The 141884-nt window shown below is 42.2% G+C and overlaps 8 protein-coding genes across 15 annotated transcripts in view; 3 read left to right on the plus strand and 5 right to left on the minus strand.

The window, feature by feature from the left end:
- Positions 1–3031: 3031 nt before the first annotated feature.
- On the plus strand, positions 3032–16035 carry MPV17 (mitochondrial inner membrane protein MPV17). Its single transcript, XM_083353131.1, has 8 exons — positions 3032–3196; positions 4468–4557; positions 8737–8852; positions 9084–9176; positions 9646–9741; positions 12657–12689; positions 12947–12999; positions 13121–16035. Exons 2-8 carry the CDS (start codon positions 4485–4487, stop codon positions 13188–13190), a joined length of 534 nt encoding a protein of 177 aa, XP_083209257.1. The 5' UTR covers positions 3032–3196; positions 4468–4484; the 3' UTR covers positions 13191–16035.
- Positions 16036–22338: 6303 nt separating this feature from the next.
- Positions 22339–22752, plus strand: UCN (urocortin; the record flags this gene model as incomplete). The annotated part of the gene is made up of 1 exon (XM_083348406.1): positions 22339–22752. The coding sequence occupies one exon, from the start codon at positions 22339–22341 to the stop codon at positions 22750–22752; it is 414 nt and encodes a 137-aa protein (XP_083204532.1).
- A 1766-nt stretch (positions 22753–24518) lies between these two features.
- TRIM54 (tripartite motif containing 54) lies at positions 24519–38958 on the minus strand. Of its 2 annotated transcripts, none has more exons than XM_083362904.1 (10): positions 38429–38958; positions 33926–34098; positions 31113–31284; positions 30063–30158; positions 29298–29531; positions 29044–29066; positions 27613–27737; positions 26395–26502; positions 25924–25977; positions 24519–24741 (listed from the first exon to the last, which is right to left on the minus strand). In XM_083362904.1, the coding sequence occupies exons 1-10, from the start codon at positions 38594–38596 to the stop codon at positions 24731–24733; spliced, it is 1164 nt and encodes a 387-aa protein (XP_083219030.1). In that variant the 5' UTR covers positions 38597–38958; the 3' UTR covers positions 24519–24730. The 2 variants fall into 2 exon arrangements, with proteins under 2 accessions (XP_083219030.1, XP_083219031.1); XM_083362905.1 differs by lacking the exon at positions 38429–38958 and adding an exon at positions 38112–38307.
- Positions 38959–40196: 1238 nt separating this feature from the next.
- On the minus strand, positions 40197–52036 carry DNAJC5G (DnaJ heat shock protein family (Hsp40) member C5 gamma). Of its 4 annotated transcripts, XR_014490738.1 has the most exons (8): positions 51969–52036; positions 51588–51668; positions 47822–47940; positions 46388–46601; positions 46092–46245; positions 44242–44325; positions 42952–43344; positions 40197–40453 (listed from the first exon to the last, which is right to left on the minus strand). XR_014490738.1 is itself a non-coding variant. In XM_083348652.1 (7 exons), exons 3-6 carry the CDS (start codon positions 47932–47934, stop codon positions 44246–44248), a joined length of 561 nt encoding a protein of 186 aa, XP_083204778.1. In that variant the 5' UTR covers positions 47935–47940; positions 51588–51668; positions 51969–52036; the 3' UTR covers positions 40197–43344; positions 44242–44245. The 4 variants fall into 4 exon arrangements, 3 of the variants coding, with proteins under 3 accessions (XP_083204778.1, XP_083204780.1, XP_083204779.1); XM_083348652.1 differs by having other exon boundaries at positions 40197–43344; XM_083348654.1 differs by lacking the exon at positions 51588–51668 and having other exon boundaries at positions 40197–43344; positions 51969–52009.
- A 7499-nt stretch (positions 52037–59535) lies between these two features.
- Positions 59536–72008, minus strand: LOC310650819 (uridine-cytidine kinase-like 1). The gene is made up of 15 exons (XM_083379584.1): positions 71793–72008; positions 71252–71451; positions 70643–70749; positions 70312–70482; positions 67889–67960; positions 67510–67699; positions 65085–65146; positions 64606–64622; positions 63269–63367; positions 62667–62760; positions 62385–62447; positions 61253–61375; positions 61041–61148; positions 60674–60830; positions 59536–60400 (listed from the first exon to the last, which is right to left on the minus strand). Exons 1-15 carry the CDS (start codon positions 71999–72001, stop codon positions 60327–60329), a joined length of 1746 nt encoding a protein of 581 aa, XP_083235710.1. The 5' UTR covers positions 72002–72008; the 3' UTR covers positions 59536–60326.
- A 16340-nt stretch (positions 72009–88348) lies between these two features.
- On the plus strand, positions 88349–109253 carry SLC30A3 (solute carrier family 30 member 3; the record flags this gene model as incomplete). The annotated part of the gene is made up of 8 exons (XM_083348651.1): positions 88349–88449; positions 95296–95513; positions 95967–96113; positions 100383–100536; positions 101334–101538; positions 102547–102652; positions 105310–105444; positions 108247–109253. 8 exons carry the CDS (start codon positions 88349–88351, stop codon positions 108390–108392), a joined length of 1212 nt encoding a protein of 403 aa, XP_083204777.1. The 3' UTR covers positions 108393–109253.
- Positions 109254–110919: 1666 nt separating this feature from the next.
- Positions 110920–130533, minus strand: GTF3C2 (general transcription factor IIIC subunit 2). 2 transcript variants are annotated; one of them, XM_083348885.1, is made up of 20 exons: positions 130477–130533; positions 128849–128932; positions 126752–127151; positions 125741–126116; positions 124579–124858; positions 124295–124386; positions 122555–122632; positions 121973–122074; positions 121385–121612; positions 120800–120911; positions 120020–120137; positions 117453–117484; positions 116922–117051; positions 116678–116822; positions 116225–116386; positions 114128–114215; positions 113896–114024; positions 113045–113191; positions 112508–112612; positions 110920–112305 (listed from the first exon to the last, which is right to left on the minus strand). In XM_083348885.1, the coding sequence occupies exons 3-20, from the start codon at positions 127095–127097 to the stop codon at positions 112090–112092; spliced, it is 2886 nt and encodes a 961-aa protein (XP_083205011.1). In that variant the 5' UTR covers positions 127098–127151; positions 128849–128932; positions 130477–130533; the 3' UTR covers positions 110920–112089. The 2 variants fall into 2 exon arrangements, with proteins under 2 accessions (XP_083205011.1, XP_083205012.1); XM_083348886.1 differs by lacking the exon at positions 128849–128932 and having other exon boundaries at positions 126752–127155; positions 130477–130527.
- Positions 130534–134181: 3648 nt separating this feature from the next.
- EIF2B4 (eukaryotic translation initiation factor 2B subunit delta) overlaps positions 134182–141884 on the minus strand; it is an 8542-nt gene continuing 839 nt past the window's right edge. For 2 of the 3 annotated variants that reach the window (XM_083379606.1, XM_083379605.1), the window contains exons 3-12: positions 141866–141884; positions 141698–141777; positions 139098–139189; positions 138436–138550; positions 137444–137520; positions 137252–137354; positions 136610–136737; positions 135715–135892; positions 135182–135362; positions 134182–134415 (exon numbers count right to left, since the gene is read on the minus strand). The exon at positions 141866–141884 is cut by the window's right edge and continues 185 nt beyond it. In XM_083379606.1, coding sequence (XP_083235732.1) covers positions 134216–134415; positions 135182–135362; positions 135715–135892; positions 136610–136737; positions 137252–137354; positions 137444–137520; positions 138436–138550; positions 139098–139189; positions 141698–141777; positions 141866–141884 — 1173 coding nt within the window. In that variant the 3' untranslated portion in view covers positions 134182–134215. Of the gene's footprint in view, positions 134416–135181; positions 135363–135714; positions 135893–136609; positions 136738–137251; positions 137355–137443; positions 137521–138435; positions 138551–139097; positions 139190–141651; positions 141778–141865 lie in introns of those variants that run through there. The other variant, XM_083379607.1, reaches the window with a different exon arrangement.

Raw genomic sequence — 141884 nt, forward strand, 5'->3', positions numbered from 1 at the left:
TCTACTCCAGCATTGTCTCTAATCACCTATAGTGTCTTCAGGCATAGCCGCCCCAGGATATATATCTTCCCCCCCCCCCTTGAAATGTGACAAGGTACAAGGCACAGTCTCTACTGCCTGCTTTTATAAACATCCAGGGACTAAAAGTTGCTTTTGAATCTCAAAGCAAATTTTAAAACATGTAATTAATTGACCTAGGGCAGGGGTAGGCAAACATGGCTCTTTTATGATCTGTGGACTTCAACTCCCAGAATTCCTGAGCCAGCCAAGCTGGCTCAGGAATTCTGGGAGTTGAAGTCCATGAGTCATAAAAGAGCCAAGGTTGCCTACCCCTGACCTAGGGGGAAGAAAACCCCAAGATATTTGGTTTGGCTGGAAATGTCCCATACCTCTGTGCATGCAAAGGACAGGCTCTGGTCATGTTTTGGTGCTTTTAAAAACACTATCAGCTTAAGCCAATTTGCTGGACAGCTGCCTTCTCCTCTAGCAGACAGCATTGGACTGAGTGTCTGGAGTCTTGCTGGAAAGAAGTGAGGTGAGGAGTGGCCATTTCAAAAGAATAACGAAGTATCTGCTACTGGAATCACAAGTCACAGAGAACTTAAAAACTGTTTCAAGAGCCCTAATTTCTGACTAGAGAATTAGAAGAAACTATGTTCATGGCAAAAATGCAAACTGTCTGTAAATGGGAAACAGAGAAAACTTAATGAGCGGAGGGTGCATGGTACATTTGGGAAGGGGAGACTGATTGTGTCACTGTATCCAGTTTACTCCGGTTATAAATTCTAAGTCTTTTCTGTCTTTATCAAAGGCCAGCCTATTTGAGTGATCTCTTCCAGTTCAGAACATTCTTACACTGTGCTTGCCATTAAAACAGAACAAGGAGATTGCCTGCACTATCAGCCATGCAAACGCAAATAACTTATTTTTGGTGAGGGGGGATTCAAAAATCACAGCCTGGGGCATTTATACCCCAACCTACCAAAAGCATAACTGTACTGTACTGTAAAAGACAGATTAGAAATAAAAATTTAAACAAGCAAGCAAATGGTAAGAGAACATATTACTTCCCAGATTTTTGAAGGAACTGGCAGAAGTTATCTCAGAACCATTGTATCATGTTTCAAAAATCCTGGAACACTGGGGAATTACCTGATGATTGGAAAAGAGATGGAATTGGAAACTTTCTTTCCATCTCACACAACCTGGGGCCTATCAATAAGGAAATCAAGTAACCAATTACGTAAAGGAATATTGAAACCTAATAGGCCCAGTTTGTTCACCAGATGCTGAGGGATGATTGTGTTGAATGCTGAACTAAAATCCACAAACAGCTTTTGCACATGAGTATTCTTCCCCTCCAGATGCACCAAGCTAAGATGAAGCACACAGGAAAGTGCATCTACAGAGCAGTTCTACACAGTTCCGCGGTTTTACACATAGGCAGGAAAAACCAAAGGTACAAGTACAGTTTAGGGCAGGCGTCAGCAACTTGAAACAGTGAAAGAGCCACTCGGAACCGGTTCCCTCACAAAAGGAAAAACTGGGAGCCGCAAAAAAAATGTGTGCACATGCGCGTACATGAGCGCATGCGCAGAACAGGGTTTGACTGAAGAGTGAAGCCAAGGCGAAATATGCACCTACCCTGCAAATTTGAATTGATTGGTTGAACTTTTTTAGTCCCACTTTTTTTTTTTTGGACTGCACATGGCAGAGGACTGGGAGCCACAGGAGATGGCTGAAAGAGCCGCATGCAGCTCCAGAGCCGCAGGTTGCAGACCTGTGGATTAGGCAAAACCTGGCTCAAAACAGTAACTCTCAGAGGGACCTTGGAGTCCTAATGGATGATCATTTAAACATGAGCCAGCATGTGTGGCAGCAGCCAAAAAAGCTAATACAATCCTTGCTTGTATAAACAGAGGCATAGAATTAAAATCACATGAAGTATTAGTACCACTTTATAAAGCCTTAGTAAGACCACTCCTGGAATATTGCATCCAGTTTTGGTCACATTACAAAAAAGACATTGAGACTTTGGAAAAAGTGCAAAGAAAAACAAGTAAGATGATTAAGGTCCTGGAGACAAAAACATCTGAATAGTTACAGGAATTAGGTACGGGTAGTCTAGAGAAAAGGATTAGAAGTGACATGATCGCAGTATTCCAGTATTTGAGGGGCTGCCGCAAACAAGATGGGGTCAACGTATTTTCCAAAGCACCAGAAGGCAGGACAAGAAACAATGGATGGAAACTAATCAAGGAGAGAAGCAACCTAGAACTAAGGAGAAAGTTCCCAATAGTGAGAACAATTAACCAGTGGAACAACCTGCCTTCAGAAGATGTGGATGCTTTATTACTGGAGGTTTTTTTTTTTAAAAAAAAAAAAAGATTGGACAGCCACCTATCTGAAAGGGGATCTCCTGCTCCACCAGGGGGTTGGACTAGAAGACCTTTAAGGTACCTTCCAGTTCTATTCTGATTGATTGATTGATTGATCGCTTCCAGTTTAAACGTTCTTATACTGCGCTTGCCATTAAAACAGAACAAGGAGATTGCCTGCCCTATCAACCCATGCAAACGCAAACAACTTATTTTTGGTAAGGGGAATACAAAAATCGCTGATGTTTACAGCCTGGGGCGTTTTAAAGCAGGGGTCTTCAAACTTGACCCTTTTATGACTTGTGGACTTCAACTCCCAGAATTCCTCAGCCAGCAAAGCTGGCTGAGGAATTCTGGGAGTTGAAGTCCACAAGTCATAAAAGGGCCAAGTTTGAAGACCCCTGTTTTAAAGCGTCTTTTGTATTTTTTTCTAACTTCACGCTCGGTCCTCTTGAAACAACAGCTGCAGCGAAGCCCCATAACCAACCCTCTCTGCCTTTCGTAGTTCTATTCGGGTGGTGAGGCGTGAATAGTCTTTCCTCCGCCCCTCCGTTTCTTTCTACCAATAGACGCTTCAGAAATATCGTGCGTCATCTCTGGCCGCCTTGAGGTCGGCGGAGACACGTGTCTGCCCGAATTGGGATCGTTCAAAGCCGGGAAGCCGTGAGAAAAGTTTATTAAGTATACGTGAAGTTGGGAAGTATATACCCGGCGTCTGTGGAGCCTCCGGAGGCAGATTTTGTGAGGTGCGGGCAGGGAGTGGATGTTTTCCTTTGCCTAGAAGAGGCGACTGTGCGCATAAAAAGGCATTCTAGTTGGTATGTTCCGGTGAAATGTATTAAAATGAGAATAACGTGAGATGCTTTTTTTTTTAAAAAAGGCCTGTTTGTGGGGTCCTTGGTGCTCTCGGAGCTTGGCTGTTTTCTTCCTGACGTTTCACTACCCAGCTAGGTCCCTAATTAATTACCTAAGTAATAACCAAACTCCGAGAGCACCAAGGACCCCAGTAGTTTTACTCTAAGTTACAAATAGTCTCTTCTCTTAGTAAAGCTTGTTTGACAGCATGCAAAGCAGAGCTGACTTACTGAGGCAAGCCGATGGAGCATCAGTGACAGGGTCGGTCAGATAATGCATATCATAGTTGTCTATTCCTATGGTAATTTATTTTCTAATAAATGTATAATTATTCCCAAGTAAATACACATACTGTAGGGACATGGTGGCTCAGTGGGTTAGGACGCTGAGCTTGTCGATCGGAAGGTCGGCAGTTTGGCGGGTCGAATCCCGAGCACCGCGTAACAGAGTGAGCGCCTGTTACTCGTCCCAGCTTCTGCCAACCTAGCAGTTCGAAAGCACGTAAAAATGCAAGTAGAAAAATAGGGACCACTCCGGTGGGAAGGTAACAGCGTTCCGTACGCCTTTGGCGTCTAGTCATGCTGGCCACATGACCACGGAGACATCCTCGGACAAGCGCTGGCTCTTCGGCTTTGAAACAGAGATGAGCACCGGCCCCTAGAGTCGGAAACGACTAGCACGAATGTGCGGGGGAACCTTTACCTTTAAATACACATACAGTCAAGTCGCTTCCTGAGAACAAGACTTTCTCTTTATGTATGGAGTCATGATAACAGTGCTGTTTAAATACATTTAATGTATGGAAAGTGCAGACACTCAGAATATTTGAACTAGTGTAACTATTAGATAAATGTAAATCGCACAGCATGGAGTTACAGATAGAAGTATTTCATAAAATCCTAAGAGTTGGAAGGAGCCATTTGAGTCATTGTAACAAATGACGTACTCAGTGAAGAATCTAGACTGAAGCTGTTTGACCTCTGCTTGGGTCCTCATTGGTTGTGCTCGTTAGTTCCACTGTCCACCGTCATTTTTACTGTTCCAACAATGTACCTATATGAAGTAATATATGGCCTTCTGGGGAAAAAGGCAACTTTTTACAGGCCATTTCGATATTTTGATCATCTAATATTTCTCCACTGCAGCACTGTAGAGAATGGTACTGCTTCTAATCATCATGCACTGTTGGGCAGAACTTGTGCTCCAATATATTTTTCACTTCTCTATACTATAGAAGCTGTGTTAGGTGATATGGCAACCTTTTGGAGAGCCTACCAGAAATTGATGGTCCAGCACCCCTGGAAGGTGCAAATCATCACAGCTGGTAAGAGGAGCTAAGGCACATTAGCTCTGGAAAAGGAATAGGGCGCTTCCCTACTTCTCTGGCTGTTTGCTGTCTTGCTTTGTTCCTCTGGTTGTTCACTACTGCAGGTTGATCACAGCCACTTCCTTTTGTGGCAGTTCTCATAGCAAGAATCTAACGTACATAAATGTTCCTCCAGTGTATCAACTGAAAGGTTCATATACTTCTGTCTTCTAGAGAGTGGCAGCAGCACAAACAATATTTTTGTTAGTTTTTACATTTATATTCAGTTTTGGAATGTCTTTCTTACTAAATGAGTTACAGAAGACACATAATGTCTATGGAGATTTTCAGTCATCCAGGTCATGGTTGTTCCAAAAGTGCTTTTGTTCAAAAGGCAACCAAATTTTGTTTTTCCTTGAAGAGGTTTCAGTTCTCATCCAAGAAGCTTCTTCAGTGAAACCTCTTCAAGGAAAAAACAAAGTCCAGTTACCTTTAGAAAAAAAAGCCTTTGGGATAAGAAAAGCATGTAATCACATCATATATTTAATCATTATGTCAGTAACTGGAGATCACAATGCCATCGTAACAGGCAAATACAATCCTTAAAATAGTAAGCCAATAAAATGAACAATTTTCAAAATTCATCTAATGACGTCCTTTGCAAACTATAGAAGCGGCTGCCAAATTGTGGAGAGCCAGTAAAAAGACACTGCTGTTGCAAAAACCTAAATGTTTTTTCCTCAGCCTTTTCGAAGGATGGGATCTCACTTCACTGCTTCTCCAGAGCTTAAAGATTGGCAATGCTTGAAACTTGAAAATTAGGATCTTGAAATTGAGGAGGGTTTTCTGATTATTACATTGATTTCCTGCCATTCCTCTGAGGAGTCAAGACAATATGTGTTGGTTTATCCTACAATCTTGCAAACTAAGTTAACCAAAAGAGGAATTAATTATGGCTTCTGCAAAATTTATGTTAAGATTTTGCACGTTGTGTTTAAGAATATACTTAATGTGGTCATTTAAATCCTAGCAGCCTTTTGTAAATATTATGGAAGGCTTGGTTAGTTTTAATACTCTTTCATTCTTTCGCATGCTGTGCTTTGTAGGCTCATCATTCTTTATTAGTTTATGGCTGAGTATATTGTATGAAAACACAAGATGAAAATTACTGAATCCTTAGGATTTGTCTCCTGAAAGAGTTTCTGATGCCTTTTGTTGGGGCCACATTTCTATAGTACATTGCATAAATGGCTTTGACCTATGTCAAGGCTGCTGTTCTTCATATTCCCCTTGCAAAAGCCCTCTCTGCTCCTGGCAGAAAACTGAGATTGAAAGAAATATCCCCAGTATGGATAATTTTTTAGAGACTTTCCTAATTCAGCATCGAAAGACCAAGCTCAAGGTTCACATTCAGGACTGAGAAGACCACTGATTTGAAAGAGTCATAGAGGCCACCTACAGAATCGAACACCCCTCCCTCAACAGGTGATGCAATACCACCTATCTTCTGTTTACAATGCAGTCCTTTCAGCAGTCCCAAGAAAGTTCCACACCTGTTTACACTGATTCAGGAAACCCTGAGCCCCCAAGAGGCCTCAATGACTCGCAAAGTGCTAATAACTGGATGACTGCAAAAAATGTAAATCCATTCCATTCCCCACCAGTTAGTTAGAATAAAGAAGCTTCTTGGATGAGAAGTGAAATGTTTTCAAAGGGAAAAAAAAGCTTTTGAAGAAAAGCACCTTTGGGACATACGGAGTTTGTTACACAGTAGGGTCAGTCCTCAACATTAGTTTATTGCACTTGTTGTTTCCTCAGTGGCTACGTACGTGCAAACCTGGTTAGTGACTTAATCCATTTTCTGAGCTGTATGATTCACTAAACTATAACCAGTGAACTGATTTCCCACAGTATGCTAAGCAAAAACAAGTCACCAAGGTTAATATTAACTAAAAAATTAGCATTTTATAAAGCAATGTGCTTGGTTTTTTTCCTGATCTGATTAGCTCTGAATTTGCACATTTAATTTACTACATTTAATTTCATTAAATTAGGTCTTTTCCTGATCTGATTAGCTTTGAATTTGCACATTTAATTTACTACATTTAATTTCATTAAATGTGAACATATGCAGCCATTGTGTATTTCCTTTTCCTAAACAAGTTCTGGAACCATTGTGCTAATGCTTGTGTACTTGTTCCTGCATCTTTCCCCTCCCTAATTTTTCTTGCTGACAACTCCTTCCCGGGGCCATCCATTAGGTGTAATGGAATCTGCCTGTTTGTCGTAGGGGTGACTAGCAAGCAGAGTTGGCAGCTCCCCAAAGTTTCATGTAGGTGAAGTCATCGCCCAGAGAGTCGTCAATCTCTGTGATGTAGCTGGCATTGAGAGAGACTCATCCCATTACACTTAGCACGTTTGCCAACTGCATCATTCAGGTGCTACCCCCCACCTTATATAGATGAATGGATGGATGGATCAGGGAAAGGTATTTGCTTCCTGTGTATTTATCAATGAGTTGGAAGCTAAACCAGTGCTATGATGTTTCTGATACTTCAACCAAAGGAAATTTGTGCATCTGAACAAGAGAATCTCAAATACTAAGAATTAGTCCTTCATGTGGGCAATATTTGAAAGACATTGTTAGTTTCCTATGAACAATCAAATTCCACAGTATCTGTCTTGTCTTCATTTCTTTCACCCAACAGTATATGGTTTCTTCCTCAACTTAACTCCACTTCCTTGTATGTTTCTACTGTGTCGAAGGAAACTTGCCCTGATTGTCTCTAATGGTTTCATAGTACTCAGTTATAGTTACGCATGGTGTCACTTCCCTGTGTGGTATAAATTGCACATGGTGTTACTTCCCCTGGACAAGGCTTTCTGAAGTATTACCCAACAATTTTTCTCTGGGTTTGTTTTTCTGCAATGTGATGGCTCTCATTTAATGGAGCTGATCAGTAACTGAAACAGATACATTCATGTGGAAAGCCAATAAATCACTTTGTATTTTTGGCAGATTCCTGAGAGTCTGGAAACTCATAGAAGAAACTGAGACAGCTTCTGTACAAGTGGTACTTACTCTAGCTGGATCTCCTCTTCTGCCCTTGACTCTTAGCACTGGCTGCACCTTTTCATTCAGTTCCAAGGGCAGGAGAGACTGACAGCTCTTCCAAGCATTGTGGCTTATTTCTCTGCCAGCTGGCTAGGTCTCACCCAAGGAGGGAGGCTTGACGTCAAGAGTTGTTGGCAGAGATTTTTGGAAGTCAGTGGACCAAATGCTCTGCCCCCTCCCCCTAAACTAGATTTCAGTAAAAAAAAAAAAGACGTGATTTGGACCCGTGTTGCCTGTTGTCTCAACTTTTGCAATGAGTAGCTTCCCATATTTAGTCCTGGTGTTAGCAAGAGCTTTTTAATTTCTCTTAGGTAAAGCAAAATGAGAGTTGCTTTAATCAGATAGTCTTGCACAATTTTTGTGGTAGGATCTTGAACACCCACCCCCTTCCCCGTCTATCCATCTACAACTGTACAAACTGAGTGTCTTTTTTGAGAACAAGGAGGAAGTGCTTGAGCTACTCATTCCCATTTTCTTATTTAGGCATAAGAATTTAGCAGTGTGTAGAAGACTGCCGTGTCTGGGACTTGGAAACACGAAGAGTAAAATATAGTTAGGAACTCGCAAAAATGCGATTAGGAATCTTCTCTTAGGATTCAGGTTGGAAAGTTGAAAGGTACTGGCAAATTCTGGTTTGCCCAAACCAAGAAGCAACTAATTGAATTAAAGTACATGAAATGAGAAGGCAGCAAACGTCTGAGCCAATTTGGTGCAGTGATCCAATTTGGTATACTGAAGGCACCAGGCTGAAAACCAGGAGACTATGAGTCCTAGTCCTGCCTTAAGTTCAGGGCCAGTTGGGTGACTCTGGGCCAGTCACTTCTTCCCAACCCTAGGAAGGAGGCAATGGTAAAGCACATCCAAAATCTTGCCAAGAAAACTGCAGGAACTTGGCCAGGTAGTTGCAAGGAATCAATACTGATGCAAAAACATACACACACATGCATATGCGCGCGCACTCACACGCACACACACACACAACACACACATAAAAAATGAAATCAGGTATTACTTTAAGCTTTAAACTTCTCTGGCATTCAGAATATTGATTGGATCAATACTGGATTGATGTTGTATTATAGGGACCCTCATGGGTGCTGGAGATGTGATTTCACAGCAGGTGATTGAAAGAAGAGGGCTGTCTGGGCACAGTGGCTGGCGGACCCTAAAAATGATGAGCATTGGATTTTGCTTTGTGGTAAGTGAAAATTATGAGTACTGAGAGGGAAGGGAACTCATCTCAGAGCTCAGTTGGACACATCAGCTCCAGCTGTCTTGATATAAGGGCAATGACCAGACCTATTCCTTGAGCCAATAAAGTTGATTCTTCTGAGACATATGGAAAACAGGAGTAGGATACTGAAGCTCAGCATGAGAGCAGGAGCTGTTTAAATATCATCTCTGATGGCTGTCCACCAAACTTTTGCAGGGCCCAGTCATTGGAAGATGGTACCAAGTCCTGGATCGTCTAGTGCTCGGCAAAACCAGAGTGGCTGCACTCCAGAAGATGCTGCTGGATCAGGTTAGGGAAACCCTCATGAATTCAAGTGGTGGGAAGGGAGCACATAAGCATCCTTCTCAAAAAATGGCTGCCTAACTGCTTCTTAATTCTTTTGCTGTAGAGTTTGAGAATTAAAAGAGGAAACCATGACTGAATTACAATCTCGACATTTTTGCAACCTACCTTTTGCAGAATTTCCCTTCTTGCTTGACACATACACGCATAGCTCCATCTCCTACATTAGAGTGTTGTTTACTAAATGCTGCATGTCAAGTATTTAGCTGCAGGTTCTCAACCATCATCACCATTCTGGGTCTGGTTTGGTTTTGTTGTATTTGATGGGGAAGAGCAAGATTTATTGGAGCCCCATAATATCTATATCTTCCACCTTGAGAGATCTTTTCTCTACTCCTTTCCTGTTTCATAGACCAAGAATACTTCATCTTATTTCTCTAAATCTCTCTTGTATTCCTATCTATATTTTACACAGGTTGGATTTGCACCCTGCTTCCTGGCCTGTTTTCTGACTGTGGCGGGAACACTCAATGGCCTATCTTTGAAAGACAACTGGAGCAAGCTCAAGGAGGCAAGTTACAAATTAAGCATCAAGTTAGATGTGTGTGTACAGAGATTTCAAAAAAGCAGAAGAAGCATTGCTTACTGGGTTTAAAACCTCTACCATTTCTTCGGCCAATTTGCCTTAAAGAATCAGTGCAAAAACGTAGGTTTATCCATCAGACTGTTTCACTGCCAATAAACAGCATTACACAAAGTGCAGGAAAAGAGTAAGGTAGTGTGCAAAATAAACTAAAAGAGTGGAGTTAAGAGGACAGAAAAGAAAATATTATGTAATTAAATCTAACCTTGATACAAACATTCCTTATGCATTTATCTGTATCTATACATTCCAACCAAGGGGTTATCACACATCTTTATCTTATGCTAAATGTATTTAGTGAATAGTTTTATATATATATTCATACATATTAAAGTTATTTGCCTCCCATCTCACAGTTCAAGGCATACATATATACTTTGGTGCAACCTGACTCCAGGCCATCTCTGGCAGAGTCACAATATAAAATACAACAAATGCTAACACAACAAAATAAGTAGCAATACAATATGGCGAAGGAATAAACATAACATATCCAGACAACTTATTTACGTTTATGCATGGTTTATTCACATCATATACCAGTCTAATGTATTTAGCAAACAGCCATCTTATGTTTTTGTGCAAAACATTCTACAAGCCTATTTAGTTTCTCTAAATCAGCAAATCTTTGTCACATTCATACATCTTTTAGTGACTTTCTGAAGAGCAAAAATCTGATTTTCATAATGTCCCTGTTGCAGAGCTACTTTGCAGTTCCCCAACATTGTCTCACTGTCACTTTTCATACTCTTTTGATTAGGCTTCTGCCAAACAGCTTCCCAAGAACATGTAACAAACTAATCCTCCTGTAGTTCTGTATTCACTCTGGCTGAGTGAATTGATTGCCCATCCATGCAAATGATCAGTCATGGTCAGAGTTAGTAAAGAAAGCTGCTGCTCTTAAATTTGCTACAAGAGTAGGTAAGCTATTCTTGTTCTGGAATGTAGAAGAAGTTCTCTAGGACAGTGCTTTTTCAAACTTGGCAACTTTAAGATGTGTGAATTTCAACTCCCAGAATTTCCCAGCTAGAAGTTGTCAAGTTTTTTTTTAAACGGCTCTAGGCCAATCAACTTTTCAAAGACGGCCCTACCCAACTTACTGCAGAGTAGTCACAAACAGAAATATAGCAAGGAGAGGAAAACTGGGTCATCAGATAGGCTGTTTTTCTCTCTCATAGTACTTTATCATCCTGTGACATTGAATGGGGGAGATTTCAAATAGACAAAAGAAACTTAATGAAGACAGAGCATGATTAAATTGTGGAATTCAATTCATAGAAGAGCAAGCAGTTTAATTTTCCTCTAGAGCCATGGAATTGCTTTCTCTTTTATGAATTTTCAAATTGTTAGTAGACTATAGTGACATATTCATGTCCTGATCTTTATCCTCTCATTCGAAATGGTTTAATTCATTAGTGTGTAGAAGCAGAAAGACAAATATTTTGGTTTTAATCAGTGCCATTCTTACATTGAAAAGCTTTCTGGATAACTTAAGAAAATACTGTTGCCAGTAATCACTACGCACTAACAGCTACAAAAAAAAATCAGTTATGTACACATTCTGTGTGTCCGATGGAAAGAAATTCAAAAAAGACAGAGAGATGCACAGCTTCTGTAGCACCTGTATTCCCACAAGGTTGCCTCAGAGACAGGATTCTGTCTTTTGAACTATGCCAACTTCAATCACACACTTGAATGTTTTTATGTCTGTTTTTGTTCCTTGGTTAGTGGTCTGTCATATTCTGCCGTGAGATGCCTGCCTGTCCCTCTCAGGGCAACTGAGTCACACAGTGCAGGTTTGGTTAACGGGCCACACATCTCCAGCATGTTATGAAAACAGTCGGATGCCTTAGCAAGATGCTTTATGTTTGCTCTTCCTTGTTCAGCAAAGAATTCTCATGTCTTGTGTTTGCATGTACTCTAACACTTTGTTTGCTAAGCAGTGATGAGTCATGTATTGCCAAAAAGTTTGATGGAACCCATTCTTGGAGAGAAAGGAAAGAGCTGATTGAGAAAGACCACCTATAGCTTAGAAACATTGAATCAAGGCAGGATCTAAAAGAAGTAATTACCCCAGATACATCTCTCATTTCTACTTTCCTGAATTCATTCCCAATCACATAGGAATCTATCTGAGATGTTTTGGATGATGGCAGAAAAGTGATAGCTAGAAACCCCAGCCGTTGTGGTTTGTGTACATGTGTTGGGGTTTTGTTGTTGTGAGCACATTTGCTTGGATTAGTGATTATTTCTTCAGGACATTTACAGTCCATTTCATTTTCTAAAATAAAAATACTTTTATAAATAACCTGAGAATGAAAAAGTCCAGAAAAAGAACAATGTATTTAAGGCACCAAACATCCCATGAAGGGGCATTACTTGTTCTAGCCCAAAGTCTGCAGTAGAATCAAGTTATAAAGGCTTATTTAAGTAAGGTTAGGTGGAAAGCATGTAAATGTTTTTTTCAGAGAACAGGAACCATGACAAGAGAAGGCACATTCCTGGGGCCCATCAGATGATACAGTTTTATTGATGGGACCCAAAGCATGCCTTGTCAGTATGTTGTATGAGTAAGGCCAGTTATTCCTTAAATCACAGGTAAAACAAACCCCAGTTTAACACAGTATGTGAAGGTAATGCAGTGTGTGAACCCAGGCAGTGAGAAACGAGACTCTTTGGGGTGACAGATTTAGACTTGAGTTTAGGAAGAACTATCATCTGATCTTAGAGCCTCAGAAAACTCCTCCCTGGGATTTCCCCCCCCCTCTTTTAATACTATTAGTATAAGTCCCTCAAAGTTGGACACATACAGCAACCCTACCTACCTGTCTTTCTTCTTGCAGGACTACCCTGATGCCCTGATCACCAACTACTATGTGAGTGGCCTTAAGATACCATTCCTGGGACTTGGCAGCCTTCCTCTGGATAGCCTTGCAGAGGGATTGTCTAGGTGAATTGGTGGAAGAAGAGACTTCCTCCATATTTACCAGAGACCCTGTAGAATTGCTTGGCCATTCAGTTGATCCAGCCCTGTTACAGCTGCTTCTCCTTCCCTGTTGGGTGGGTGGGATGAAGCAGATGTGGTGGCTGCTCTTCATCAAACTCTTCCAATGGTGCTGTCTCTGTCTTTCAGATTTGGCCAGCAGTGCAGGTTGCCAACTTCTACTTCATCCCCTTGAACTACAGGTATAAACTGCCTTTCTTGCCTAAATTCCTTTACTTCTGACGCTGCCTACATGCACATGCACCAACACTCAAATCCATAATTGGCTATGTTGTTGACTTTTTCTTCTTTTTCTATCTACAGACTTCCTGTGGTCCAGTGTGTTGCCATTATCTGGAACAGTTATCTTTCCTGGAAAGCCAATAAACTATAACCTGGCATGGGAAGACATGAGAACTATGCTTAATCCTGTTAGAACACCTGCAGATTCTCTTTACTCACTGTTCTTCATGCATTGCAGACAGATGAGCAACCCAGAATGCATAACATATACCAACCACCAGCCCAATCAACCACCATATGCAACTGCAGAAAGATGTATTCGTGAAAAAGCCCCAAGTGTTCCCTGAAAAGGAGAATTGGACAAAATAAACCTCTGCTCTGCATACTTTATTAGCAGTTAAAGAATCAGACCAGCTATCACAGCTAGCCGAAGAAACTGAAGATATACTGTGTTTTGGAACACAGGAAATGCTGCAATCATCTAGGTACTTGACTGTAGAGTGTTTGGTAGGGCCTTGTAGGAAAACTACTAATTTCTCTGAGCTAGGTTTACTATTCTCTAGGAATGTAAAAAGCTCTTTTACATCTGCAGGCCAGGATACACTTGGCTCTAGTGCAGGGGTGTCAAACTCGCAACGTCCCGTTTCGCTATGATGCATCCAGCCTGTGGGCTGGCAGTTTGACACACCCCTGCTCTAATCTTGGAGATCCACCCGATCCGAATCTGACCGATTGCAGTTAAGAACCTTTATAAGGTCTTATCTTGCGGTGATGAGGACGGCGAAGGCTAATTACTTCGCTGCCCTTATCGCGTCCGCAGATAATTGCCCGGCCGCCCTATTTAGGGTGACTCACTCCCTTCTTAACCAGGAGGTGAGGGAGGATCCCATACAGGGGCGGGCCGAGGAGTTTAGTCATCATCTGACGGACAAAATCGCTCAGATCCGGGCCGGTTTGGACTCTGACTGGGCAGAGTCTGACGTGGAGGAATTGGACGGTCTTGAGCATGTTATCTGGACTGAGTTCGATCCTGTTTCCCCTGATGATGTGGACAAGATGAGGAGGAGGCTGAGCTCCACCACCTGTTTGTTGGACCCGTGCCCCTCCTGGCTGGTTTATGTAGCTCGGGAGGAGACACGAGGCTGCTTCCAGGCAGTAATAACTGCTTCCTTGAAGGAGGGTGTCTTCCCCGCCTCCCTGAAGGAGGCAGTGGTGAGACCCCTCCTCAAGAAGCCTGCCCTGGACCCAGCTGTTTTAAATAACTATCGTCCGGTCTCCAACCTCCGCTTTCTTGCGAAGGTTGTTGAGAGTGTGGTGGCCCATCAGCTTCCTCTGTTCCTGGATGAAACTGATTATCTGGACCCGTACCAATCAGGTTTCAGGCCTGGGCACAGCACGGAGACGGCATTGGTCGCGCTGGTGAATGATCTCTGGCGGGCTCGGGACAGGGGTTGTTCCTCTGTCCTAGTCCTATTAGATCTCTCAGCGGCTTTGATACCATCGACCATGGTATCCTACTGCGGTGTCTCAGGGGGTTGGGAGTGGGAGGCACTGTTTTGCGGTAGTTCTCCTATCTCCTGGGCCGCTCGCAGTCGGTGTTGACGGGAGGGCAGAGGTCCGCCCTGAGGCCTCTTGTTTGTGGAGTTCCTCGAGTCGGTTCTCTCGCCCCTCCTGTTCAACATCTATATGAAGCCGCTGGGTGAGATCATTCGTGGTTTTGGGGTGGGGTATCATCAGTACGCTGATGATACCCAACTTTTTTTCTCCACCCCAAACCAACCCAGCGATGCCCTCGCCGTGATGTCCCGTTGCCTGGAGGCGGTCCAGGTCTGGATGGGGAGAAACAGGCTTCGTCTCAATCCTGCCAAGACTGAGTGGCTGTGCATACCGGCATCTCGGGTCAACCAGACTATTCCATCTCTAATGATGGGGGGTGAGGTGTTACCCCCCGTTGATAGGGCTCGCAACTTGGGCGTCCTGGATTTGCAGCTCACTTTTGAAGACCATATAGGAGCCGTGACCAGGGGGGCTTTTACCCAGGTTCGCCTGGTGTGCCAGTTGCAACCCTACCTGGACCGAGATGCCCTACGCACAGTCACTCATGCACTCGTGACCTCCCGTTTAGACTACTGCAACGCTCTCTACATGGGGCTGCCCTTGAGGACCACCTGGAGGCTTCAGCTGGTGCAGAATGCAGCCGCGCAAGTCGTGATGGTCTCCCGATACTCCCATGTAACACCTCTACTCCGCGAGCTGCATTGGCTTCCGGTTGCCCTTCGGGTGAGATTCAAGGTGCTGGTGATGACCTATAAAGCCCTAAATGGCGAGGGTCCGGGATATTTGAGGGAACACCTGCTGCCAGCATCAAGCTCCCTTCGTCCAGTGCGCTCCCACAGGGAGGGTCTTCTCAGGGTGCTGCCAGTTAAAGATTGCCGGCGGGTAACACCCAGGGGTAGGGCCTTCTCAGTGGGTGCGCCTGCCCTGTGGAACCAGCTGCCTGCGGAGCTTAGGACTGCCCCCAACCTCCATTCATTCCGCCGGGACCTGAAGACCTGGCTCTTCGAGCTCTCTGGCCCAGGCTGAGAATTTTTTAATTTTAATTTTAACTGGGTTTTTTATTTTTCTCAGGGTTTTATTTAATCTTTTTAAATTTGTTTTAATGTTTGTATTGACTTTCTTTTAAATGCCCTGTAAACCGCCCTGAGTCCTTTGGGAAAGGGCGGTATATAAATCTAAATAAATAAAATAAATAATGGATACATAGCATAAATAAGCTTGATTAATGTTCTCTTTTCACATTTAACTACTGCCTTATACAGTAACCATTCGCAGTTATAACAATGATGAAAAAGTAACTTTGCAACCAGTCCTTGCATGTATCAACTTTGCAGGTCTATAAAGCAAAGGAAAGCTGAAGTAAGATCATAACTCAGTTGCGGTTTCACTACCAACTGTTTTGTTTAATGATCAAGTTGCCAGTCCCAAGTGTGGGACCAAATGAGAACTACCTGTATTTAGCTTTTTGGTATCTTACTGTGTCATCTAACCCAATCTTCAGTTGGTTTATGGTTTAATGCATTATTTTAACTCAGTGAGAATTCAGTAACCAGACCAAGCATCCTGTGTAACTGAGCCATGGATTAAGACATTTGCTCCATTTTGCCTGTTAACTGTAAATAATTACTGTAACTTTTTTTAGTGTATTAAGGCTACTTTTCTGCCCTTGCTTTGGCATATCAAAAACTAGATTTGAGGCCACCTGAATGCAAAGCATGGGATCGTTTGCTGAAGTCACCATAGAAATATTGGGATACTGCGGGTCCAATTGATAGCTAAGTTAATTTTTGGAACGAATTTGGAAAATTGATCAAGGAGAAATATATTAGTGGCAATTTGCATAATAACTAGAGGGTATCTCCATATATTGAACCAGTCTCTCAGGAAGCTTCCGTTGTTTATTTATTTATTTCTAGTAGATGTGTATGGCATCTACAGAGATCATGCAATCACCGATGTACAAATTTAGTTTAAAGCATCAGCAATATATTGGGCCCCAGATCCATATTTTGCCACTAAACATAGAAGGCTTAAGTAGAAGTAAATGTGAATATTTAAGCAGATTGGCCATAGATAATAGGATAGATGTTATAACACTACAAGAGACTCATTTGGCTGACAAGGAACAGATTAAAGCTTGAGGGAAGATCCAGGGTCCACAACTGTAGCCAACAAAACATCCATTGTTGATGAGTATCATATAAGAATGATTGACTTTTAGGTTCTGGTTGATTCTAAGGAATTAAAATGACTACTATGAAAATAGGATGCTTAGTCCTACAATAGGAATCAGTTCTTACAAAGTAGGCGAACATATAGAATACATATATGGTGCAGTGGTTAAAGTTTTGGACTAGGATCAAGGAGACCCAGTCCTAGTCTGCCATCAGCTGTGGAAGCTCACTGAGTAATTTTTGGGTCGGGTTGCTTTCATTCAAGCTAATCTACTGATCAGGGATGTGGTTATGGGAGAAAAATAGGGAGAACTATGTATGTTATCATGAGCTTCTGTACAAAAAGTGATACATAAATCGAATGAAAATAAATGTTTTCACTTTGAACTTCAATGAAGTCAGATCTAGTAAACCCTGGATATTGCTGTTCCTCAAGAAGCAAGGGATGTTTGCAAACTCTGGAGCACCCAGTTACAAGGCCAAATTGGTGCATCTGCACTGGTAGCATGATGACAATTGCACCCCTAATTATCCAGTGCGACAGATTGAAAATTGGTTCAGAATGGATTAATGTACTGTTGGCATGGAAGGTACTACCCTGCTGACAAAACAGACTTTTAAAAAGAATGCAACAAATGCGTGGAGGAAACCATATGGTGAATGGCCCCTTCACTTTTCATTCTGATAGATGAGTATTTCTCAACCTCAGCGATTTCAAAATTGGTCGCGCTGGTGAATGATCTCTGGAGGGCTCGGGACAGGGGGCATTCCTCTGTTCTGGTCCTGTTAGACCTCTCAGCGGCTTTCGATACCATCGAAAATGGTATCTTGCTGCGGCGTCTCAGGGGATTGGGAGTGGGAGGCACGGTTTTACAGTGGTTCTCCTATCTCCAGGGACGTTCGCAGTCGGTGTTGGCAGGAGGGCAGAGGTCGACCGCGAGGTCTCTCATTTGTGGAGTTCCTCAGGGGTCGGTCCTCTCGCCTCTCCTGTTCAACATCTATATGAAACCGCTGGGTGAGATCATTCGTGGTTTTGGAGTTGGGTATCATCAGTATGCTGATGATACCCAGCTTTTCCTTTCGACCCCAAACCACCCCAGTGATGCCCTCAACGTGGTGTCCCGTTGCCTGGAGGCGGTTCGGGTCTGGATGGGGAGGAACAGACTTCAACTCAACCCCGACAAGACCGAGTGGCTTTGCATACCTGCATCCCGGGTTTATTCGGACATTCCACCTCTCAGTATGGGGGGTGAATTATTACCCCCCGTAGATAGGGCTCGCAACTTGGGAGTCCTCCTAGATTCACGGCTCACCCTGGAAGACCATATAGGAGCTGTGACTAGGGGGGCTTTCGCCCAGGTTCGCCTGGTGCGCCAGTTGCGGCCCTATCTAAGCCGGGATGATCTATGCACGGTCACTCATGCGCTCGTGACCTCTCGACTAGACTACTGCAATGCTCTCTACATGGGGCTGCCCTTGAGGACCACCCGGAAGCTCCAACTGGTACAGAATGCAGCCGCGAGAGTTGTGTTGGGAGTCTCCCGATACTCCCACGTTACACCTCTGCTCCGTGAGCTGCATTGGTTACCAGTTGCCTTCCGGGTGAGATTCAAGGTACTAGTAATGGTATTCAAAGCCCTACATGGCAGGGGTCCGGAGTACCTGAGGGAACACCTGCTGCCGGCATCGATTTCCCTCCGCCCTGTGCGTTCCCACAGAGAGGGCCTCCTCAGGGTGCCACCAGTCAGAGAATGTCGACTGGTGGCCCCCAGGGGGAGATCCTTCTCTGTGGGCGCCCCGGAGCTATGGAACCAGCTACCGGTTGAGCTCCGGACAGCGCCCGACCTTCGCTCCTTTCGCCGCGAGCTAAAAACATACTTTTTTGAACAAGCTGGCCTGGCCTGATGAGGGGATTGGGGGGGGGGGTTTGCTATTTTTATTTTACTAGGTTTTATGGATGTATTTTAGTATGTGGGCATTTATTTAATCTATTTTTAACTTTTGTAGTTTGTATTTTTATTCTTGCCCTGTTCACCGCCCTGAGTCCTTCGGGAGAAGGGCGGTATAGAAATATTATTAAATAAATAAATAAATAAATAAATAAAATGGGTGGACGTGAAGGCCGGGGGGATTCTGGCAGTTGAAGCCCACAGATTTTGAAACTGCAATGGAGAAACACTGACGGTTCTAGCTGGGGTTAATAACGGAAAGCCATCTCTCTGCTGCCGTTTGCAGAACATCGACTCACTGCAAACTAATGCACGGTGCTTGGAACAGGCCAAAATTCCAGAGGGGCTGCGGTTAAAACGAAATCGCCCAACCCAGTGGCTGCGGAGATCCAGCCGCTCTCCCGTGCAGCCCCCTGCCCTGCTTTGCCTGGCTGCCGCAAGAAAGGAATAGGCCAGGGGTCTTCAAACTTGGCCCTTTTATGACTTGTGGACTTCAACTCCCAGAATTCCTCAGCCAGCTTTGCTGGCTGAGGAATTCTGGGAGTTGAAGTCCACAAGTCATAAAAGGGCCAAGTTTGAAGACCCCTGGAATAGGCTGTCGCCAAGTCCGTCAGTTAGTAAATAGTTCCCACTCCGCTTCCACAGCAACTCGGGATGAAATAACCGCTTTCTTCTGCTTTAGCGTCCAGGAGAAATGAGCGCTTCTCCCTTTTTTTTTTTTTTTTTGCTGGGGGGCGGGGGCGGGACGGACTGCGTCGCTTTCCCAGGGCCGCTTTCCCCTCCGCGGGTGAGGAGAGAGAAGCTGCTCCGTAGAGGCGCGCTGCGCCTCTCCTCACAGAGCTGAAGTTTGTCAAGAGCGCGCGCTCTTTCTCATCCTCCGCTCTTTGACGCAGGCCCAGGGCACGCGGGAGGCCGAAAGGGCTCTCGTGCTCCCGCCGTCCAGCCTCTCTATGGCCTCCCCGCCAGCCAATCATCACGGCTTCCTCGCTTCGCGGCGGGCCTGGCCGGTGTTTGCCCAAAGGATTGGCATTCATTCGGTAGCGGATGTTTGCCTTCCGATTGGGGCCAAGTAGCACCGAGGAGATGAATGGGAAGCGGAGAGGGGGGAAATTCGAGAGAAGATAATTTAGCTCGGATCGTCGAGATCAGTGCCGCAATCCCAAATCAAACCGTCTGGGTGCCCCAGCCAATGGAAGAGTGTACATAGATTGAAGCCAATTTGTTTCGCCCTGTCTTATCCGTAGAGTGGTTTCTGGACCACTCTACGGACCTATATCTAGATTGTTAGATATGCCTATCTAGGATGTTAGATATGCCTGTTTTGAAGAGCCAAGATATGGTTTGACAACTGGACAACTGGATCTAGACCTATATTACCCTGTAAACCGCCCTGAGTCCTCCGGGAAAGGGCGGTATATAAATGTAATAAAATAAAATAAATAAATAAATAGATGGCATCCTAGGTGCTCTCTGGGCAGACATTTCATTAGCAAACTAGGTAGCATCATCAGTAGTAGTAGACAGCGGGATTTGCTCTCATTTTCTATATTAGTGATTTGTCCTGTCAATATTGGTGGAAGTGGTCTTGGTGGTTCCTTGATTGAGCGATTGTTTACTGTTAGCTTGTTTGGATAAATTGTCCAACTCACTGGACAATTGTTCTTGAACTTCCAGATCCTGATCAAGAAATGGGTGACAGCTATAGTCAGGAGGGTTTTTGTCTTTGACTTTCACTTGATGTGTCAATTGTTTCTGCCCTCCGATCAGGTGTCTCTGCTCCTGATCATTCAGATTTTAGTATCTTCTGGTTGAATTACTGCAATGAACCTTAAATGGGGTTGCCCTTGAAGAATAGCCAGAAAGTAGCTGGTTCAAAATGCAGTGGGACAGATGTGTGCACAACAATATGCCCATTTAACATTACTATTTTGTGCACTGCACTATCTCTTAATAAGCTTCAAGATGCAATTCAAGGTCATGGTTGTGTATTTTCCATAACACTCCTTTTCTTCTGGAGTAATCTCTTCCCCCCACCACCATTCTTGTTACCTTCCATAAGGTATTAACTGTTATTTTCTCTATAAATTTGGGGCGGGATGTTAGATGTGCCTGTTTTGAAGAGGCAAGATGTGGTTTGACAACTGGATTGTATGTCTATTTTTATTACCTACCTAGAGTCACACTGGCAAGTGGATAGACATATACATTTATTAAATAATTAAAATTCCAGACATAGTTTGGTGTCTTTTTTGGGGGTGTTTGTCCTCTTTCACCTCTTTCCCTCTCCTACCTTACTGCCCCTCAAGAGATTTCAACTGGCTAACCAAGTCTGCCCATTTCTTCAGATCTGCTTACCAGTCACAACATCTTCCCATCTTGTATGGGCTGTGGTTGGTCTATTAAGATGCTATTATTTTCCTATTCAAAGATGCTGGAAAAAAAATTACCAGCTAAAGCTGGCATATTTAACTCTATTCCTACCCACTGCTTCCTGATCCTTTCCTATGGAATTTTCTCAAACTAATCAGAAGTACCTGTCTGTCAACCAGCTTGGAAGTTCATCATAGCTTCTGCTTATATTAATTTCTTTAAGTGATGGAGGCTGTATCTTCCAAGTTTGAGATTCATGGCTGTTTGAAAGTAGAATCGAGATTGATTATATGAAGAAACATGAAAACATCCAAAAGCTGGTCTATATGACAGAGTTCACACACAGAGTGGGGTAGAGAATCACATAGACTTTCAGGGGGCTCAGCTGGTCTCCCTTGCATTAGTGCCTTGAGAGTCGCTCCAGCATTCCTAGGACCCGAGTCTGTTCGACCTGGGAAGTAGGTGAGAAAAACTAGGTCTGCAAAGAGTGAATTTACTCTGAGGCGACTTGCAGGAGTGCTGAAATAATCCAGAGGGAGCGGGGAGCAGGCACCCAGTAACAAAGCACAAGGACACCTTCTCCCACTCAGACACCAGTTCAGGTCCCAAGAGGGTCTATCGGGGGACACCGCCCGCACCATCAGCAATCAGTCCATGTTCCTCACTGACGTCAATGGATCTCCCGGCTTGCTATATATAAAGAACCCGCCAGCGGCTCCGAGCACCCTTTTCTCGGCTCCGCAAGGACACATCGCGGTAAGTTGCTTCCCTTCCACCTGAGGCTGAGGCGGGCGGGGGGGGAGGGGGCGGGAGGGAAGAGAAAAAGAAGCGGAGGCGCTAGACGATCCTCCAGGCAACCCCGTCAGCCCTCGGGTGCTGCGACTACTAGCTCAGTGCCACCCCCTACTGGCACTGGGTCGCCAAAAGAGGGCTGGGATTTATTTTTTTATTTTATTTTTTAATCCCATTTATATCCCGCCCTTCTCCGAAGACTCAGGGCGGCTTACAATCTAAAGCACAAATCAATGTGCTTAGCAATGCTGTCCTCGGGATGCTGTCCTCCGTCCGATTGCTTAGGAGAGCATCTCTCAAGTAGACTTTAGCCAGGTTCCCCAGAGTCTCCTCAACTTTAGGGAGAAGGTCGGCGGCGTTGCTCCCTGTCCTGGGTCACCAGGGCAGTACCAGCTGTCCGGGTCTCGCTCTCTCCAAGACCTCCCTGTCTCCTTTACCAGGCCCGGACCGCCTCAGCATGAGGCGGGCGCAGCTGCCCAGCCTCCTGGCCTCGCTGCTCCTTCTGGTCTCGCAAGTGTCCCTCGGAGCCAGACCAGCGGGCGACCTCGAGGGTAGCGCAGAAAGCGACCTGACCCTGCGGCTGCGGTTCCCCGAGGAAAACCGCGCCGGATCCCGCCAGCCGCTGCAACCTGTTCCCGAGCCAGACGGGGCGAGCCTGTGGCTGCGATCTCAGCGCCGTCTATCTCCGGAGGGAGAAGAATTGCGTCGACGTCTCGCCGAACTGAGCGACCGACTCAAACGCCACGAGCCGCCCCTCTCGATCGACCTCACCTTCCACCTCCTCCGCCACATGATGGAGATCTCCCGGGCGCAGAGCCAGCAAGCCCAGGCAGAGTTAAACCGTCAACTCTTGGACTCGGTAGGCAAGTGAAGCCGTCAGCGAGGGCACGCAAGAGATCCTCGCCTTTGTGAGCCGATCCAGCCACTGAATCGCCCCTACTTTCTTAGGCATCGCTTGCCCCAACTCCGGCGCCTTCACAGAAGATATTTGTTTATGAAATAAAACTTCTTGGGCGTCAAACGATTTCCGAGTGCGGGCTGGTGATTTGGAGGGGGGGTGGGGAAGGGTGAGTTTGCGTCCTGGGCTCCACTGGTGGTCCTACCTGAGTTGTGAGGTGTCAAAGTTTGCTGTCCTGATATCAACTGTTGAGTTCAGTAGAAGGTCCCAAAGGGGCTTTCCCAAAAAAGCAACTAGATTCTTGGTTCTTTTCCTTGAAAATGCTTCGCTTCTCATCCAAGAAGCTTCTTCAGTTCAGTAGAAGGGTTTACATCATATTACTTCACACTTATTTACTGAATTAACTTACTTTCTGAGGCCGCACATTATACAAGTGATGTTAACGAATCATCTGGGTTCGAATATGGCAAACCCACCAATCAAACCAAAATTAAATGAGCCATTCTATGCATGCATTATGAAGTTTAACAGATCTCCTGACACTGTAGATCAACTCTACCAAAAGCTAATCACCTTTGGAGGGATAAAGTAATGCTGATGGAGGAAAGTAAAATGTTAGCCTGGATAACAAAACTTCTGCAGGTCTAAAAATTCAGATGTGCCTCTATTTTGATCTGCTTTACAGGAATACAGGCAGAACTTGGGTTTTGAGGCCAAAGGAAGCCTGAATTGGATCGTTGATTCTCCAGGTCAGCCTTGGTCAGACACTATGAAAAGCTAAACTAAATGCTTTCAGAAAAAGGGTATCTTTCCATCAAAGGGAACGCTGTATTGCAGCCTGAAATACAGGCTGGAATTGAGCATTTTCACGTCAACTAGACAGGGAGATGGAAGCACTATGTATACTAGCCATAGGGGGTGTCTCAATTCCCCATTGACCCTCCCCCTCCACAAATGCCCTTCTCACATGCCCATGACTCCTTTGCCTTGTGCTCCAACTTCAAGAGTAGCACCATGGACAGCAGCACGGCTTAGACCCCTTAAAAAGCACAAGCTCCTTCCAAACCAATCTTTTCACTGGTGCTGGTTGCTGATGCTAACAATGAGCAGCGTTTTGCCTTTTCCCCAATTGGAGGGTGCTCTGATCGGTCAAAAACAGCAGGTCAGGAAGGCAGATTAGACTTCCTTCGTAATCTTTTAAAAATTGTAAATAATGTAAATGGCCACTCATCTCATAAAGTTGTACCTACAGAAGACGGAGCTTCACTGTTGATGTCCTCCTGCTCCAACGTACCTCAAATATAGAGATGCCACTTTTCCTCGGTGTAAATTTGAAACTGGTCAAAGTAACATTTAGATTCATCCACGTTCAAAGGATGGAACAGGTTACCCCTTCTTTAACCCAGGAATAGGGTGGAAGGATTGAGAGTAAAGTGTTTCTAAACCATGCTAAAACCATGTCTATGGCTGACCCTCTTTTTCCCAGCACAAGAAAACGTTTTAGACAGCCCTTGATGAGTTGGGGAAAAGCTGTTGTGGTTTAACAAAAGAACCACTTCTGGTAGGAGGGAGTTGAGGAACTACTGCAGATAGCCTCTGCGAATGATAAATGCAGAAATGTATGAATGAGCACCCTTTGGAAAATTTCACCATCCATGCCTATGAATCTCATTTTTTTCCCTCCAAAGAAAGAAATCGAACAGAATCTCTCACCCAATGAACCTTTGCCAGAATTGCTGTTAGCAAATAAGTCACAACTTTATTGTCTTCATAAATTAAAAAGCCAAATGGTATAGGGAGAAGAGGAGCATAGAAGAAAGCAAGAAAAAGATGCATGGAGAAAGAAAATTTAGTGGGAACCAAGAAAAACTTCTGGTGGTGAGGAGGAAGAAGTATGGGATGGGGCTGAACGGAACACTTCTCCAGCTGCTTCTGTCTTCAAAGTGACTTTTCAATATTGGCCTGATGGAAAAAAACAAGGTACACATCCAGTGGGAAATAAAATGTGCCAGAGTGCTTCCCAGATGATCCAGGCCTTATGAATGTCCCAGTCAAAGCAGGAAAGCTCACTAATGCGCACACTATCCTTTCCTGGTAACAAATCCTCTTCTTTCAATTCCTTTATTCACCCAGAAAGCAAAGAGTTGGGGGAAGGAACCAGAGGGTGAATGCTGGGAGAAACGTTGCCAATAAAATCCCAAAGCCTCAAGAGCAGGAAAGAAGACCCAAAATAGTCAAAGATCAACAGCCATAAGTTGCCAAAATTCTGCCCACTTTTTCTGGGTTAGGAAGCAAACTTATTTCCCACTGCTTTGGAAACAGTCAAACCTACTCTGTTCCCTTCCTCCAATTCTGGCTGATGGTGTATTTCTTTTCATTGTGTTTACATGTCATTGAAAAAAATTGTGATAAAAGGTTATCTATTTTCTTCTCTATAGTACAGTGCCAGGCAAGTACGCAACATGAGAGAAAATTCCATTCAGAGCATCCCTAGAAACTTCCTATGTAGGCATCCCATCAAGAGAACATCTGGTTGTTGGGACTCATTCCTGAAGATTTCTTTTCATCCCCCTCTGTTCTGTACCAGCCTGCTACCGGCCCTGCCGAAAAGGCAGGGACAACCCCTTTTACAAGAAGGCAAGAGGCTGGAATTACGCCTGCCAAATTTATAGCTACAAAAACAAACAAGACACGAACCAAGAAACAGGAGCTTTAAGAAACAGGAACTATCCAAGCGGTTGCCTTCAGCAAACCAGCCCTCCCACACATTCCCCTTATATAGAGTTCAGGGCGTGGCTTCTCTCTGCCTCCTTCCGAGGAGCCCCATTGCCTTCCTCTGTTTACTCCTAATTGACTGCCTCCTGCGTCGGGCGTCCTTGAACAGGGCCAGCTGTGCGTCATCTTCATCCACGCTGTCAGGCTCACACAGCTGGGTCTCCGTGGTGACCAAGTGGGAGGGGCCTGGCTGAGGGCTCTCATCAGCAAGATCTTCAACCCCCTCAGCAAGGTCTTCAACACCCCCCTCCTCCTCTGAGTCATCCGACCCAACTGCCGAACCCACAGGCTGACCCTGAATCACAACACCCTCCTGGTCCTCTCATTCTCTGCTAATTAAGGAAGCTGTCCAGGAGAAGGGAGACTTACCCCGAGGTGGTGCACTTGGTGGCTTTGGTCTGAATCGAGACAGGTTCTCTCCATCTAGAGAGAGAAAGAGATGCGTGAAATTAGGATTCCACATTTCATAGCTAAGGTTGAGGTTAGCTCAAGAGGAAAGGAGAGAAGTACTCATAACTCTGATTATAAAATCACAGGCAGAAATAGCCCCATTTCCATTATATGTGACTCCATCACTCAGAAATATTTTAATCTATTAGCTCACCTATGCTTAAGTGAGCTAAATATATTAAAATAATTCCTGAGAATGCTTTCCTCTTCAAGTTCTTAATATGGATTATAATGAGGACATTTCTAAGAAAATTGTGGCTCAAACAGGACAGGTAGGAAGAAAGAATCATTTAGATTTTCTGATAAAGGTCTTGCGAGTGGTAAAATCTGAATGCAGTCAGAGCTACTCATTACTCTCTACCCATCTCTCATTTCAGCCTTTCAACTCACCTTCTGCTCCTTCAGGAGCCTCCGATCCTTCTGGATGGTCTTCCTCTCCAGCTTCACCACTTCCTTCTGGGATAATTCCTTCAGTCTCAGTTTCCTCCCCAGAAACATCTGAGAGGGAAGCAGGGTGGGGGTGCAAAGCAGGCATATGTGAAAATAACAACTTTCTATTATTCATCTACCTTAAATCACTAAACATAGATTTTTCCAATGTGCTTTTTGAATGCTAACATTATGTAGACAGACATTTCAAAAATATATGCAATTCCACACTCATGATGCATAATTACCATATAGGTTTTGTATAATTTCCTTCCTAAGTCATACTTGTTCTAAATACATTTTTCAGAAAACAACCACAAACAAAAGCAAAAGGGAAATCAAATATTTTAATATTTCTGAGTAAAGAAAGTCCTTTAGTTTTAGTGTAAATTTGTTGGCCCAATTAATATCCTATCTAGTTCAATAATATCCTTTCATGACATGCAGGAATTCACTTTTAAAAGAGTTGTGATGCAGATTTACAAAAAAGGTTTAAAGAAAAATAACTTTTTTGTATATTTTTCCCAAATACACCAACACTAGGGCTTTAAACTGCGTGTATCACCTGGTTACTGATCCATTTTCTGGATTTGTATAATATGCTAGCTTTATATGTTGTGCAAATATAGACATTAGGCTTTTAGCTGACTCAGGTATGTTGTCTGAACCAGCCACAAAATTCTTTATTGGGTTGATGCTGATGTTGATTTTTGCACCATGAGCCAAATATCTATTTCCTTCAAACCCCAAAATTATATAAATGATATTGTGGGTCTGCAGAAATATCTCATTACACATCAGTCTTGCTTTCAAATGCCTGCTGTTGAACTACTGAGTGCTCCAGACAATGACTTGTCATTTTATGCTATAGGAATTTTGTTAAGTCAAGTTCAAAATGGCTTGGATCATTCTCTTTGAAATACTCTAAAAATTCCATCTATAGCCTCTCCACCAATAATCCCATGGCTCCTTCTTCTCCATTCCTCAAATCACTGATCGTTGCAATGCCCCCTTCCTTAGATACAGGCTTTTTCACCCTACAGAGTTAGAGTTAAGGTTTCAGTTCCTTGGTGACAAATCCCTTCTTAGACAGGGAACGCGTAACTTAATGAGAAACTAAAAAGAATGGCACTCAAATGGAGGAACAGCAGCAAAATGTTTCAGTCCAGCCACTCTCACCTGTCTGAAATTCAATAGTTCTCAGCATTTCAGCAACATGATCTACATTGATAGAGAAATGCTCCATGTTTTCATAGCCAGGCTCAGGTCGGCTGCTCATGGATACCTTGGACATATCTGTGATCCTGTAGAAAAGAGGCATGGTGAAGTCTATCTGATGCATATCTCCTTCCACCAAAAGAGTAGAGATGGGAACTGGCAGTGGGCAGCAGAAGATTCCTTTCTCTCCAAAATGACACAATAGTGTGAATGTGATTGGCTATTTTTGACTCCTCCCTTCTTTCTCTAGTCTGCTTCCAGCAAATAATGAACTAAAGACGTCCCCACCAAGATCCTGGGAAGTATCATTCCAGCTGCGCATAGCATTTTTCTAAGGCCAGGTATCATGGCTTACTGCTGCCAATTGTGACTTCTATCAAAATGTTCTATCAATCTAAGTAAAGTTAAACTTAGGTAGGGGAGGAGCACGAGGAAGAGCTCTCTATTATTTCAAAACATATGAAGTATATGTTTATGTGTTTGTGTAGGAAACAAATATTTGAAAGCTATAAGAAAATACGTTTTCTGTTATTGTTTTCATTGCTCTGTCCTATAGAGAAATTGTGTGATTTGATCTACTGTTAATGCTAACTTACAGCAGCATCTTACTGAAAGTGAACAGAAGGCAAAGCTGTTTATTTAGTCTTGGGCTTAACATTTAGTTGACAAAGTTTCTTCAGCCTTAGACATAATACTTAGTTGCCGAAATCTATGTTGAGAAAGATTCCTGTGTGACTCAGAAGCTGGCTCCAGAATTGTAAGCATGGATATGATTCAGAATAACGTTAACATATCAACCTGCAAAATCTACAGCACTGACTAATCCTGAATCCAGAAGGAATCCCACTGCTGTGGTTGTTTAAGGAGGAGAGGAAGATTCCAGTGAGCGTAAAATAACAAATCACAAATTTGTGGGCTTTGGAGAGACAGACACCAGCCTAACTGGATCAAAGAACAGAGTATGAATTACTCAGAAGTGAACCTCTGTTTAACTTTGCTGTTGATTAACGGGTTAACTATTTTTTCTTCATGTATATAATGTATGACATATCAGACTGGGTTGCAATTAGATGCAGCAGTTTATAAATCTTGGACCTGTTTCGTAAGAGGGAAAGCTATTGTTACATTTGTCACTGTAGAACAAGGGGAGAATAATATGTGGTTTTGTTTTTTGTCCATTTAACTCCCATTTTTAATTGTCTAGTTTTGTTTTGTCCTTGTTAATCTTGTTTTTTTTGAACTTTGTATTTTAATCTTCCGAATAAAATAAAAAATACACACAAAAAATGAATTTCTGATATCTTGAGTGCTACTGTTGAGTGCCAGTTGGGCCACTGAAGGATGATATTAAGGCTCAGGGCCTGGACCTTTGCTCCTGTTGCTTCTACTCACTTTTTGATCAGCTCCTTTGACTGCTGCAGGAAAGAAAGAGAGAATCTTCAGCATCAATGAAGCAGAAAACAACTATCTCCCCAAGTTTTAAATCACCGAATCTTCCAAGTTGCAAGTACGATTCTGCTTCTCTCCTTCCCTTACCTGTTCATCCTTAAGAAAGCTGACAGTATATCCTGCTTCTTGCTGATTGACTTAAACTGGCTCCAGGCTTGCCCTGGTCCCCCACCCTGTCCTGCCACACCTGTATGCACCTGCAGATAGAGGGCCATCTGGGGTTCCTCCATGGACTGGATGGCTGACTCAACCAGCTTAGAGGAGACCTCAAGGTGGTCGCCATATTGCCGGATGAGCCCCCGCACCCTTTGGACTTTTTCCTCTTGCTCTCGTCCAATTTCTTGCAACAGCTCTTTTTTGCGTTCCTCCAGGATGCTGTACAAAGAGTCAAAGCGCAGACAAAGATGCTGCTTCTGTCGCCGAGCATTATCCTGCCAGAGATGGAGTACATGAGCTATTATTTTAAAAGTTCTATTTCCACCACATGTTAAAGTTAACTAAATGTCATAATGAGATCAATAAATACTACAAGTGTACGTTTCCCTGTTTTTCCTCTTATTTGCTCCCAGAAGGCTCCAACTTTTCTCCAACTTTCATATGGGAGAAAGAAGGAAGCTTACAGGTAACTTACGACCACAATTGAGTCCAACATTTTCATTGCTAAGCAAAGCAGTTGTTAAGTAAGTTGCACTGCATTTTTCATTTTTTTTTGGCAAGTTGTTAAGCGAATCGTTGCAGTTGTTAAGTGAATAATAATATCAGTTGCCAAACACCTGAATTTTGATCATGTGACCATGGGGATGTTGCAGCAATCATAAGTCATTTTTCCCAGTGCCATTGTAAATTTGAACAGTCACTAAATGAATAGTTGTTAGTCAAGGATTACCCGTATTGGCATGTTGTGCAGAAATAAATATCTCTAGAGAGCATCCAAAAAATAAATTGAATGATTTTATCCTCACCTCAATAGTTTTACAGATCTCTTCCATTTGGGTGATGATGGCTTGGATACGGTCATTCCCCGCCACTAACATGGCAATGCCATCACTCAACTCTCCCTGCAGACATAGGAAGGGGAAACTTAATGGCTGGGCTCACACTACTGAACGAAATGCACAGAATAAAACAGGTATTCATAAAGCCTGTCATGCCTTAGCAAATATACAAACTTACTGTAATAGACATATTGTAATGGCCCAGCTCACACTGCTCATTAAGGCAACACTCCAAGCCACAAACTACTCAAATTCATTTGAGACTTGAAATGTCTCACTTGAAGATATGCATAGAGGCTACATTCTGAGACTATGCCTTGATGAGCCATAGACTAATACTGCTGCATGAATTTAGCTTATGGCTCATCAGGGCTTAGTCTCAGAGTCCATTTCCCCCAAAGTCTAACTCTATGTATATGTTCAAGAAGACAGGAAGATTACAGTGCAGGGGCTGTGGACATGTTTCTGCTTCTGTTGCTTGATTGTGCAGCCAACATAATGAGTAACAGGTTGGATGGAGTAATTCTGGGGAATCTTCCCTCTTGAGATCAAGGAAGAGGATGACGCAAGTCATAAGGTGACTGAAAGGCCCACCCTGGATGGGCTCTTGTCCAAGGAAACAAGGAAGTAGTATGGAAGGGAAGCAGCGGAGAAGAGGAAAAACCCCAATCAACACTACCTGGGTGCTCATGATCCAGGCACTTTCTTCCATACCCATAAACATACCTGATACATGAATAGGTTATTTGTGGTCCTGACAATTCTCCTATGTGACAGCTGACTCGGAAACCAACATTTTAAGACATAATATCAGCCCTGGATCACAATGCTGTTAATTGCTAAATTGGGCAGCAGCATCTAACATGTGTAACAGTTTCTCCCCCACAAGACTCAGACTATTTTTGCTCTTTTGGACAGCATTGCTGGTAGCCTAATTTAGCAAACTATGAGTAGAAAGAAGACAGGATCTTCTCCTTTCATTTCCCCTCTTTCTCTCCCCACCACCACTCCTTGTACCTTCTGGCGCTTATAAATGTTGGTCAGAGGAGCCACTTCACAGTCTTTGTGGGCTCCAAAGACTTTGCACATAGAGCAGGTTGGAACTTCACAGTTCAAGCAGTATATGTTGATCTTTTCATCTTCGTGTTCTTCACACATCAGCTGCTGCTCTGCCTTGGTATGGAGAGGCCTGGCCACAGCATAAACAGAGATTGAGAGAGATGTTGAATGATCTACCCTGGCTCAAAAGCCTTTCTATTTTTCTTAAGGTCATCATGTCAACTGATGCTCCTTTTTGAAATAGTGCAGCATGCCAAGAGGCCCAATTTTTATTTCCAAAGAAAAATATTTTAGCCCTTTGTGTTCCAAACAGACATTCAGGTAAAGGTGGGCAGCAAGGAAACCTTAGGATCTGAGATGGAGATGGATTTCAGTTTGGTTCCATGAAAAACATGCAGTGACCAAGAGACAGCCAAGGCTTTGGTTCTACCATCAATGCTCAGCTACCATGATCCTTCCTTTGGTTGATGATAGCAATGCAACGTTAGTGTAATCAGCATATCTGATAGCTTTATATGATTCAAATTATTGATGAGTTTAACCCTTTTCTTGGTACCGTGTTTAGATTAGGTTAGGTATTTAAAGAATTATATTCTTTTTCAGTGCATAAAGAAGAACCAAATCCCAAAGCAATTTTGAAAATCACAATGTGTATAGGGGAACAGAGTCTTTTTGAAGAAGCACCCATGCAAAGAGGATCTCTTCTCCTCCCTGACCAGCATTTTATGTAAGCCTGGTGGTAGGTGATGAGTTCCACTGAGGACATAGCAAACTAGATCTGTCTGAAGGATCAGACATGATATTGCAGCAGATCAGCAGCCAGAGGTTGAATTCTGGCCAACAAAATCTCTGGAGACAAAGAGAAATTGCAACATTACCTACTAATACTCTGGACAGCTGCTCCTCATGTGTAAACTGCAGTAATTAAGGTTTGTTCAGGTAGCTCACAAGTTGAACGGCTGAGAATTGAATCCACCAAGCTCACAGCCATAATATAGCCTATATTATGGACACAAAGTTCTGCCAAGTCTCATTTCTTAAACACTTATGGAAATTGCTTTTTTACTGTTTTTCAACTATTAAGAACCTTCCAACTGACAAGTCTTATAACATGCACTGGGGGACTTCCCTTTAATCCTCAGCAAAATAAGTTTTAAGATAAGTTTAAGAACATAACAATTGTCTGTGTGTTGGGTAGAGGGAGGATAATCAGCAGAAAAGCAATTAGAATGTTATTCAGTAAATGGACTAAAGGTCCAGATGGATTTGAAATAAGATTTTGAAATTAGTTATAAGAATCTTTCCCATGAGAAAATACTGTTATTTTGAATTCTTAAAAGAAAATATAATAAAATGGAAACTTGAGAGACACTAGAGAAAACCAAAGGCAACTAAAGATTACAATTAAAGGACAAGAACACTTCAGTTTGACTTACTAACACAGAATGGAGCAAAATACAAAATAACATTAAACACATCAAAGGATATTTTTGAACAATGGATCCAGAATTTAATTTTAGAAGTGTCTACCACTATAGATAGACTGTGTTCAGATATTAAGGAAGAAGAACAAGTTGTCCTGGATAAGACTGATCTAAAAGTGATATCTGAAAATATCAAGCTTCAGGGAAGATATGGAAAAATATTACATTGGATATACAAATTAATTCAGTTTTTAATAATTAAAAGGGATATACAAATGACAAATAAAAAGAACTTGGATAAATTTCTTATATTGGAATTACAAAACAGACCTGAAGGATTTTATGAGAAGCAACAAAGAAAAAGAAAACAAGCCATAGCACATTCCTCTTTCTGCCCTTTCTATTTTTTCATTTTTTAAATTTCTGGTAAGCAATTTTTATCTTTAGAATTGTAATGCTCAGTGCTTTTTTTGTAAAAGAAAAAGGTGCCGGAACTCACACATGTCATACAACCCGCCTTGCCTATCCTACAAGGTTCCATCCAAAAAAGGTGCCGGAACTCCAATCTGAGCGTTCTATGACAAAAAAAGCCCTGGTAATGCTTAATAAATTTATTTTAAAAGACAGCTTTGTAATAGGTCATTAACATGACAAAGGGCTGGCAGAAGCATGCCTTTATTTTTTAAAAATAAATATTATAATACCGGTATCACATATTAGGCTGTATTGTTATTGGTTTCTCCCTTTTTTGGAATAGTGCATGAGAGAGAAAATACGTTTGCAAAAGTGAGAGGAATATTTTGCTTGCCAGGAATGTGAGTACCCTACCCTTTAAACAGATCTTGCCACCAAAGATTATGAATACAGTAATCCAGTAATACTAAAATCCTACGCAAATAAAGAACTGAGAACTGGTATCAGTATTAGCATGCCTTTCTGAAAAACAAGTTCTAGCTTTGGGGAGGTGGCTCTGTCTAATCCTTACAGATTATGAACTCTGCTCTTGTAAGAGCCAACAGTGTGTTAGATATACAGGCTGGCACGTATCTGGATGTATTAAGTAGAAAAATGCATATGAAAGCAAGAAAAGCATTTAGGAAGGAAGGTGATGCGGAAGTAGGAAGGATAAGATTTGAGAGGCCCAGCCAAGGATTCAATCTCTGACAGGCTTTGAAAGAGGAAAGAGAGTTGAAGTAATCAAAAGGAAAATTCTGGTTCTAGTCCTTTATTTGGAACACAAAGATTTTGGAGCAACAGAAAAGTCTGAGCACAACAGGCATATCTCAGGTGCAGGATGACTACCACCAGTGTTGAAACAGAAATCATGGGACTCTACACGTAACTTACCGAGAGGATTCTTGCTTGTAGATATCAATTATGTTTTCCACCAAAAGGTTGCGTTGCAGGCCATAAACTCCATGCCGGTCCAGCACGACTTCATGCCGACAGGATGGGCACCGGAATCGGCCTCCTGAGGACACTGAAGTAGATCCACGAGACTGCCACAGGGGGTTGGAGGCCTGGCAAGGACGCGATGGGAAAGTTGGTCTTGCTGAGGTTCAGTATGGCTTACTTACCCATTTCTTAAAAGTGTGGCTCTTCTAGGAAGCAGCAACAGAAACCCAGGAGGGCATTCTGAACACCAATAACATTCCTCAACCCCAGGACAGGTCATGCAAATAGATCCTCCACCAGCTACTATTACAAGAGTTGGCAACTGCAGAGATCACTGCCATAGGCAGACATTGGCAAAGGATTATTCTCAGCCATCCCCTGGCCTGAGTCCCACTTGCCAGAGTAACTCGCCATACATGGTAACTCATTCTCCAACTCACATGTGAGTTCTAGGATATATTCAGACAGTTGAAGGATGGTCTAGTAGTGACTAAGAAGTGCAAAAGTTAAATGGGACAACCTCACTCTTCCAACAGGGTCTTACAAGTTTGGTATAAGATGTGGCCACTTGGAAGAGAGAGCTCCTTTAATTGATAAATAAAATAAAGTAAAATAAATATCTAAATTAGATAACATCCCATCTCCTTTGCTCCCTTCCTCTTCATCTTGGTCACTTTAATCTTAGCTGAATTTTAAATTTAAGATACCTATTTATTGTTTCAATGTTTGACATGGCATTTTTATTCAATGATTGTAAACTGCCTAAAATAACCTTTGGTGAGATGGGCAGCACATAAGTAAAATAATAAAATAAAATAATAAAGCAAAAATAAATAATAAAATAATATAGAACATCCTGAGAAATATTTTAATGCAATTTTTAATTTATTGTTTTTTATATTTTAGCTTTTGAAGAAATTTAATAAATTGTATTTTTTTTAAAAAAAGAAAATCCTAGTCTGAAAATTACAACTGTTGTTGTTTACACTGAAAACTCTTGGATGCATTACAAGGCCTTCAGGGGTCAGTTGGCTTCAATAGTCTCTCCTGCTCCAATATTAGAGCAAATAGCAGTGAAATGAAATTTGAGCCAAGAAGCAGAACAAAAGCACTGATTTGACAATTTGAGGTCTGAAAGAAATTCTTTTAGGTAAAATACATAAGACACCATTTAATTCAAAGGAACAAATTAATACATTTTCCTTCTGAGGGAAAGATATTGAAAGAATGCTGTAGGACTTTCTTCTGGGCAATAGGCAGTTCTATCTTTTTTATATAAATTAATGTGCTAAGGGCCTATTTAAGTGCATGGAAATCTTGGGTGGATTTTCCTTACGTGTGAATGCTATACCAGGAACTGCCCATGGAAAAAAAAACAGGTAGTTATTTCACTGAATTTTAACACAATGTAGTTAAAAGTGAATTAAATTCAATGAATATAAGATGTCCCATATATTCAATTTTCCCTTGCTACATTAAAAAAGGAACATTCAGAAAGTCTTTGCAGAAGGCCTAGAGTTTGAACGAGGAATGGTCATCATAGCTGACCTTCCCACAAGATGAGAAGAACAGATGATACTAGAGAAGGTAGAATTCTGATTCAAAGAGATATCGTGTACACAAGGAATTAAGGTCCCAACCAACAGAGTGAAATTCAACAGATCTTTATGTGCAAAGGAATAAAGCCATAGGAAAATGGGGATTTAGTTTGGTAAAAGTACCGAAGATGAGTAGTAAAGTCTCAAAGTGGCTAAAAAAAATGCTTTAAATGATTATTGTCTCCAGATCACAGACAAGTTCTACTTTGCTCTGCACTAGTCAATCCATGTTGCTTGGGATACATTTCAAGCAAAAGGCAGCATATTTTAATAGGTTAAAAACAGAGACAGGAAGCAAATAAAAAAGCTAGCACTGCTTCCTGCAGCACACTGGACTCTTACATGGTTTATTTGTGGAGTGAACCCAACAAAAGTGAACAATTTTACACAATATATTTTATTTGTGGCCTCTAGGTGGCACCGGTCATGCACAGATTATTCTTCCTCTGCAAAGAAGTAACCTTACTCTCATTCTAATTAACATCACTTCTTTCCTTCTTATTTTTGTAAAAGTGCAAAACATGCACTTTTGTTAGTTTTGTTAAAGTCATTTTGTTTAATGAATTTAAAGACTATATCTTGGTGTCTTGCCTTTAGAGATGGTCTAGATTGCTTAGTTTTCTCAGAAAAGGATTTAATTCTTGAGCCTTAAAGGGATCCCACAATTCTGGTGGTGTTGATGGACATGTACACAACAGGCTTTATTTTATTTTATTTTAATCCCATTTATATCCCGCCCTTCTCCGAAGACTCAGGGCGGCTTACAATTTAAGCACAAACCAATGTGCTTAGCAATAGCCTTCATTCTATGTATATGCCTGCTTATTAGGGCTTTTGCCCCCCCCCCCAAGCGGCATTATTACAAAGTCAGCTTATTGCCCCCATTTTACCTACCTCGGAAGGATGGAAGGCTGTCAACCTTGAGCCTGGTGGGATGCGAACCTGCACTAATTGCAGGCAGCTGGTGTTACTTAAGGAGGCATTAGCCCACTGCGCCACCAAGAATCAAGATTTAGATTTTCTAGAATTTGTCCAGAGAGATACAAAATCCTAGCAATGGTGGTAAGGGTGGCATTTCCTCACTAGGATCATAAACAATGCCAGGTAACCTCTTTTTCTGTTGTGTCCCCATAATGTGGCTTTCATCTCATACACCACCCATACTCAAGGCAGATTTAAATTGTTATTTGCTGTTTAAAGTAGTGTTCCCTTTTAAGTAAGGAATAAAAGCTCTGGCTGTTTTACTGTGGGTACAACTGACTTGTAACCACAATTGGGACAGTGATTGTTAAGTGAGAACACCCAACTTTATCATCTTTTTTGCCATGGTTAAGCAAATCACTGTAGTTGTTAAGTGAATTGCATGGTCATTAAGCAAATCCAGCTTCCCCTATTGACTTTGCTTGTTGGAAGTCAACTGGGAAGGTGAGAAATGGCACTCACATGACCCTGGAGTTCTACAAGCATCATAAATAAAGTGTCCAAATTTTGATCACATGGCCATAGAGATGTTGCAATGGCATAAGTGCAAGGATTAGTTGTATGTTTTCAGTGACTTGTAACTCTGAACAGTTTCTAAAGAAACGTTTGAAAGTTGAGGAATATCTGCATTGCACAAAACTTCCTAAATCTGATTGCGAGATGCCTTTACTCCTACTATACACAGCAGCTGAACCTATTCAGATGGCTCTGTCTTTATTATTTTTATTATTTTTACAAATAACTCAAGACAGCAAATTTATCCAGCACACCTTCCTTCTTCTATATTCCCCACAACAACTCTGGGAGATGGGTTGGATTGAGAGAGAATGACTGGCTCAAAGTCATCCAGCTGGGTTTCACGGCTGAGGCGTGATTTGAACTCAAGATATCCTGCTTTTGAGCCTGGCGCCTTAACCACTAGACCAAACTGGCTATAAATTCAACATATTTGTATAAATGTAGTCAGCATGTAACTAAATGAGATCTAAGACCCTTTCTTTGGGTTAAAACTTTTATTTCCCACCTTGTGTTATACTTTCTTTAGATCCTAGCCAAACTGTAACAAAACAAATTATAACCGCAGCAGCCTATTTGAACAACTCACAAAAATCATCATACGCAAATCCTACTTAAATCGGTAGGATATTTTCCCCCAAATATGTTCCATTTCATCATCCAGTTCTCAATTCTATTTCTGTGTTCTTTTTCATGTTAGCCATTGTAGGTACAGGGTAAATGAGACTATCTCATTGTTACTGCCTCGAGAAAGTGGCAATGTATAGAAAATGCTCTGTAGGAGGAAGCATTTCATTGTATCAATTTCATTCTCCTCAGTGATGATACATATAAAGGCAACAGACCCTCCCCCCACACCCCTTTTCAGGCCTGTTGTAATGACCTTGCCAGGCTGATGCAAAGCGTGGCCATCCTGTCCCGAAGCTCACAGCTAGTCTTGTACCCCTCCCATTTTGGAGCTCCTGCTCAGCACAACACACAATGTCCTTCCTATCCCGTCTTCCAAACTCTCCCTTAAACTATAAACACATTGGCCTTGATACCTCAGTCCTTTTCCACAAAACAAGATGCAACTGGCACTGCAATACTTCAGAGTCCTCTATTGCTCCTCCATCCCCTTCTCTCATTAGCCTTTTTAAGTTTTGGGAGGCAGATATTTCCCTTTACTGATGTTACTCAAAAAGTGCCATGAATATTAATGGCTATCTATAAGCAGAGAATACATAATATTTATTACATAATTATCAAAAATTATCCTTCGCTCAGAAATGGCTCGGCTTTTAGAAAGGCATCACCCGGAACGACCAGAATCCCTTTCACGTTATGCTTATCCAGAGCATTCATTGGGCTTCTTGCTCACCTGAAAGATATCGTTGGCACACTTACGACAGAGGTTGTGTTGGCAGGGCAGGATGACCACTGGTTTGGTGAACATCTCCAAACAGATGGGGCAGATAAGCTGCTTCTCCAGGCTATCCATGCTCTGTGAAGTCCCCAGCATCGGCTTGAAGCCCACGGCAAAGTTCATCCCCGCAACACCAATTCTTGCCCACAGCGCACTCCAATAGGCTGGATGGATGACCCCCCTTAGTCCCTTTCCCTAAGTCCCAATGCCTGCCTTGCCAGTCTCTGCTCCCTCTGCCTGCCTGCCTGCTCCAGCTCCCCTGCTTTGGCAGTACTGGCCTCTCTCCTTTCTGCCTTTTACACCTTGGTCTCTTCCTATTTTATTTCCACTGGGGGAATTTCCCTCCGTCCACCAAGCTTGCTTCTCTTCTTCTAGTTTGCCTGTCCAGATCTTGACTTCTTTCTGACATCATTCCGTGTCCTGAGCCTACAAGGCTATTCTTAGTAGGTCACATGACCCTAAAGGAATCCCAGCTGCCATTTTTGTCTCAGTAAACGGTGCGGGGGCAAAGCAACAGCTGTCAACGAGATCAGGTGACACTTAGTCACTATTCCACAACAAGCGATGATACCTTCAAAAGATGGCTGGCAGACTGGGGGGTGGGGGAGCATCCAGTGGCATACTCTTATGCTATATCCAAAACAGTAAGATTCAAGTATTGCTGGGGGAAAGAATTAAATCTTTTCACATATTGGATAAAAATAAAGATCTTCCACTAAAGTGTAACTGGATGTTATGTAACTGCCTGGGATCAGATAACAATTCGAATTGCAAGCATCTACTAAGGCAGTGTTTCCCAACCTTAGGAACTTGAAGATGCGTGGACTTCAACTCCCAGAATTCCCCAGCCAGAGCTGGCTGGGGAATTCTGGGAGTTGAAGTCCACGCATCTTCAAGTTCCTAAGGTTGGGAAACGCTGTACTAAGGAATAAAATAAATTCTCTTATTTGCATTTCTTCAGACAGGTTTCATGAAATACTACAAACTGAGTTTGCAATTATGAAATTTAGGAATGCTGTGAATATGTAAGTGGCTGTCAGTCTCTTTTTTTGCAAGGGCAATTAAGCTATTGGCTCCTGGTTTGATTGTACTTGAGACATTAGACAGCATACTTTTCTCAACATTCAAAATGAATCATCAAAATATTAAGAGGAAACATAAAATTGCAATCGACTTAAAAGATAACCTTTATAAATATTTTGAAAAAAAAACCAAGTCTTGCAACTATAAATTCAAACCAATTTATAGCCATTAGCCAAGGACACTTAAAAAGCTACCTCTTTGAATCACACCAACCAGTCTTAGCAACATAAATATCTAAATCAGTCTTGCAGATCCTGGAGCCTTCCAAATAGGATTCCTGGAAGTTGAAATCCAGATCTGGATGGTTCCCAACTGGGGTTGGAGTGAGAAGGCTGATTAAAAATATTTGGGCTATTTGGGATAAAGAAACAGAAATCAATATTGTGTGCTCTGACTCATTAAAATGGATACATTGTAGTTTGGGAGGAAAGTATTCTCTGCTAATTACACAATAGTTTTAAGCCTCTTTATTCGAATAAACTTTTTACTGGGGAGACCAATTGGAAAATTGTGTAGAAATTCAGGCTACATATTACAAGTGAGATTTCCCAATGTTTTTATTACTAACTGGCTTAAATGTAAGCCGACTTCACTTGCATAGCCTGATGGGTGGACGAAATAAACATTTGAGTAAATTACGTATAGTATAGGAGAAATTTATTTTTTTATAGGTTCTTCTTTCCGCATATATATATATATTTAAAAAATCATTAATACTTATAGAAACATTTGTTAACTGCCTTAGTTTGACACAGATCATTTCCATCCATTCTTGCCTCTTCAGATGGATCACAGTTCTCCAGGATTTTAGTTTTCCAGCCCTGCTTCTTATGAAATGCCAAAAGATGGATCTGGTAGCTTCTGCAGGAAAAGCACTCACCACTGACTGAATTCATCCTATTGAAATGCTACATGGGATTAGAATACTTGGAAAGGCTTCTTATAAAAGATTTATGTGGACTTAGTGCAATAGCTAAAAGGCTTTTAGCTTACAACAGAAACAGAACATTTTATCACCGATGTCCAGGACAAAGAAAAATCACCAATGATCACTATTAAACACCACAGGATATTGGTGCAATGGACAGAGCCTGGGATATGCTTGGAATATGCAAGAAAAAGCTAGAAAATTTTGCATTAAAATACACACACTGATTAATATCATCTTAACAGATTAATATACAATGAAAACCAGCAATTTTTCTTTTGGGACTGATGGACAAAGAGTTGGAAAAGTAATGGAACTTTTTATATGCATAAAGATTATTGTATGCATAAAGATGGAAGGATTCAGCATTATCCCCAATGGAGGAACGTTTGGTAAAAATGATGGAACTTGCTGAGATGGCTAAATTCATTTCTTTGGTTAAGGAAAAGACAGTATCTAGGTTTATGGCTAACTGGAAATCCCTTACAGACTTTTTGCATGAAATAGAAAAAAAGGAAATGATATATGGTTTTGATGATTAAACAGGATATAGAAAGAAGAGAGGTATGTTGTAACCATAGAAAAAAGTTGTTACTGTTGTAAAGAAAATTGGAAGCTATTGCTTTATATTTTTCTGTTTTTCTTTCTTGCACCTTTCTTTGATTTCTTTTTCTTTATATTACTTTGTGTTAGTTTTTTATATTCTCTAAAAATATTTAATAAAATTATATATAAAAGGAAACGTTCTTTACAATAGCTTGGACCTAAACCTGATTCTCAAAGCAAAAATGTGTGTTTGATTACTTCTTCCTGACCCATTTATTATTCTTCCAACTGTGGAGAATAGTCACTTCTTAATACTTACTTTTCTGCTAAAGCAGGGAGGAGATATAGCCAAATTAGTACCAAAGTAATCATTCTTAAGCGATATAATACTATTAAGACTGAATAGACTATGCAGTTTTTAGGCAAGGCTAGGTCAAACATGTTAAGTTTTAGAATAGAAAACTTTTGTAATTATAAAAACATACAATTTCAAAAGTTGATACAGATACCCATTTCTTATATTACTCTTGACAATATTCAGCCTCTGCTTCTATTTTGTTGTCAAAAAGTTCATATGATTAAGAAGTTGTAACGTTCAGATACATTCTTTGGGGCAGGGTTTCTCAACTTGGCTGTTTCAAAAAGTGTGTAATTCTGGGAGCTGAAGTTCACACATCTTAAAGGTGCCACGGTTGAGAAACACTGCTCTCAGGCAACGAAACAACAAATTAGCTCCATCACCTATGTGACAGTCCTTTAAAAACTTGAAGTATTTAAAGTATAAAAGATGACTATAGCAAACCAGGTCAGATACGGAAGACTGGAAGTTAAGCCTTTCCTTAGAAGCCTTAATCTTTACATGCTGCTACTGGCTCACATATGGTAGCTCCTGATGCCATTATTTATCTGTTGTGGGCACCTTATTCCACCCCAATGTGTGCAAGAAAGGGCCCTCACAACCTGTGTTGTCTAATGACAAAAGATCAAAAAGCAAAAAAGCAAATTTCTATCTTATCACTTCCTGATCTTACAGCTTATGACCATTCCCACCAGTTATATACATTTTGATCTATATGTATTTCTTGTAGATTTGATTTAGCACTCTTGATAATTTAAATATCAATATTTAAACATGGTTTTAAATATTGATTCTGTTTTCCAAGGCACTCTCAACATTTATTCCTTTCTAGGGCCTGTTTATAAAAATGTTGAATAGATCATATAAGAACTCTGGCGTACTTCACACATACCCATCCAAGTTAATGTGCAAGTTAAATATTCATTGTTGGTATGGTTGCAAGGCCAGATATTGATCCTTAAATAGCATAATCTAGCCCACAAATATATAAACAATAGTAATTTATTTCTTGCCTTGTTCTACTAAAAAGTTCAGCATATAGGGAAAACTAGGATGCCTCTGAAAGGCCAAGCAGAGATTGCATGGCAAAGCACATAAGACCTATCCTAATATTCCCAGGAAGGAAGGAATACATCCTAAGGAAACACGAACAAAAAACAGTTCTTTCCTTCAGAAATATTTAATTGTGTTGATAAAATCCTAACATATTTTTATCACAGTGTGAAAAATGCTCTTGGCCAGTACTGCCCCGCAGAAAAGGATTCAGGGCAGCTCAAGAGGCAGGATGCTACACAGCAACTAAAGCTCTCTGGAGCAGCAGTTCATCATGGGAGATGATGAGCAATACCAACTTACCAGGCAGCACTCCAAATCCCACCATATGTCACACTACACCCTGAAATGCAGCTTGGCACCAATGCATAGGTCAGAAAGGGCAGTCCCAGTTACCAGGGGACAGCCCTAGCAGAGCAGTTTGCCTCTCTGACACTCGGAGGCGTGGAGCTCAATATCCCCTCCTCTATCATGAGTTGGGCTCTGGCTGGCTTAAAAAAAAATAAATACCAAGATTGGAAGGAGAAAGAATGACTGAGGACAAAGACTGCTGGCTGGCAATATTCATCCATTTTCTTTTCCTCCACTGCTCAACAAAGAACCGTTCTGCTGCAGGAGAAGGGGCTGCTCCTTGGGTCCAAAAAGGCAGAGCTCAAGTGTCTCTCTTTCCTTCAAGCCAGCCCCTTGCAAGGTCTGAGTATGCCCGTGGCCATGTTCCCTGAGAAGATTTATGACTCTGAGGCAGGCATTCAGGCACCCTCACCAAAGTCACTGCACAGCACCACAACTGGAGAGGGAGCTCTTTGTCCAGAGTCCAAATGATTGGTAATTCAGACCTGGGCAGGGTGTCTCTGGAATGGTGGCTGGAATAGGAACTGTGCTGTGACTACTGGAAAGTGAACTCTGTTGGAGGGAAAGGGAAAGTGAGGTTAGAAAAGGAGCAAGAAGCTTTAAAGCAAGTTTGCCTACTAGAAATGGACAGATGTTTGTATTAGGATTAGCAAATGTCTACTGTTGATCTGTGGGCAGCATTCAAGATCTGGAGAAAAGGATCTCTCTCTTTCTTCTGAATAGTCTCTTCCAGTGCTAACCAGTGGACCAGTCACTAAAATAGATGAGACTGAAAGGAAGCCAAAGCAACTACGGATACATAAAATAAGATATTTGTTCAGGCTGGCCTTAGCATTAGAGATTTATCTAGAGTAGCATTTCCATCTGAGCAGGTATCAATATCGTTACCAATGCAGAATGACTGCATCTGAAGGTATTCTTGGCCGTGGCTCCCTTATCTTCTACTTCGCCCATCTCCACATTCAGTCATCTGCATCAATCATCCAGATAAATCTCAGGCATGTAACTATCACTTTGTGAATTGGGCAACAACTAGCCAACTCAATTTATCCACATGCCCTTTGCTTGGCAAGGAATTTGTTCCCTGAATGTGTATTCAACAAGCCCAGTCATTACAACAGTAAGTTTCTGCGTGTGTATCCTCAGATTGTAGTATTAGTACAGAAAGCAGCAGCATTCCATTCCACAGCAGATTTTAACCCACCATAGACCATAGACCAGTGATATTCTGGAGAAACCTCGTCCTTGCTGAAAAAGATCTTAGAACTAGCCAAGGGATTCCACTCAAGGGACTGCTACACAGTAGGATATGGTGAGGCAAAGGGCCACAAAATCCAGTAGCACAAAGCTTCTTTTGGACCCTTCTGAATCTAGACACCAGCTGTCAAAAGTCTCCTGTAGCTTCCCCATGACTTTCCCACCACACACCAGAGATCTCGCCCTGCTTACAAGGTCATGGCTTGCGGGACTGATTCTCATCTGTAGTATGCAATGTTGTATTTGCTGTCGGCTGCATTCGGATAGCATCGCCACCTAGGGAAGGCACACAGTATATCACGTCCATTAGCAGCAGTTTCATGTATTTGAAGCAAAGGAGCAGGAGGAAAACACAACTCTCAACATTCCATAACAGTAATTATTTGTCTATGCCCTAGACCTGAGATTGGCTGCATTACAGGGGGAGGGGAGAGGGTCTAAACTTAATAGGTCGGGGGGACGGGCTGAGGGTCTTAGCTTTCAGACTGGTTATTATTTATTGTCTGGAATATTCACATTACTGTACATGGGATACAAAAAAAACGATAAGAAATAAAAATATGAAATATAAAATATAAACAAATGCCTAGATTACAGATTTAAAAAATTGCTTCATTTGTCACAGCCAGGAAATCAGCAAAGTCTCCATTATAGGCTTTATTTTGGCACTGTCACTATGTTGGATAGATTGTTTTTTGGCATTGCAGTCACAATTTGCTGGTGGTATTTTGCCCCACTTATAGAGGGCATCACACATCTACCATAGCCAGTGAGCACTTGGTTCAGTGTTGTCCATATTACACGATTTCAAGTTGACTAGAGCAATGGATGCAATCAAATCGCACATGGGATTTTATTATCGTTTTTGTGAGGACCCTCAGGCTCTTCTCTTTTAAAAAAACTGTATTAGGCTTATGTTAAGGTGTGTGCAAATTCCATTGGCTCAAGGACTATGCTGGAAACTTTGCACAGTATGGTATTACCAGATGCAGGTAAGGCCATGATCTTAAATTCTTTGCATTTCTTAAAGGGTGAAATGCTGCACTCTTCTGCTTTTTTAGCTCCCTTAAATTCCCCAAATTCCAAAAATCATTGAATCACAGAGTTGTGGATTTTAAAGAGGTCACATGGATCATCTAGTGCAGGGGTGTCAAACTGCCGGCCCGCGGGCCAGACGCATCACGAAGAAACCGCGCCTACCCCATTGCCGGCAATGGGGAAAAAGTTCTGATACGTCGCGCGATGTCACGTGACATTGCGAGTTTGACATATGTGATCTAGTCCAACCCTGTGCTCTATGTAGGAAAACCAATTAAACTATCTTTGAGAGATGACTATCCAGCCTTTTCTTAAATATCTTCGGGGATTGGCAAACCCACAATGTCAGTAGCCAGATTGTTGTATTGTTGTACAGATTTATCCCCCCAGGAAGCCCCCAGGATTTCTTTAAGTAAAAAATAATATCAACATATTCTGAGGAAATGTAAAAGGTATGAGCAAACCGTGAGGGTTTATACTGCATTTGTTACACCTCTGTCTTAATGCAGATTTTTCTTTGTATGTTTCCTGTTCAAATCACTGGAAAATAGTGCTGACCAAGTTTAGATCAGCATTGTATGCCACTTTCAATCATAAGAAACATAGTCTGTGTGGAATAGTTTCCATTTTTCCTAGTAAATCAGAAAACCACAGAAAAACCACCAGAAAATTATTTTCCTGTTATTAATTGAAGAAGCTAAATAATGTGTTGTTAATAAGCAGCCAGCTAATTACTTGATCTCCTGCTGATCAGAAGCTAGCAAGACGTTAGTACTTGCAAGAGGTCTCTGGAAGGCAGGAAATGAGGGAACAAAAGGGCAGAACTCATGTGAACATGTTCTGTGCATGTGAGGAGACATACAGGGTGCATCTGACATATCCTAGAAAGAGGTGCATATGCCAAAAACTCCACTAACATTTCCCTTGGCTCTGGGGGGGGGGGGTCAGCAAGTGCACGAAACTGAACTCCATCCTTATCCCAGTATTTGCCATAACAATCTCACCATTATCTTCTGCACGGATCTGGGCCTCCAGGTCTTCAGGATTGACATACTTGTAGGACTCATCGTCTTCAGGTGGGCGGCATTTCCCACAGCAGAAGCAGCAGCAGCAGCAGCAGCAGCAACATGTAAAGATGCCACAAAACGCTAGTAATGTCTGGAGAAAGAGTACAAATGATAAAATTAGTTTCCTCTTAAGAACAGTCAATATCAAACACTCATTGTCACAGCAATAGCTGGCTTCTGGAGAAAAAACAAAACAAAACACCTATTTGTTCCTCTTCCATGAGCCCACCTACCTTGAACCAACACTTGGACATGAGGAAGTAATACTTCACACTTTCTTCCCCAAACTGCTCAGACACATAGAGTCCCATGGAGCCGTATTCATCATAGAGACGCCTCTTGTTCTCATCACTGAGAATTACATTGGCGTTATTGATCTCCTTGAACTTGTCTGCTGCTTCTGGATTATCAGGATTCTTATCTGGGTGATATTTCAAAGCCAGTTTCCTGGGGAGAAAGGTGTGGGTTTACATATTTAAGTCACATTAGCAAACATCCTCCAAAGGGTTAACAGATTATGAGCCCTCAAAGCTCAGGGAAGTCAACAGCTCCTTCTATAGTAAGAGCTATTGACTGGGCTCAGTCTCTCCTTCTGTCTCCTGGTAAGACCAGTCACAGAAAGAGGCTCTAGACAAATGGCTTAGAAAAAAAGCATCATGGTCAAAAGCAGAGTTCTCAAATACCATCACTAGACAGGGTCTCTCAGTTTTAGCAACTTGATCTCCCGTCTGGGCCACTGCAATGTCCTCAACATGGGGCTGCTCTTGAACAGCATCTGGAAGCTTCAAGTGGTGCAGAATGCAGCAGCACAAGTTATTCTGTGCATCCAATGTCCACGTTCTATGAGCTGCATCGGTTGCCAGTGTGGTTTTTGGTGTAATTTTTAAGAGGGATGGGGGGGGGAGGGGAAAGATTCCATAACGTGGGTGCCGTGGCAGAGAAAGTTCTCTAACAGACAGGACCCGTGGCATGCCTTCTCTTCAAATCTGATGGAATAGGCAGAGGTGATCAGGGAGAGGCAGTCCCTCAGATATTTCACCCCTATGCAATGAAGTGATTTAAAGGTTAAAATCAGCACCTTGAATTGGACTCGGAAGTAAACTGGCAACCAACATAGCTTGGAGAGCAAAGGTATAACATGTGCCATTCTAGGGATACAGATAATTGCCAGCGGTGCTGTATTTTGCATCGTCATACAGTTGATACCCCAGGACTACTAAATGAAAGACTACTCTGCATAAACCCAGCCTGTAGAATAATGTAACATGTTCCAAAAGTGTAATCCTTAATGAACAGAATAGCAGAAATGCATTTTCTGAATCCCAGAAACTTGATTTCTATTTAACACCTTAACCAAAGGTATGCTAGTCAATTCTGTAAATATACCCACAAATTTTAGCAGTGCTAGCCTGCTGAGGGGTTATCAGAGACCTCTGATGTTAGATGATAAAAGTTCCCCTGCCTGGCTTCTTTCTAGGGTACAGGAGGAGGCAAAGCATTCTGTATCTCTGTTTGTGACAATCTGCTTATTGTTTTATATGAAGTTTCTGGTTGCCTCCAACTATCACAAGAACCAAAGCAAGGGGACTCCTGTGAAGTCAAACATCTTGGAAATAGGGAAAGCTGACTTAAAATCCAATCCGAGAAAGACAGAATAGGTACCCAACCTGTATGCTTTCTTGATGTCTTCTGGGGAAGCACCCTTTTCCAAGCCCAGGATGTGATATAAGCTCTCTCCAGCCCGTGACATCTTCCTCTGTGGCCGGCCTCCTTCCGCCATCTTGTTCTAAATTAAGCAGCAATACAAAGGGCTGAGCTATAGCACAAAAAAGGTGGGTGTCATTGCAGAAGAGAGTAAATGCTTATAGATCAGAATGTCAGTTGCTACACAGGGGTGCAGATAACCCCTGCTCCACATCCCACTGTGAAGGAAGCAGAATCTGGATAGTATTCGGGGAACGCATCTTGTGCTGTGGAAAACTCTTGCTCATGTCCTTTGCTTGAGGATTATATCTTAGTCTGCTAAAAGGATGAGAAAAGAAACCTTATGTAACAGATCCTAATTCTGTGGTCCTTGGTAAACTGCCCTGGCATGAGGAGAAAAAATGGGGGAGGGGTCAAATAAACAGATACCTTATTCATCAGAAAGTGAAGAAAAATATAAAGCAATGACACCACCATGCCAGGTTTTGCCCTGCTGCTTGTATAAAGCAATGCGGGCCAACAGGATGGAGGACATGTTTTCCCTTCCCTCTTTGGTAAATAATTTGCCTTAAGCCAGAGAATTTACGCATTTTGAGTCCCATTTTATTCAGCTATAAGTATAGAAACCTTCAACTCACTGCCTAATCCTCAAATAAGGCTTCAGCTCTTCTTGGTGCTTTGAGGCTGTTTATTCATGGAATCAGATGACAAAACTGGGCAAGATTCAGTTTTGGTTCTAGCCTTGGTCTTCTGCCTCAGATGAACTGGCTCAATGGACAAAATAATGACATGGCCATCTGGGTCAACAGAAGCAGCTGATCTGATTTATGGCAATGGTTATTATTTGGAGCCAAAATGAATATTATTTATTAACACTGCAGGGCAGTGGTTCAGCTTTTCTCCAAGTACTTGCAGCTTCACCTATTTTAAGTCAGAATTTTTCTCTAAGCCCAGCCTCCTGCTTAGTACACAGTAAGGCCCTCCTGTTGTGCTACCAGCCAGCAAAGTTAAGACAGCCTGAGCAGGCTTTGCAAGACTGAATGTCTTAGTCAGATTAATCCCCCAAAGGCTGAGTCATTTCATTTGAAATGCCAATGGAATGAGGCTGTCCTGCACCAGGCAGAGGTTGGGTGAGTTTTCTGCAGTCATCAACATTGAACACTGCTAGTAGTTAGGACAGTAAACAGTGAGCGTGTGTTAAATGGAAGTTAAGAAAAGTAAGATCCTATTATTTAACTTCCTAAGCAAGAATTGCAGTATATATGTCTAGCAACTTTCAAAACATTTTGCTAGTTGCCTTGCTTAATCAGTATTTGTAAGCTGCTTGTTTCCTTTAATTTATGGGCCACAAACACATTTATTCATAGCCAGAAATCCATTTAATTACAGTAGCTGAACAGAAAGGCTCTGGAAAAAACGGTATTCTTTCTTCTTCAAACCAAAGTTAGAGCCAACCTTATAAAATATTGATGCTCGGTTCCAAAAGCTTGTGGAAAGATAAAATCAAGATCTGCAGGTTACAAACTTTCCAGTTGATTTCATTTTCCAAAACAGCTCCCGTTTCAAAACAGAGAAAGAAAAGTACACTTTTAGGCCCATCCTGTGTGTGTTTTCAACCTTAAGTGCTTACTTTATCTTAACAACACAACAAGAAAAGACACAGCACAACTCAAATTGCTCCCTGTCACCACAAACAAAAACACAACTAGCAATGTTAGTAGGCATGCAGTGTTTTGGGGGCTTTAGTGTGTCCTGAACAGATACAATCAACCCTGTCACTTCAAGAGCTTTATATGACATTATCAAGATAAGGTCAAGATGAAATCATAGTCATCATCCTACTGCATGAGATCTCCACATAGGCTTATGGAACTTTCTTCCTCTTCATCCTCATTCCTCTTCCTCCTCTTTAATTCTGAAGTAACGTCAATGTACAGTAAACTTTATTGCCACCTACTATATATATATATATATATATATATATATATATTTCAAAAGCTAAACTTCAACAACAATTCAAGAGTCTTATTTTTGCATTCCACATCCAAAAATATTTCCTGCCTTCTGCTAAACAATTTGCATTTGCTCCTGGAGATGGCCCTGTGTATTCAGGAAATAAACTAATCTGATTTCTGAATTGTCTGAATTGCAAACTTCCAAGCTTCTAGCATCTACAGCAAGTGCTCACTACATGGGATTCTGTATATCACATTTTCCAAAACCATCCCATTCTTAATATTAATCACAATTTTTTTAATCCAAAAATTGACAATCACCTCTGTACAAGGTATTTTCTTCCATTATTCCCTGTATAAGTTTACAAAGAACAGAAATAAGTACAATCTTCTATTATCTAAATAATGCCCAATTTACCCAATACTATTATTATGTATTTGCAATGTATGGCAGTGAAAGTTGGACCATAAAAAAGGCTGAGCACCAAAGAATTGAGGCCTTTGAACTATGGTGCTGGAGAAGACTCCTGCGAGTCCCTTGGACTGCAAGGCGATCAAACCAGTCAGTCCTAGAGGAGATCAACCCTGACTGCTCTTTAGAAGGCTAGATCCTGAAGTTGAAACTTCATTGGCCACCTAATGAGAAGGAAGGACTCACTGGAGAAGAGCCTAATGCTGGGAAAGATTGAGGGCAATAGAAGAAGGGGACGACAGAGAATGAGGTGGCTGGATGGAGTCACTGAAGCAGTAGGCGTGAGCTTAGATGGACTCCAGAAGATGGTAGAGGATAGGAAGGCCTGGAGGAACGTTGTCCATAGGGTCGCGATGGGTCGGACACAACTTCACAGCTAACAACAACAACATTATTATGTATCATAGCTGAATTTCTTAAAGGGACAAAATAACACAAAACAAAACAACCAACATTTTGTTATCAGCCCTCCTTAGTTTAGTAAGAAAAGAGGATGCACCAAAACAGCTGAATCCTTATTTCCTTTCTTGCTTGCATTACCCAAAGGAATCAGACATTCCATGATTAACCTGCTTGTTCTGGATATCCCAAATTGATTAGTCATTATGCAGCCTTTATAATTAAACTATGATTAGCTTCTAAACTGTAATTACAGCCTGGAAAGGTTTATCCATTATATTGATAAAAATATGCAAAGTTCCCTATTTGCTACACTGACTCCATAGAATACTCCAATATTTTGGTAGCAAAATAGGCAATGGCTTGACTCATAAGAGGTTGAAAATAGATGAGCTATAAAACAGTTGTTCTCAAAATAAATTATACAGCAATGGAAGGTCTCTGGTGCCTGTTTCTCCTGGACAACCTGCTTCTTGGCTCATTCTCCATGTCAAAAACTATTTAAAGTATGCTCCAAGGCATAATTTATGGTACAATTTTTCAGACATGTTCCATGGCAATTCCATTAGAGACTAAGCTTAAAAAAAAGTTCACTGAAACGGCCAATCGTCTATCAATTTTCTATCTATTTGTTTCTTGATTTACCAGACTCTATACTCCTGCCACCCAGATATCTTAAAACTTCCTTTTTTGCAGCTTCGATAACTTTTCATATCCGATTCCTGTTTTTATGCTGTGACAGGTCGCTCTCTTCCTTGCAATGGCACCGTGTAATTTTCACAGTCCCTGACATGTTAAATAGTGCCAAATTCTTGCTATAGAAATCAAATAAACACATACATAACATAACACACATATTCCCCACTTTTGCTATCCCTAATAATTCCCCATCCTTCCACAAACCTGGATTTCTTCGGTTTCGCCCTGGATCCGCCTCTCCTTCCCTCTTCAGTCGCCTCCTTTCAAAGTCCAGTTACCTTTTACCTACAGTACAGAAACCGCTGCCGTCACTCCTTCGTACAGCGTTCGCCTAATCTCTCGGGCCTAACAGTTTACGTCCAGGAAAATCCTATTATTTCCGCCCGTCGATCCTACTGATTTAATCAGTTTGCAACTCCCTTAAACTGCACGGCGCGCGTCTCGCGGAGGACAAGGAGAGAGAGAGGGGGGGAAAAAACAGCTCCTCTCTCACGGAGATCCAGCAAAAGATCCGCCGGACACTCAAGCCACGTCTCCCTCCGCCACTCGCTGCTTACCCCCGGACAGGCCCTCAAGCCCACCTACCGCTGGCTCGTTTGTTCCGCTCGCAGAAAGTGACCGGCCGACCGGCCGACAGGGTGCTCACTGCGCAAACGCGGAAGTGTTTACGGTAGATTAGACGCAGCGTTTCCCAACCTTAGGAACTTGAAGATGCGTGGACTTCAACTCCCAGAATTCCCCAGCCAGCTATGCTGGCTGGGGAATTCTGGGAGTTGAAGTCCACGCATCTTCAAGTTCCTAAGGTTGGGAAACGCTGGATTAGAGAACGGCAAATTGTGAGTTTGCGCGGCGGGAGGAATCCGCTGGAGTTCACGCCGAAGAGTTGGGTAAGAAGCTTGCACAGTCCACGAATATCTGAGGTCAGGGGTCTTCAAACTTGGCCCTTTTATGACTTGTGGACTTCAACTCCCAGCAAAGCTGGCTGAGGAATTCTGGGAGTTGAAGTCCACAAGTCATAAAAGGGCCAAGTTTGAAGACCCCTGATCTGAGGTCTTTTGAGATCTTTCCTGCTTCCTGAAATGGAGAGGGAGAGAGAGAGAGCTGAGACTGCTTTTGGTGGCTTTGATTTGATAGCTATGATTTTGACTGACCGAGGTGTATGAATTCAACCGAGTGTGGTTTATTCAGTCGTGATTAAAACCCTGGTTTAGCATAATGTGAACAATCAAAACGATTCGGATTTGACACATTGCAATCCAAACGGGGTGAAGTTTCAATTTACTCCAGAGAGCAGCTTCTCTAGATTATAACTTTCTGGGCCTGTAATACTGCAGATGATGATGATAACTTTATTGTCACTTTGAATGTACACCAATCGGCATACATCAAAATGAAATTTCATTGCATACAGCTCTCAAAGGGTCACCACCTCCGATATATACTCCTTGTTCGGGGCCTGCTCAAATTTCAAATATATTCTTACAATAGTTCATTTAGTAACTGTTTGAAGATACAACGGCACAGAAAATGACTTATGACCGTTTTTCACACGACTGTTGCAGCATCCCCATGGTCATGTGATCAAAATCCAGATGTTTGGCAACTGGTTCATGTTTGTGTCGGCTGCAGTGTCCCAGACTCATGTGAGTCCCTTTTGTGACCTGACAAGCAGTCAGTGAGGAAGCCAGATTTACTTAAAAACTGGATCACTAAATTAACTGCAGTGATTCACTTAACTACTATGGCAAAAAAGGTTGTAAATTGGGGCAAAACTCACTTAACATTTTTTTCACTTAGCATCAGAAATGTTGAGTTCAATTACAGTCATAAGTCGAGGATTGCCTGCACCAACATTTTTACTTTATATTAGAGATCTCCTATAAGCAAAATAGATCAGTCACAACCCAAAGGAAACAATTATCTGCAATAAACTATAATTGTAAGTATATTGCTTGGTATCAAAGCATGAGGTTAAACCATCTTCACTATTTTGTGGATTCAGTCTGTTGAAGGAGCACAACACTGGAAACTACTTATGTTCATTGCAAGGAACATTGGAAAGCAGCTTTACAAGAGGAAGATTCTGATCAATGGAAATGTTTGATTTTTAAAGAAGGTAGGGAAATCCTTGAGATCTGCTTGGTTGGCCAGTTTGGAAAACTGGGTAGATTCTTATCCTGTCCATGGGGTTAGGTCTTCTATTATAGGGCTTTTCAACCTTTTCAGATTGTACCACTTTTAGGATATGACAATATTCAAGTACCACCAGTACTTAGCAAGGTGTCAAAAACTTGATGATTAAAAAAAGGGGGGTGGATTTTGGGTTTTACTGATTAGATTCATTTGTTATAGAAATGGCTAGTTTATAATATTATGGAAAAGTAAAAAGTTGAGGTTCAATGTTAATGCTTCCTTCTACTGCAACAGAGGATAAAGGTAAAGGTTCCCCCGCACATGTGTGCTAGTCGTTTCCGACTCTAGGGGCCGGTGCTCATCTCCGTTTCAAAGCCGAAGAGCCAGCGCTTGTCCGAGGATGTCTCCGTGGTCATGTGGCCAGCATGACTAGACGCCAAAGGCGCACGGAACGCTGTTACCTTCCCACCATAGTGGTCCCTATTTTTCTACTTGCATTTTTTACGTGCTTTCAAACTGCTAGGTTGGCAGAAGCTGGGACGAGTAACAGGCGCTCACTCTGCTACGCGGCACTCGGGATTCGACCTGCCAAACTGCCGACCTTCTGATTGACAACCTCAGCGTCCTAACCCACTGAGCCACCGCGTCCTTTTTCCCTTCTCCCCCTCACTTTCCCCCCTTTTCCTCCCCCCTGGGTCCTACTATTTGCTTTTGTATGTTTGCATTTTATTCTATAATAAAATATTACAAACTATAGAAAAAAAGGAAAAAAAAGTACCAGTTTTAATTTCTTTGGTGGATGTTCCTTTGCTGAATCTCTTTCCCTTTGCACTGATAAATGTATGAAGAATTTATCCATGTTTATTAATATGGGCCACTACCAGCTAGTTCAGGGGTCTTCAAACTTGGCACTTTTAAGACTTGTGGACTTCAACTCCCAGAATTCCTCAGCCCTCATGGCTGGTTGAGGAATTCTGGGAGTTGAAGTCCACAGGTCTTAAAGTTGCTAAGTTTGTAAACTCCTGAGCTATCTGGTTGGCCCTTCTTCCTCTCTCCCTTCTGAGCTCTCTATCACAATGTAGTAAGAATGCAAACCGCCCCCCAATCCCTCAAGTGCAAAGCAAGAAAATAAACACAAACTCGGTTTTTTTCCTCTTTAAGCTGCTTCAGGCGTGTCACGTGTCACAATGTTCCAATTCTAAACTGAAAGGCTTTAAACTAAGCCTGTTTACCTTCAAAGAAAACTTTCTAAAAGCCATAGACAGACTCAGTTAAAGGGGATAAAACTAATTACATTTGTTTAAAGGGATTAAACTTTTTCTGTTATCTTTTTTTTCCCCTTCTCCCACCCAAACCACGTTCTTTTATAGCCTGGCTTCTCTCACCTTTTTCTTCAGTTCACCGCCAGCCCCCAGCTGCTTCTGGAAGTGCCAATCAGCTAGAGCCAATCAGCTGGAGCCCTGCAGCTCCTGCCAAGCCGTCATGCCTTTTTTTTTAATACACGCCTCTTCCTCAGGCTTGGCTTGCTTAGGCTCATTCCCCTCCCCTGCTACACTTGGCTAGCAGTTGCATACCACCTACCACGTGGTGGTACGTGTACCACCACCGGTTGAAAATCCCTGTTCTATTAGACAAAGCGGGCCTTTTGGGAGGGGAACGCACCCAGGGAAGTCCATTGGGAAGGAGATGAAATGCTGAGGTCATGAACAGTTGGGATTTCTTTACCTTGCAATTCCCTTGTTAAGGGTTACTCCTGGGCTGTACTGTGAGTTGGTGAAGAGGCTTCTATTCTTTGGTTAGCTGGGATTGCAGGGGGCTTTTAGCTTGGGCAAGGGCAAAGAGAGGAATCAGGTTTGACTTTTGTCGTATCCGTCTCATCAGTATCACTGAGTTCACAAGGACAGAGGATGGATAATTTGTTCTAGTCACCTTATGGATCTCTTTTTTTTTAATACACATCTGGGAATTACCTCATAAAATTTGGGCAGCTCCATCACGAGATTTGTCAGTCTCTATAATGTGGTTATGAGGAAGTTGGATACAACTGCCCCCAAGTGGCTTTTCTTTTTTTTTTTATTGAAAAGTTTTAAGATACAATTTTCCTTTAAAAAACCCCCCTTCCCCCTCCCTCCTCCCCCCCTACCTCCCCCCCTCCCCCCCCCACTTCCCAGAGCTAAATACAAGGTATATATATATAAAAAAAGCAAACATAAACAACCATATACTAACAACTATAAATTCTAAAATCCATCACTCTCTAGCTTATATAGGATAAAACAAACCTTAGCAATATTAAATATATATATAAAACTAAAATAAAAAAAGAAACACTCTCTAGCTTATATAGGATAAAACAAACCTTAATAGTATTAAATATATATTAAAAACAAAAACAAAAAAGGAAAAAAAAACCCAAGATAGAAAGAGAAAAAGAAAAAGAAAAAAAAGGAAAAAAGAGTTATTCAAATACTACATAATACTTCCCAACCCTATACTTATCCTAAATAGACTCCATCCATTTTGTCCATTCCATGATATAACGTTCTTACAGATAATCTTTCAAATTAACCAAAATCTTCACCACCTCAACCAAATCAGAAAACTTTAAAGTCAACTCTTCTATAATCGGCCGTTCCTCTTCCAGTGCCACATCTATAATTATTCCAAACAAAAAAAAAAAATTGCGAACAAAACTTTAACCTCCATTTGAGAATCTTCTGTATATTCCACCAAACTTTAATCCAAAAAACCTCACCCTTTCCACAAAACCACCACATATAAAAATATATTGCGTCTACACCCAAACCTTTTCCCACCTCCCATACTTGACTATAAATACGTCATAGAAATTCCATAGACTTCTGCAAATTCTGCTATTTTCTCTTCTTAGATCGTTTTGCAGCAGCACGCGTCACCCTCTGTTCTATAGGATCATCCAACGAGGTTATATCTTGATCTCCTCCAACACCGTTGTCTTCTATCTGACCATCTTCAGCCTCTTGATGCACTCCTTCTCCAGATCCCTTTTCAGCTTCCAGAAGTGTTAATGGCGTTGCATTTAAAACATTATTGTAGAAATCACGCGCTTGCATCACAGTAACCAGACGGTACCTTTTACCTTCGTGCGTCACCATCAACCCAACTGGGATCTCCCATCTGAACCTTATATCTCGTTGCTTGAGCTCTTGCACAAGAAATGTAAAATCCTTCCTTCTCCTTAAAATCTTTGGAGGAATTTCTTTTAAGACCAAAACTTCTTGATTAGCAATCACAACTTTAGTATCATAAGCAGCTCGTATAACTTCATCTCTAGTTTCCCTTTTTGCAAAATATACCACATCTCTAGGCAACTTTCTCTGTCCAGCAATCCATGAATTCACACGAAACACTTTATCCATGCCTCCTTTTATTTCAGATGCTGGCTGTTTCAATACTACTTCGAAAGCCTCAGAAACCAGCTGCTTTAGATCTTCCTTAATATTCTCCTTTAAGCCTCTAATTCTAATGGCAAACTGCATCTGGTAATATTGAGCAAGACTCAGTTCCTTTTCCATTTTATCTTCATTCTCCAATACTTTTGCTTCTAATATAGCATTCTTTTGAGTCAAATCTTCTAGCTTTTCCTCCAATTCTTCCACACAACGAGCCACTTTACACACTGAAGACAAGATGTCTACCTTCATCACTCTAAACTTCTGTTCCATCCTCTCCTCCATTCTCTCCTCCAATTTCTCCTCCATCTGTGCAAATCTATCATTAATTGATTCCAAAATTACCTGGGTGTGTTTTTCAAGAGCATCTTGTAAGTCCTTTGATGTCAATACATCAAGAGGATGCAGCGCCTGCAGTAATGATTGTTGCACCGGCGAAGTTCCAGCACTCCGAAGAGTTTTAGGGGGTGGTTTAGCCGCCATCTTTTACCAATTGTGACGCACTTTCACTTCAGATTTCACTTCAGATTTATAATCCAAAAAAGTCCATCAAGCTGGAGAGTAAAATATAATAATCCTCTTCACCTTTTCCTCTTGTATCGCTCTGCCTGCTCCTTTAATCCATAGTCATTCCTTCAGGCAGGGGTGGTCGCAGACGCCTGGCTCTGCTCCAAGAAATCAGGAGCAGAGGCGCTGGCCAGCTGGGAGCAGCCCAGGCTACGGGGGAGTTCAATCCTTCAGCCGCCCAAGCCATAAGCTCAGGCGGCCCTGGAGAACTCTACCCCTACCTGGGAGCTCACCCCCTCCTCTTCTCCCGAGGAGGGGGCTTCAAATTCGCCCGAACAGCTGATCGGCACTGTTTCGGGCGAAAATAACTCAGCTGAGCCGCGGGCAGCCCGGAGAGGCTGTCTTCGGTGCCGCGCCGCCACCGGAAGTTCCCCCCAAGTGGCTTTTCTAACTGCAGATCCTGGAAGGTCCCGTTTTACTGAGCAGCTCCGAGATATATTGCAGGTGATGCACTGAACATTGCTGGCAGAAACTGGAATTTCATTAAACATACATATAGGTATAGGCGAGAGCAGTGAAATGCCAGTACTTCTCCATTTACTGCTCTGGTAGAATGCCCTCTGACCACATTAAGATACCCCATGCCTTACTAGAAAAGAATGGGTGGTGATCAATCTCTCTTCAAGATGCTTTGACATTTTTGCATGCCATTTGCTGTCAAAACCACTTCGTTTTGGCAGGAATAAGTGGCACAACTGGGACATCTTGTAGGATTACTTTGGCTTCTTTAGATCTTATGGGCAAGATTCTTAGCAGTAACAGCTTTGCTACTGTTAGCAATGCCGCTTGGGGGGTGTATGAAAGCCCTAATAAGCAGGCATATACATAGAATGAAGGCTACTGCTAAGCTTGTAAGCCGCCCTGAGTCTTCGGAGAAGGGCGGGATATAAATGGAATTAAAATAAATAAAAAAAATACTGTGGGATGGACCTGTGCTTCTGTTGGCTTTTTCAGGCAGCTTTGTATTGCTGAATTTGAGAGGTGGTAAATACCTTAGTTTGAAAGGAAGCAAATGCAAGTAAACAAATAGGTACTTTAGTGGGAAAGTAACAGCATTCCATATACCTTGGTGCATAGTCATGCCAGCCACATGACCATGGATTCATCTTTCGACAATGCTGGCTCCCTCAGCTAGGAAATGGAGATGAGGACTGCCCTCTAGAGTCAGACACAACTGGACAAGGGAATCCTTTACCTTTTTTCACCTTAAATACCTCAGAGAAATTACTTGACTTGAGAACAACAGTGGTGAATCCCTCACCCCCTTTTGAAGACACCACCTTTTGCTTTGAAAGTCTCTTTTTTGAAGTCATAGAAATTGCATCTGTAAATAATCCTGAAGTGGACTGTCTTGATCAGGCATGTCAAACTTGCGACGTCACGTGACGTCGCGCGACATATCGGAACTTTTTCCCATTGCCAAAAATGGGATCGGCGCGGTTTCTCTGTGACGCTCCAGCCCGCGGGCCGGCAGTTTGACACCCCTGGTCTTGATCTTTTCCTGATTTGGATATGGAATTGAAAACATTTGTTGCTCCAATGAATTACCCGTCTGGACTTGAATAGAGGGTGTTGCCTTCCTGGCACAATTCAACGGCACTTCATACAATGACTTCCTTCTGGACCAAGAGGGACTGGGGACATTCTTTTGCAATGGTTTTGCTCCTACTGAACAACAGATCCTGCCAATTCCAATCTAGTAGCCACATGCTTATCCTCCTCTCCTCAGTTTACCAAACCTTGGATATTGGCAGCAATGTTAGATTCCATACAGCTGACGCCTGGTCACTGGACAACAGTACAACACTTCACCCAGGCGCTAATTATAATTTGTAGATTTTCCAAGATATTCTATAATTCAGTTGTATTGCATGATTTAATTTTTATTCTGATACTGATTCAATCTTTTTCTGAAATTAAACACAGAGCAAATAGGATGTAAATGACATCTCCATATTTCCCTCTCCTCCTCTGAAAGACATCCAACTAAGAGATCCCCATTACAAAAAGATAAAGCCAACTAGCACTGTAAATTTTTATTATGGGATTAAAAAAACCAAGTCTGCTGAGTACAGTACTGAAAAACAGATCAGGACAAGGGAATGCAGGCTGGGAGCCTAATGTTAGGCCAATAGTTACTTTTAGTTTGGAAGGCAAATATAGCTCTGGCTTTCCCTAATAGTAGTACTGACTTTGGGCACAGAGCACTTACCTCTAGTATGAGGTCCCTTATTGCAATGCTGTGGTCCCAAATGCTTGTGCAGTCACAACTTAGGGAGGACAAGTGCAATCTACACACAGCTATCAAGATCACAGGATCCCAAATAAGTCAGCATCAAAACTTTTTTGAGAGAGGAACCCCAGGCCAAAGTGCAGAAGCCTGCTTGCATTGCACGTCAGCCAGTGGGGAAACACATATAAAAGGGCACAGTAGGTCATCAGGTCAGTGAAAAATCCAATGGATGTGCAGGGATACACTTTCTTACAGCATCCTTGATAGGGGACAAGATGCTGCTGAAGCTAATCAGCACTGAGAGGATGGGAAGCAGTACTACAGTACTACGTATGCCCCAATAAATACCAATAAATATGGAGACTGTGAATGGGAAGGTAGCAGCAGCAGCAGCAATGTTTCCATCCCATTTGGTGTATTATAGCAGGAAGTGCTATCAAAATTGCACCATTGCCGAGCAGTCTAGTAGAGCTTGTAATTATGAAAAGAAAGGACCAAGGCAATAACATTATGCCCATAGTCAAGCCAAGAAAAAATACCCAATATTCAAGAAACAAAGCCTTGTCCAGCAGAATCAGGTCAGCAATCCATGTCGTCATTCTCATACCAGGGGATGGTGCCATCTGTGCCAAAATAACGGTCTCCAAAGTTACCTAGTAAAACATGAATTACATGCTTGTAATAGATGCAGCTCAGGAACTTCTTTCTGGCCCATGGAAATACCCACAACATTGCATCAAACAATAAGTGTTAATCTTGCAAACTACAATGTCCTCACGTAAGAGGAAAAATTATTATTAAATCAGCCGGTCAAAATCACTTATCAGAAAATGAATGCTACAGCTAGACAGTGCCTGATCTGTACCACTCAGGCTCGCCAAATAGGCCAAAGCAAAACAAAATGTCAGAAAACAACAACTGCTTACCAATGCCAGGAATGATGTGGAATTCCTCATTGACTCTCTTGTCCACAGCAGTGGTGATGATACGTACACGGGGAAAAGCATAAGCCACAGAATGGATTCCCATCTCTGCCATCAACAGAGACAGTAAGAAGATCCTATCCTCTTGTACATCATGATCCTATGGGATACAGCACTTGTGAGCAGTCTCTATATTATTCTGAGTTCTCCAAACTATTTTCAATGACTACTTTAACCATCAATCCCTGTCATGTATGCAACCCCATTCCATATTAGCTGTATTCATCAGTCTGTCTTGGCTTATAACATCAACAACAGAAGAATTCCAACCAAACCACCACTCATCTCATATTACTGGGCCTCAACATACCAGCAACACCCGAATAGCCATCATGGCAGCAGCTCCAGTAGACACAGTGCTATCCATCAGAATGACGTAGTCTTCACTGATCTCTTTGGGCAGCCTGAGATAATGCAGCTGGCAAGAGCAGAAAAGATATAAGAAAAATAATCTTATCCACAACTCGGCCCCATTTCAAAATTAATTCCCGCCCTTCCAAAAGACCCGATTCTCTTTTTCACCTCAGGTTCCCCTGTGTCATGGTTGGTTTGGATGAGAATCTTTCCTAAGCGGATATCTTTGCAGACAGCTGTAAGAGCCTGCTCCATGGTCTCACCTGCTCTCAGGATGGAGACTCCAGTGATCTACAAAAGGGGAGAACAGTTTTCTTCCAAGATCCTTGTCGAAACGCCATCACTTAAATCTATTGCTCTGTACTTGTAACAGTGACAGAGGACTTGACTGCATGAAGAAAATCCCAGCTGCATCTCTAGCAGCTACTAAGCAAAGTCAGGGGTGTCAAACTCAATTTCATGGAGGGCCGCATCAGCATTGTGCTTGCCCTCAGGGGGCCAGGTGGGTATGGCCAGGGTGGGCGTGGCCTACTGGGTGGGCGTGGCTAGAGTGTGTATGGCCTATTGGGTGGGCATGGCCAGCTCTACATCGTTTGCATCAAGGGTGCCTATGGGGGCCTGGGCAGGAGTGGGACAGATCTGAGGGTCTCTGGCAGAAGGAGGGTCTCTGGGCCAGGGCCAAGGCAGTGGGGGCCGTTCCCTCACTGTTTCCAGGATGGCTTCGCGGGCCGCATGAAACCACTTCGCGGGCCGGATCTGGCCCCCGGGCCTTGTGTTTGACATGTCTGAAGTAGACCTTTCCCAACAAGACTGCTGAAAGGCCTATTCTGTAGAAAACAAGACTGATCTTCACCAATTTAATGAAGGATTGGGGTGACATGATAGCGGTGCTCCAATATCTCAGGGGCTGCCGCAAAGAAGAGGGGGTCAACCTATTCTCCAAAGCACCCGAAAACAGGACAAGAAGCAATTCCTTGAAACTAATCGAGAGAACCAACCTAGACCTAACGAGAAATTTTATGTCACCAATTAATCAGTGGAACGGCTTGCCTTCAGAAGTTGTGGGTGCTCCATCACTGGAGGTTTTTAAGAAGAGATTGGACAACCATTTGTCTGAAATTGTACAGGGTTTCCTGCTTGAGCAGGAGGTTGGAGAAGACCTTGAAGGTCCCTTCCAACTCTGTTATTCTATTATCATCATTATCATTATATTAGTCTATTCACCACCTTTCCCCTATTCTCTTCTCCTACGAAGATACTACCCGACAGACCCCTCTGAGGCAATTAAAAAATCACTCACCCGCTGCCTATGGAATCTCTTCCCATCATAAATTGTCCCCTGTGGTGTCTCTACAGTAACTGGCTGAAAAAGTCAAGACAATTGCAGGTTGGAATAGAAGGAGCTGACAAGGCCAAATCAGCAATCATGCAAGGCTATTTGCTGAGGCATGCTTGAACCAAAAAACATAAGAAAATACTCCATATGCAGATAGAAGGCTAGACAGTCTATGGCATCTCCGTTGGCACTAAGATAAGTGGAGTGTGTTCGTGTGTGGTGTTAAATGGTGGGAGAAGCACATACCTTGAGTGGTAGAAAGGAAAGGGCATGTTCAATCAGCAGTCGCATGAGACGCTTGGAATAGAATATGAATTCATCCCTGCTGGTGTCCTTGTTCCTGCAAAAGCAATGTTATTCCATGCTAGGATTCCAGCCCAGAAAATGTGTATCTAAAGCAACCTATGTCAATGCTGCAAACATTGATATGTTTTTGCACTGACAATATAAGAGACAGCCTGTTACTTTAATTGCTTCATGGGGGGGGGGGAGGAAATCTACCCGGATGTTGTGAGAAGATTGGAAAAGCCCGCGTACAGAATGGGAAGTGAAACCTCATATGTAAAACTAATTGGATAATTTGATTTAGATGTTTCCTTTCATTATTAAGACCTTTTAGATAAACAATGTTTACTTTTCATTTGAACTGTCTCATTTATCGGAACCATGACAACCAGTCTGACAGCACTGAATTTACCTATGAAACCCAAGCCCTCCATCTTTTCCTTAAGCAGCTCTGATGTTCCTCTGTAGCTGCTAAAACACAAACTGCTGGCCTTTCCCTCTCCAGAGGCTTATAGCCTGTCTCAGAGGCAAGCATACCCCCAATGATATATCTTGCCTAGTACCTGATAATAGTGTGCATCCCCCGAACCTGCGGTGTGCTCTCCAAGACACTTAAGGTTGTTGGCAATGGTTGTCCCTGATGAGCAGAGGCCAAGGCTGCTCTGTGAAAAGATAAGAATGATGAGACACATGGAAGACGGAAGCAATGTATCTGTTCGCCCTACAATAGCAGCTCTGCATGCAAAACATCGTTTCTGCTCATATGGTCCCTCCCCACCACATTTGTGCACAAAGAAAGAGAACTAGATCCAAAGTAAATTCTGGAATTTCAAACTCCTCTCCCTGCTTCTAAAAAGGCAAATAGCGTAACCTAGGACATGAAGCCTCTTTATTATGAGCAATTATAAACTGCTCTAATTCTGCCCAGCAACTACACCACACCAAAGTCTCCAGTGCCCACCCATGAAAATCAGGCACAGGTAAGTTATCTTTCTACTACGGGATTAAAAAAAAACAGGAGCACAGGAAATTAGCAGGAAGATTCCCCCAGCCTTGCTCCGTCCCCACCATCCCCTCAAAATGGAGCACAGTACACAGGGAGAGGAAGGTGCAGCAGGAAATAGCCAAAGGAGACCAAGTGTCCTCACATATGCCAGCGTAGCTTCCTCTGACGCAGGTGCCCAGGCCCAGCAGGACAGAAGAGAGACAGATAGACAGAGTGCGTTAGGAGGGCAACAAGGCAGCAGCTTCCTGCCTGAGACGTGGGGCAGAGGAACAGCAGAATGCTCCCACAGCACCAAACCAGGGAGAGCAGCTGGGATCCCAGTAGCTCACTGAGAGTAGTCTTAAAGCTACTGCATGAACGTCCTCCATCCCAACCTCGCTGAAAAGTGTTACCGTTTTGATATGCAAATAACACTTGTGGAAACGTGGCTGGGATGTAAAACGTACTGAAACTCCATTCGATACAGTCCCGTATATTATTGTGCATATTCTTATACACAAAATAATAGTGTTGGCAAGAAACACTTCATTGACATGGAGGAGAAAGTGAGACTTATCAAGCAGCGCCCTGAGAAGTCTGATTGTAAAGAAAGACAGCAAAGCTGAACTCTCTGTAAAAAGAGCACAAATCTAACATGCTCTATCTAGGGAGGTTCCAAAGTGGTCAGAAGCTTGCACGTGCTCATTAAGGAATCTTCAGCCCCAGCAACTGCCTATATTTATCTCCTTGCATATTCCCACCAGATAGTACGAACAAATCTTCCCCAACACCCAGCTGCTCTCCCACTGGCTGGTTTGATGGGCGTCAGAGAACAATACTAAGATGAAGAAGGTGGGGGAGAGAAGAGAAGAGGAGGAAGGATCTAGCTCTATTTCTTTAAGGGTGCCACCATACCTGACTGTGATTTCACGCTGGGCGGTAGGAGGAGGAGCCCACACCGGGAGGCAGTGTTACAAGGCAGGGTGTAGTGGGAAGTGAAACAAAACAGAACAGCCGGTCACTGTACACAGCAACATTTGCCCCAAGGCCAAGCCTAAAATAATAGAATGGTGGCGCCATTCTTCCCCATCTCCCTATTGCTTACTAATTTGGAGACAAAAACAATGTGGTAGATGGGGCCATCGGGAGTGGAAGGATTCTTGGAACACCCATCAGCTGCAATCTTTATTTTGTGGCTTATATAGGAGAGCAATGGCCAGGAATGGGATGCCTTTTCAGGATATGGGGAAAGGGTAAATTCTTGGCAAGGAGAGAATAGTTCTTTGGACTATAACAAGAAGCAGATACTGGGCAATGAGGAGGAGTAATCATGTGGGAATGGGGCTTTCTGCCGCTGTGATGTTTTCTCCCTCCCCAAAACTACTTCTCCTCACCTTTTCCAATTGGCTATGAACATGCTGAACAATCAAGTCCAAAGCCACAAAGTTCTCTCCACCTGGGGGAAAAAAATGTTTTTAGTCACAGATTTGGTCATTCACTCCAACAAGCCATGGGAGATGGATCCAACTGCTAGAGCAGTGTTTCTCAACCTAGGCAATTTGAATATGTGTAAACTTCAAATCCCAAAATGGCTGGTTGGAGAATTCTGGGAGTCAGTCTACATATCTTCCAAGTTGCCGAGGTTACGAAACCTGCCCTAGAGTGATTATCAGTGCAGCAGCAACAGCAATAACTATTACACGTTTCAAGTGTTTTAAGCAATTCACTTCTAAGGCTTTTTCCCAAAGTAGACTAACAGGGTTATGCTGCACATACTTATCTCTGCTACTTACTTAGTTCTTGCTCTTTGGAGAAGAGGCCCCTAGAAATGGGTCCGGGTTTTTTGGCCTGCGTTAACCAGATTTATATTTGCTAAACTATACTTGTAACATGGGGGCAATTTAAGAAGGGGGGGATAAATTTTCTCCACTCCTAGCAATGTTTGTTTGCTATATTGTGCATATGCAAGAGTTGTGTCCGTAGTTGGTATGTGTGCCAGATCAGCTATGACACAACTATGACACAAGAACTGGGAGAATTATGCCAAGGTAATACAAACTCCAGATCTCAAATGTAATCTATGAATAATTATTTCATCTTGCTGCCTATTTGGTCTAGGGACTTAAGGGACTGTCAAACCATCAAGAGGAAATCCAATACTTGATTTATAGTGAAGCAATTATGAATAATTTTTCATACCTACCTGTACAATACTATGTAACTGGTAAAACTCAACATTTTAAAACTTTACCAAAATGTAGATAGTGTTGGTTAGATCTAATTCTATTTTCTTGCCCATTATAGCAAATGGGGAATTTCATTTACATTACACAACCATATCAGAAAGATCCAGGCTAGTCAAAGAAATTAAGCATACTTTTTAATTTCAAAAGCTAGACACGCATTGTGGAATATGGTGGATTCAGATGAGGAAAACTCCTTTAATTTTGCCCTATAAATGAAAGCAGCTTTGCCTATAACTGAAAGACATAAATTTTTGTTTTAATTCTATATACTGTATTAAGATGGTACTTGATTTGAATATAATGTCCCTGGGCGGCCATCACAATAGATAGGGGGATAGAATGACCAGGCAGAAGTCTTCCAATATTTGGCAAACTGTCACAAAGTAAAGGGGGACAACCTATTCTCCAAAGCAGAGGTCTCCAACCTTTCCGGGCTCGAGGACCGGAGCAAAGGAGAGCAGCTTCAAAATTGGTGTGTGAGTGCACGCACGCATGGGGCCATGCACACTGGTGTGTGGCACTAGCAGACTCTTTCGCGCATGCAGCATGCGCTGGTGCTGTGCGCTTATGCGAACAGCCACGTACTCCCACGGCGGCTAGCAGCCTGTTCACACCTGCACAAACTGCCCAGGCTAGCGGCACATGCACAAATGGGCTGCAGACACCCGCCCCTCACTAGCATTCCCCTTCGTGCCTGCACAATGGGCAAAGAGGCCAGCGGGCACTGGAGTGAGTGAGGGGAAATGCGTTTCAAATGTGTGTGCGCACCGGCCAGCCATTTCTGCGGCCTACTGGCCAAGAGCCCACAGTCTGCTCCCGGGCCACAGACCATAGGTTGGGGACCTCTGCTCCAAAGCACCCAAGGGCAGAACAAGAAGTAATGGATGGAAACTATCAAGGAGAGATCCAATCTAGATCTAAGGAGAAATTTCCTGATAGTAAGAACAATTAATCAGTAGAACAGCTTGCATCCAGAAGTTGTAGGTGCTCCATCACTGGAGGTTTTTAAAAAGACATGAGACAGCCATTTGTCCAGAATGATATAGGATTTCCTGCTTGGTTAGGGAGCTGGACTAGAAGACCACCAAGGTCCCTTCCATCTCTGTTATCTATATAAAGATCACTCTTTATAAAAAATCATTTGAATTAAGGAGTAGGTTCAAAAGTCAAAGAGATTCTGAAATAGGGATGTCTGCATCTTAGGTAATATTTCATCATTCCCATTAATAGCTCAGTGGCAGGACTCAGCCCTTTTTTAAATTTTCTATATCCCATAAATCAATCAGTCTGTTTTTTTAAATGCTTTTAAAAGATCTTTAAGGTGCATATGGTTCTCTTGGTCATAGAGGTTAATCTTTGTATTAGTAAGTTTTCAGATCTTTTATGAGAACCATTTTTAGTGTGGTGGCTAAGGTGCTGGACTAGAAACCAGGAGATTAAATTGTAGTCATATTTAGACATGAAGCAGGCATTCTGTCTCAGTGTTCATACTCAAAATTCCTGTGTCTTCTACAGTGAGTAACACAGCCCAAAGTTGCACCTTGAACAAACCTACAGCCTTTCCTTCTCTCACCTCGAGGCACCACAATGTCTGCTGCCTGCATTGTAGGTTCAATGTACTGCTCAAAGGCCGGCTTCACAAATTTGCTGTACTGCTTGATGACACCTGCCACGTCCCGCCCACGTTCCATGATGTCCCGCTTCAACCGCCGCACAAGCCGGATATCTGAGTCTGTGTCCACAAAAACTTTCATGTCCAGGAGCTACAGAAGTCACAAGGAAGGGAAAAACTAGAGACAAAGGCATCTGGCCAAAGTCTTATCTTAGAACTTATTCAAATGTCTGCATCTCTGAGGGACTCATTTACAAGTTACTTCCCACAAAGCATTTGTGACACAGATTAAATAGGGAGCCCATCTACTCATGTTTGTTACCTTTGCTCTATTCAATACCTGTAGAAGCTCCTTATTGGCAAATGACAGGATACCTTCAAATATAATTACATTGGCCCCATAGATAGTTTTCTGCAAAGAAAGGAGAAATAATATGTCAATTAAAGCTGGGGAGAGAAATCAGAACCCACCAGAAACTCAGATCTAAGACATTCTTCCTGGGTATATTAACAAGTAATCAAGGTCAATTCCAGTATGATGCCCTCTCTTTCACATTAAGTTCTTTCTCATATCATAAGACTCCACAATCTAACAAAGCTTTCAAATGAAATAATTGCCAATGGAGTAGCGATATAGCCCTCAAATCACCAATGGAGACAAACAAGTCTTTAGCAGCACCATTTTCAGCCTGTGACCATCAGCTTTCAGGAAAAAGTGATAGTCATTTCTCCTAAAAAAAATGGAATAGTCCACTGTATTCCAGAAATATTTATTTATTGAATTTATTTGCCACCTTTATTATAATGAATAAAATATTCTCATCCTCAGCTTGCTAACTTCCTCCATCTAAAAAATAGTTACAAACCCCTACACTAGCAAGCAGGTGAAAAAAGATACCTAATGAGCAGAACTATAATTTTATTATCTGTCTCCAGTCCCCAAAATGAAACAGATCAGGCATTCAATGAATACTAGACTACCGTAGCAAAAAAAGCATAGCCTACTCCAGATGGACTCTCGCTGACATCAAAAAATCAATAACATCAGAAAAATATTGGTGAGCTTTCTTTTCAGATCATATCACAATTCTATTCTTCTATTTGAGTTTACTTAGAAACTGCTTTAGAAAAACTTGCATTTCAAAAAGCAAAATGGAATTCATTACATGAATTAGGACAGAAAATACAAAATGAGACATTCTGTGGAAACCATTTATACTGTTAGTCAAATGCAGTTTTCTTTCCAAAGATCCTGCAGCATCTGAACCTTATCAGGCTCCAAAAGAAATGCCTGCCAATTCAGGCAAACATAGTAGCTAAAACACAGAAAATCTTTTTAATTGAAACATTGCAGCATTATTTTCACTAATTGAAAGCAGTTGTAACCAAATAAATGGATGTGCACGAATAGTGCTTTTTTATAAAAACAGGGCTAGAATCAGGTTGCATTATTTTTCCTGACTGTGAGAAATTCATTTTTCTCATACTTGTAGAAACTAAACTGATGGACTTAGGTTTAGCTCTGCTGTTTCTGGCCCCTGACTCTATTAGATACGTGGTTACACCTGCCAGGTATCTTAGTCAGTTGGAGTCAGTAAACCACCGTAAAGCATTCTCGCTTGCACAGTGCCATGTGTTTCCTTTGGCTGTCCTGTACGGCAAGTACAAGAAGACACCACTGTCTGAAAGACTCTGCCCCTGTGGCTCTGGAGAGGTGGAGACCATTGGTCACATACTCCTTCGATGCTCCTTCTACAGAGCCATTTGGAAAAACTATGTCCTCCCCATTATTAATAGGCATCCCGGTCGTTCAGAAAATATTTATCTCCAGTGGCTGCTTAAGGATGAGCAGGCAGAGATCACGGTGCAGGTGACCAGATTCTGTGCAGCAGCATTGGGGATTCGCCAGAAACTTAGATCTTTTTCGCCAGAAACTTGTAGATCTTTTTAATAATATTTTGTAATTAATTATATTACATCAGTACCCTTCCTTTAAATATTATTCTTGGTTTATTACATAAATTGTTACAACATATATGGTTTCTATTTTATACCTATCAATGTTGTAGATTTATATCCACCTGTGGAACTGCATTAACATAGTAATAGAACGTCAAAGAGTTATAATAGGATTTACTTTTCTAGTTGTTCATATATTAGTATATTGATTTGCTCTATTTTTGTTCTTTTAAACTTTTCTGGTCATTGACCGAATAAATATTGATTGGTTGAAACTGATAAGGTAGACCAAGCGTTTCTCAACCTCAGCAGCTTGAAGATGTGTGGAATGAATGGGGAATTCTAGGAGCTGAAATCTGCACAGTTGAGAAAATTGAGGTAGATCAATTTAATGTTTTTATGTAGAAGATATACAGTCATTTTAGGGAAATGTTTCAGTTCCACATTAGAATAGAAAACCTACCTCAGGAATGAGGAATCTAAGGCTTCTACATGTAAACCATTCCCAGAAATTTACACTATTGGCTATGTTTGCTACATGTTTGGAGCTATGATTCTGCACTCTCTAAAGGAGCTTGGGTGGCTTTCAACCTGCCCTATAACAAGCCCTCCAGCCAACAAAGTCTATGTATTTGTGCAGTTTTAGCCAATTGCAGAATACCAGATCATGAATACCTTACGGAGATAATACAGCCTCACAGAAAAGGGTAGAAGTGAAGCCTTTTAATTTCTATTTAATTTAATTTAAATTCTATTTAATTTTAATTGCTATGAATAGCACAACACCCTCCCTCACCAACATACCCACTCCTTGCGCCGGCTATGTGTGGTAAAATCATAAACAGGAACTTTAACGCTCTTGCCCTCTTTCAGCTTTCGTAGGACACTGATGAGCAGGTCAAAATCAAAGGCATCAGGATGGTCAAAATTGTATTCATTACGGGCAGCTTGCTCTTGCTGTTCTTTGTTCAGTACCTGGAAGAGCACCAAAGACAACAGAAAACAGGGAAGAGAACAGACTGGATCAATACTGTAGAGGTGATTTTCTAAACTCCATTTTCTCACTTCTTCCCATCTCTACCTTTGAGAGGGGTTGAGTTGAGGGAGTTGGGCCAAGATATTTTAACCAGCCCACCTTGTAGAAGCTATCCATGGAGAGCAGCACCACCCAAGGCACATCTAGTGCTTCAATGATTTTGTTGGCCACTGTAGTCTTGCCAGATGCACTGCCACCACACAAGCCTGGGAAAGACGAAAACACCACTAACACAAGCTAACGAGAAGAGGATAATCTGGAGGAACAGCCCTAAGACATGTTCCCTCTCCTCTTTATTCTTTACTGTCTAGTGTGCCTTGATTTCCAATGATCTCCACTTCAATCTCCGTAGTGGGAAACAAGCCAGCATGCAGATGTCACCAGCAGCATTACTCAAGAGTGGCAAGCATAGATGTGGCTCACATAACATATTACAGCCAAACCCAGCAGGCGTGGTACTACTAATGTGGCCAGCAACAACAGAATACTTGATTAAAAAACCCTTATGTCAGCATATTAATCTCATTCTATGCAAGTAGCTGCAACTTCAAGGAAGGAGGGGAAATATGGTAAAGAAAATGAGAAACGAATAGATATCCAAAGGCAGGGAAAGAGTGACCATGAGCTCCCAGTTGCTGAATAAATCTCATAAGGACTCAAACGGATCCTCCCATCTACAGGACAAAGGAGTAGCCCTGATTCTCCTACCAATGACAAAGGCTTCCTTGAAAGGAGTGCCCGTCTCGTTGTACCAGGGCGGCCGTCCAGCCGTGTAGATGGTGCGCTTGCTAGTCCGAAGCAGCGGCGGCTCCGTTTTCGACTGGCTGGTGGTCCTTTTTCTTGGGGAAAGCGACGGCGTGAGCGGCAAGAGGTTGACAAGGCTGTTCAAGGCGGCTCCTTTGCTCCCGCTGAGCCGGAGAGAAACCAACACATTAGGGAGGAAGACTATCTCGCCCCGCCCAACAAAGAAAGTCATGCATGGTGCAGCTCCTTCTGCACTTCCTCCCAGCCACCTACAATCCACACCACCCTTCAAGCCCCGTCTCCGGAGGCATCCGGGGCTCGGCTTCCCACGTCGTCTCCGAGCTTAGGAAGAACTAAGCAATGCAATGGGAGGCGGAAGAAGTACGTGGCCGCGGCTGCGGGCAGGACATTTTAAACCGGGGGAACTTTCCAAGGTGAGGCGGACAAGGGACGCCGGCGAACTCGCTCGGGCTCCTCCTGCGATGCCCCGGCTCCGATTCCTCACCTGCTACGCCGCCCAGCCGGGACAGCTTCCTCGACCACGCCGTCGGCAGACGCCATCTCGATCACGCTCCCGCCAGTCCTCTGCCTGCAGCCGCACAGCTTGCCGGGAGAACGTCGAGGCGTGGCGCGCTTAAGGACCACGTTTTGGCATTGTCGACACCGCCCCTGCACTGCGAAAGGGCAAGTTCCGTCAAGTTCTAGGGAGACCATAGAGCAGGGGTAGGCAACCTCGGCTCTTTTATGACTCATGGACTTCAACTCCCAGAATTCCTGAGCCAGCCAAGCTGGCTCAGGAATTCTGGGAGTTGAAGTCCATGAGTCATAAAAGAGCCGAGGTTGCCTACCCCTGCCATAGAGAATAAAAGAACAGAGAGAGAGAGAGAGAGAGAGAGAGGGAGAGAGAGAGATCTTATTATCAAGACTCCGAACTTTCCCTTGGGGGAGCCATTTTCAGATCCGTGCAGAATTGGATGCCGGTCGTTATGGATGGAATTGAAACTGGTCCTTTTTATTATCGGCCGAGTAACGGCCAAAATGTCCGGTAGCAAATTAAAATATGGGGCAACTTTCGTGGATCACCGTCCGCTTCGTCCAATTCACGGAATGCAATTTTTAAAAGGAAGTGTAATGTCATAGCTAGGTATTAAAAGGGAAGGGGAAGACAGAGTGAAAGAGAGGGAAGTGGAAATTATTTGTACTGACAGCCAAAAGTGATCTAAAGTAAGTCGTTATCAGTATAACTAAGCAATGTTCACCATTCTCTCCATTTTAACTGCTTTCCTGAAAGGGTTATTCCATCCAAATCTCCATTGGAAAAAATGTTCCATATGGTAGTTGCTATTAGGGACGGTATTAATGTCTCCTCTCCCCTGATCTATTTGAGGCAGATAGTCCTGCAGGTACCCGGATGCTAAACTAGATAAGAGTTTAAAATCAAAATCAGTATTTTGAATTGTATGCAGCTGTGTATTGGTCACCAGAGCCTGCAGCATTGATGTTATAGTAATAATCTGAACAGCAGTGGTTTACACCCACCAACAACCAGGCTTCTGCATTTTGAAATAACTAGCTTCTAATCAACTTCATCCCATAATTATATGAATTTCTAACAATGTAACTAAGGCTATTTCTCTGCCAGCAACTTATGGTGTCTTCATAGCACCATCCAGTCATAGTTAAAGTGTTACAAAGTCTACCCTCATACTGGCACAACAAAACACTATTTCAAACATTGAATCACTAAAGTCCTAAGTTACACAACATTTAAACTAACACCAAGCAAATATATTAGGGTGCTGTGTGTCATCTCCCAGAATCCCTCAGCCAGCACTGCATTACGGCATAGCACAGTACATGATCCTATCCAATATTTACTGGATTACCTCAGTCATGTTTTTTTGATATTTCAATTGATTACAAGAAAGGATACTTTTGGAAAAATGTTCATTCTTCTTAAGCAAGAGCTTCCATATGCTTACATGCTATCCCTGATGAACCAGGACAAGACCCATTTAAATCCAGTGGTTTGATTCTCACATTGGCCAACCAAATGACCTCTGGAGTACCTGCAAGGCAGCAGACAGATATAGCCCTATCCACCATTGTTCCCTTGCAATTAATTGTTTGGGAGGCATGCTGGCGTCAAACTGGAGGCAAATTGAATTCTCAATGGCAATAATCATTCCATCTATATTCCTGGGAACAGTTTCAAAATGTTCTAAAAGTTGGTGAGACAAGATTTTTTCCTTCCTAGATACAATTCCAATTTTCTTTCAGCAAAGCTTATTTCTCTAGATGTCTAGTTACCATATTATATCATTAACTGTAGTATTCTCATTGAGGAGTTGGAGTTTGAAGGCACAGCTTTGTTATTGTTCTACTCTTGTATCAAAGGTTGCTTCCTGATCGTCTTGAATATTAAGGCTGTGTTCCATCCATTGAGCTGTTAAGTGTCACAAGATTAATTTCTGTCCTCTGTATTTTTTAATAATGAAATGAAGCTGTTAGGCTTGATTGGGATCCCAGTGACAACTGGACTTTTTTGGTTTTTTTCCTTGAAAACATTTTGCTTCTCTTTGTTTTCAAGGGGGAGGAAAAACCAAGTTGCCTTCTGAAAAGCACCTTTGGGACAATCATGATCTGTTGGATGCTTCTCAACATTTTCATTTATTTTGGCAAAGCTATATTGCTTACACGTGTTTTTCCAAATTAAATTCAAGGTGCTTGCTTTGACATACAAATCTCTAAAGGGATTGGGGATGTGTTACTAGAACAAGTGGCTTTTCTTACATGTTATGAATGAAATCTTCAAAAGATTTCTTGTAGGTGCCAATCCAGAAAGAGGCTTAGCTAGAATTTACTAAGATAATGAACTTCTTGGTAAAATCTTGCAAACTGTTCAGACCAGCAACTACCTGGTAGCTTCCCCACTGATTTTGATTTTTTTGGAAAATGGCAAGAAGTTGTGAGGTGGTTATTACTTAATGAGCCATGATCCTCGCTTAATGGTAGCAACAGGAACTGCAGGGATTGTTATTTGTAAGCAATGCAAACACAGGATATCGCACTTTAGAACGGGTTGTTTAGCCATGGAAATACCTGTTTCAACTGCTGTTGTCCATTAGTCCTGCTTTGGGAACAAAGCCAGCTGGGTAATCTTGGGCCTAGGAAGGAGGTAGTGACAAACCACTTCTGAAATCTTGCAACAAAACTGCAGCGACTAGCATAGGCAGTCACCAGGAGTCAGCACTGACAGCATCTGATATCTAATCCATTTTTCTGCCTAGTTTTATGCTTTGAATGTATTGAAATAAGTTATTATTCCTCTAATGTTGAAGCTGATTAAGTAGAAGTCTCTAATTTTCACACCAGTGACAACCATTTTGTAAACAAAGGACAGATGGCACAGGAAGAAATCTTCAAGGTTGGTAAACTAGTAGCCACGTGTTTATTAATAAATAAATAATAAATAAATAATAATAAATATTGACTAAGAAAAATAGAAGTGGGGGTGAGATCCACAGAAGAAGACACTATTTCAGAGGTTCCTGTAGAAGGAATTGGGCTTTGGGGGATGAATCCATTTGCATTTATTGTTAAGTCGGGTTCATGAATTGATGAGACGCGAACACGAGGAGTATAAGGAGCCTTTATTAGATGACAACGTGATCTGAACTGAGGAACAAAGGTTACCTGGCTTCCTTTATACCTGTCCAGGTAAAAGCCTGGCCAATAAGTTTAAACTCAGGTTTCCCGCCGGCAGGGCAGCCAATCCCAAAAATCCGGCTTTCACACCGAACGCTGTTCCTGCACGGAACTGTCCAGCTCCGCGCTTCCTTATTTGGCTGCTCCACATGTATGCTAGCCCAGCATACTCCCTTCTCCCATAAGAATAGACAATGCCTTGTGTCACAATTCCCAATTCCCCCCCCCACATAATTATATACAATTAACCTCCCTCACAGACTTCCTGTACCCTCGCCTCAAGTTTGCACATAATCCGAGAGGTAAGCAGGAGGCCTGTGGGATCGGCCAGAACGCCTCAGGGGTTCCCCCCCTTCAGGCAAGGTGTTGCCACGTGTGTTGTTTGGCCTGAGGTTGTGGCATGCCCCAGGTACCGGTGAAGATGTTTCAGGTGTGGTGTTGTGACTGCCCACAATGGACCTGGAGTTATGAGGGCTCCCTGCTACTGTGGAAGATGTCATAGGCCCGTTATTATTGTCCAGGTGTTGAAGGAGTAGGAATTGTCCCAAAGACCAAGATTTGGAAAACACTCCCCTTTCCCCTGTGACCCCTTTGTCATTTTGAGTGAGTTCAGGTCCGGGAAGGTCCTCCTGGTTGTTACTGGCTGGAACTTTTTCAGGAACCTGTCGCCTGAGCTGGTCAACATGTCTCCTCCATTGGAGACCCCCCTCCACCCTTACGATGTATGACAATGGGCCTGTTCTCTCAACCACTTCCCCCTGCACCCATGCCTCACCAGAGCTGTAGTTCCTTGCCCAAATGGAGTCTCCCTTAGAGAATTCTCTGGGGGCTTTTGGGTGTTCAGTGTCTTCTGCCACCCTGTCCGGGTGTAGCCTGTCGAGAGTGGTTATGAGACGCCTGCCCCAACGAAGTTCAGTTGGGCTCTTTCCGGTAGAGGTGCAGGGTGTGGTGTGTTGGTGCAGTAAGAACTTGGCCAACCGTTGTTTCCAGTCCCCTTGGATGATGCGCTTCAATGTGTCCTTTGTGGTGCGCACCATGCGTTCAACCAAGCCGTTAGTCGAAGGGTGGAAGGGAGCAGAGGTGACATGTCTAATTCCATTGGTCTTCAGAAACGCCTGGAATTCCGAGGAAGTAAATTGTGAACCATTATCAGAGACCAATACATCAGGAAGGCCATGTGTGGCAAAGAGTCCCATGAGCACCTGAACAGTCCCTGTTGTGGTCATACTACTCACAGGTACCACCTCCAACCATTTGGTGTGGCTGTCTGCCACTACCAAGAATGGTTGTGAAAGGGACCGGTGTAGTTAATGTGGACTCAGGACCAGGGTGTGTGTGTTTCCTCCCACTTATGGACTGGGGCGTGAGGCTGGGCTGGCCAAGATCTTTGGCAGGTGTAGCAGCCAGCTACCTGTCCTTGTCAAGGCCTGGCCACCACAGATAACTTCTTGCCAATGCCTTCATTCGTACCACCCCTGGGTGCCCCTCGTGTAGTGAGTGAATGACCCTGTCTCTCAATTTTTGAGGTATGATGACCCGGCATCCCCACAACAGGCAGCCCTTGTGTGAGGACAACTCGTGCCTCCTGGTGAAATATGCCGTGAATTCAGGCCCTGGGGATTTGTCTTGCCACCCCGTGTTCACCCACGTCTGGACCCTACTCAAAATCTTGTCTGTTGGTGTTTCAGCTGCAATGTCCCTGGCACTGAGGACATTCTGGCAGATCTTGAATGGCCAATATTTGGGTTGCTGGTGTTGGATCTGGTTCAGCGTTGTTTAAAGTCTGCCTGTCAGCATGGCCCATTTCCTTGCCCGGCTTGTGTACTAATTTACACGAGTAAGCCAAAAGGAAAATGGACCATCGGAGCATTCGGGGTGACATGATTTGTGGGGTCTGCTTGTCTGTGGTAAACAGACCAAGTAAAGGTTTATGGTCTGTGAAAATAGTGAAATTCCTACCATACAAATAATCGTGGAATTTCTTTACTCCAGCAACTATTGCCAGGGCTTCCTTATCTATCTGAGCATAGTTCCGCTCAGCCGCTGACAATGTCCTGGAGTAATATGCAATGGGGACTTGTCTGCCATCATCCTCTAGGTGGCTTAACACAGCCCCCACCCAATAAGGGGATGCATCACATGCAATGCAAATTGGTTTGTTTTCTATAAAATGAGTAATTGTGGCATTGCTTGCTAAAAGATTTTTTAGGGACTGGAAACTGGTGTCATGTGTCTTCGTCCAGTTCCATGTGGTGTGCTTGTCCAATAATCTGTGCAATGGTTCAGCAATGGATACTTTGTGGGGTAGAAAAGCGTGATAAAAATTAAGTAACCTCAGGAAAGCTTGTAACTCCGCCTTGTTTTTGGGTGTGGGAGCCTCCTTGATTGCTTGCACCTTGGATGCTGCGGGGTGAACCCCCCGAGCATGAATTCTAAACCCCAAAAATTCCATTTCTGGCACCCCAATGCTGCACTTATCTCTTTTAAGTTTGAGGCCAGCAGCGTGAAATCTCCCCAAAACAGCCTGCAATCGTTCTGCCAAAATCTCCTCTGAGTCCCCTGCAATGAGAACATCATCAAAGTACGGGCATACCCCCACCCCTTTAGCATTCGCTCCATCACCTCCTGGAAGATGCCTGGAGCTACACTAACTCCGAACTGCAACCAGTCTACCTGGAACGCCCCCTTGTGGGTGAGTATAGTCTGCGCAGTGGCAGTCTCTGGGTTGACCGGGACTTGCAAATAAGCCTAAGCAAGATCCAGTTTGGTGAAGATAGTACCGCCCTGGAGCGATGCAGGGATGCTGCTGACTGTTGGCACAGGGTATGCATGTGGGTTTAACGCTCTATTGATTGTGCATTTATAGTCAGCACAGATCCTGACATCGCCATTTGCTTTGAGTGGGGTCACAATGGGGGTTTCCCACTCAGCTTCCTCGACTGGGTGTAAAACTACCTGCGCAACTAGCTTGTCGAGTTCCCGTTCTATTTTTTGTTTTAAGGCGAACGGTACCCTCCAGGGTTTGATTTTGATGGGTTGTACATTGGGGTTTAATTTGAACGCAATTGGTGGTCCTGTGTATTTTCCCAGCTTTTCATCAAACATGTCTGCGAATGCCTTACAGATGGATTCGATGCTGAGGACCTGGGTCTGGTGAATTCTGATAATGCGAATTCCCAGTGCTTGGAACCAATTTAACCCTAGCAGACTGGTCCTCTGCCCCTTGACCACTAGGATGTCCAAGGGCCCATGGAACTCTCTGTACCTCACAACAAGAGTAGCCTCCCCCCGGACTTGTATTGGGGTGTTCTGAAAATCGGTTAGAGTGATGCTAGATGACCTCAAGGGAACCCACTGGCTGCTCCTGCTGCAAATTAACTTATAGGTCTCATGAGAAATGATTGAGACTGAGGAGCCGGAGTGCATCTCCATTTTACAGGTAACCCCTTGAAGTTGCACATCTAGCTTGATTTTGGGGGTGAGCGATTGACGAGCTCCCGTGTTACAAACTGCCCGTCTGCTCTCGGTGTAGCTGATAGGCGCAATGCGCTTCGGAGCCCCAGTACCTGACGGCAGGTGAACTTCGGCATCCACCTCGTGCAGAGTGTCTCGGCTCTGGCAAACGGACACAATGTGTCCCGTCTTGCCACACGCTCGGCATCTGGCTGTCTTGAATTTGCAGGAGGATCGGTGATGATTTCCTCCGTACCCAGTGCATTTCAGTTTAGTTGCGCAGCACTTGCAACCAGAGCATTTCTTGTCCTGGCCGTTGGCTGCGGCTGTTGACCGTTGACCCCTCGGGCTATCACGCTGCCCCGACAGATGGGTTCCTCTAAGGTGTAGTGCGTCCACCTCTGCTTCAACCCCGTCCTCGCTGCTTCCTCTGGCCCCATGCGACTGATGAACGGAGGTGCTTCCTGGGCTGCTGCGGTTGGATTCGTTCGGCTCTGGTTTCTCCGCTAACTCCCAGGTCAGTATTTCTTCCTGTACTTCTTTGAGGGTCAGACCTGGTTTTGCAAAGAATTTCTGCCTCAATTTTCGGTCCCGGAGACCGAAGACGATTTGGTCTCGCAGCCTCTTTTCCAAGTTCTCAAAATTACAAAGGCGAGCCGCCTGCCGGACTGCAGCCATGAACACTGATACCGATTCACCAGGCAGCTGGTCTCTCTTTACAAACTGGTACCTCCACGCCAGTTCGGACATGTGCGGGTTGAAGTGCTGATTCAGTTTAGCGATGAGATCATCGAACTTCACCTCGCCTATGGCCGTGGGCGAACATAGACCCACTGCCAGATTGTAAATGTCCTTTCCGCATGTGCTGAGGAAGGCAGCAACCTTCATGCCGTCCTCTGTGATGCGGTTCACCCTCAAATAGAATTCCAGCTGCCCCACGAATGCTTCCCATTCCTCTGGCTGGGCGCTATTAAAAACGGGAGCCTGACCGACGAGCCATCGCGTCTGACTTGTACCGATCCTGCTTCGACTTCAGCCAGTTGCCTGGCGGATGCTACCACTGTGGGGGGGGAATCTTACCGCCGCTCGAAAGGATCTCACCTTCGTCGCCAGTTGTTAAGTCGGGTTCATGAATTGATGAGATGCGAACACGAGGAGTATAAGGAGCCTTTATTAGATGACAGCGTGATCTGAACTGAGGAACAAAGGTTACCTGGCTTGCTTTATACCTGTCCAGGTGAAAGCCTGGCCAATAAGTTTAAACTCAGGTTTCCTGCCGGCGGGGCAGCCAATCCCAAAAATCCGGCTTTCCTGCCAAATGCTGTTCCTGCACGGAGCTGTCCAGCTCTGCGCTTTCTTATTCAGCTGCTCCACGTGTATGCTAGCCCAGCATACACTACATTTATACTGATAGATACTCAGAATGGAGTGAAGAACTTTTGTTGTGAGTGATTTGATCATCAGCAACATACAGAGGTAGATCAGTGGGTCTATGATTGAATAGTGACTTTCCTGTCTAGTAAAAAGTTGGGGGACACTGTTATGAGAAGGTTAAAACCAAGTGAAGATACAATGCAAACACAACTATTAGATTTTGTATCAATCTGATTAAGTGTATTATCTGAAGCTAGTCACTAGGTAAGGTTTTTTTGAGGGCCAAACAAGATTAATAAACACTGATTGGCAACATTTTTGGAATACTGTATTAAAAAAGTAATTCTGGACAAAAATCTTCACCATATCAAACATTAAAAACACATTCAAATCCTTTTTTCTAACAATTGGGTGCTATTGTTATTAATGGTATTCTATTAAATATTTACCTATGAATACATAAAGTACCAGGAAAAAAACACAACAGGTCATGTCACGGTCAGGTACAATGCCTGGGGGGAAAAAACTTGACCTTTAATGCCTGGGGATGGGGGATGCTATTCTAAAAGTTCACTTTGTCACTGTATAATGAACTTAAAAAAGAAATAAGTAACAGTATTTCATCTGAGCATGAATGAAACAAGACCAGTGGAGTCTTCATCGTAGTCAGATTAGTGTGTTTTTTCCCATCTTTCATTCAAGAAAAAACTGTATTGGCATAAATTGCTGTGCCCCAGAATCTTTACTGCACCTTAGCACCAAGCCAAGTAGCGTTTCTAAATTCATCCAATTTAATTTCACAGTAACAATTGATGGATTCACTGTTGTCCTCTACCCTCCAACCCAGCATGAATTGCTCCCTTCAATGTATTGTAGGGTAAGATTGAGGGTTCAACTCTTTTTTAAAAAATTATCTAGCTTTAAGAAAGTAGTTACTGTCTGCTGCTTCTGATAGGACTCCTGGGATTTCATGGATTACTGTATTTTATTTTCTTTGACTGTTGGTTTTGGCCAATTCAAGGCATACTATACATACTTAATGCATTATAATATATTTTGAGATGGGTGGCCATATAAATTATGAATAATAAAATGTTCCCACCTCTTATTTTGCCCACAACAATCTTGTGAGATAGGCTGGGCTGAGAAACCATGACTGGCCCAAAATCACCCAGCTGACTGCTGCCAATGATAGATTCCTGCTGATTTAATTCATATGATAGTCCAGTCAAAAAAAATAAAAGATTAATATATTTGTTCTGAATGCCACCCCACCGCCCCAAAAGCATGCCTGATTTAAAATGTAAAGCATAGAAGCCCAGAACAGGAAGCTCTCCGGGTTTTCTGGATCTTTCTTTTATGGTCAGGAGAAAAGCCTCTTCTCCCTCTCCCCCATCCACCCACATTTTGCATCTGAGTGTATGCCGTAAACGTTCTTCACACGTTATACTTTCCCCAGCTTTAGTGTTCAGCAACTAGTGTTCAAGCTGAAGGCATTTCTGCCACAGTCTTCTTGGCCAATTATATTTGAGGGATTGCCTCTTTCCACTTACATTTGCCCATCCCATTAGGTCTAGCAGAAGAGGTATTAACAGGTCCCACCTGTTAAAAGAGTTACCTCTGAGGGGACTCTGGAGAAGGGCTTCTCTGCCATGGCACCTGCCCTTTAAAACGTCATTCTCCCCCTCTACTATATTCTACTACCATCCTTAGTAACCTTCCAGAAGTCCCTCAGAACATTGCTTCCTCAACAGGTTTGAGGGTCTCAAGGAAGTGGTGAATTGGTGAGATGTTACATTGCCTGTAACATTTAATATGTTCTCTGCTAGCTTTTTAATAATGTTGATGGTTTTTTAATTATGAGTTTTTTTTAAAAAGGTTGTTCTTTCTTTGGTTTGCTTTTGTTGTATGCCACCCAGAATCACACTTGTGAGATAGGCAGCTATATAAACATCATGAATAAATGCATGAATAAGAGCTGAGCACATCTCTGTCCATGGTTGCAACATTGTCAGGTTCATCCCTGAAACACTCTAAAATGCTTTGCATGGAAGGTTTTGTGTTGGGAGAAGAAGGAAAATAGGGATCCAAAGTGAAAAAGCTAAAGAGAATTTTGGCTGACTCTGCAGCTGGCTAAGAATGAGAAGAAGACAACATCACAAAGATGGGTCCTTCAGAAATGTTTAGTAAAGTGTCTTTGTGCCCTAGCAGACAGGACACAATGAAACCACTAAGTGAATTCTGATGTTTTTAATTTAACTCATAACAGAATTGGAAGGGATCTTGGAGGTCTTCTAGTCCAACCCCCTGCTCAGGCAGGACACCCTATACCTTTTCAGATGAATAGTTGTCCAATTTCTTCTTAAAAACCTCCAGTGTAGGAGCACCCACAACTTCTGGAAGCAAGACGTTCCACTGCTTGTTCTAACTGGCAGGAAATGTCTCCTTAGTTCTTGTCTTGGCTTCAGGTTCTTTGGAGAATAAGCTGACCCCCTCTTTTTTGTAACAGCCCCTTAGATATTGGAATATTATCGTCACCCTAGTCCTTGTTTTCTTTAAGACGTACCCAATTTCTGCAACCATTCTTCATATGTTTTAGCCTCCAGTCCCCTGTATATTGTATATATTTCTAACCTATCTCTTTTCCTACTTCCTAGACTTTTTTTAATTTTAACCGATTCATTCATATTTTGATTCTTCTTGCAAACATTATTATTTACTTTGGCTCTTGTTTGATTATCTCTGGATCTATATTTCTGTCATTTGTCAGCTGTTTACTTAGAAAACGCTCACCCCTCCTGACATTTATTTTAAATACATAATTGTTAAAGTTTATTTTAAAGATATAAAACCTCATGATATCTAGCTGATATCTGACAGGTTTTATCCCTGCAGAAGGGGAAATAACTTTAATCTAAATCTGTCAATAGATCTTTCTGCAGAGTTGAGAATTGACTGAGTTCCATTGTCTGGGTAGATCTGTCACTACCGTCTAAAAGTTTGGACTCTGTTCCCAGCTGGATGCCTTCTGCTATCCTGCATTGACCTTTTCCGAATGAATTATTATCCATAGCATTTTGAAAGCCTTTCTCCAATAAGGTTAGGCAGCCAGCCATAAACTGGTGTGAACTATAATTTTGATGTGAAATGGCCTCCTCCTTTGCTTTATGCTTATTTTGTCTGTACAGTATTCTGACTATTGTTTGGAGCAAGACAAAGCAATTCTATCATCCATTAAAAGAGCAGGCATCATGTAATAAGAAGGAGCTTGCATCAACATAAATTGATTTGGCAGTCCAACACGCCTCCAAAATCCTGTATAACTGATGTAATGGATATAGGTTTGGCCCTTCATTCATAACATTTATTCTTTTATTCTTCCTTCCTGATTTTGGTGTTCAAATGAATGCATACTTCAAATCGGGAATATTTAAAGTGGGTAATTTTAAGGGATATTTTAAATACATTTTGCTTTAGTATTTTCACATTTAAAGATGTAAAAAAAATAAACTCATTGGATAGTATCCTTGATTACAAACCTAATAGAGGAAATAGCTATATTCAGCAAACTTTCTGGATATAAATAATAGGAAAATCTAAAGATCACCTATTAAGATCAGTGTTTGTATTAGAGCAATCCTGACATTGGTACCTTAAATGCAGGTATTTAGAATGGGTTTATTTGACGTTTTTCCTAGCTTCATCTATCATTAGGGTAAAGATTTCTAAGTTATTTTAAAATGGGCTATTGCTGGTTTCATAACCAGGATCTCATGAATGCCAATGAAAGTGCTCCTGAAAACAATATTTCTATTTCTCTTACAATACTTTTCACAGAGACATTGAATGAAGACCAGTCACATATTGCTTAGGTACTGAACTTTAAAATCCTGAATTCCAGTTCCAAAATTATCGACAGGAAATATTCAGGGATAAGAGAAAAACACCAAATATCATATGGTCTTATGCTTTAAATTTGGTGGAATAGCTTACCTACATCAGGCTATATCACTGCAGAACAAATATGACTAGATATAGTAGAATTGTCAGATATTTAAAGACTTCAAATTAATGAGGTGAAAAATATAATTGCAACCAATTTGCTACAAGCACAAAGAATATAACTGCCAGGCATTCTCCTTGGGTCACTAATATTCTAAATGAAAAAGAAATTCAAAGAATAAGAGACCAAAGAGGTTTCAATAATTGGAGAAAAGAATTGTCATTATTTCTTTTAGGAAGGTCACATTCTAAGATACAATTTTGTCTTATAACCAGAGCATATATCCATTTATTACACAATGTAAAAAATACAAAAATATTGCATGAAAATATTATATGAAAATATTGCATAATTGATCACTGATAATTTTTGAAAAAAATGCATATCTAGGTAAATATAAACTAGCACTAATATCAATATATAAAATAAATATAGGATCAAAAGAGGTTCTCCAGGGAGCTGCTCCCCATTACATATAAAAATATTCAAAAATATTCAGAAACAAAAAGAGGTACATTTCCCTGCTAAAAATATTCCCAAGCTGAACAATAGTTCTTGAATTAATTTAATAACCCCTTTATATATATAAAATCTTATCTTTTATTAACAGAAGCATGGAAATTTCTCATTGTCTCAATGGAAAAAAAGATTATGTGAAACTCGCTTGTAAGGAACAAGATCTGTGTCTAGAAACATGGAAAAGAATTACTAAAATTGTTTAAATAGATTGGGGTTTATTTAACTAAAGGTATGATTTTTGTCACCTCTTTGAAAGAAGGTGGGTTAAATTATTCTTTTACAGATGGAATATAATTGTTCGCGCACGTAGGGGTTTTATGCATTAAGAAAAAAAGGTATTATAGATAATAAAAACCCTACGTTACTCGGTCACAAGAAAAAAAACCGCTTTATAGAAGAGCAAGTCATTCCTCTTTGGAGAAATATCTTTTCCTCATTTATAAAGAATTATTATCCAATGGCGACGGACATCGGATTTCACCAGGTAGGGAGGGAGGACAAAGGCAGCTGAAGACGAGCCCCGGCGGTTGCAATCCAGAGCCAGGCTTCCCGGCTCCTTCGTCCTCGCCGGCGCAGGGAGCCACAATGGCTTTCGTGCCAAAGATAATGCAATGCGCTCCTTCTCCGAGACGCTCCTGCAGCCCAGTCGCCCGTGAAAGCAGCAGAGGTGGGACGGATCGTTCTCGCCACGGGCTCTGGAATTTTTTTTTTTTAAATTCCATTTATATCCCGCCCTTCTCCAAAGACTCAGGGCGGCTTACAAGCTTAGCAGTAGCCTTCATTCTATGTATATGCCTGCTTATTAGGGCTTTCACACACACACACCCCAAGCGGCATTATTACAAAGTCAGCTTAATTGCCCCCAACAATCTGGGTCCTCATTTTACCTACCTCGGAAGGATGGAAGGCTGAGTCAACCTTGAGCCTGGTGGGATGCGAACCTCAGGCGCTCGGGCTTTCTCGATTGCGGCTGTCCTCCTTAGTCCCCGGCGGGCTTTGGCTCTCTCTCCAACGCCAAGCCTCTTTCGGACAGACGGCCCGAAAAAGCACCTTATTGCCCGAATCTTCCTGGCGCTCGTCCAGCAGAGCCGCACCGGCCGGCTTGACTCCTCCCGGAGCGCAATCGGACTGAGGGGCTTGTAGAGCCCAAGAGGAATCAGCTGAAAGCCCTAAGCTTGGGGTTTGGGCACCGCTGCCCTGAGTTGTCCCAAGGTTCCTCTCTGCCAAGCTGGGTCAATTTTCACCGGCTGGTCCTGTTTGAGTCCGATCCTTGACGGCGGGTCGGCCTCGCCCCGTAGAGAGACGGGAGTCCGGTCTGCCTTACGAATTGCCTTAGGGCAGGGGTAGGCAACCTCGGCTCTTTTATGACTCATGGACTTCAACTCCCAGAATTCCTGAGTCAGCTACGCTGACTCAGGAATTCTGGGAGTTGAAGTCCATGAGTCATAAAAGAGCCGAGGTTGCCTACCCCTGCCTTAGGAGGAGGAAGCCGAGCCTCCCTGCGCGCTATTCACAGCCTCTTTGGGGTGCGGTGGCATAACGCGATTTTCCTGGTGATTGCAGCAAACTCAACCTCTGGATTTTACTCCTCCATTACAAATTCCACACCCTAGATTCGCACCACGTGGCAAGCACCGATGACGACGGCGAGGAGGGTGGTAAATAATAATAATAATAATCACGGTTTATATACCCATCAAGTTCAGCGTATTATGCCAGTAAGGCTGGTAAGTCTTTCCTAGACTGTGATAAGCCTGCCGTGGGAATACAGCCGCCCAGGAGGCATCGATTGCTCAGCTTCATCCAGCGCGGCTCCCTCACCAAAGGAGGGCTCCGGTCAGTGGAAGATTTCTCGGTCCATTAACTCAACCAACGAACGGAGCAATGCCTGCTCCCACGGCAATGGTGCAGAACTTGGCGGAGGCTTAAGCAAAGCATAATAGTCCTCTGATTACCAGACCCTCCCCGCCGCCCCAGCCCCGCCGCTTCCTCCTTCAATGGCTTCGGTTGCGGTACCACACTGCTGCTTCCCCATCAGTAAACCCTCCTCTGTCGCGCCCGCCTGGTCCCCGCCTGAGTCCGATCTTTTCAGAAACGGCTTGTCAAACCATCTCGGCCCCAAGTGCCGGCAGCCGCTCAGCAACTTCCCAGCAAGATCGACCGCTCTATTTTATTTTATTTTATTTTATTATTTATTTTATTTTATTATTTATTTTATTTTATTTTATTTTATTTTATTTTATTTTATTTTATTTTATTTATTTTATTTTATTTTATTTTATTTTATTTTATTTTATTTTATTTTATTTTATTTATTTTATTTTATTTTATTTTATTTATTTTATTTTATTATTATTTTATTTTATTTTATTTTATTTTATTATTTTATTTTGCGGCCAGAAGGCTTTACTCACCTCGGATACTCGGATCTTCTTTCAGCGCTTGGCGTTCCTGGTCGGCTGCCCGATGCTCTTAGTCCTGGAAGAAAGGGCCGATTTATGGAAATCCTGCTCTTGAGTGCCCGACGATCCGCGTCCCTTGTTCGCAGCTGTGAAGGGAGACCACAGAGCAACTTTGCATCTGCCAGCACCCCAGTGACAAAATGCCCCCTCATCTCAGCCTTCCTCCAGAGAGCAAATGAAGCCTTGCTCATCCACCGCCTGTCCTTCCCGTGTCTCACTGTAACTGACCAAGCTGGGGGGCTTCTGGATCTACTAAGCTAGAAGCAGAAGACCCAAGAGGGCCCATCAGGAAGGGAAGCCCAGCCTGGCAGCTCTGTCCTGGAGGGGAAGGGCTACTGCCCCAGCCGCCTGGTTTAGAGAACCGAAGAGGCGATCCTGAAGTACTGTCAATATGCAGAGACGTTATAAAAACAAAAGCAGATTTAAGCCCCGGAAATAGAAGTTTCATCCTAAGTCACTGGAGTATCAGAGGTAGGAAGGGCAAACGCGGTCAAGCTTTCATAATTCTTTTACTGTAGCCTATAGTTCTAGTCAAACTTGTGCAGACGGTGTCTTGGTCTACCTCACAGGGCTGACATCCGGAATGCTTAAAGCCAAGGCAAGAGACGTTGAATCTTCCTGTGCCACAGAGCACCTCCGGCGAATTCCTCTTTGGCTCAGAGAAAACTCTCGCTTTGTGAACTTGAAGAACTCCCGATCCCCTTGATTTATCTCTTATTTACGTAAAAAGTGATCTACCTCTCACTCCCAGAGCGATCGTCGGCTTCCAGCTCGTCTAGCCCTTCCGTTGGCTTTTCCTTCGGCAGCGACCCTTTGTGGCTCTCGTTGCGGTTCCAATGGAAGCGAGAAGGCGCGCATGTTAACAGCTAATCCCGTCCAGCCGGCATTCCTCATCTTTCTCCGCCCTTTCTAGGGAAGACGGCGGCCGCCATCGGCAACATCCCTCTAATAAGATACGCGGCGATGTTCTTTTGCATCTCGACGGCTGCATCCACCACCTCGGGATCGGGGAATGGCTTTAAAGGCTCTCCGTGCGGTCACGGATGTCCTTCGGCTGACTCGACCAGGAGCGCTTTTTTTTCCCCAGGGAAGCCTTTTCGCAGCCGGGCTGGTCTCTCCTCGTCTTCTGCGGAGGAGTCGGCCCGATATTGCTCGCCTTTGCCCCACAAACCACGGAAGGTCGTCGGCTTAATCCCAACGCTTCCCGGATGCAGGAGACGCACCGAGTGATGCTAACCGGAGTTGCAAACTTCCTCCGCTGCCCCGATCGCTAGTTCTGGCAGGCTCAGTGGGAATCACCTGCGCTAGATGGGAAAGGCAGGTCCGGGAGGGGGGGAGAAGGGGGGGCGAGCAGAGGACTGCCCGCAGGGGGAGGAGTTTGCGGGCGTCGGGTGGGGCCAGCCCCAGCCCTCCCTCCCACCCACCTGTGTCTGCTGTAGTCCGGACCTCTCGACGGCGAAAACAGCGGCAGCAGAAGCCCAGGCGAAGGGCTTTCGTTGAGGGCCCGTCAGGTTCAGCCCGCTGCAGCCAACCTTCCCGGCGATGGAGCCCCCTCCTGCCTTAGCCAACGGGGACCCTTCCGAGACCGCCCGCCTGGTGGGCAGCCAAGGCAGCCGCAGCTCCAGCGGTCTTCGCCTGAAGAGGTGAGGCAGCCCCGCAGAACAGCCCTTCCCTTCTGCCACCGATTCTCCTGCCCGCTATGCCCCCACCTACCCCTGCCCGGTCCTGTCCTGTCCGAGAGCCCCGGACTCCGTGCGGGCCCAGCAGAGCCAAGCGGAAGGAAAAGCCGTTGATCTTCGGGCAGGCCCGGAGTTCTCTGAAGGACGTTCGGTTTCATTCTTGCTCGGGGAAGCCTCGCTCCTTCAGGGGGATCGCGATTTCTGGCAAGCGGCTAGTGATCGAAGCCCGGCTTCCTCCTGTCCCCCTGCCGCCCTGTGCGTGCATTCCCCCCCCCGGCAACTCTGAGCCCCCTCCTCTCATCCATCCTCTACTTCTTGCCCTGCGGTGCGGTTGGTGCCCTCCGCTTTTCCTCCACGGCTAAAGACAACTTTTATTTTATTTTATTTTTTATTTTTATTCCATTTATATCCCGCCCTTCTCCGAAGACTCAGGGCGGCTTACAAGCTTAGCAGTAGCCTTCATTCTATGTATATGCCTGCTTATTAGGGCTTTCACACACACCCCAAGCGGCATTATTACAAAGTCAGCTTAATTGCCCCCAACAATCTGGGTCCTCATTTTACCTACCTCGGAAGGATGGAAGGCTGAGTCAACCTTGAGCCTGGTGGGATGCGAACCTGCACTAATTGCAGGCAGCTGGTGTTACTTAAGGAGGCATTAGCCCACTGCTCCACCAAGGCTCTAACTTTGCTCGCTCAGAGCTTTTCCCTCTCTTCCCAGCTGATTTCTCTCCCCCCCTGCGCCCCCACTCCTCTCCTCCTCTGAGATCCCTGCAGCCCTCGGTAAGACAGGAACTGGACGTCCCTTTGGATTCCTGCTGCTCAATCCCTCCTCCTCCCCCCCCTTGATGGCTTCCTACTTGTGGGATGCAGGGGAAGGGAGCGCCATTTCATTACAGGTGGTGGGAGAAGGAAAACTGGTCCAGGCAAGTGAAAAGGGAAGAGATCAAAGGAAGGGGGGCTTCGGAGATGAAAGCTGCTTTGGGTGGATGTTTTGGTCTGCAGCGTGTGTTTCCCTTTCTCCTCCTGCCTGCCTTTTCTCTGTTTCCTAGTGTGCCTCTGGAAAGCGGGAGGGGGGATGAATCTGCTCCTAGTGTGGACTCAAGAAGCTCCAAGGAGCCTTTTCTCGCAGTTGCTGCAGTAATGCCCCCCATTCTTCCTGCCCTGGCTGCTGCACCAAAAGCAGTTGATGATTGCTCAGTGGCACCAGCCGTGGGGTGGGAGGAAGGAATGGATTTCCCATCTGCTGCCTCTGCCTCAGTGGACAAGACCTCCTTCCAAAAATCTCTCTGGCAGGGACAGCTCCAGAACTGAGCTTCTGACTGAGCTGGGGGGGTGGGGGGGTGGAAGAAAAGAAGGAATCCTGTTTGCATGCTGCTCTGCACAGAAGAGGAACCGCCGCTGACTAGCTGGACCAGCTGAAATGACCCATTTTCTGAATCACATAACACTAGATGAATAAAGGGGCTATATTTCTATAATTCACTAAGACTGCACACACACAAAAAAGCAACATTAACATCAAGTTTGAAGTAATCACGCTTCGTAACTTGCATCAATGCAGCCATTCTGTTTTAACCCAATTTGCTTCAGCTACTCTAAACGCAGACCTTCAGTACAACTACGTTGGAATGAAAGGCCTGGAAGGGCTTCCAGGGATAAATCTGGGGAGGAGGTTAGTGAGTTATCCATTACTTGCTATCCATTCTTTTGCTGTTCTGGTTGCTCTTTTGGCAGGCGGGATGGCTTTTAGCTTTCTACCCATCTGCCTCCATATTTCTGTTGGATGCCAGGCACAGCTGAGCAGTGGGCTGGTAAATTCTGCTCTTTGGGACTGTCACTGTTTCCCTCCTGCCTTCTTTTGTTGCTTGCATTTGAGGTTGGGGGCAGGCACTTGAACCCAACAAACCACCTTCATCCTTTCTTCAGATTAGCCAAGAGAGAGAAGCTCTGAAGGTCATTAGGATCAATTGTCCTGAAAGGACAGAGGTCCTCTTCCACATCCTCAGTGAATTTCAGCTGGAGGTAGAAAAATGGGCAGTGGCTCAGGCTGAAGAGGCAAATTGTGTATGCCACATCACACACATGGACAGCAAACGTCTACAAGTGTAGCTCCCCTTGAGTATCACCTCAACTAATCCTTATTTTCTCCTGCCCCCATAGGCACTCCCCATACACAATCATATTACAGTAATTTTTCACAGGACATGCTTAGCCTTTGGGAGAAGGGCGGTATATAAATCCAAATAATAATAATAATAATAATAATAATAATAATAATAATAATAATAATAACAACAACAACTTCAAGGGCTCATTTAATTACTTCTAACCTTGGTTAATTTGTTGTTAAAACTTCCTGGGCATTAAGTTGTGAACTCAACTGACTGAATTCAGTTATGGTCCACTATATGGGGCGGTCCCCCAAAATAAGTTAATAAAGGGATAGATTAATTGATGCATTTCTTTATTTGAATTTATTATGTCCAGGTAGCTTGGAGGAAAATCTAAATAACTATGTAATTGAAAGCAACTCCAATCACACCTTTCAGATTCTCTTGGTGCTTTGAAGGGAATACAATTTTGATACCTAACACACTACTTCTACTACCTGCTGGCTACATACCCACAAGCAACAATAGAATTAATCTATTTACACACAGTAAAGTGAACCTTAAGTTAACCAATTCTGAAAGGCAGGACTTAAAAATAAGTGAACACTATCAGGCACAAAACTAACCAAAACTAATCCTATTAAACCCTATCCTATTTAGCTTAGTATACGGATGCAGCTGATGCCAGGCCTTTAGCTGGCCTTAGAGAAACAGGCTGGCCTGACTGGTAGTTACCCACCACTTATTCATTTTCTGGAGCAATCTCGCAGCATTGATGGGGGATTCTTGGCTCGTCTTTTAACTTCAGCTGGTATGAACCGAAACCGGAGACTTTTCCAGTCTCCAAGCCAGGCTTTAAGTTCTGCCCCATCGGACGTTCAGTTTCGGTGCAAAAGGAGCGAGAGGAGAGGGGCGTGGGGACTCTCCTTAGGCGCTGCTTCTTTGCCGCCTGCTGCGGCTCCTCCGACTGGCTGGCGGTGGAATACCGTAAATGGCGTCTGGAGCTGGAGCATTGAGGCCAGACATTGCAGGAAAGCTTTCCAGAAGAAAAAGGCTGTGGTGGGGGGAAAGGGGGGCTCTCTTGTGCAGGAGGACCGAGCGCAACTGGGCTAACCCGCCACTGAGGTTTCAAAGCATTTATGTGAGAGAGGATAGGATTTGAACCTGGAGTTCCAGCTCCCTTCACTAGGCCGCTCTGCCCGCGAAGGCAGACTCTGCCCTGCTGGGCCCCATGAAAACGTCCCAGCCTGCACTGGGAAGCGTAGGGGAAGGAAATGGGCAATCTTGCTCCAGGATTACTCAGGGAAGAGGCCCCTTCCGAAGTATAACTATCTGAAATAATCGGAGGGAATGGGACCAATTATAAAAACCATTACGATCGAATGACAAGATTCATTTGAGTACTTCTCCACAGATTCCCTGCCACTGGACCATGACCACGAAGGACAAAAGGGGTGAAGGAAAAAAAGTCCCCAACTTAGAGGGCCTTCCCTACTGAAGGGGAAGAAGCCCACAGCAAACAATACCAACAGGAGAGTTTTGGTTTTTGTTACTGTTCTTCTGAATCCCTACTCCCTGTAAAGTGTATGTGTACAGCATGTGCCTCCATGTTAGTGTTGACTCCTAGTGACTGCCTGGACTAGTCCCTGCAGTTTTCTTGGGCACATTTTCTGAAGTGGTTTACCATCACCGGCTTCCTAGCCAGAGAGAGAGAGTGATCAGCTCAGTCGCCCACCTGGCTTTGTGCCGAAGTACTGGAACTCACGGTCTCCCAGTTTCTAGCCTGGTGTCATAAGCTCTACAAACTGGTTCTGTCTCTCTAAAGTCCTGGGCAACACATCCTAGCAGATATTACACCTTGAGTCTAATTTTCTGAGTTGTTGAATAAGGGAGAGAAAATGCTCCTTTAATTTGTTCCAGCTAAAGATTACTTAAGCCTGCCTCACTGAGGAGAGAAGAAAGCAAAGTTATGGGGACAGAGCAAGAAGGAAGAGGAGCGAAAAGTTACATACTAAGCATATTTTCATCCTTCTCGATGCAAGTAAAAGAGTATGGTGGATCCAAAGCCTACCCTAAGAGTCAACAAGAAGAAAGTGGGGAGGGGTTGGGGAAGTGCCCAAATTAACATTAACTGAATCAGGTCCACCTAAGCCCGATTCATGGCCATAGAACGTCCTGGGCAGAAGGCAGTCTTTAGGTGACATGATGTGAGTATACTGTTGGAGCTAAACTAAAACCTATCTGAGCTGCACATCTTCCAATTCTCGATTTCTAAGTGAATGCCGACACACCTGAAATGTAGTGAATCTTCTGACCACACAGGAACTGTGAGATGGGATCCCTGAGTACAGGAGCATATGAGTTGCAGTTCCTTATTTAGGTTGCCTAGAACTTCCTGTGGTATGAAAGTGATTGGATAGCCATAGAGGAAAGCAAAATATGTGATTTCTGCTAAGGATTGGCTTGAATCCTTCCGCTCCCTCTTGAGTGCCCAGGTGGCCTGCTGCTGAAGCATGTCCAGCTGAGAGTTTTGCTGGAGGCTTGCTTGCATCTGCTCCTGAGTCAAAGAAATTGTTTCTTTAGAAGAGCCCTTGTAATGTGCAGCTGCCATGGTAAAACCTCATGAGCTGTATTGGGGATTTTCAGCTCTTGTTGGGGCAGAGAATTGAGTTGCCTCAAAATTGGTAGAGGATGCTCAGTGCTTACTGAGCCATCCCTTGCTATTAATTATCCATCTGGGTGGCTGAAATGTATTATTAGCATCTGTCTTCCCTGGCTGAGTGCTTATGAAAGACACTGCCAGGTTCCAAATAAATATAGGGTGGTGAACATCAGAGCTGAGTTACACTTGTGTTATATCACATGCTTTTGCAGGGATCAGGCCAAAATCATTCCATGTTATCCAGTATTCTGCCTCCTGCAGTGGTCAGGCTAATATCTCTGAGTGACTCACAAATAGGGCAGGAAGTCAAGAAACCTCCCTTACTCTTTGTTCCTTGCAAGCAACTCAAAACCAAGGGCAAATATGCTGTGCTCAAAAATCAGTTCAGTAAAGATCTAAGTCAGGGGTCTTTAAACTTGGCCCTTTTATGACTTGTGGACTTCAACTCCCAGAATTCCTCAGCCAGCGTGCCTGGCTGAGGAATTCTGGGAGTTGAAGTCCACAAGTCATAAAAGGGCCAAGTTTGAAGTCCCTTGATCTAAGTGATGCCGGCAGAGAGCATACTATGTTTGATAAGTGTTAATAGTATTTAATTTTTGTGGTGGGTTAGTATAGTGATTGAACCTAATCCATTTGGTTAGTTTAAATTTCAATGTATTGTGTGAATTCACCAAATTGGATTCACTGAGAAGTAGGGATTAGCAAGTTGCAATCATTACCATGACAGTTCTGTTTCAGTGTCACAATGAGTTGTTATGTTATTGTTGATACTCCTCCTTGGTCACTCCACTGCCAAAGGTGGGATGGTCAGGAAGGTCATTCTCAATAAATTCCTTTCTGGTGTGCATCCATCTCCTTCCTAATTGGTTCAGTTTGCTAGGTACCTTAACTAGGGTAGTTCAGGATCTAATAAAGTTTGTAGAATGTAACTTATACACTTGTCTGAATATGTACTGTGGAGGGAGGGAGGAATGGGGGTAGTATTTTATTCAAACCATCCTTTTAGGTAGTTTATTATTTTATATATTATGCATTCTCATAAAATAAGTTAATTCTATCAACAGGTTAACTATTGTGCAGCCAATATGTATTGCTCATTGTTTGTGGTTAGTTCTTGGTTTTAAATGGCACAGCTATTTCTCCATAAAACCAAAATGTGAACATATATCTTTACTGCTCTCACCAGAATCCAGTGGGCTGCACCTTCATGATTTCTGCTCAAGCCTTCATAAGATTTGACTTGCAATTTTTCTTGTGTTATTATTTTTAATGGTGTTTTTTATTTTTATTTTTTTATTTTTTTTTAATTTTATCTTTCTATTTTTTTATACTTATTTGTTTTCTCTTTTTGTTTTTTATTGAAAAGTTTTACAATACATTTTTTAAAAAGACAAAACCCCTCCCAACCCCCTCCCCTCTCCCCAAACCTCCCCAACACCTCCCTCCCCTCCCCCTCCCCCTCCCCCGACTTCCCAGAGCTCAATACAGGGTATAAAAATACAAACAATCATAGTCTGCCGTATGCAAACAACAATAAAATATTAAATCTATTGCACTTTAACTCTTATAAAATAACTACAAGCAATTTAAATATCACATCAATACTTATTCAAATGCTACATGAAACTTTTTAGTCCCATATTTATTCTGGATATAATCAATCCATCTTCTCCACTCCATAATATATCTCTGTTGCGACTGATCTTTCAAATACGCTGAAATCTTTGCCATTTCCACCAGATTGGAGACTTTTAAAGTCCATTCTTCTATAGTTGGCAGTTCTTCCTTCTTCCAATATTGCAATTTTTCTATTCTTGCTGGATATTGGATTAACCACTACTGGAGGTGAGGGTGGGAATTGATATGGACTTCTGGCATTAGGGGTCCTTGGTGCTCTCCGAGCTTGCTTGTTTTCTTGCAGATGTTTTGTGTCAACCCTCATGTCAACCCTGAGCTACAAATATTCTCCTTTATTAGTCCTTCTGGCATCTGACTCAGATGGAGGATTCTTCCGATGGCCCAATATTTTTTCAGTTTGTTTGCAGGTTCTCAAGAGGTCTTTCCCAACCTGCCCTCAGAAAATGCCCATTCAAATATATCCACGATGGGTCTCAAGATGGAGCCATGTGTGGTCCCCCACTGTCACCTTGTGCCATGCTTCACCAGTCAAAATCAACAGAAACTTCAGGCTCAACGGAAACTCAGCATTGCCTGTCTGGTCTGCTTTCTCTTCATGGTTGGAGAAGTTATAGGTCAGTTTTGTCAAAAGGTATAACAGATCTGTCCTCTCTATTTATTAATTTATTAATTATCTGCATTCATCTAAACACACTTAACCTAGCTGTTGAATTAACTCATTTTCTGGTTCATCCAACTCATTAAACAATTAACTGACTAAAAGGCTTCTGTTTGTACAACATGTAAACTGATACACAACAAAGCATGATTATCTTATCCACCAGTTTAGCAAGTTGTGCACATACATATACTCAGGGCTTTTTTTTCATAGAACGCTCAGAATGGAGTTCCGGCACCTTTTTTGGATGGAACCTTGTAGGGTAGGCAAGGCGGGTTGTATGACATGTGTGAGTTCCGGCACCTTTTTATTTTACAAAAAAAAAAAGCACTGCATATACTAGTTTTTAATTGTTCTGTCTCCATCTATGCCTTTGAGAGCCCCTGGGGCCTGTCTGTTTGCCTTCCAGGTGGATACATGGCACATAGCCTGGCCATCATGACAGATGCAGCCCACCTGTTGACAGATATGGGCAGCATGGGTGTCAGCCTCTTTTCACTCTGGGTCTCCACTCGCCCAGCCACCAAAACCATGACCTTTGGCTGGCACCGCTCAGGTAGGTGCTTTCAGAAGCTGACCAATGAAAACATTCCTATAGTATCTCGCCTCCCATCATTCAAACAGGTTAGAAACCTTTTCTGACATTAGCAGAAAGCTGAAGCATGTTTTTTACACTGGAAGTTAAGAGACCTTCTCTACAATTGACATTTAGAATTAAGGTTATCATTTTGCCTGAAGAGATTAGAGAGGACATTATAATAACTGAATTGGCCTTTTACAGGAACGTCTGAATGAAATGTGTATTTCTAGAAAACTCTAAAAGATGTGTTCATGAAAAAGTCCTTAGACAACAGGACATTTGTCCCTGGTTTCACTTGTGCTACATCTGAGGGCTATTCACACTAACCTGTGCCTGTTTTCCATTGACAAAATGAATGAATTCTGAAGGATAATCCTTCTGATCTTGTGGTGTAAGATTTTCCTCTGATCAGAGTCTTTTTTTAACATTGGTATTGGTTTAGTACAGAACATTCGCTGTATTCCTTCCATGATGGCCTGTACCAGGGTATCTCCATCTTATCTATTGAAGTCAATAGTCCAGCATATATTTACATGTATTTGTTTTACTTCCTTGAACTATAATAGAAATCCATCTGAAACATAGTTTTGGTGAGTATTGCTCTCCCGTGTGTGAAGTCTGGGACTGTTGTTCCCTTCTTAAAAAAATACTTGTCAATACTGTACAGTATCTTTTATATATGCAACTATGGTACTCTCTTCTCTTTGAATGCTTTTCCCCCCTATTGTCCCCTCTGCTTTTCTCTGCTTTTTTGATAAAATAATTATATCAATTAAAATAAAAAACAGCATTTGAAGATATTGTGAGACATTTTCAAAATAAATATTTGTGTGAAAGACTAAAGGTAAAGGTAAAGGTTCCCCTGCACAAGCGTGCTAGTCATTTCCGACTCTAGGGGCCAGTGCTCATTTCCGTTTCAAAGCCAAAGAGCCAGCACTTGTCCGAGGACGTCTCCGTGGTCACGTGGCCGGCATGACTAGACACCAAAGGCGCACAGAATGCTGGTGGTCCCTATTTTTCTACTTGCATTTTTACATGCTTTCAAACTGCTAGGTTGGCAGAAGCTGGGACGAGTAACAGTCACTCTGTTATGCGGCACTCAGGATTCGACCCGCCAAACTGCTGTCCTGATCGACAAGCTCAGCGTCCTAACCCACTGAGCCACCGCGTCCCTTTTGTGAAAGACTAGAAGGAATGAATTTCTTCATCCTTTTGAACCACTGCAAAGCAGTGTGAAGGCAAAATGCTTAGAAAAAGCAAGATAGAGCTCTGTGCACTGTGATTAAGGTCCCTGCAGACATTATAGGATCCATAGTATGTTATAATTGCTGGACTTGTATGTAGCAATACTTCTTACAGATTTTTTTAAAGTTTGGGGTCCTCTCCCCTAGACTGAAGCTTGGGCTCAGAGTTTAAGTGGTCTTCTGAATGCTAAATGCAGAGATCTCCAAGAGAGAAGGGAGTAAGGAAGCAGAATGACTGACTTAAGATAAAAGAAGATTTATGTATCTGTTTTCCTTTTTAGATGTTTGATGATGATGAAAAGAATTTTTTTGGATTTTCAGGGGACTTATGGACTCTCTTTTGAGGCAAGGAATCAGATGCAACATTAATCAAGAATATTCTCCACCATCTATTTTCAGGGCTGCCTATTTTGAACACTTCACCTGGTATTTGTGCGATGTACTTGTCCATTGTCTGAGACTTCCCTACAGTTTGCTTTTCCCTCCCTTCCTTCAACTGTTTGTCTAGGACCAGGGGTAGGCAACCTTGGCTCTTTTATGACTCATGGACTTCAACTCCCAGAATTCCTGAGTCAGCTGACTCAGGAATTCTGGGAGTTGAAGTCCATGAGTCATAAAAGAGCCAAGGTTGCCTACCCCTGGTCTAGGACTCTAGGTAATCTGTTGGCAATTAGAAGCCCAAAGAATGTCTAGAAATGGATAGGTATATTTCTTCGATCAGGAAAGGGAGGAAGGCAAGAGACTCACTATCAGAGCTGATGAATTCCTTTGATATACTCACAAGACCATGACAATCATTTAACCTATAGTCTGGTGGTTCGTAATTAAATAATTATTAATTTGTTTTTATTTACAATTGTATAAATTATTTATTGAGAGCCAGTTTGATTAGGACATCAGGTTAGAAACCAGGAAACTATGACTTCTAGTCTTGCCTCAGGAACAAAATGTCAATGGCTATTCTTAATCATCCTGGTCATGATTGTCCCAAAGGTGCCTTTTTTTCTATTTTTGTCCATTTTCATCCATTTTCTATTTCTATTTATCAAATTTAGAAACCACCCATCTCACAGAGTGGCAATATACTTAATTATATTGCCCAGCTGTGGGACTGTGTCTTATTATAGGCCCTCCGGATGATTTTCTCTTCTGGCTTTTACTGTTGTCCCTTTTTGGCACCTCATCTACAAACTCATGTATCATGGATAGGGTAGATCTGATGTCACTGTACTCTGTTGCAGTTTGGGGACTCTGTAGTGGCATCTCTAAAATTACTAATAACCTACTTTGCGTTATTGCAAGCATATTGCAAGCAGGGGGTTGGACTAGATGACCTCCAAGGTACCTTCCAACTTTATATTTACATTATTATTATTATTATTATTATTATTATTATTATTATTATTATTATCATCATCATCATCATTATCATCATTATCATCATTATTATATAGTTGTATCAGTGATAGTAACTAGACACCTTATTTTCTCTTGGATTTTTTTCTTATTGCCTTTGATTTTTCCAAGTATCAAGATTTGCTCCAGTGTGAGAAAGGTCTTTTCACATTGTGCATCAGACTATTTCACCATTAATTTTTTTATCAATGTGTGTCCAGTGATCAGTCTGATTTTACTTCCTCTGGTATTGATCTGTTCTTATCACCCCCAAGGTATTCTCAGTCAATTTTTACAGTTTTCATAGCCATATAGCTGGAAAGCCATAGTCTTGATAATGCAGACTTGTTGTTTCTTCACATTAATATTTTGCCTGAACTTATCTTTGAAGGAGGTTATGTGTTTTCATTTCATGGCTATAGTCACCATCCATCTACATTTTTGAGGCTAGGAAAATAATATGCTATTACTTCAACTTCTTCTCAATTTGCATTGAGTTAGCATTGCCTTTTGACATAGCCTTAGGGGTTTCTTAAATTGAGAATCGAGCAAGCTTTTGCAGTCCCTTTTTTCATTTTTAACAAGAGATTTAACAAGAGATGCCTTCCTCACTTCAAGACCTCAAGGTATCATTAACATTTCTAAGGATGTTGATGTTTCTCCCAACAATCTGAATTTCAGTTTCTATTTCATCTGGTTCAGCATTTCTCATGATATATTCTGCATGAAAGTTAAATAAAATCTAGTACCTTGGTATTCTCCTTTCTCAATTATTCCAATATTGAATCATTTACTTGCACCTTATACTTGCACCTTCTTACTGCCTAATCATCAAATACATTCTAAAATAGCCAAGTGAGATGGCTGGGTACATCTATATTTTTTAAAATCTATATACATTTTGTTGTGGACTATGCAGTTAAAAGCCTGAACATAATAAAAATGCTAAACAATTATCTTTTTGGAGCTCTCTTTGCTTTTCTTGTTATCTATCAATTGTTGTCATTGTAAACTCAAGGACCCCTCCCTCTTCTGAATCTGCTTTGTACATCTGGCAGTTCTCATTCTATGTATTGTTGAAACTCAGATTTCAAATCTTGAGCATTAGCTAATAAATGCAATTGTTCACTAAATACAACTGATTAGAGAATGTAAGGTTAAAGAGGAAAATCACAATATAAGGCTGTTTAAATCTTCCACTAGTAATGAAATAAGTGGTCATTTTTACTGTCTTGGTAGCATCACCCAGCATTGTAAAAATGATATAAAGCCTATCTACTTCACTGTTACTTTGACATGGTGGCTAGGTGACATCAAAATGTCATGCAATTGATCTAAGGAGAGTGTGGCAATTGTCAGGGCATTCTAAAACATCTCTAACTGGCAAGTAGGGAAAGGGCCAGTGTGAAAATTTAAACTAGCCTGTAGATTCTCCTCAATTTTTCTCCAGATAGTTTTGAACAGAGCCGAGATGAGATCTAGGTTTTCACCTTTTGGTGTGAAATAAATGCCAGTCTGCATTCCTCGAGCAGCTTGCAGAAAGATCAGGAAGAAAATTGTCAACATAGTCAGGGAATCTGAACACCAGCTTTTTTCTCTCTCACAGAAACACTGGGTGCCTTGGCTTCTGTCTTCTCTATCTGGATCGTTACAGGAGTGCTGGTCTACTTAGCTTCAGCCCGCATAATTAGCAATGACTATGAAATCGAAGCTTCTGTGATGCTGGGCACTTCAGCCTGTGCAGTGGGAGTGAATATCATGTAAGGATTTCTAGGATGGGGAAAATATTTGAGTATTAACTCTGTGAGGAGGTAATTATCAGATAGAGTGTCTGTGTGGCATCAATTAAGCAACAAGCTTGCAAGCTGTCAGCCATATAGCTCCACTGATTGCATGTTGAAAGGGTTCTGTTAGGAAGTCTTGTTTGTGGTCATAAGAAATTTGTTCTACTTCTCTTTAAGATGCCACTGTGTTTGGGGGTTTTTGTTGATATTTCCAGAATCATTTGACTGGTTTGATTGGAAAGAAACTTGTACTTCAGGTGGTCTTTTGATCTGATTTGCTAGAACCCACTGCCCTTCACTGTTCATCTTTACAAAGTGTCTTTTCGCAAAACTGTTGCTTTTTAATCCTTCGGGATGCTGGAGATAATGTGGAAACCATTGCTCATCCTATCAGGCAGCATTCCACCTAGCCTGTCTTGCTTCCTGCAGAGCAATTCTCAAATATTAGATAAACAATTATGTATCAAAATAAAACACGTGTATATTTGAAAGATTTCCTATTTTGCTTGGTTGCCCTAAAAGCACTGACTAGGAGATGCCCTTAAGGATCTATACTACAGCTGCTACATGTTGACTATGATTATTTTGTAATTAAACAATATCACCACTATGAATATGGCACATATGCTAGTCCAGTTGTCTGCACCGATTGGTGAAGGAGCAGGAACTATGGGTAGAAGAGGGTTTGCTGAGATGGATGGGATTTTTAGGATTGTTTGGTGAGAAACGGAGACAATGATGACCTTAGTTACCAATCTTGAAACTTTCCACAGCATGGTCTACCTTCTGCATCAGTCAGGCTCTGGACACAGTCATGGATTCAGCACAAGAGGCTATGAACAGATTGAGGACACCCCCCATGGCCCCTCCATTCCCACCCATAGCAACACCAGTGTCCGAGCAGCTTTTGTACATGTGGTGGGGGACCTACTTCAAAGCCTTGGGGTCTTTGTGGCTGCTACTGTCATCTATTTCAAGGTATGAAGGATCAGGTTATGATACTTTTTAATACAATCAAATGTTCTCTAAATGAAGACCTCTCTTATGAGCATCTTCCTCCATTACTTCCACTTCCCTCCAGCCTGAGACAGTAGTTGTACAGAAAAGTAGCTGTGGAATACCAGCACAACTAAAGTCACCCAGGAGATAAATACTGTAAATAAACAACTAATGGAAGAAATAGTTCTTCCTCATACATTGCAAAAGGACATATGGTTGGGCCAGATATCTTTGTCCTAATGATGGGTCTGACTGGGTGATCAGGCTCAGGGAAACAGATACATAGATGTCTGTTTGTTAGAACAAGATACATTTTTCTTGCAAAACACACCTCCATTTCATCTGCTGTACATGCAGTTGTTCAGCGGAAGAGATACCAAGTTTCTATCCAGACTACTTGGGAGAAAGTGGACCCAGAAACTCCTAGTAATTATATTCATTGACATATAATGACAACAATTTCTGTGTGTGATGTAGAGGACATGTTTGGAATTTTAAGGGTACTCCCACAAAAAGTGCAACCATGATTGGCTGGCCAGTAGCAGAATATCAAATTTCATAAAATAAATCTAAAATAAAACAAACTTACCAATGAATTTAATGATGGATGTGTGTTTAAAGAGAGCAAAATATTTTTAAAAGAATTAAAATAACCATAAAACAAAATTGCAGTCTAACGTAGAAAACCCAGTTAATTTCAGAGGAATTGTCTGCACAAAATTTGGCCTATTGTACTCTGTCTGGGCTATCAGTCCATCAAAATGGCACCTATTTAGTGGTCATATGAATTTTTATTGCTCGGATATAACAATGTTAATGAAGATCAAAACATATAAACATTCTACTGAGAACCTTGGCTGTAAAAAATAAGGGGTTTGATGTGACTACTTGTCCTTTTCCTTTGTAAAACCAACCCAGGGTGTCAGAATTGGGAGATAAGTACCAGGATGCTTCATAGTATCTGCCATTCCATCTCCTTTTTTGCAGCCCCAATGTAAGATTGCTGACCCAGTGAGTACTTTCCTCTTCTCAGTCTTTGTGTTGGGCTCCACCTTAACCATCCTTCGTGATGTCTTTCGAGTACTCATGGAAGGTAAGTTGTCTTTCACAGCTGCAAGAGGGCTACACTACAGGAGGATGGACATTGTTAAAATAATTCTAGGACGATTCTTGCAGATAATCAATTTTATTATAGGAAATTATTAATAATTAACAATGGTTTCTCTATAATTAAGTGTAAGTGGATGATATAAATGCACTTACAGTTTGGGGCAATGATGTCAAGAGCAAAGGAATTTTCCTTAAGTACATTGAGGAAGAAAATAATGACAAAAATCTCTTTAGTTATGTATATCAAAAAGTGCAGAAACGAGAACCCACCACAGGGTCTGCCCATAGGTTGGCCTTTAGATCTCTTGACTCAAGTGGCAAATGTTTAGAAATAAACTATTAACACTTTTGAAGTAAGAAAATAACCAAGGCAGAGTCTGCATTGATCAAAGTAATAAGATGAAGAAATTATCTTAATGATGATAGTGATCAACTCCTACAATTAGTTAAGTGGGATAATTTCCAGCGGGATCAGTAAGGAAACATTGCATCTGTGTTGCACACAGCCCAATTGAAATGCTCCACTTTAGAGGACTTGGCAAGTAGACATACCTACTGCAAGATATTAAAGGCTGCAGAGAAATCAAACTGGCAGTCTATTCCTGCTTCCTGTTTTTTAATTTTCCACCTGGCTTTTGATATTCTGTGGTACCAAAGGATATTCAGTCCTTGCTGTCCTGTTCTTTAGTTGGTTTGTCCGTTTAAATATCTGTGGAGATTCTCAGTCAGCCAGTTCATAACTGTCTCAAAGGTGCTTTTTCAAAAGACAACTGGACTGTTTTTTTCCTTGAGGAAGAAGAACACAATGTTTTGTTTCTCATCCAAGAAACTTCATCAGTTGTGATGGTGGGGGAGAGGGGGAATGGAAAGATAGGTACTGACAGTTAAGTCTGTTGATTTAAATAAAAAAATCCTTTATCCTTCTGCAAACCTTGAAGTTTCTCAAGGGCTCCTCTTATCTTGCATTTGTCCTGATTTGGCTCAAATCCTATTTACATTTGCCACTCATGTTTGCACTTAGATGGCATTGATTTGATTGATTGGTTAGGTGCCATCAGGTTAGTGTTGACTCTTAGCAACCACATAGATAGGTTTTCTCCATAATGATCTGTCCCTAACCTGGCTTTCAGGTTTTCCAGTGGTACACCCATTGTACCACTGAGTCCATCCAGGTTGCAGATGGCATGATTACAGCTAAAAATTCTGAAAGCATTATGCAATTTACTGGAAATGGCCAAGAGCCCATATCAGGGTGAGGGAAGCTCAAATATGGCTTGGGTTTCAAGGAAACACTAGGAGTCTGACTATTAGCTGTGGTTCTTTTCAAACTTCAGTAACAAACCAAGAATTGCATAATGGTTTTTAGATTAATAACAGCTTCAATGTCCCTCTGTTTGGGAACATCATTTTTAGATAAAAAGACTACCAAAGATGATTATACCCAACATATACTTATGATTACCACAGTTAGAATATGCAAGCTATGTTTATGGAATTTCTGTTAAATGTGAGAGCTACAACTCTTTAAATTTGGGCAATAGCACACCTGAGGCTTGTTATGCTGTCCAAATCTATGGCAGCCATCGCTAGTTCATGGAAATTAGACTTTGAAAGAAAGATTGCTAATTTCCACAAGTCAGCAATGCTGGATGCTCAGAGTCTCAGGTAACTACTTGTCTTTGATAAAACAACCATGTAGAATCAAGTGTGTATGTTAGATAGTATCATTGACATACTGATTAATCATTTATTGAGTTTTAATCATTCACACACTTATTAATCATCCATTGAGATTTAATGTGTTATGTGAAGTCAACCTATGTTGGACTTACTCAACAAATTTTAACTAAACCAAGGCTCTGTGCAACTTGCACATACAGAAAGTGGCTATGCTCTCCATTCAGGGGGCAGAACTGGAAAGTGATTTTTCTGATCAAGGCAAAAAATAAAATGATGTATACTAGTCCCCTCAAATTTCAGTACAAAAATGAATGGAACAGTGTTTTCTCAAGACTGGTCTTGTAATAATGTCTCCATGTTGAGCTACGTAGTTGATTTGACAGTGCTTTTCTTAGTTTAGGGGAAATTGCATAGAACAGACATGTCAAACACAAGGCCTGGGGGAACGGATCCGGCCCGCGAAGTGGTTTCATGTGGCCCGCAAAGCCATCCTGGAAACAGTGAGGGAACGGCCCCCACTGCGTTGGCCCTGGCCCAGAGACCCTCCTTCTGCCAGAGACCCTCAGATCAGTCCCACTCTTGCCCAGGCCCCCATAGGCACCCTTGATGCGAATGATGTAGAGCTGGCCACGCCCACCCAGTAGGCCATACGCACTCTAGCCGCCCACCCAGTAGGCCACGCCCACCCTGGCCATACCCACCCAGCCCCCTGAGGGCAACCGCAATGCTGATGCAGCCCTCAATGAAATTGAGTTTGACACCCCTGGCATAGAAGATACCTCTCTTCTTCTGCATCTTGTGGCTTCCTCCCAGGATCTGTGTGTAAAATGACTGCTTTATGGTAGGTTTGGATTACACAAGAGGCAGTCACTTTGCACAATTCAAGCACGGATCAGAGGCTTCTAAATGGGGTTGGAATTGGACCCAGTTAAGCGGGTGCCATTTCTTTCTATCCTTCAGGGGCACCACGAGGTGTGGAGTTCCAAGCAGTTAAGGAAACCCTGCTCTCTGTCAAAGGTGTGAAGCATGTCCATAATCTGCATCTTTGGGCTTTAACTCTCAGCCATCATGTTGTGGCTGTACACATAGCCATTGGTGAGTACTTTTTTCCTCCATTCTGAGCAGTTGTAAACCATGCAGGAAATCTGCACTCTTTCATGGGCTTTCAGATTTGGTTTATAAGGAGTACACAGGCTTAAAAATAGACAGATTGTGACAGAAGCACATTTCTGGATCCTGGAAAGACAGAGTGGAAGAAACCCACAGTTTTTTTAAGGCATGACCAAGAATACACTGGACTTTTAAGATTTTACTTTCTCCTAGTGTGGATGGTTGCGGTTGTGTTATTGCTACTATTGTCGTTGCCTCCAAAGACTTCCAGGAGAACCAAATATTTGAATTCTAGTTTAGAGCTTCTTTTTTAATTTTTGAACCTATCTTAAATCTTTTTTTTATTGAAAAGTTTTAAAATACATTTTATCTTTGACAATCCCCCCTCCCCCCTACCTATCCCTTCCTTCCCCTCCCCCTTTTCCCCCCTCCCCCCCACTTCCCAGAGCTAAGTACAGGGTATAAAAACAAATAACAATCATAAACATCCATATGCTACCAACAATAAATTCTTAGATCTATCACTCTCTAGCTCATATAAGATAACTACAAACAATACTAATATTACATATAAAGAAAAAAAATAAAGAAATAGAAAGGAAGACTTATTCAAATGCTACATGAAACTTTTTAGTCCCATATTTGTTCTGGATATATTCAATCCATTTTCTCCACTCCATAATATAACGTTCTTGCGAATGATCTTTCAAATAAGCCGAGATCTTTGCCATCTCTGCCAGGTCAAAAACCTTTAAAGTCCATTCTTCTATAGTCGGCAATTCCTCCTTCTTTCAATATTGACCTATTAAAAGTCTTGCTGCCGTAATTAAATTCAACATCAACTTAGTGTCCACAACTGTAGCATCTGTAATTATACCCAACAAAAAGAGTTGCGGACAAAACTTTATCCTTTGCTTGAAAATCTTCTGCATATTCCACCAAATTTTTATCCAAAAAGCCTTGACCTTTTTACAAGTCCACCATATGTGAAAATATGTTGCATCTTCGCCACCACACCTCCAGCATTTTGGCTGATAATTCGGATACATACTTGCAAGCTTTTTAGGATCTAAATGCCATCTATAAAACATTTTATAAAAGTTCTCTCTTAAGTTTTGAGCTTGTGTAAATTTTACATTCCTCACCCAGATCTTTTCCCACGTGTCCATTGTAATAACTTCTTGGATGTTCTGGGCCCATTTTATCATACAATCTTTAACAAGTTCTGTTTCTGAGTCAATTTCTATCAATGCAAGATATATCCGTTTGATATGTGCTGGACCCTGATTTCTAATTTGCTTTATCAAATTTTCATCAGTCATTGCAAAACCAGTTTTCTGATCTTCTTTCCACCTGGCCCTTAACTGAGTATATTGAAACCAAGTTTGAACAATCTTCTCATCTCGCAAGAGGTTATACGGCTTCAAACACCAGACATTTCTTTCCAAACTTAAAATCTCCTTATACGTAGTCACATCATGTTTGAAACCAACATTTATGTTTTCTATTGCGTGTTTTGGAATTGCCCACAATGGCATCTTACAGTCTAACTTATGTCTATACTTCTTCCAAACTCTCAACAATGCCTGTCTTAAAATATGCACTTTAAACACATTGTCTACCTTCTTATCATACAACAAATATGCATGCCAGCCAAATAACAAGTCGTGGCCCTCAAGATTTAATAATCTCTCTTGTGTCAAATTAATCCAATCACTTATCCCTGCTAACGCAGCAGCTTCATAATATAATTTAAGATTGGGCATTTTGAGACCACCTCTTTCACGAGTATCCTGCATAATCTTAAGTTTAACTCGTGGCCTTTTCCCTGCCCAAACAAATTTATTGATACCCCGTTGCCATTCTTCCAAGTTAGAATCTTTCTTAAGAACCGGTATCATTTGAAATAAGAATAAAAATTTAGGCAGGACATTCATTTTCACTGCTGCGATTCTTCCCAACAAAGACAATTGCAATTTTTCCCAACTCTCCATTTCTTTTTGAATTTTCCCCCATAATTTTTCATAGTTATTTTTATATAACTTTGTATTAGAGGGTGACAGAAACACCCCCAAATATTTGACCCTTTTAGCAATCTCAAATCCAGTTAATCCTTCTAAAAGAGCCTTTTGCGATACTGTCATATTTTTGGCCAGAATTTTAGTTTTTTGTGCATTAACTTTAAATCCAGAAACCTTCCCATATTGCATTATTATCTCCATCAGGTCCACAACGGAGTTCTCCGGCTGGGTCACCGTAACAACCAGATCATCTGCGAACGCTCTCAATCTATAATCCTGATCTCTAATTTGTATACCCTTAACCTATCTTAAATCTTGTTTACAGATGTATAAGGCCCCCATTTCATCTTTAAAAGTTTCAATCTCTCCCCGGTGGTTCCTGGCCTTGCCCATTATGAAATGAAACCCTTTACTGCAGGGGTCTCCAACCTTGGGCACTTTATGACTTCTGGACTTCAACTCCCAGAATTCCTCAGCCAGCATGGCTAGCTGAGGAATTCTGGGAGTTGAAGTCCACAAGTCATAAAGTGCTCAAGGTTGGGGACCCCTGCTTTACTGTATATCTTATCACCAGCTGTACTGCCCTTAAGCTTTTTCAGAAAATGGTCTTTTGTAGTCTTACATGGAGATGTAGAGGATACAAAATAGGATCTCTGCTATTCTAGCCTGGCTACTACAAATAGTAAGTTTTATTTCCCCTGTGGGGGAATGCATGAGATATTCTGAGCCAGATTACAACTGACCCTACTCTGACTTTTGTTTCCAGAATCCGATGCCGACATGGAGGTTGTGCTACAAGAAGCCACAGCTCTGCTACAAAGCAAGTTTGGCTTCTTCTCATGCACCATTCAGGTGGAGCCCTATCTTGCTGACATGGCCACCTGCCAGCAGTGCCAGGACCCACAGGACTAAGGGCAGTGCTCCCCTGTCTACTTTTCTCTTCTCTTCAACTGCCAGTCCCAGGAGGTGCCTGGAAACCCAGGGCCAAAAGCAGGGACCAGCCTCTTTTGCCATTCGCAGCAAAAGCCTCCTCTCAATGCATGTTCAACCAGCATATACAGGAAATGGCAAAGCACCAGGGATAATTGTCTGCCCAGCCAGGGAAGCCTCCAATGGAAGAGTTGCTGGTCATGTGGTGGGGGGCACAATTGCTTCCCATGTTCATTTGCTAAATGTATCAATGTACAAATCCATCGGAAATGGGGATATGGGGGCAAGCCTTTAAACATCTGCAACCGTGTCCTCTTTTCTCTGAGATGAAAAGCAGTATTTTTTTCGGTCTGGATAGCTTGGTGGTTGTTCAGGGCTTATATTGTGACCATCTGTGTTTGCATGTGTTGTAGAAGTAACAATTTTTTTTTTCAAAACGAAGTGAATGTTTAAAGCAAGTGTGGGGCAACATTATTCCACTTCATCCATCTTCTATTGTGACTAATACTGCAAAAGTAGACCAAGCCCACTTTTGCCTGCAGAGCAAAGGAGCAACAAAATTAGCCACAAAAATGTCTTGTCCCAATGATCTCACCACCACCACCCCAGCTGAAGTTATCTTTCTTCCTTTTCCTGGAGAAAAGTGGACGTTTGTGGTTTTGCCATCTAAACCAAGCTTTAAAAAGTCAGTTTTCATGTGAGTCAATCTCAGCTCCTGGAGATTCCATGGATCCATCTGTCATTTCTTTTTAGCCACAATATAGAAATGTCTGTCCTTGTCTTCTTTCAGCATGTTTTCTTTTCATGTTCTCTACTATGGTATTCCCTGGAGGCTTCTCATCTAAATAAGCCTTGGTGGAGCAGCGGGCTAATGGCTCCTTAAGTAACACCAGCTGCCTGCAATTAGTGCAGGTTCGCATCCCACCAGGCTCAAGGTTGACTCAGCCTTCCATCCTTCAGAGGTAGGTAAAATGAGGACCCAGATTGTTGGGGGCAATTAAGCTGACTTTGTAATAATGCCGCTTGGGGTGTGTGTGAAAGCCCTAATAAGCAGGCATATACATAGAATGAAGGCTACTGCTAAGCTTGTAAGCCGCCCTGAATCTTCGGAGAAGGGCGGGATATAAATGGAATTAAAATAAATAAATAAAAATAAAAAAAATAACGACCAGACCTGACCTCCAAACCTATGCACATATAGACACTACATGCTGTGATCGCCAGGATGCTGTAGTCACTTACAGGTTATGGTGACCCAAGCCTCACTTGGAAGAGCAAAAGTGTAGATTCTCATTCTATTGCATTGTTGTTCAATTGATCTGAACAAGAAGAACAGGAATTAAGTGCCGACTCGTAACTTGGATATGTTGTTGTATATATAATAATATAAATACCAAATGAAAGAATGCCTGAAGAAGCACTTGACTTAGGCTACAGTTACTATCCACTTTTAAGATTCAGGGAAGATTGTGGGGGGGAAATGGAAAAAAAATATTAAGGTCATTGCAGATGCTCTTAAACAGACAGGCAGATTTCAGCAGCAAGGGTAGAGATAATTCAGCAAAATCACCTGCCCCCACCCTCCAGGCTCCAACTAGCATGACAGAATAAGGTAGCTTGTTAGTTGAGAATGTTTATTTTAGTCCCCATGGCAGTTTGTTTCTTCTGCAAAGTAGCTCAAGGTCCTCGTGTGTTCTCCAGGCAGCCAGTAGTTTCCCTTGAGCATCCAAAAACCTTGCTGAAGAGACCAATCCTCCCTCCCATAGTCCAAAGTTAGAACAAATTGCAGGATACATTATGATTGAAGAGATGTCAATATTCTATTCCCAATCTAACAGCGGAGCTCAAAAGTATCCTTTTGACTGCTCACTAGCAATTGGTATCAGAAATATTCTGCATCTGATACAGGTGGTTGAAGTAGTTGAAGAAGCTGCTCCTCATAGCCACAGTTCCAGAGACCAAGTAAAGGGCCCCAAAATCTTAGTGAGCAATAGTCTTGCTGCTACTGCCATCTGAACTTGTTTCCACAAGCATACCACCATATGCTCAACCCGTTTTTTTTGCATTCACAATTTGAATATTGCCTTGTATTGTGTATGTCTGTGTAGTGTATGTACATGTTTACTGTATGTTTTTTACAGTGAGCCCAGATGGTAATTTAACTATTTTAATTCAATGCTGAAAGTATCTGCAATTCCAATAAAGTAACCTGCCTCAACCATACCAGCCCAGTTTACTGGGGCTTGGAAAACATGTCAGTTGTAGAGATATAGAACAAAGTGTTCTAGAGTGCAAGCGGGGGGTTGAAGCAAAGGGGATGGTCAAGCAAACCCTAAAGAGCTGTAGTTTTGGCTCAGAGCTTTTTAAACAGGCTTATGTGAATGTATTCTATGCTGACTCTTGTCTCTTTATGGGCATCTGTTGCTAGCTAAAGTTAACAGCTTGTTTGGTACTAGAACTGTAACAGGCAAGATGGCAAAGCAGAATGAGAAGATCCATATCACGTGAGCTGGCAAAGATGACATTTTCCAGAATTTGGTGGTGGTAGGGAGATCAATTTTATTAAATACTTAAAAGAGTTCAAATAGCCTTTTTGCTCAGTTTTCCACAGTGAAAATTATGGGGAACCACTAAAAGTTGCAGCATAGTTGGAGTGTCTCTATGCCATTTATGGGTACCTACTTGGTTGTTTGAAAGAAGTCCTCGGTGTTGACAGCTTATGGACGAATGTGAGCAGCAATTGTTGTGGAAGACTGATTAGGAGATGGATTGAGTCTTGTCTGAGATCTCCTTAGAAACAATATACTACAAACGTGCAATTTTCCACGATAAAGAAAATAGTAAAAATTTACTCTAAAACAGATTCCTAAGAGAGTAACTAAAATGCACTATTTTTAACTATTTTGAAGACAAAGATGCACATAGGCTTATTATTCGCACTGACGATGTAACCTAGTTAGTGAAACATCTGCAAAGAAGCAAGCTCAGAGAACACCAAGGGCTCCTTGGGCATATTTCCTCATTTATCACCAGAGAGAGGAAGGGGGGCGTGTGAAGCCCTTTCCAAAGAAAGTAAGTGCTTTTACAAATGAAAACACATTTTAATAACGGTTAAGACAACAAGATGGCTCAATGTGAGCAAAATTATTGTCACCAACAAGACCGGGAGAAGCAGAGTGAGCAACGGGGCAAGAAAGTCTTGTTGATGCTTTAATCAGAGCGGATCTAGGTTTCAGGAGAATCTCCAGATCTATCCAAGAAGGATACGGGGGCACTCACTATTCCACCAGACTAGCTGCGGGAGGGAGATCAAATCCCTCCTTTCTGAGCTTTGTGCCATGCAGGAGAATCTCAGCAGAGAGGTCAAAGAACGAAGTATCCTGACATGGCAGAGATACAGCAGAATGGACTATTCTGTCATCATGGCCTCTTCTCCCACAACCGTAGCTGACTTCTGGTGCTGCTAGAAGCTCCGGTACATTCCACTCATCACAATCTGGCCAAACCCTGGCTTTGTCATTCTTTTCAGTTTATCTGTTTCAATACGGCCAACATCCTCTTGTATTTCATGCTTGGTTGTGTTCAGTATATTCTGATAATTCCAAGATTCTCACAAAAAGGCCTTCAGTTTGTCAGTCGTGTATCTTGACGCCCCAAATTGACTTGCCCTGGGTGATATTCAGCTGACAGCACTGTGCACCCCAGATGAGATGGTTGTGGGGCAGTCAATCTGTCTCTCTGAATCAAACATGGAACTGAAATGGGCCTGACACTCAAGGAGAAGCTTGTGGCTGCGGGGGAAAACCAATGCCCGAACACAGTGAAGTCGCACAAGGCCAGACTGACCGCCAGACGCTACCCAACTGTGGCTGTCAAGGTTTGGGCTGAAGCGCACCTGCCAAGAGAAGAAAGAGAAGGCTGAAGAAGACATTAACCAGTAACCCACCCACCTCCATCCAGATATATCGCTCTTCCTCACAAATCCATGAAACTTCAGAGGATGGGGGAGCCACAATTCGACACAAGAGATGCTGTGAAGTAACATTTTTTCCCCTTCCTTCTGGAGTTGTACAATCTTTTTCCCTTTTTTTGTTTACCTTATGTACGGTCTCTAGTTGCATGCGGCCCAGGACGGCTCCTTCTTTTACTTCTTTTGGCGTGTGTTTCAGGGGCTTTTGCCTGAAGAGGCTCTTGAAAGATGTCTAGAGAGGACAGAGAAAAGAAGTAAAAGCAGGCCTGAGTAGATCAAGAAAACAAAGTGCTTTATTGATTAAGGCCTTTTGATTCCAGTTGTCAACTAGTGATTTATTGGCTTGGGGTGGAGCCTTATCGGTCTGAAACACACCGCAGAATGGGTGGGCCCGACAGAAGCAGTGCTACATAGAAATCAGAAGTGGGGACCCTGCATCTTGAAGTTAGCACAGGGAGGAGAGTAGAATAATTATAAGCACAGTTTCTGCTGCCTCTGTTAGCGTTCAATATATTCAGTGCCAGATCCACCTCAATAGTTATCTCTGGTCAGATAGATAAAGGGTCCTGCCTGGAATATTTATGAAGCTGAAATGGGCCCCTCTATTCCCATGTTGTAATTGCTATTCTCTTTGAACCAGAATTCTGCTTTTCCAAGCCCTCACCAAATCAGTATCTTGGAAGAGAATGAAATTCTGGGCCACTGATTCACTGCATGTTTTGCCCGCTGCCTGTGGCTTCTCACAGGCTGTTGCCTCTGTTGCAATCTTGTCAAGTGAGCCATTTGGCTGTAAGACTGCTTTGCAGATGAGCTGAAGACACAAAGAGAAATAGGCGTTAAGGATAAGAAGGCAATGGCCTCAGAGACGAGAAATGTTGTGTTCCAGTCCATGGTTTATCACAGAGGACAAGTGCCATGATAATTAAGAAGCAGCAATACAAAGTGTAAACCTAGATATTGAGCAGCTGAAGGAATCGATCTTACCCAAACTTTCAGAGACCATAAAATCTCTTTGCTACCATGACTGAAGTTCTCAAGATTGTCATTAAATCTATTCCAGGGAAGGTTTTTTGGGGGCTCATTCATATGCATTCATTTACCTACAATTTTGTTTTCTCCAGGCTCAAAGGCCATGTAAATCTTATATTTGTGGTTTGGAGCACAGAACTGAACTTCTTCATATCCCCAAATTATGTGCCCTTAATTTTCTCAGGAAACTAAATACCCACACTATTAATATCAACCAAAACATTTCTGTTTTCCTTTTTCCTTTTCAAAATTAATAATGGAACGTGCTTCCACCCAAACAATGTGCATTTCCTGGAAGAAATTCCTCACTCTGCACAACTGGCTACAGTTAATGCGTCAACAAGCGTCCCTTTCCTCCACTCAGATCCAACCTGGATCTAGAGAGTTGACAGAGGGGTCCATTCTTGTTTTCTACCCTGTTTGGTTGGAGATGAAGCTTGTGGGCCTGCCCTAGTCTTCCCATTACTCAGGGGCAGCAAAACCTACAAATCGACGGTCTGATGGCCGCTTGATGTTTTGTAGGTTGACGGAGAGATCAGGCATTACTGCAGCCACCAATTCCCCTGTGACATCACCAGCAGCCACTGTGTTCAGCCAATCAGATCCAGATATACTCTGCAAAAGGGATAGAATCATGAGCCTCATTTCCACCTTTCAATGACCCTGGGATAGGTCATACCCTATCCCCTCCCTCTTTACTTGGGGATGCATAACTTACCCATACGGTGCCTTTGCGAGGGACCACAAAATAGGCTCGAAAGTCACGATAGCCAGCATCCAAATAGTGGATCCCACCTACTCCATACCTGCAATATAGAGATGTAGGAAAAATGCATGACACCTGGATATAATTTCCAAGTTAATATAGCACAAACTGTGACACTTGTAATAATGAGCAGCAACAAAGTTGGCATAGACAGTCATACAACACGTTAGGGAACAATAGTACTATTTGATCTGCAATCTAAGATTCTTAAATGAGAAATATGATTGTCAAAGTGGAAAAACTCTGTCCAGATCTCTGGATTTGCTGCTTCCTCTAGTGCTACTTAAACTTTTCTTCTAATAAGAAACACATACTGGTCAGTTGAGAGATCTGAATGTCTGGAATCTCAATTTCAAATACTTAAATCTGAACACCCATCACAGTCTCATACTTAATTAAACCTGCTCAGAGTCTTTCCTGTCACAATTAATGAATGTATGATGTGTAATTCAACTTAGACCTTGAAGTTTAAGATGTTTCCCAAAATAGATTAAAGGACCACGTGAATTGCTACTGTGATATGTAAATCTATTCTGCATTATTTAGCAAATGGCCCAAAGTCCTCGTGGTTTCAAAGTAATGAGCCCAAATCCAGTTGGGCATATGTAAAAATATCAAAGAGTTACAAGCTAGAACATGACATTAGAGAAGTGGATGTTTAGTTGGAGAACATTTCAAGTTGCCTTTTCTGTTGAAATCACATTTTGTGAGAACAGAGCAGCTATTTACCACATCAGAGAAGAAAATCTGAAAGTCAGTAAGTTGTCATATTTTCTAAGAATGTGCGACATTCTACAGTAAACGTGCTAAACATCTACAGGTACCAAGAAATCAAGGCCAATGTCATAAAAATCAGTTCCAAAATGAAGCATTTAATTTTCTTCTAAGTGAAATATAAATAGAGTGGGATTTTATTATTCAAACAGTTAGAGGAAAAGAACTGCAAGAAGTTAGGATGAGAAAGACTCAGGGATCTAATCTAGAGAAAGCCAGGATTGAAAGGACAGGTCATCTGGAGAATCCAGCAATGACTGATCTTTTGGTAATCAGTATGCCAAAAGACAGTATGCCATCAGGGTGACATTTCAGGTTGCTCTGCAAATGGATCAAAGGGTAATTTAGAACTGAAAAATGGAATGAATTAAACAAGCCATGTCTGTACCAAGCTCCAACTGGTACAGAATGCAGCCACGAGAGTTGTGTTGGGAGTCTCCCGATACTCCCACGTTACACCTCTGCTCCGTGAGCTGCATTGGTTGCCAGTTGTCTTCCGGGTGAGATTCAAGGTACTGGTAATGGTGTTTAAGGCCCTACATGGCAGGGGTCCGGAGTACCTTAGGGAACATCTGCTGCCGGCGTCAAGCTCCCTGTGCGTTCCCACAGAGAGGGCCTCCTCAGGGTGCCACCGATCAGAGAATGTTGATTGGTGGCCCCCAGGGGGAGATCCTTCTCTGTGGGCGCTCCGGAGCTGTGGAATCAGCTACCGGTAGAGATCCGGATGGCGCCCGATCTTCGCTCCTTTCGTCGCGATCTCAAGACGTTTTTGTTTGTTCAAGCCGGCCTAGCCTGATGGGGATTGGTGGGGTTTTTTATTTTTGGTTTCTTAATTTTATCTTGGGGTTTTAGAATTGTATTCCAATTGTTTTAACTTGGGCAATCATTTAATCTCTTTTTAATGTTTGTATTTAGTATTTTATTCTGCCCTGTGAACCGCCCTGAGTCCTCAGGGAGAAGGGCGGTATAGAAATATTATTAAATTAAATTAAATTAAATTAAATTTTCATTGAATCCTGATTTGATTTAAAGTAATAAGAGAAGTGAGACAATTGAGTTAATGCAGATTTTTTAAAAAATGTTCGTGTATCTTTTTAAAGACTTCAGGAACTGATTGTTAATTATATTTACTCTTCCTTTACTTTTCCTCCATCCTCAAGGAATGCAAACTGTGAAGCAAACTCACATCGGCTTTGGTAACAAGGCAAATTGGAACTGGAATATTTGAACAGTTAGTCCATTATTTTAAGAATAACAGGGTATACACACACTCACGAGGCATAGCAGCTATCTTGTGCAACTGTGATCCCACTGTAGGGTAGCAGCCAGGCAATCTCTGTGCTCAAGTAACGCTTGATACTGTTGATAGGTTCATGCAGTCGGCGCAAGTCCCAAAATTTGATTTTACGGTCATTGCCTGTAGTCACCATGAAATTGCTAGGAATAAAAAAGGCAGGCCAGAACTCACTGGCAGAACAAATCTGACAGAAGTCCCAGATCCCAGAAATATCAGTCAAACTACCCCAAGTAAGAGAAGCAAATGACTTGGCCCAATACTGTAACCTAAAGACAAACAGCCTGAACAATGGGATAGTTGTCTGGTCCAGTCTGCGTACCATAAATGTTGTGGGGAAGGGAGAAGGAAAAAAGCCTGGCCAGGATGGTCAGAAAGGAGCCAGAAACAGAGACTAGTTCTCATCAGTCAGTGGTATTTCACATCCTTCCCACCTGTTTGCTTTGCACCACTGGATGTTGCTCACAGCATGGTCATGGGCCAGGAAGCAACGGAACGGATACAGTTTGAGGGAACCATCAGGCTGGCATACTCTTTGTAACAGAGACTTGGTGAGCAGATTCCAGAGAGCCACTGTACCTGAGGAGATGGAATTACAGGCATTGTGCTAGATTTGTGAACCAATATAATTCTACCTAAACCTCCCTAGGTTTATTCCATTCCATTCTTTCCTCTTACCATCATAGAAACCTGCAGCCAAATGCTCATGAGGCTTGGTTGGCATCCATGCTAAGCTGAAACACTGCCCACACTCGGAGGAATTCCCAACCTGAATGGATCCTACCTGCAAAGTGGCTACATACTGGACCTGTAGAGAAGGAGATAAGGCTAATATAAGGAAAAGACAATAATGGAAGCACCCAAGTCATGGTAAATCACTTCCTCTAAATGCATAAGGTTCCCTAACTAATTTCAGGCATCTCATTTTCAATGTTACAAGTAATGGGGGGAAAAAGCCTATTGGGTTTATCTGAGACCTTAGAGAACGACTATCAATCAGAATAATTAAAGTTGCTAGATATCAAAGAGTAGAAAGTGGGCTACAGCAGTATGTCACATGAACTTCTTGGGTGGGACGGGGGAATGAAAATGAGCTATTTTCAGAACATCTTTTTCTGACAAGTGGGAATCTGAAAGATCCATTTTGAAACTCTATGTAAACTCTGCTTTTAAATGAATTTTTCCCCCCAAGAAAATAATAGAAGATACCTTGCAGATGACATGCCGAGGGGAAGGTCCACCTAGAAGAGAAGACAATCAAATAGTAGCAGAAATACCTATACCTTATTCTGCATTTTCTCTTTGAATGTAATTGGACAAGGGGAGAGATCCAGGGGAAAGGTGGGGGAGAAGGGAAAAATTAACCAGATGCTTTGGGCACAAAAAGAGAGATCCGCTTTGCTACACTGTAACCATTTGGCTTTAGTAAAGTGTACTTTCACTAGCAATGGAGTCTTTCTTTCCTAACTGACTAAGTTGGGACAGCTGATAAGTGTTACTCACACCTCAACTTACAAAAATCTTACACACAGGTGTGGAATCATTATTCCTCCTAAATTCTGACTTGCAAGGTTAACAGTGTAATAGTTCCTTAAATAAAAAGCTACCAAGGCATCAATGTAAATTAACAAGATCTCTCGATTAAGCTAATCCAAGAGTAGACAAGACTGTTTGTAAGAGAGTTTCCACAGAAAAAGCTTGGTTCCAAATAATCAATCATTCCTGGGCTTTAGCAAAACTGTTTAGCATAGAAAGATGCTGTGATTGAAGGATGCTTTGATTGAAGGTGGGGCTTGCAAGGCCATTTTTTTTTAATCTGTGGGTTGTTCACTGACATAGTTTTGATATTTATCAAGAATATTTAGGTTCATCTTGTTTTTTTTAAATTAAAAGATATACTAGTTTTGTATATCTATACACTACCTGACAATATTTTTCAATGAGGATAATTTGCTTAGAATACAGTAAAAGTAATGAGGCTGCTACTAAAATGTTTTGGAGAACCATGGTGCAGAATGCCACAATTTTATTACTGAATGGAACACAACAAATCATGTTACACCTATTATCTGATAACTGTTCCTATTGTCTATTTGACTTCAAGCCTACTTCAAAATACTACTGGCTTATAAGACTCTTGGACTCAGAATTTTGATAAAACACTGTAGTAATGCATAGATTTTGAGGGGGGGGGAATGCCCATAGCATAGTTGATAGACAGCATCTGAGGGGGCTGTACCTAAGCAAGAGCTTTGTGTTATGGTGTCCTCACTATAAGACAAACATCTTCCAGAGTTCAAATAAAGGCTAAGGTTTGTTTCAATGTGTTTTGCACATGTAGTTGTATAGATTTTTTAAAATCACTGCTGTTATGAATCTCTAGTTTAATTCTGTAAAATCACTTTTGTTTTTAATGAATAGTAAACAAATAAATTAAAAGGGACGCGGTGGCTCAGTGGGTTAGGATGCTGAGCTTGTCGATCAGAAGGTCGGCAGTTTGGCGGGTTGAATCCCGAGTGCCGCGTAGCAGAGTTTGCGCCTGTTACTCGTCCCAGCTTCTGCCAACCTAGCAGTTTGAAAGCACGTAAAAATGCAAGTAGAAAAATAGGGACCACTACGGTAGGAAGGTAACAGCGTTCTGTGCGCCTTTGGCGTCTAGTCATGCCGGCCACATGACCACGGAGACGTCCTCGGACAAGCGCTGGCTCTTCGGCTTTGAAACGGAGATGAGCACCGGCCCCTAGAGTTGGAAACGACTAGCACGCATGTGCGGGGGAACCTTTACCTTTACCTTAAACAAATAAATTAATAACGTATTACTACTAAGTAATATATGAGTATGTCAGTCAGTTGTTCATCTTTAGAATGGTTTTTACTGATCACAGGCACAAATGGAAAAACAGAAGGTTAGTGCAACACAATGACTGTGTTTCTTTCAACATAATTTGATACCAAGGAATGGAAGAAAAGGAATAGAGTCTAAACTCTCAACTCTCTTGGGACTAATTCTCCACTATCATCTTTAAAAAGGTCAGTCCTACATGATCATCAATCATTCTTGCAGACAGATGTAATTACAAGCATCATTAACTGATATGGCTGACTAAGCACACAGTTTGCACACCCTGCACCAGGCCCCAAAATGCACGTATCTGGATGTGGAATAGCCTTTGTTGCCCATATAGCTCCCTGCACTGCATGTGAGAACAAAAATGACCATACATCTCAACAACAAAAGCTAAATTAGGACTTTTTTCAACAGAGCTGTAAAGATTCTTTCAACAAAAAGTCCTGATTTGTAGAAAGAACAAGGTCATAATTAGGAGCCCACAACTCTGATTTAGTGTCTCGAGACAATGGGAAATGGGAAAGATGTATTTGTTATTATCAGACAGTGCTGAACTTCAAATAAAAATGCTGCAAATCTCCTCATGATCATTTGAGGAAAAGCATTTAGCTTTTCTTAAAATGGTTTTAGCTCTGTATTTCCCTGGACTAAATTTGAAAGAGTTCTCTGGGCAAAGAGTGCTAGTAATATGAAAATAAGACTTTATGGGTAGCACATAGATTATCATCTCTCTCACAACTGATGGTAGGACAAAGCCTCTCGTAATAATCGATGCTAACTCTTCTTCCCACCATCTAACTTGGACAGAACTCATGGCCTTCCTAAGATACGCCTCCCTTTCCTGTCTAGGTGAGACATCCTGAACAGACAACATACAACAATGCGGGTACCTGCCTGTCTTCTTCCCATTTTCTACAGCTATTCCTACCTGTTACCTGTGTTCTTCGGTAGGCATTCAAGTTTTTCACATGGGGAAGGCTGTACAGCAACACTTTGCCACTAGAAAAGGCTACAGCCAGTAGTCCCAGCCGACTCATATGAGGGAGCTACATGGGATATAAACAAAAGTGAAAAGTAAGTATACTTCATGTCCCATTTGGAAAGCTCCCATTTCCAGCAGCCACAAATATGGAAGAAGGACTGAACTGAAAAGAGTCACTTAAATGCAAGCTTCCACTTTAAAGCACCTGTGACAGACTCAAGTACAGTCTCTGCTTGAATACACCCAGCAAAGAGGGTTTCAATGATTCCCTCGGTAATAGGTTCTACCATTAGGATGTTTCACGTAACATTCAACAAAAGGTTCTCTTCGTATAACATAAGACTACTTGTGTCCACACTTGGAAAATGGAGAACATGTCATACCCTTCTTCTGAATGACATTCCTTCCAATACTTGGGCAAAGGATATGGTCTGTGTGAAATTTCACTGTAACTTTCAGCTTGAATGTTTACTTTATCAAGATCTTTTTGAACTTTGCTTCTGTTTTCTCTGAAATTACTGTTAACATCTACTGTATCACACCCTTGTTTTGTATCATCTGGGAATCTGACAACGAATGTGACAGAAAGAGAATGCTTAATAAAAATGTTGAAGAATCTTGGGCTCAGGATCAAAACCTCTCATATGATATCCTAGCACTACATAAACAGCGAGTATCTAAAATCCAAACGTTTGGCCTAGACAACCTATTGGCCCCAGTTCTCACCTTGCGCTGAGTGACAGGGGGTTCCCAAGCTCCACTGGGACAAAATTTCATGTCCCAAATACAACCATGATCAGTGGCAATTGCATATGCAAGTGCTGGCTTGGTAACAGACCTGGAAAAAGAATGCAGGAAAAAAAAATACAAAGCCTTTGGGTCATGCCATTCCCCCAGATCATAGTACATGCACAATTCTTTTGCATATTTCCCAGTGCAAAGATACAGGAGCTTTTGAAGATTAGGCTGAAAGGATAATTGAACGGAGATTCTTCTGCACCTTGGCTACTCCTGGCTTATTATATCTGTCTTACTCCTTCTTGTACTATCTCACAAAGCAAATATGAGAGGAAGAAAATCGGCTCTGTGGGAAACAATGTATCTAACACAGCTGTTCTCTGCCATAAAACCCTAGTTCAGGAAACTCCCTAATGAAGTGCCCCAATTTGAATTGCTAGTGACGTTGTAATCTGAGTTAATTCAGCCACAATTCCTATTGCACGACTTGCCCCTCAGCTACGATGCAGGATGCAAGACTTTCATAGGAATGAAACAAAGAACATTTTTACAACAGACACAAAGTCTGCCTACCCTTTGTCTTCCTGGATTGGTCCAAGCTCCCAGAGCTGAAGTAGAGCTGGTCCTGTATGGATCTGTGACAAAGAATGCTGAACATTCATGCTGGGATTGCAATAGAGAGCCACATACTGGGATGCCTTAGAGCCTTCGGGGGTTGGGCACCACTCCAAAGCCCAGACAGGACCCCCAACAAAGAAAGTCATGTCTAAGCGGTCTTCATGAGGTTGTAAGGCATTAAACCTACCAGATAGGACAAGAAAGGAACCATTGCATAATAGCTGACCTTGCATGCAGCATCTAAACATTTAAAAGATTACCAGATAGTTTGGAAGAAGAAAAAAAAGACTTAATTGTGACTTAGACCACATAGAGATTATAACATTCTTCAGCCAGATGGAACAAGACTTTTTATAATTGATGTAAAGTAAGCATGGAAAATCTCAGGTTCTCAGGTCCCCCATCCATCTCATGGGGCTTCAAAATAAAGTTCCTCCTCCTTAATTGCCCCCTATCAGTCATTTCACCAGAGATTCCCTAAATGTAGTGTTTCCCATTAACTTTCCCTCATGGACAAACTAAACGAGTCGGACAAGCACACACCTGTTAATTCGGTAGAAGACATTGCTGTTTTCTTGCAAACCTTCTCTCTTGATAGAGAAGAGTGGGGACTTGGTCTCAGCAGGAAGGAATTTATCTGCTTCACTTTGGAAGACAGAAGAGAACAGAATGGAAGTTCACCTGATGTTCACTTTGTTACAGGAAATTATCAGCATTTAAATGCCTGAAAACGGACTAGGGTGCAAAGATTTCTTCTGTGCAGGGGGATACACAACTTTCTGGTGGTAGTATTCTTCATCTTGCCATGCTATCTTACATACCATGCTGCACTGATATAGAAAATATAACCACCAATAACCTCTTTCTTAAAAGCTTAAGGAATTACCAGGATACAGAATAAAATGGAAATGTAGATGACGGGAAAGTCAAACCAAACTTTCCAGAAGACAAGTGAAAAAATGTTTCTGTAATATACCTAAGAATCTAAATGGACATAGGAATGAGATCACCAGGAGTTGAGTCAACTTAAAGGAGACCTTATCGTTTATAGGCACATGCGCTCTTTAATTATCTATCTGGTTCTAGGTATGTCACGTTTTTGTCTTTTGTCAGAAGGCCATTCACCTCTCTGAGAGAAAAATCCACTTCTGGGCAGAAGGAATCCACTCTGGAAACTCCCAGTGAGAATGGTGTTGCTCACGTCTAAGGGACAAAGGAAGTACAACTGCAGTCACAGAAATGCAATTCATATAACAGGAATCAGTGTAACAATAGAACAGTGCAACAAGCAAGTTGTCTGTGGTTCGATGCAATACTATAGTGCAGTGATGGCAAACCTTTTAGAGACCGAGTGCCCAAACTGCAACCCAAAACCCACTTATGTATCGTCGGGTGCCGGGTGGGTGTGGCCCATTGGCTGGATGTGGCCCATTGGGTGGGCGTGGCCCATTGGTTGGACGTGGCTGTGGTGGTAACGGCAGACTGGGTGAGACTCAAAAGTTCAATCAATCAATTCCAACTTTGCGAGATCTTTTTTTTTTCTCCGCGAGAAATTGAAATTGATTGATTCATTGAACCTTTTTTTTTTTTTTTTGCACACAGCAGCAGAGGCCTAAAGCGAAAAGGTTTTATAAAACCCAGCTAAAGACCTAGGACTGGGACGACGGCGCGTCTGTCCACAGAGAGGGCTCTGCGTGCCACCTGTGGCACGCGTGCCTTAGGTTCGCCAACACGGCTATAGTGGGCACAGCAAAATGAGAAAGTACACTCAATAAAGTCTTTCGAACTTTCATCAATCTGAATGCTCAAAAATAGAAGTACTCTGGAAGATATTGGAACAAACAACTTAGTGCTGGGACTTTCTTTTGATTTTCTCAAATTAGTCAAACAAGATATAAACCTCGAATTAAAAGGGTAAAGAACTCTGTTGTTGTTGTTTTTGCTAAGCTTCAGTGAAGAAAGGATTTGGCAATTGTCATCTCCAAGAAGTTTTCCCCTTTCCAAGCTTATTTTGCCATAGCTACATGAATGCAACTCTGCATCATTCATTTGGCATCGTCTAATCTTTGCCCAACTATCTAGGAAAATGCCGAGAAGTTGCATCCTTCCCTGAAGGAGCACAGATCTCAAAAAACATAGTCCCTCCCAGCTATTTCAACCTTTCTTAAACAAAGCCAATATAGCCAAAACTAGTATTTCTCTCTCTTGCGCACATACACTTTGTTATAAAAATCACGACTCTTGCAAATCAGGAACTGAATTGTCCTATCTCTCCTTCTGAGATTTTTAAAACATGTTGTCAAAATTAAAAGCAATTAGCTTGGGGTTTTTTTTTGTGTTTTTGGATCTCTCTTCAAGATCCTTTATCATCTTCATATCCATCAAAATAAAAGACACACTTCAGACCCTTTGTTCAATTTTTATCATAGGCTAAATTCAACTTCAAAGAGATTTTTAAACCACTATCACTTGCGGTCAAATTTGGCTCAACGGTTCCATTTCCTCAAAGAAGTAGCACCTCTTTATTCACTTAGGCAAAATATTTTTTTCATGAACTAAGGTAGTTCTGCTTTTAGTCATAAGAAGCTGGTCAGGTTTGAACATCCAGAGGCCTCATTATCACTGCCCAATCCAGACTCATTTAGACTTAAAACTACAAAGTCTGATGATTGCTGGAGAGCCCATTCTTTAAAACAGTGACAGTAAGAATCAAAAACAGTATCACGTACTTCAGCCAGCCATAACTAGTTGTAGCACTGAACTTTTAGGGAAACAAAACAATGCAGCAGAAACCTGCCTTTCCTCCCTCCAACCACATTCCTGTTCCTCAATTCTCCCAATCACTGAGGGTAGTCTAATACTCACAAGCGGTGAGTGACGGAGAGAGACTTCCATATAGGGTATATCATGGAATGCAAGCCATTGGAACCAAATTCTCGGCGCTGAACTTTGGACCTCTATGGGAAAAAAGGAGGTCAAGAACAGAGGCCCCAAAGCCCATCCTCCCAAATTCTGGCAACATGAATGTCAGCCAACTGATTCCAAAAGACCAGGGCTTGTTCTTCAGGTGGTGTTCCCTCTAACATACCACCAGGTGAAGTATTCAATCCCCCCAGAAATATAACAAAGCCATCTCAGGAATGAGTTACCGCTGGTTTGCATGAGCTGGACTCCCTCTCACACTTCAAAGCATTGTTCATCACTAGGTCATAATGGTCTTCCTCCTCCTCCTCCTGCAGAAGACTTTCTTCTGAGGGGACAAAGTCTACATCTTCTTCATTTTCCAACTTCTGTTCTTTTGGCTTGCGGCCTCGTCGCTTCCTACTGGGCTCCTCAGATCCAGGGGTATCATTTGAGGTTTCATTGCAAGGAGGAGCCTGGTATGCAGATGTCAATTCTTCAGCCAGTTCCTGTAGATACAGAAGGGCTCTTGGAAAAAGGAAGAGAGGAGAACATAAGTTCATAAACTGAGCTGTGGTTAAGAATCAGCTCCATTCTAATGCTTTAAGGACAGAAGCAGATAGAATCTTCGTTTCCAAATCTCTAAAAGAATAGTGGTGGGTAGGTCAGAATCATAGGTATCAAGCTTCTTGGCATAACCAATTCACCTATTCTACACCTCTACAAGCACCCAAATGAAGAAACATTCTTCACTGACTGCTGACAAGTTTATTGCTGAGTTTGGCAATGACCATCAATTAGAGGTGATGGGGTTTAGAATGCTAATTCATTGTTCTCTCTATGTTTTATACATTTGAATCAATAATTATGATTATTATACTAATTATAAGGGATGCGGTGGCTCAGTGGGATAGGACGCTGAGCTTGTCAATCAGAAGGTCGGCAGTTTGGCGGGTCGAATCCCGAGTGCCGCGTAACAGAGTGTGAGCATCTGTTACTCATCCAAGCTTCTGCCAACCTAGCCGTTTGAAAGCACGTAAAAATGCAAGTAGAAAAACAGGGACCACTACAGTGGGAAGGTAACAGCGTTCCATGCGCCTTTGGCGTCTAGTCATGCCAGCCACATGACCACGGAGACGTCCTCGGACAAGCGTTGGCTCTTCGGCTTTGAAACGGAGATGAGCACCGGCCCCTAGAGTTGGAAACGACTAGCACGCATGTGCAGGGCAACCTTTACCTTTTACCTTATACTAATTATATTCAGTATAATTTATTATAACTAATCATGTATTTCAGCAGGTTTTTTTTTAAAAAAAAGAAAAGCAAGCTAGTTATTTCTACCTATAATAATTGTATCACACGTAAGCTGTACCCAGCAGAATTCAGTGACAGATTCCTTCTTTCACTTACGCTTTAGCTGCACGGCGCTTTGGGCGTCCACCAGACATGGTCTCAAGGGAATCAAGGTTCTCGTTGCTAGATAGAGATTTCTGGCAAAGGGACTCGGGTGACTGATTGTCCAGTCCTTGAGCTAGCCTCAGTAACAGCAGCTCTTCTTTGGACTTGCGCCCTCGCTTTTTTGGCACTTTAACGGGAAGAGAGGAGCCATTCTCAGATGGCCCAGGGCCTTCGCTTGGTCCCTTGTGATCTTTGGGAATGGAATATTTGCGGACAGAGACTTTCTTTCGGGGTTTCCGCCCACGGGAATGCTTCTTTATGGATGGGATAGCGGAGGGAACCTCTTTTGACACAGTGGAAACTGGAGCTGGGGAAGGAAATGGTTCATCTGCTTGGAAAGAAAGAAAAATGTATTGTTGTGGATGTTGTTTTATGTTGATGACACAATGGGCCAGCTTGAAACAGAACTTAATTGCTATCATCTTCTATTTCCTATGCAGGAAGATTCACTGCAAAGTCCTGCAACTGCTTCCAGATCATCCTGCACCCCAATAAGCTCGACTATATTCTACACATCACATTTTTGCCCCTGCAGTCTCCAGATCACCTTAAGAATCTGGTGAGCTCAGTTCCACAGACCCTTTCTTTCATTCTAACTGGCCAAAACCCTCTTGGAAACTGCAGACATCCAGTCAGAACAGCTTTCTCGATTCTCTGCAGACTAGATTTCTCTTAAAATTTCCTCTAGCTCTGAGGAATGTACACCACTGAAGAATGAAATGTGGCACAATCATTTCCATTCAGTGAAATGGAAATCAAGGCTGTAATGTCCTCAAAAGTCATCCCCATCAACCCTTACTTTTAGATCTAATAAGGTTCCCAATAACAAGAAGAGATTTCTTTACTGATGCAAAAAGAAAACAGAAAGGAAAAAAATGAGTTGCTTTATTTTGCATTTCTCTAAGATCAAGTCATATTATACTTGCCAAGACAATGCAGCCAAAAATGTGTCTGAAAACATACCAAGAGGTTCCACATGACCCATCTCTCCTTCTTGTCCCTTCAACTGCTTAGGAAACAATTCTTCTTCTACATCTTCCAGATGTCTTTTCTTGTAGCAAGAGCTTTGCTGCTCTGGCCACTTTTCTTGAATACAGGTTTCCACGACAGGGGCAAGTGCTGGTTCTGTGTTGCTTAAACCTGTATCTGCTGAAGTCAACCCTTCCAGTACTGTATTATTCTGCCCATCCCAGTGAGGTTTTCTCAAGCAAGATGCTGTGCACAGAGTCTGACTGATACTTCCATCCCGTTGGTCTATGGCTTCCTTCACTATTCCCATGGCACAGCTTGGTGTGAGACAAGGTTCCATGAAGACACCACAGCTCCTCAGACAAGTGCCACTCTTTTCATCTTGCACATCACTCTGCCTGCAAAAATAAGATGAGAAAAGGGAAATCCTTGTTACTCATGTGAACATAAAAACTGCAGTACCGTCAAAACCAGTATCAAAAATAGCTAAAACAGAATCTCATCTGAAACTTAATAAACATCTCAAATGGAAGAACATCATAAGGCAAAACAATATACACGTTGACAATGATTCAATTCATATAAAACAAACCCATATAAATAAATGTATTTTTGGCAGTTGGTGCAAGGACAAAAGAAATGGAAGTAGCCTGGCTTTCAAACTCTGTGAATAGAAATTGAGACAGCCACCCAGCAGAGGGAAATTGTGGTTCCAATAACAAATGAGTTTTATTATTTTAAAGTACCATGTAGTTATGGTGATGAGTTTACAAAGATTTATGTGTATTATACAATGTGTCAGTGTGGGGTTTCAAAAATATGATTAAATTCAGGATTATTAATCTGGCTAAAAGCAACATAGCATAGCACTGCATATTTTATAGCTATATAATTATTTGTACAATTATATACTTTTAAAAAACCCAAAGTCAACCACCATGGAATCATATTATTTAAAAACAGTAATATAATGAAAATCAAACACTTTTAAACCATTGATTTAAATGAGAGAAGCTCATGGTAATCAAGTAAAAGTAAATGAAAACAGTCCATTATTTGTTTTAAAACACACAGAAAATCTCCATCAGTTACATTTTTTCTATAAGGACATAGATGAAGCTGTCATCAAAAAAGTTTACTGCAGCATTCAAGAATAAGCAACAAAACTTAGTTGGGGTCAAATCTGAAAAATCTAAATCATTTTTTCTCTTCCAGATCCAGGCTGCTGTACAGCTTTAATATCTACAATTAAACAATAATTAACAGAAGTTGGGGGGAATTAAAATATTTGATATTTTAGAGAAATGGACTGAAAGTAATAGAATAAACAAATGCAATGTTCTTCACCAAGAAACAGAATACAACTATAGAACAATTGGTTGCCAAGCAAACTTGTGAAAAGTACTTTTAATTGTAGATGATTAAAAACTACCACTGAACCCACAATGTAGCATGGGAGACAAAACATAACTTCTAACAATCAACAAAAATAAAATTACCAAATTCAGTATCTAATAGTTCTACAATACTCTCCATTAACAAAACTCCAATTTGAATATTTTGCCTTCTTATGGGTATTATACTTTAAAAACATTTAAACTAACTCAAATAGATTCAGAAAAGGGCAAAAAGAAAACCAGATCCTATAAAGAAAGTTTGAGGAATTAGATACTTTATTTATTTTATTAAACTTATATACTTTAACCATGAAAAACAACTGAGAGGGAGTATAGTACCTCTTTTCTACAAATGTGGCATAGGTGGTAAATATTTATTTTATATTCTCCCCAAAACCAGGTGGCATATTCTTGTTGAATATTGGGGGGAGTTCCTAGCCATAAAAGTAGGCTGACAGTAGGACTAATGACTAAAAGTGAGCTTTGCTTAGTTGGATCTGCTCAAGCATAAGCTGACTAGCTTTATCATAGGTGTTTTAATTTGCATTCTTATGCTAAGCAAGTGGCTGGAGTTATTTAATGGGTCCTTCCAAATCAATGAAAACCAGAGTGCTGGAAAAGACATGTAATGTACACTGTTATCAAATACAGGTATAGGGTGCCTGGATCATATCATAATGAAAAACTGCACTACTTGCCAAATGCTTTTAGAGCAGGGGTGTCAAACTGGTGGCCCGCAGGCCAGATGTGTCATGCATGGGCCACACCCATCCTGGCTCTGCAAAGGTAAAAAACATCACAATGTGTCACCTGAAGCAGTCAAGTTTAACACCCATGTTTTAGAGCAAATTTCAAATGTTGCTTTCTACAGCTTGAAAGAACTGTGAATCTATGTGCTTATTAAGAATAGTGGGAGAGGCATCTTAAATATATCCATGCTTTCAGGGGGTCTTTATCAGGTTTAAGGGATTTGGTCTTCTCTTGAATTACTTTTAAGTTAAAGCTATGGAATGCATCTCTGTAGGAATTGTATTTGCTGCCAGTTTCTGTTTTCAGGTAAACAACTAAGATTCTTCAGCAGTTTTTTTTTCAATGAATACTGCTAATTTTAATAATTTTGACCCATATATTGTTATAAATTGTTAACCACTTGAATAACATGGGTAAAAAAAGTGAGCTGGAATAAGTGTAATATTATGTTATCAGTGTTTGCATACTCCAGGACAATACAATCCAGTAATAATGAAATTTAAATATATTATTTAAAATATGTAACTCTCTTCGTAATTCAATTATAAACTGCATAAGCGAACTGCAATTGACCCAACTGATCAGCCATCCTGAGGGAAGCAGCTAACAGCTTCTACTTCTGGGAAGCAGAGGAGTGAAGTTGGGAAGAGCTGCTTTTCCACAGCAGGATCAGCTCTGTAGGCTAGTCTTCTTAGGAAATTACCCACTGATACCAATATGTGATTCAACATGACAGTGTATGTTTTTGATCAATTGGGTTTTTTTAATTTTATACATTTTAACACAGACTTATGGTGGATGTTTTAGCTATCTTTTATATCATATAAACATTCAAGAGTCATGTTTGACTTTAGTCAGACAGAAATGTATGAAACAAAATGACTTGCACAGCTTTTGTTAATAGTTTGGGGCTATTCTGTTGCTGAGTGCCGCTAAAAATCCACGGTTTTGCCACTGAAAGAGGCTGCTGCTTTTCCCAAAAACACCTGATGTCTTTTAATTTGAAAATCTATTTATGTTAAGCCACGCGTAAATAGTACTCTAAAATTGCTGAACGTTCGACAATTCTGCTAGTTTCGAAATCTCTGGCAATTTGCTAATAATCCCCGTGGTTCGAGCTTCCGCAATGCCTTAATGATTGTTTTATAAAAATTTCAGTTACGATAATCTACAAGGCTTTAAAGTAAATAAAACGGAGGAAGACTGAGTTGCAATCTGCTTGCACAGAAAAAGCACTAACTGAAATCATCCAGGGGCGGAGAAGCAGCCCCTGCACAGCCGAAACTCGACCCAGACCTTTCCTCCACTACCCAACGGCGCTGGCGCGGAGGATATTTTTCTCCAGAGGCGGAAATGGAGGTTTCGCACTAGAGGCGGGGAGCGGGGTGGGGGGCTTCAGGGAAGAGTGTCTTTTGGACTGTCTTTGTTCCCTTGTTTCACGCCCTTACGGTGGTGACAGCGGCCGCTACAACTCAACCGGGGACCGCATCGTGGACAGCCACCCCTCCCCGCAGTGACAAGCGAAAGGCTCCTCAAAGGTGGCCTGCCACACGCAGGCGGGCTCAGCCTCACCTTGTTCTTCCCGCATGGAAACCGGTGTCTGGCCAGAGCAGCAAAGATGGCGGACGCTACAAAGATAATAGCAAGGACCCGAAGCTCTGGCGTCACTTCCGGTACCTGGTGTTTCCCTCAGCAGGTGACGAAAAAAAATTCAGGCTCCGCCCCTGCCTGAAGTCTAGAATGGAGAGGAGAGACAAATTTTGCGCCGCGAAGGACTTTGGGAAATGCCGTTGTCGGAGTATTTGAAGGCGCTAGGACCCGGAAGAGGTGACAGTACAGTACAGTAGTCATTCGTGGGATGTTGCAGTCTCCTCTTGCTGGTAGTGATGGGTGTCATTTTGGCAAGATTTGCCTGTCGGCAGATGCTGCTTTGTTTTCCTCTCCGTCTCTTCCTGTTGGCTTTGGTTTTTATTTATTTTATTTATTTTAATTCCATTTATATCCCGCCCTTCTCCGAAGTCTCAGGGCGGTTTACAAGCTTAGCAGTAGCCTTCATTCTATGTATATGCCTGCTTATTAGGGCTTTCACACACACCCCAGTGGCATTATTACAAAGTCAGCTTAATTGCCCCCAACATTCTGGGTCCTCATTTTACCTACCTCGGAAGGATGGAAGGCTGAGTCAACCTTGAGCCTGGTGGGACTCGAACCTGCACTAATTGCAGGCAGCTGGTGTTACTTAAGGAGGCATTAGCCCACTGCTCCACCAAGCATCAGGATTTTCTTCGGCCACTCTTGCTTCTCCTTATCTGCCCAAAAGGTCTACGTTTCACCTTCCTTATCAGTACTTGGTCTGAGCATTCCAGCTTCATCTATTTTTATTTTTATTTTCCTGTCTGCAGCACCACATTCAAAGCCATTAATTTTTCTTTGTTTAGTCTGTGATCCAGGCCTACACTAGATTTAGGGGGGAAAAAGTTGCCAATAAGAATTTTTAATGAATGAATGGTCTGAATATTTTGTCTCAATCTTTTATAGCCATGGTTTTTCTCCCAAGTGGCAAGCATATCTATTTCATGGCGGGATTGAAGCTGTGGTTACTGTTGGGGGAAAACAGGCAGGTGGGCTATCTTCTTCCTGGAAGGGAGTGGTGGTAATGTTAGTTCTTCTTGAATAAGCCGATCTCTTCATCCAGATGTAGATAAACATGTTGGCCTTTAATCTTCCAAGATTTGGGAGAAAGTTGTGGGACATTGAAAACCTGGATGAAGCAAATTATCTTGACAAAAGTGGCATTGATCACTCCCTTAGATTACCTCAGCATTTAAATGAGTGTTTTAAGCTTTGCAACTTTAAGATGTGTGGACAGAGCCAGTTTAGGCTAAGACCAATAGGCAACAAATTTTAGCAGTGCCAAAATGAAAGACTATAGTACTGAAAAACACAATAAAAAAGAACTGTCATATGACAACAATGGGTGCCAATGTAAAAATTAAAATTAAAAAAATTAAAATTAAAATTAATTACTGTGTAAATAGGGAGAAAATGTCCAAGAAAAGAAAACAAATTGCCCAGGATTCAAAATTGTGTTGAAATTTCTAAAATTGGAAGATGAGCCAAACCAGAGTGGGTGGCGGAATATGTCTTTCCAAAGGGGCCAAAATATCTGGAACCTACCATGGTGTGGACTTCCAGAATTCCTCAGCCAGAATTCTGGGAGATGAAATCCACATATCTTAAGTTTCCAAATTTGAAAAACACTGGGCTAAGTGGATTGCATCCTGCCCCCATTAAAATTTTCAACATCTATCTTAGTGCTCTAGACTAGTGTCTGTGATGTTGAGCATAAGGGACATTATATGGTACCTTTCCTTCCTGAGCAGGCAGTTCTAGTTGGTGGTCTTGAGGATAAGCAGTTGAGCCATTTGCCAGTCCTTTATTGCAATCTTTTTTTGCAGGAGGAACCCCTGGCAACAGTAGCTGATGCCCTTATCCCCACCAGCACATTTCTTGGGCTACCTTTAAAGATAGCCTGGAAGTTTGATACTGCTTATTGAACAGGGAGAGCTGTTTCACCTGTATTGCATGAACTACATTGCCTGTTACATTTCTGATTTCCTTTTGAAAGTTGATAAAGCCCTAGTCTGTTTGGGTCTAAGTTACCTTAAAAACCTCTTTTAATTACATCTGCTTATGATATCAGACGAGGAATGATTACTCCTACACTTTCCCTTGGAAGATATTAAAAGGGTAGAAGCTCAGGAACCTTTTCTGTGACTCCTCTGACACTTTAAAATAGTTTCTCTCTCCTGCTCTCCCAGCATACCCCTAAGCCTTTTGGAAAACACAAAGGATATACTTTTGTTGAATGTAATTTTTACAATTAGCTTCAGCTTTTAAACTATTTCATTCTGTTGTATGCAGCTTTTGATTTTTAATGGTATACCTAGAGAGTATTGAATGTGGTAGGTACAAGCTGTGCAATAAATAATATTTAGAAGTCAGAATGCAAGGCCATGTTAGGCCGGCTACCGCATTCCTTTATTCATCAATGTTAGGCATTTTCATGAGTGACCAAATTCTTTCTGCACAATTATTGTTCCACCTGAAGCAGTAGGTCATTTCCCCCACATTAGTGGGGGAAAGCAAGAGAGCAAGAGCAAGAAATAGAAATAAATAAATAAAATTCCTTAATACCTTGCTCCAAAGCTGCTTTCACCCTTCAAATACCAACAGCAATTTTTTTTTGGAATTCTGGAAACTTTAATCCCCAAATATCTGGAGACAAAAGTCTCAAGAAATCTTTTAAATGTAATGATTCACTTCATAACAGATATCTCTAGGGCAGGCATGTCAAACTTGCAACATCACGTGATGTCGCGTGATGTATCACGACTTTTTCCCCATTGCCGGCAATGGGGTGGGCATGGTTTTGGCGTGATGCATATGGCCCATGGGCCAGCAGTTTGACATGCTTGCTCTAGGATAATTAGAATGAGACACTGAGGGCAGCTAGAGTAATATCCTATATATATGATAAGGACTAGTAGTTTATATATTATACAGCAGGTTACTGTTGCTATGAGATCAGTTTTCCAACTGTCCTCACGTTGGTTTGCACATTGCATTAAGCCATAATTGATTTTAAACTTAAGTTTACTAATTAAGTTGGCTTACTCATAGATGTTAAGTATAAAATCACGCTTAGCAAATGTTACTAGTTACATTCACACATTGTTTTAAGCTGAAACCAAACAAGTAATATTTTTGCTTAGTACCATGTAAGAACCCCGATATCTACACTGATATTTCAGAACTGCCTCATGTAAGAAAACACAAATCAGTGCAAGGGAATTTTGGACAGATCTATACATTTGGCAAGAAATTATAAAAAATGGGTATTTCACAAGGCCCTAGTTGCTAAAAAAAAGATTCTGGGTCTCAGGTCTACTTGAACATAGAACACAGTCAAGGATAAAGAGAGATACTGTATCTACATGTTCAAATACACTCATGATAATAAATAAATTCCAGAGGGAAGCCCTTGCTCCAGAATGAGTGTTGGAATAAACAGAAAGGCATCAATAAATTCTATAATAAATATAACTCCATTTCTGACAGCAACAAATTGATAGCCAAGATGCCCCAAATAAACCAGAGAATAGCTGAACATAAATTACTTAAGTCCTGGACAAGGATTCAGTTGATTCTCCCAGAGTCGGGAATCCTGTTTCACTCAGGTGTTCACACAATGCGATATATAAACGGAGGCATGGAGCAGAGACACGCAGGTTTATTCACTCTCCCAACATTACTGCTCTACATTCTTGACACGCAGAACAACAGGAACAGAAGTGCAAGGGATCATCCCCAACTCTGTAATGACCAGATCCACCAACTCTAGAGGGGTCACATCATAGACTAAATTGAGAAGGCGCAACGATTTGCTTTCCTGCCAGTTGGACAATGGACTCCTCTTTCCTTTTGACCCAATCAGGTCATCTGGATCATCTGCAAACATAGGAACAGGGGCCAGTTAGGAAAGCACTGGTTCTTTCTCAAAGCAGCATGGGCCAAGATTTCTCCCTCTTGTTGGACAAGTCCTAAGGCTATTGTTTCCTACCCTTTCCTTTTGCACATTCTGATGCTTACTTTGCTTCAGGGTTTGTGCTTTTGTAAATCATGGGCTAGTCCAGGGGTCGGCAACCTCGGCTCTTTTATGACTCGTGGACTTCAACTCCCAGAATTCCTGAGCCAGCTATGCTGGCTCAGGAATTCTGGGAGTTGAAGTCCACGAGTCATAAAAGAGCCGAGGTTGCCGACCCCTGGGCTAGTCACTCCCCTAAGCTAATCTAATTCATAACATTGATTTGAGATGAGCATGTGCTTCAATTCTCAGTGGTCTTGAGGAATGAAAGTGACATGAAACAAAACAGAAAATGGTAGCCTGACTTTTCTATGCAAGCTTTTCCCATTAAAGGGACGATTTTTGGGGCTCTCACTTGTATCAGTCCAAATGCTGAGATCAACAAAAGACTACCCACTACCTCCAGGAATCTATATGAAAAATGGCTAACCTTCCACAAAATAGTCAAATCTGCCTTGTCCAGAGAACTCAATATTTTAAAATTAAAAATGCCATTTTTTTATTTTTGGCATTTGCAATATTGTGCGATAATATGCACAACATTGCATATTATTGCAATACTGTTGCATATTATTGCATACTATTGGTCTGCCATCCAAAAAGATACCTGAGGCTTGCCCCCAGACATACCAAGTTCATTGGAGACAAAGGAGTCGGTCTGAACCCGATCACAGAACTTGTAGGTCTCACAGCAGACTAGTACAGACACATTATAGGCCTTGGAAAGCAGTGCAATTTGTGAGGTGCCCATACGTGACATCACTGACCCATTGGCTAATAGTGCATGAGCCCCTAACAGCACTTTGGAAACCTGCGGAGAGAGGGGGGGAGGGAGGGAGGGGGAGAGAGAGAGGGAGGTATTTCACTTATTTTATAACCATCTGTAGCCTTTATTTACTAAAAAGATGCCCATAATTCTTAACACTATCCCATTTCAAATCCATTACAAATCCAATGATTAAGAACTCCCAGGGAATCCCTGGTTACCAACGTGGAAACTGGACAAGTGGGGCAGCATATAAATTTAATAAATAATAATCAGAACCTACTGGTCTGATACACTCTCTTTTTCAGCCTCCGGATTCTGCCTCTACCCCACAAAATTCACTTTTCAGTTCTTCTACCAACACTTCTCTACCCATGTCACATTTCAAAGGTCCTACCTCAGGTAACACGTAGGAGATGGCATTGATCAGCACGTAGCTGCAGCGGACTCCCTGTTTCACCAGGCGGCACAGTGTCTCCCGGCCTTCTAACCGTGGCTGACTGTCCACTACCACCACTCGGAAGGCACGATGATTGGCATGAGCCTCACAGAGAATGCGGCTCACCAAGGACGAGCTACCAACAAACATGAGCAGAGATACACCAATGAGGAACTTACCCAGACAACATTTCATTTGGCCAACTTTTGGAAACCCAGGATGCCTTTGCTCTCAGACTTGGAAATCTCTGTCTCTTCTTCCCTTACTTTAACTCAAATATAAGATGATATTAGCCCCTAGTCTAGGTAGATCAGATCAGGAAGGCTAAAACTGCTTTTGTTCAAACTAGCTACAACAACACAATTTTCCAAATTGATTCTGCTGTACCTCCCCCCCACACACACACTTTTTATAGTTCAGTGAGTTAGGCAGATATCTACCTGAACCACTTCTCAATGGTATTTCATTCTGTACTTTAAAAATGCTTTAACTTCTTTTGACCAGGTAACAATTGCTGCATATCTCCAACAAAGTCATTATATGCTTTACAGATAAAGTGTTCTGAACTGCACTGATTGCTGTGAGCACAGTATAAGATCTAGCTAAGGTTATGAATTCCATACAAACTTCCCGGGAGGCAACGTATCGTCTTCTGGCATTGCTACCATGGCTACAATCACCCACTCTTTACACAACAGTACTATTGCTTTGTTTTGCAGAGCCTGCCAGACACCTTTCGTTGTTCATTCCCATCATCATTTCACATCCAGGACAGCAGCTTAGATTCTGAAGAGCATCATTCAGATAAGAACCATGTTGTTTTTCTTCCCCCACCCCAAGCACAACTCCATACCATCCATAGACAAGGATGACGTCACCATCGTTGATCTTCTCAAAGGCAAATTTGGAAATGGCTTCAGCTGCCAGAAAAATCTTCTCCCGCTCATATTTGTCAATTGTCTCCTGAAGTTGCTCCTTGGCCTATTCCCAAGAGACAGTCGGTCATGTGTGGTCAGTCCCCTCCCTGCTTACTGTGCTCAGCTGGATGCATTTCTTGTATTTGATATAATGGATAAACTTCCTATAACTGCTTGATATTGTAGGCATGTTATTTTATTATTTTGAAATTGTCAGTAAATAAATGAATCTTTCCCACAATATCTAAGCTAGATCTCCTGCTTATCCCTTGGAGAATAAGAAAAAAGCTCTGGTTTCCCACCCTGTGATATTGAGCATGACAACATTTCTTTGGAAAATGAAAAAGATAAGCCTGAACAATAAATTTTGGGGCAATAACCGAAAAGACCAAAACATTGGCAAGATGAAGGGCTAACGATCTATGCCAACCTGAACTGATAATGACATTCCCAGGAAAGGGAGCAAAGTGGAAGGAAAAAAAGCCATCACCCTGCACACCATGCTACATTCCATGCTACATTCAGAATATCAACCAGCATCAGAGTTTGTAAGTTTGAGTTTGTAAGTTTGAATTCACCTTCTCTTCTCGTATGGTCCCTGGCAGTGAGGAGATCTCCTTCTTAAGAAATTTGATGGCATTGCCCATGCTGGCAGAGAGGGGCCTGCACTGAGTCAGGAAGCTGCAGAAGAAAGGCACACTCAGCTCAGCATCAGAAGCACCTTTCCACCTCCAGATGTCCAAAAGGGGAAATCCCTTGTTCCCAATCACCTGATGTAAGGTTTCAGCTTGTGTACAAGATCCCGTGAAAGTTCCTCGTTGGCCGGAGTGGTATAGTCTCTAATCACCTGAAGGACAGGAGAAAAGAGAAGCTGCAAACTTGCAAAGCTAAAAACCCAACATGAACAGGAGATGAGTCCTACGGCAGATCAAGTCAAGGTGAGTTTACCCAAGTCTGGCAACTTGTTTCCCATGTTAGCTAATCAGAGGCTACTGTGGGAGTCCATCTGAAATCAATGGAGACAACTGCTATTGTCTACAGTATTATTTTGCTCCCCAGCAAAACAGGTTCTGTTAGAGCTGAGAAGCTGCATATAGCCATTGATCTCTTCCTTCTCCAGGAATCTATTAAATTCTTTTAAACCAGCGAAGCCTATGACTATTCCATCTATACTATCCAATGAATAGTATATTCATTTTCTTCTGAGAATGTGTTTACCTAGTCAGGAATTTTAGACCAGGGGTCCTCAATCCCTGGGCTGTAGTCCACTACTGAGCCTTGAGCTGTTTGGAACTGGGCCGTTGCAGACATGGCAGACAAGTGCACGCATCCCCACTTGTACCAGCAGTGGGGGAGCATGTGTGCGCGTGCTCCATTTGCGTGAGTGGTGGGCAAATTGTAATACATGTTTTGAACTGTAAGCCACCCAAAGTCGTTTGCTGAGATGGGCAACAGTGGAAATCAAATAAATAAATATTTTTAAAAAAATCTCAGAAGATGGATGACACACTAGTGTTTGATACTGTTCTCAAGAAGACAACATAGGTGTGTCAGTGCCATCATGTGACCATACAGTCAAGAGGAATGGATCTTGACTCAAGAAAGACTATCTTACAGTCCGTTACATTAGGTAAACCAAGGAAGGGAAAGATGCTTCATACATGTTTATTATAACTATTTCCTGTTTTAGTACTAGTTCTTCCAATGAGAAGAGATCCAGACTGCTCTAAACAATACTTTTAACTCCCTTCTTCAGCAATACCTGTTTGAAAACTTTTAAGAGTGCAATACACCGAGCATTGGAGCCATTAATGATGCCCTGAGAGTACTGGAGGCCAAGACGCACCACTGCAGGGTGGATGGTGGAAACCGGGATGCTGCAGGTAAAAAAATTGTGGATTACTACATATCAACTCAACACTCCCTAATAAAACTGGCACTCTTTGCACAGTGTCCATCATGTCAAAGCCCAACTACATGTTATTTTCAAGAAAGAAAATATTCTTACTCATCTTTTTCTCCCATCTTTTTGAAATACCATAAAAGAGAGGTGATCTGAATAAAATTATAAAGAATAAAGAATATAGATCCTGAAATAGCTGAGAAGCACTTTCAGAGGAAGAAAAGAGGAAGATAAACTTTAACTAAAGCACTTTGCCTTGAAACCTTGTACTAGGATGGAATCTAAGCATAGAAACTTCCCAAGGCAGGGCAGCAGGAAGAGAGCTCTGATCTAACCAGGCCAATTTCATTGAGCAGAGAATATGGTTCTTGGTTTTGTGACCTCTACTCTTCCTTCTTTTCTCTAGGAACAGTCTAAAAAATGTCCTCCCAACATCATTTATGAACATTTCAAAGTGCTATGATAAAGCCCCTTTAAGTTCAGGGAACTCACCTCATCTGTTGTGGTTCATAGGCACTCACCTCATCTGTTGTGTAAGTAACTCTTTGCGACTATACTGATGCAAGTGGGAGAACAGACTAACTTTGGCACCATAATCTGGCCTCATAGGGACCTGCAGACATGGGGGGAAAATCAGTCTAAGCATGGAAGGTGATCAGTCGACCATATATCACCACCACCTGTGGTGAGCTGCCTCTTAATAGGAATCTTTCACACAATTTTCCTACCCCATAAGTATTTTAATTTGTGCAGTGCTTTGTGCAGTTATGTCTCTTTCAACTAAGACATTTTAATCAAGACCAGTTAACAAAATGGAGCATTTTTACAGGAACCCAGATCGCTGGACCCAATATACCATTTCTTAAAAGCCATAATGGTTAAACAAAGATCAGGAATTTCAGAAAGAAGCTAAAATCTTGGCAAAAGCAAAGTCAGAGAAAAGTGAGGGGCTACCTCAATAGATTTGGACTTCAGCAGTTCTTGACCACGCAAACCCTGGTTTATAGTTTCTTAGCTACTTCCTAAATAGTTGAGCTGGAGAAAATGTAAACATTTTCATATCACTACAGACCATACAAAGTGTGCAAAAGGGGTTACAGTGTATGTTAATGTAAAAATAACAATTCAGGCATCTCTCTAGGAAAAAAGGCCCATCTCTCTCCTATGGAGGCAGATAAATGAAGGTTGGCTACTATTTCTCTAAGAAGCCAAGCAAAAAGTCACATTTGGTTGAGCGGGTGGTTATATATTTATTTATTTGATTTATATACCGCCCTTCTCCCGAAGGACTCAGGGCGGTGTACAGGGCAATAAAAATAAGAATACAGGATACAAGATTTAAAGTTAAATGATTGTGCCCAATGTAGTAAGTTAGTTAAGAACAATGTTAAAACCCCAAACCCATCAGACCAGGCCGGCTTGTTCGAATAGATAAGTTTTTAGATCACGCCGGAAGGAGCGAAGGTCGGGGGCCATCCAAATAAACCTCTGTTTGGTTATCAATGACAGACACTCGCAGATACAGAACATTTATTATACATATTATTAGAAAACTACAACATTATATCACTTTTTGACATAATCACCATTCAGATTGAGGCACTTGTCATAAAGTCTTACAAGGTTTGAAATTTCTTAGTAGTCACTCAGCGCTAAATCTGGGCTATAGGGATGATCAAAAACATCCCAGCGGAACTGCTTCAAAAATTCTTGGTGCATCTAGCAGTGTGTGGGCGAGCATTATCATGAACCAACACCACACAGGAAGTGGTGCCATAGAAAATCCCGCCAAATGTGAAGATGCCAAAGGAGTACTGCTAGTGAAGTTCATGGAGTGTGGTTTCGACCATCAATTCAGAAGCCTACTGTGAAACATTACGAAAACTGAGACAAGCCATCCATAACAAGCGTCGGGGCATGCTGACTTCCCGTGTGTTGTTTCACAATGTTCACCCGCACATCACTGGACGCACCCAAGAACTTTTGAAGCAGTTCCATTGGGATGTTTTTGATCACACACACCCCTACAGCCCAAATTTGGTGCCAAGCAACTACTACTAAGGATTTTCAAACCTTGTAAGACGTTATGACAAGTACCTCAATTTGAATGGTGATTATATCCAAAAGAAATGTAAAGTTGTAGTTTTCTAATGTGTATAATAAAAGTTCTGTATCTGTGTCTGTCATTGATAACCAAATGGAGGTTTATTTCCGAATTGCCCTCATAAATGATTTAATTGAACTAAATCAAGAAATATGCCTTGTAAAGGTATTTTTTGACATCTTCATTGTCCTCATTTATTGAATTTATGTCTCCCAAGTCCGAGACTCTTCATATTTTTCAGAGTTGCCTCTTCTAATCAAGCACAAAATGTTTTAGTGTTAAATCTTTAAAGAAACCAGGGATGAACTAGACTAGAGGGAGATACTCAAGCTGGCTTTTCTTTGAGGAAGTTAGATAGGATTTGTTTGGCTCCTTAGTTCTCAACACTAAAAAGGCAGTTGAGCATAATGATCTCAACAGCACTAAAGAAACACAATTGCTACCTGCACATATGTGGTGCCCAAACTAATAATAGCATATACAAACATAATATATAATACATATTATATAATATACAATAATATACCAGGAATGAATATCTACAGTGCTCAGTGAAGCAGATCTATGACTCTACAGGTAATCCTCAATTTAAGATTGTAACTGATCCCAGAATTACAGTCGTAAGTCATTGTGATTGTAAATTGATGCATCATGTGACCAGGGCAGATTTTTGGGAGGCAATAATTAGGTGAACATTGCAATCATTAAGGGAATCAATTTTATTGAATTGGTGTTTTTTGAAGGAAACTGGAAATGTCAAAAACCAGCAAAAATGTTGCAGTCATGTGACTATGAGATGCAGCAAGTGATTGTAAAAGCTGGTTGCCAAGCTCCCAAAATGTGATCACATGACTGCAGGAGGATTGGGCCATTGTAACTTCAAACTGGCTGTAAGTACCTTAGGGGGAAGCCTGTCATAACTTTGAACTGTCATTGTCATAAGTTGAGGACTACTTGCATAGCTTATTTACCTCCACCTCTTCCAGCCACTATTCTTCACGGGGTCTGGAGTCCTACCTGCTGACGCTCCAACTTTTTGGCTAGCTTTTTTTGGGCAGCTGGATCATCCACCTGCACATGTTCTGGGAGCCTCTTGACTGTTGGGGAGAGAAGGGGGCAAAGCTCAGAAGATGAAGTTTTCTAGCTGGGTCACCAGCAACCTTTCCTTCCTGACACGAGCCTTACCTGGCTGGGCTTCATTGGG

This window comes from Vipera ursinii (genome assembly GCF_947247035.1).
Source record: "Vipera ursinii genome assembly, chromosome: 1".
Classification (NCBI taxonomy): Eukaryota; Metazoa; Chordata; class Lepidosauria; order Squamata; family Viperidae; genus Vipera; species Vipera ursinii.

Bases quoted from the DNA above. Each gene is read 5' to 3' on its own strand.
- DNAJC5G (XM_083348652.1), bottom strand. From the start codon at position 47,934: ATGGCGGAAGGAGGCCGGCCACAGAGGAAGATGTCACGGGCTGGAGAG. The intron at 46,602-47,821 runs GTTGGGTACCTA...CTTTCTCCCCAG, and splicing joins GACATCAAGAAAGCATACAG to GAAACTGGCTTTGAAATATC. The intron at 46,246-46,387 runs GTAGGTGGGCTC...CTCTTTCTCCAG, and splicing joins TGTCCAAGTGTTGGTTCAAG to ACATTACTAGCGTTTTGTGG.
- MPV17 (XM_083353131.1), top strand. From the start codon at position 4,485: ATGGCAACCTTTTGGAGAGCCTACCAGAAATTGATGGTCCAGCACCCC. The intron at 8,853-9,083 runs GTAAGTGAAAAT...AAACTTTTGCAG, and splicing joins GCATTGGATTTTGCTTTGTG to GGCCCAGTCATTGGAAGATG. The intron at 9,742-12,656 runs GCAAGTTACAAA...TTCTTCTTGCAG, and splicing joins ACTGGAGCAAGCTCAAGGAG to GACTACCCTGATGCCCTGAT.
- LOC310650819 (XM_083379584.1), bottom strand. From the start codon at position 72,001: ATGGTCTCCCTAGAACTTGACGGAACTTGCCCTTTCGCAGTGCAGGGG. The intron at 61,149-61,252 runs GTGAAAAAGAGA...TGCTCTTGCCAG, and splicing joins ATGACACAGGGGAACCTGAG to CTGCATTATCTCAGGCTGCC. The intron at 60,401-60,673 runs GTAAGCAGTTGT...ATGTTTTACTAG, and splicing joins CCACATCATTCCTGGCATTG to GTAACTTTGGAGACCGTTAT.
- GTF3C2 (XM_083348885.1), bottom strand. From the start codon at position 127,097: ATGGAACCTTGTCTCACACCAAGCTGTGCCATGGGAATAGTGAAGGAA. The intron at 126,117-126,751 runs GTATGTTTTCAG...CTTTCCAAGCAG, and splicing joins GGGTCATGTGGAACCTCTTG to ATGAACCATTTCCTTCCCCA. The intron at 117,485-120,019 runs GTAGGAATAGCT...CTTCTCTTCTAG, and splicing joins CCGAAGAACACAGGTAACAG to GTGGACCTTCCCCTCGGCAT.
- TRIM54 (XM_083362904.1), bottom strand. From the start codon at position 38,596: ATGAACTTTGCCGTGGGCTTCAAGCCGATGCTGGGGACTTCACAGAGC. The intron at 30,159-31,112 runs GTACAAGGAGTG...CTATGTCTGCAG, and splicing joins ACATTTATAAGCGCCAGAAG to GGAGAGTTGAGTGATGGCAT. The intron at 27,738-29,043 runs GTGAGTAGAAGC...TCTTTTCTACAG, and splicing joins TCAAAGGAGCTGATCAAAAA to GATCACAGATATGTCCAAGG.